This window comes from Xyrauchen texanus, chromosome 44 (assembly GCF_025860055.1).
Source record: "Xyrauchen texanus isolate HMW12.3.18 chromosome 44, RBS_HiC_50CHRs, whole genome shotgun sequence".
Taxonomy (NCBI): domain Eukaryota; kingdom Metazoa; phylum Chordata; class Actinopteri; order Cypriniformes; family Catostomidae; genus Xyrauchen; species Xyrauchen texanus.
In genome coordinates, this window is record NC_068319.1 from 20,879,691 (window position 1) to 21,023,869 (window position 144,179).

General features: G+C 38.3%; 1 protein-coding gene across 2 annotated transcripts; it reads left to right on the forward strand.

Annotated features, from left to right (window-relative positions):
* The first annotated feature begins 20,467 nt into the window (after nucleotides 1–20,467).
* gfra2b (GDNF family receptor alpha 2b) lies at nucleotides 20,468–102,803 on the forward strand. 2 transcript variants are annotated; one of them, XM_052116706.1, is made up of 9 exons: nucleotides 20,468–20,836; nucleotides 21,874–22,188; nucleotides 42,208–42,285; nucleotides 58,811–59,195; nucleotides 74,103–74,212; nucleotides 76,170–76,310; nucleotides 82,800–82,984; nucleotides 99,840–99,890; nucleotides 99,981–102,803. In XM_052116706.1, exons 1-9 carry the CDS (start codon nucleotides 20,785–20,787, stop codon nucleotides 100,134–100,136), a joined length of 1,473 nt encoding a protein of 490 aa, XP_051972666.1. In that variant the 5' UTR covers nucleotides 20,468–20,784; the 3' UTR covers nucleotides 100,137–102,803. The 2 variants fall into 2 exon arrangements, with proteins under 2 accessions (XP_051972666.1, XP_051972667.1); XM_052116707.1 differs by having other exon boundaries at nucleotides 99,984–102,803.
* Nucleotides 102,804–144,179: the final 41,376 nt, after the last annotated feature.

Genomic DNA, 144,179 nt, shown 5'->3' on the forward strand with positions numbered 1-144,179 from the left:
GAGTTAGACGTAACAAGCGAGTTGAAAAGACTGGGGAAGCTAGGGGATCACTAGAGCTGGCAAAGCGAAGGGGTAAACTAAACAATAACCAACAAGTGTGGAGAGAAAGGGCAGCGTATATATAGGGGAAAACGAACAGTGCAGGTGAAACTTAATCTAGTGATGGGAGCGAGTGCGGGTGAAACTAATACTCTGGTGATTGGGAGCGAGCGTGAGAGCTAGAGGGGGCGGGGTGAACTTGAGGATCAGATTTCGTTACACACATACATATATATATATATATATATATATATATATATATATATATATATATATATATAAAAAAGTAGTTGTATTGAGGAGAACATGTTGACAGTCCAGTGTGAGATTATAGGTTAATAAAGTGCAGTGCAAATTATTGATCATGGGAGATCAATTGTTCAACAGTCTGACTGCTTGGGGGAAGAAGCTGTCATGTAGTCGGCTGGTGTGGGTCCTGATGCTACGATACCGCCTGCCTGATGGTAGCAGTGAGAACAGACCATGACTCGGGTGGCTGGAGTCTCTGATGATCCTCCGAGCTTTTTTCACACACCGCCTGGTATATATGTCCTGGAGGGAGGGAAGCTCACCTCCGATGATGTTTCTGGCAGTCGTACCACCCTTTGCAGGGCTTTGCAGTTGTGGGCAGTGCTATTGCCGTACCAGGTGGTGATGCAGCCAGTCAGGATGCTCTCTACAGTACTAGTGTAGAACCGTGTGAGGATGTGGTGGTTCATTCCAAACTTCCTCAGCCGTCTCAGGAAGAAGAGGCGCTGGTGAGCCTTCTTCACAACGGCCTCAGTGTGGACAGACCATGTGAGTTCCTCAGTAATGTGGACACCGAGGAACTTGAAACTGCTGACACTCTCTACCGGTGCTCCATTGATGGAGATGGGGCTGTGTTCTCCGTCTTTCTTCCTGAAGTCCACTACAAGCTCCTTGGTTTTACTGACATTGAGGGAGAGGTTGTGCTCCTGACATCAGCGTGTCAGAGTGTGCACCTCCTCTCTGTAGGCTGTTTCATCATTGTCAGTGATCAGACCTACCACCGTCGTATCGTCAGCAAACTTAATAATGGCATTGGAGCTATGTGTTGCCACACAGTCATGTGTGTATAGTGAATACAGGAGTGGGCTGAGAACACAGCCCTGCGGGGCTCCAGTGTTGAGGGTCAGTGATGAGGAGGTGTTGCTGCCCATTCTAACCACCTGACGTCTGCCTGACAGGAAATCCAGGATCCAGCTGCACAGCGAACTGTTTAAGCCCAGAGCCCAGAGTTTCTCATCAAGCTTGGAGGGCACTATGGTATTGATTGCTGAGCTGTAGTCTACAAACAGCATTCTCAGATATGTGTTCCTTTTTTCCAGGTGGGAGAGAGCAGTGTAGATGCAATGGCATCATCAGTGGAGCGATTGTTGCGGTAGGCAAACTGCAATGGGTCCAAAGAGGTGGGCAGAACAGAGCAGATTTAATCTCTGATTAACCTCTCAAAGCATTTGCTGATGATGGGGGTCAGAGCAACAGGACGCCAGTCATTTAAGCAAGTGATTGTGGCTTGCTTCGGTACAGGCACAATGGTTGATGTTTTGAAGCATGTGGGGACTACAGACAGGGAGAGGGACAGATTGAAAATGTCAGTAAAAACACCTGCCAGTTGATTCGCGCATGCTCTGATGACGCGGCCCGGAATAAACTAAATAAACTAAATAAAACAAGTTAGTGTGACGGTGGTAAGTAAAACTGAGGGACGCATACAAATCATAAAATATTTATTTTGAATAAATATATCTTATGTAGGTGCAGCGGTTAGCACTGTCGCCTCACAGCAAGAAGGTCGTGGGTTCAAACCCTGGTTGCCCCGGCCTTTCTGTGTGGAGTTTGCATGTTCTCCCCATGTCTGTGTGGGTTCTCTCCGGGTACTCCGGCTTCCTCCCACCATCCAAAAGACATGCAGGCTAGGTTAATTGGTGTCTCCAAAAAAATTGCCCTAGGTGTGGATGTGGATGTGGAGGTGAGTGTGAGTGTATGTCTGTCTATGTGTGGCCCTGCGATGGACTGGCGACCTGTCCAGGGTGTCCCCCGCCTTTCGGCCAATGTTAGCTGGGATAGGCTCCAGCCCCCCGCGACCCTGTACACAGGATAAGCGGTTGACGATGGATGGATGGATGGATGGATATCTTATGTAAACAGGGACACACATATAATCCTGAAAATATGAAATGTTTGAAAAAAATATATTTGCAAATGTCATGTTGGTGAACACAGACATGTGAAATTGGACATGTACTAATTAAAATTTTTCAAAAATAGTATGTTACTCTTTAAGAATAGTATTTTTATCATATATCATGTTAACAAGAACATTGAATTAATAACTTTAAGCTTTGGAAACACACTTTGGGTCATTTTTTGTGCCTTATACATCTCATCAAATGTTGCGGACCCAAATGGCACCCATTTCATAGAATGACTCAGGAACACTATGATCCTAATGAAGGGCCCTATGTGGTCTTCTGCTGTTGAAGCCCATCTGCCTCAAGGTTTGACAAGTTGTGCATTCTGAGATGCTTTTTTGCTCACTACTGTACATTTGTACAGAGTGGTTATCTGAGTTACCAGATAGCTTTTCGGTCAGCTCCAGTCTGACCATTGACCTCTCTCATCAACAATGTGTTTATGTCCGCAAAACTGTCGCTCACTTGATGTTTTTTTGGTTTTGGCACCATTCTGAGTAAAGCAGTTACAGAAACACTCAAACCAGCCAGTCTGGCACAAACCATCATGCCACAGCCCAAATCAGCGAGATCATATTTTTTTCCCCATTCTGAATGTTGATGTGACCATTAACTGAAGCTCCTGACCCGTATCTGCATGATTTATGCACTGCACTGCTGCCACACATTGATTATTAGATAATGGCATGGATGATTGTTGGTGTCAGACGGGCTGGTTTAAGTATTTTTGTAACTGCTGTTCTCCTGGGATTTTCACTTACAACAGTCTCTAGAGTTTACTCAGAATGGTGCCAAAAACAAAAAAACATTCAGTGAGTGGCAGTTCTGCGGATGGAAATGACTTGCAGGGCTCCAGACTGCGACTAAAATGGTCGTAAATGTGACCAAAAATAATTGATTGTGACAATAATTTGAACACAGGCGGTGTTCATATGCGGTTTGTCAGATATCATCTTGTGAGTTATCATCTTGTGATGTATTTTTAAAATGCATACAACCGGTGTGTTTTGCGCTGCTTTTCACCTGTTCTGTCTGACAAGCTCGCTGCACCATATGCAACAACAAACCCAGTGCAAGAGAGTTGTGAACAAATTACTATGATCTATCTATCTATCTATCTATCTATCTATCTATCTATCTATCTATCTATCTATCTATCTATCTATCTATCTATCTATCTATCTATCTATCTATCTATCTATCTATCTATCTATCTATCTATCTATCTATCTACACAAATATTACACAAGGTGCAAACATTTATTGATGCTCAAGAAGACAACACGCTAACATATGCATACTATATGTAAATATCTGTAATGTAGATTCTGAAGAGCAGTACTAATAAAAAATAATTATACTAAATAATTCAAAATATTTTATCTCTTATATTTGTCTTAATCAGGGTTGGGAGGGTTACTTTTGAAATGTATTCCACTACGGATGACAGAATACATGCTGTAAAATGTAATTTGTAATGTATTTCGTTAGATTACTCAAGATCAGTAACATATTCTAAATACTTTGGATTACTTCTTCAGCTCTAGTAGAATTTTTCACTTGTATTGACTATAAAACTCTGCCAGTACAGTAAGACAATATACATGTTAAAAATATGTTCTCTGAAAAACCTACATATCTTATGCAGTGTTGTTTCTAAAACTAGAGCAATCAAACTGGTCTTGTTTTAAAGATTTCTAGATATTTCTACAGGAAAAAAATACAAAATTATTATCAGGAATATGATTTTTGTCCTAATATTAAAGGTCTTACTAGAAAAAAATAAAAATTATAATCTAACATGAATTTTCTTGATTAAAAAATATGATTGTGTCTGGTAACATGTACATGTAAAATGGCTAGAAATAGCATTTTAACTTAGCGTAAAGCTGACAATTTACACATAAGGAACTTACTTCAAACTTCACTGTCTGCTCGTATGAATGTAACATCATAAGAAAGTGTTTCATCGCTTTTTAAATGCACTTTGGATCGCATCATTTATATAAATGTTTCCATCTGAAAGGACTAAATATTAAATGAAACAAATGACAATAAAGTGTAAAGTAATCTCTTCAGTATCAAAATACTTTTTTAATATAACAGTATTCTAATTACCAATTATTTAAACAGTAACTGTAGTGGAAAACAGTTACTTATATTTTGTATTTGAAATACGTAATCCCGTTACATGTATTCCGTTACTCCCCAAACCTGGTCTTAATTATGAAAGGGGTGTGAACATTTTATGAGACCAAAGGGAATGCAAATGTATCTTCTCAAATATATATATACTGTTTATTAAACCTCAGATTAATGGGTTATCAGCTGACTCCTTTTCTTTGGCTTTCAATCATGTTTCTGAACAGCAATCTAAATTGAGAAAACCTGTGATTTGACTACTAAAAATAGCTATTTGGATCCTTAATGTTTAAGTTTAGGAAACAATGGCTATTAAGTCATTTGTTTAGTCTGGAGCCCTGCCTTGTTGATGAGAGAGGTCAACAGAGAATGGCCAGAATGGTTCAAGCTGGCAACGTTTACGGTAACTCAGAAAACCACTCTGTACAACTGTGGTGAGAAGAATATCATATCAGAATGTTATTCTGAGATGTGGGTTGGCACTGTTTTGGCAGCAAGAGGGGTACCTACATAACAATAGGCAGGTGGTTTTAATGTTGTGGCTGATCAGTGTGTGTGTATATATATATATATATATATATATATATATATATATATATATATATATAAATGCACTTCACACACAAACTTAAAACTTAAGCACACAAATAATATACTATTTAATATATATAATATAAAAAATACATTAGAGCAAATAATGTTACAAATGTGAGGGATGCTTGTCTATGAAAAACGTTTTAGTGCAAGTGTACAAATTATATATTTTTTCCCAAATGAATATTTAAAAATATAAAGGTTACTATAATCTATTTTTATTACCATGTTATTGACATGCACTCAAATAAATAAATAAATGAAATAGCTCCTTTGTTTAACTTGATTCAGTCGTTAGTTTCTTAACTTACAATTACTATGCATTCTCAACACTAACATTTTGTTTAGAAAGAACCTAGTTGAATTGGGGAAACCCAACAAAATTAGATTTGTCAATGTAACTTAAATCAATCTTTTTGATTTCTTTAAATACTAACAAGTAAAAGTGAAAATACATGCTGGTTGGAAGCGCAACAGAAAGTTGTTTAATAACTATGCTATGTTTAGCACAGAATATATCCACAGTCCCAACTCAAAGGGATTAAGTAAACTTCCATTTTACAAATTTAAATGGATACAATGCAATGAAAACAAGTTATGATAAAATGTCCTATAATGGTGATGCTTTAGTTCATTTTAATAAAATACATTGAACAAGCATCACAAGTCCTTAATTTGAGTGTGGTTGAATGACTTAAAGACATAAATTAAACTATGATGATTTTCTGGTGCAAGAAATGCTATATAGTAATGAGTATAGATTTATATACGTTACAAATTTGTAAAAAAAAAAAAAAAAAAGAAGAAGAAAGAAAGAAAAAAGAAGACAGAAAGAAAAAACTAATTAATTTGATCAGTTTCTCACTGTGGGGTAAGAGTTAAGATAAATTAAATTAAAGCTCAGTCACCAAGGCAAGTGCAATGAAATGCATTTTAATTAAAACTTTTCAATCAAGAAAAGTTCTGTATCTTCTGAGCCATAGACCAACATCATCTTTATACTCGGCTCATATTTCCACCTCTGCCGCAGTCCCTCGGCTCCTGTTCATGCTCTTGCAGGGTCTAATTATATTGATGGCTAAAAAAGCTTTGGCAACAGGATTCTGAAAGAATTGTTGGAAGATATCAGGCTGGCTGACAAGTGAAATAGTGCTTGCAGCAGTGGTGGAAAAGAACATTTTGTGCAAGGGAAATTGCAGATATTATGGTTCACGTAATGCATGTCCCTAACTTAAAGACACAGTGGGCTAAGTGATAGGCAGCAGACAGAGCACTCTGGGGATGTGAATGAGCTTGAAGGGGAGATTTAGAAGAATAAGTTGCAAAGACTCAAGCCCTAAGAAAAGGAATCTTTATCTCTTTTCTGACTTGGAGAACAAGAGTTTTTGATTTGTGTGAGTGTTTGGATGAAGAGAACCAGTTTCAGAAGTGTTGTTGGAACAAATTTTGGTATAAAAATACGTCCCACCTGTAATTATCTAGGTTTACGGGCAGATGGAAGTATCTTGGCCTCTAAACATATGGGTGTTTCTTAAACTACAAGCACTTTTATGTCCCAGGGTTTGATTTCCGTTTAGACTAAAAGATTTTAGTCTACTAACTGCTCTGACAGTGTTTCCTGCAGTGCAAAACAGCGATACAACTGTATTTTGATTCCCAAATGAATGACTCAAATGATCTGGCTGAAGTCTCAAAAGCATTAAGTAAAACATTAGACTACATAAAACAACTATCTCTGGAACTGTTATGTCATATTTAACTTCAGACCTGTGTTACTGACTGCTTATATGACTTTTGTCATTAAAGATACATGGTTTTGTTGTAATGTGTGGAATTTTTTTATAATAAATGCATGAATTAAATATGCTATCAGATATAATTTCTACCACACAATGTTACCATCAAAACAAATTATTTGAGATGTGAAGGAAATGTGTTATATTTGTTTGTTGAGAAAAATGGCATTTCAGGAAAGAATGACCGAATTCTCCTGTAACGCACAAATATCGTCCTGGTTACTTTGGTAACCTCTGTTCCCTGATGGAGGGAACGAGATGTTGTTGTGTTGATGTAGTGACACTAGGGGTTGCCCTTGGGAGCCCCAAACTACTCTGATCTTTGAGAAAAGACCAATGGTATTGGCGAGTGGAATTTGCACGCCACTCCCTGGATATACAGGTATAAAAGGAGCTGGCTCGCAACAGCTCATTCAGGTTTTGTGCTGTGGAGCCAAGACAAGGTCCCGGCCATTTCAGTGGGTAGTTCAGTGGTTTGGCAGGAGGGACACAACGTCTCATTCCCACCATCAGGGAACGGAGGTTACAAAAGTAACCAGGACGATATTTGTGCATCACAGGAGAATTCGGTCATTCTTTCCTGAAATGGGACTTCAAACACAATATTCACAAATAAAGGCAAATATTCATTTGTGATCAAATGTTTATCGAGCAAAATCATATCCTGGTTTAGTTCAAACCAGACATGCCAAAACATTTGTATAAAATACACCATTGCTCTGTTTCAAAACCTAGTGAGTTGCCTTGCTGCCTACTGTCTACATAGTTAACAATACGGTTTAATGCCGTCAAAGGCCACATCCACACTGATACGTCTTCATCTGAAAATGCATTGATTTTTCAACACTTACGCCCCTAATCCACACTAGAATGGCTTTGTCCTTCATAGAAAACAGAAACTTTATGTTGGTTGCAACCATCCCGTAAAATAAGGGATCGACCCATATTTAAATATTAAATAATTTAATATTGAATCAATACGGGATGCAGTTTTGTCCCTTAAAGCTGGTCAGATGGCGTCAAGACGAATTTATTCCAGATCGTTAATTTAACATTGATTATGTTATTGTTGGACAATTTTCATATGGTGAGTGAGGGGTTGTCTGAAAAGTCCACACATTGTGCTGAAACATGCTAATACTGTGGAGGGTGTGGTAAGGGACCGTCTGAAAGTCCACACATTGTGCTAAAAGGGTGGATATTTAATTTTTTTTTTAAAGAATGTTAAATGTTCAATAAGATGTACAAATATACACAGATCCAACAAAGTATGAATACAATCTATGAGTCATAAAGACAAGAAGTACAGGTGATGAAGAAAAAACAAAAAAACAAACAAACATAGAAATACATATAAACAACACAGATATATACATAAATAAGATAAAGAAGATAAATAATCGAAGAAATAAAACTAATATTATTTTTCATAAGTCATTGGTCAGGAAAGTTCTCAGCATATAAGAAAGGATACATACTTTTTACTTTTTTACATCTGTTGACCATTGGCCATTCCAAATTCTCCAATTAATTATAATAGATAGTCTCCGGTTTAGCATTGGCATGTTGCTAAGCTAACAAAAACAACAAAGAAAAAAGATCTTAAAATACATTTAGTAAGATTTAACTATTTCTATATTTTTTCAGTATTGAATGATGAGTTATTGAGTTAATTGTTAAGGCAATGTATACATATGATACTACCTTTATTTAAAACATAAATACAAATGGTTTGTTCAAAGTTATGAAGAGTTAGGATACAACATTTACTCTTGAGAATACATACTGCATGAACTTAATGCTTTCATACTTACAGTATTGTCAAAGATATCACAAATTATTCCTTTCCAAATATTATCTCACACAATATGTGATAAGGTCCATGTGTGAAGTCCCTTATGCCATCAAAAAATGAAATAAAGACTCTGAGATTGCTGCTAATGAGTTAAGAGTCTTTCCACTCAAAATGTTTGTGCAAGGCTGCATAGGTGCGATGTTTGTTAGTTAGCAGTATCCCACCATATGCTCTCCTGAAGTCACTGATATCAAAAATGTACAATAGCACCATATAATATTTGTTTACGGCAAGAAAAGACGTGTGCAAACTGCTGAATTTTAAGAGGGAGAAGTAATCCTTTGGGACAGTCTATTCAAACTGGCTTACCAGTAATTAAACAGCACAGACAGTGAGTTTGAGTTTGCAACTCTTGGCGTGCTTAGTGAAACATGTAACAGTGCTACTGCTGGCAATTTCTAATTAAGTAACATATCAAGTTTAAAGGCCTCTTACTATTTGCAGGGTAATTGTCTTTTATGTTATTGATTCAAGTAACTGTTGACTCTCCACTTATTACAAGGCTTTCTGAAATACTTGATTCTGATTGGTCTATCTGCGCTCAAATATTTATTTATATTGATGAAAAAACTGCATGATTGACCATTGTCTGAGGCAGTGCTAGTTTCATTCTCTTTCTACTCAAATCTGTTTTTCCACATGTCCATTTATTTTTATTTAATTGGCAAGTAGCCATTCAATAAGAAGATTAATGTACAGTCAGCTGGTAATTATCACAAATAATAAAACAGTTAGTCTCAACTCTAAATTCTGATTGGATGGGCATCTTCAAAGTCATTGTAAAAATCAGATAACTCCATATATATGTACATATATATACAGTTTATTTTCATGTGCCAAGTTGCGACATTGCTTGGCAACCATAAACAGCCTACATTTAGAATGAACTTTATACTATTAAAGGAATATTCCGGGTTTAAAACGAATTAAGCCCAATCGACAGCATTTGTAACATAATGTTGATTACCGAAAAGAGAAAAAAGAAAAATAATTGAGGTTACAGTGAGGTTGTCACAAACTGTTCTATGTTTCCCCTGTCTTCTTCTAGAGACTCTTATGTTGAAATCAACTTCTGCACTACATTTCCCAAAATGCTGAAATGAGGTTATCATCCTCACCTGTCTTCCATCATAATTGTGTTCAGCTGTTTTGTATTTACCTTCTTTCATGCCTCTATCTATACCTTCATGTTCAGTTATTTCTTGTCTAGTCTTGTTGATTGTGCCTTGAGCGAATATATTCCTTTGTTATCATCTTGAGCTTTCCAAGTGTTATTTCTTTCTGTGTATCACCTTCATCTCGAATGAACTCTGTATTTGGGTTCAACTGAATCTCTCTCTGTGGTTCATGTGCATAACAGAGGCACTTACAATGGAAGTGAATGCAGTTTTTTTGGAGCGTTCAAAGGCAGAAATGTGAAACTTATCATTTTATAAAAGCACTTCATATTTTCTCTTAAAAATTGTTTATAATTTGAACTGTTAATTAATTTGAATGTTCACAATACAAAAATATTTGACATATCAGAATCATATATTCCAGAGAGGTGTGTAATAAGTAATAGGTGACTAAATGTACATTTATATATTGCATGCAGGCTGGTTGTTACTACCCTGGGTGTTAATCAAGGGTGTCAATGGACAAATCATGCTTCCAAGAGAATTCCAGCAATTTACATGTATATGAGTGCTAAGTGTTTCTAGCTGAAAATGTGGGGGGATAAGGCAGAGGGTTTAACTGCATCAGTACATTTCTTCTCAGACATCTATATATCTAACTTAATGAACTGCTTGCTAAAACTGCACCCATATGCATCAGTAAAGCCTCTTGATAAGGCAAAATCTGATTGGGTAATTTCCACAGGAGTCTTTCAAGGGGTCAGTAAAGGTAAATTGCTCTGGGTTTTTCATTATAGCATTCTTGCAATTGCAGCTACACTTTTCTCTACAATCTCCCTGCTCTGATCTTCCATCAGAACTCACTCTTAGAACAGTATTGGGCATCCCAAACTTTAATCATCTTTGACATTTAAACCTTAGCCACTACAGTGCAAAGCTCCCCAAAGAGTTGCAGAAACCTCTCTCTTTCTGATGCACACACACACACACACACACTCACATACACACTTTGTGAGTTGTTCAGTAATCAATCTACCTGAAGCACAGTACTGCTGAAAATGACTTAAGGAGCTCTTCTCTGCATGGAATGCTCTTCAATGCAGAAATGAGGATGCATGTTTTTCTGGCAATTTTACAGGTAAGATTGCATTTTCCCCTTTGTGGCAATCGCAAAACAACAATGTTTATGCATTGCCTGATTATTATTTTATTGGGGGGGAAATAATGAGGCCTTTTTTATATTACTAAAACATGAGTGAAACATGAAGCAGACTGTGTTCCTTTTAATGGACCATTTTAACTTTGCTGGATTTGGAACGCAGAGGTAAACTATTGTTGGGTAAACTTCTAAAATGGTGAATAGCAACCACAGCTACAATATACTGTAGCTAAATTTTTTTGTTAAAAATTAATTTTGTAATGAAATTGAAATGTGCACATCCTATATTATTTTTAAGCAGCTGTATTTGAAACCCAGTGTTGACTTTTGTCTATGAATGCCAAGGTACTACAACACAAAAATTAATGCTATAAATTTACTTTATATAATTAGGAAATTATATATATATATATATATATATATATATATATATATATATATATATATATATATATATATATATATATATATAAACTCAGCAAAAAAAAGAAACATCCTCTCACTTTCAACTGCTTTTATTTTCAGCAAACTTATGTGTAAATATTTGTTTGAACATTAAAAGATTAAACAACTAAGAACAGTCAGAATGCAGCTGATGGCCACACCAGATTAAGTACTGCATGGCATCTCCTCCTCATGGACTGCACCAGATTTGCCAGTTCTTGCTATGAGATGTTACCCCACTTTTCCACCAAGACAAGTTCCCGGACATTCCTGGGCTGAATGGCCCTAGCCCTCACCCTCCGATCCAACAGGACCCAGACGTGCTCAATGGGATAGAGATCCGGGCTCTTTGCTGGCCATTCCTGTCTTGCAGGAAATCATGCACAGAACGAGCAGTATGGCTGGTGGCATTGTCATGGTGGAGGGTCATGTCAGTATAAGCCTGCAGGAATGGTACCACATGAGGGAGGAGGATGTCTTTCCTGTCACGCACAGCATTATGATTGCCTGCATTGAGAACAAGCTCAGTCCGATGATGCTGTGACACACCGCCCCAGACCATGATGGACCCTCCACCTCCAAATCGATCCTGCTCCAGAGTAAAGGCCTTGGTGTAATGCTTATTCCTTCAGCGATAAACATGAGAATGACCATCACCCCTGGTGAGACAAAACAGTGAAGTGAAGAGCACTGTTTTCCAGTCCAGTCTGATCCAGCAAAGGTGGGTTTGTGTCCATAGGCGACGTTGTTGCCGGTGATGTCTGGTAAGGACCTGCCTTACAACAGGCCTACAAGCCCTCAGTCCAGCCTCTCTCAGCCTATTGCGGACAGTCTGAGCACTGATGAAGGGATTGTGCATTCCTGGTGTAACTTGGGCAGTTGTTGTTGCCATCTTGTACCTGTCCCGTAGGTGTGATGTTCAGTGATGTTACACGAGGTCTGCCACTGCGAGGACGATCAGCTGTCCTTCCAGTCTCCCTTTAGCGCTATCTTAGGCATACTGCAGTATGGACATTGCAATTTAATGCCCTGGCCCCATCTGCAGTCCTCATGCCTCCATGTAGCATGCCTAAGGCACGTTCACACAGATGATCAGGGACCCTGGGCATCTTTCTTTTGTTTTTTCAGAATCAGTAGAAATGTCTCTTTAGAGTCCTAAGTTTTTTCAATTGTGACCTTAATTGCCAACCGTCTGTAAGCTGTTAGTGTCTTAATGACAATCCACAGGTGCATGTTCATTAATTGTTTATGGTTCATTGAACAAGCATGGAAAACATTGTTTAAACTAGGGCTGTCGAGTTAACGCGTTAATAACGCACGATTCATTATACAAAAAAATAACACGTTAAAATTATTAACGCATTTAATCGCAGTACCACCTGTATACTCCAGAGGGCAGTAAGTGAAATTTCAGCTGTGTGAGCAACACACAGTTTATACAGTGAAGAAAACAACACAGATATTCGTTACTAAGGGTTCAAATGCGAACTAAGGGATCTCAATATGTGTTTAAAGATTTGAGTATTAAACTATATTTAACTTGACACAGTGACCTAAACATTTTATTTTTATGACGCATCGCACCCGAGACGCAACACAAGCATGTCTGACACAGGTCATATGTAGGGTGACCACGGGACAGTCCCGAAATTGGAAGCTTTGTCCTGCGTCCCGCAAGTCATAAGCAGTGTCCCACATTTCAATTTTTACTGTATAATTTTGTATCTTTATTATTATTTCGGCATCATTTTATTTCATCGTCCTTTAATTAAAAAATCACTATAAAAAAATTGTTAATAAGAAAACACTGAACATGCGCAGCGCAGCCTTTTTTACTTGCCACAGCGGGAAAACACTGGAAAAAAAAAATGGGACTATCCGGAGCTCCCGAGAAGAAAAAGTGTCTTTGTTCGTATAATAAAGAATTGGAGAAAATATATACATTGTTAAAACCAGTTACAGGTGACCCTAAAAAAGGAGATTGCTGGTTATGCCACCGAAGTTTCACGGACAGCTCTGCTGAAGCAGTTCAGTGCCCCAAACATGACAGCTCTGATATCTTTGGCTTTGAACATTCCTGTCACCAACGCGTTCGTGGAGAGGGTGTTTTCAATGATGACTGCTGCGTGGACAGAGACAAGGAACTGAGCATCTGTGGAACTCATCAAAAGTGAACTCCTGGTGAAAGTGAACACCTACACCTGCCAGGAGTTCTACAGTCATAATGAATGAGAAGGCCCTACTCGAAGCAGCCAGATCAGACAAAAAAATGTAATTCAAGATGCACTAAATCTGGTAAGAACGCATTTAATCTTTCTAGTCTTTAATAATGGTGGTCACCCTATGTATACCCCTGGCTTGTTTCTTAAAAAAAAAAATGTCTGACGCAGGTGTACATTGACGGGCTCTTAAACAAGCCATCATAATAAATCTCCAACTGATTGACAAATTCACTTGTGAAATGGATTGCTGTGAACTGTATGCCAATGATTGACTTATGTTCTATAATATGGTAGTAAACAATACATATAAAACAACTTCACAGTTCAAATAATACACAATTCTTAAGAGAAAAAATTAATTAAAGTGCTTTTATAAAATGATAAGCTTCACATTTCTACCAATGAACTCTCCAAAAAAAAACTCCATTCACTTCGATTGTAAGTGCCTCTGTCACACACATGAACAATGGAGACAGATGCAGTTGAACCCAAAATAAGTGAAGAAAATCATCACATCATACATTGCAATTTTAATGAATAGCAAATAAAGTGAAGGAAAAAAAAACACAAATACAATGACAGCTTCTGCTCAATATACCACCTATACAAACATAAAAGGAAAATACAAGAAAGCAGCTTGCTCAGTTACATGTGTGCAGTGTCAAAATAAGAGTCCTTAATAGAGGCGATATTTACAAGTTTAAAGTAGACTAATTAAAACAGATAAGAAAACAAAAATACCATGTTATATTTCAAATACAATAACCTAAAATACCTAAACTTAATACAAGATAATTTTACAATTTGCAATGCAGTCAAGTTGATGTAAAAGAAAAAGAGCGATTTGTTTCTCATTAGCGAGCAAACAGCGTGTGCCATCCCATTGACATGTGAACAATGTGGACAGTCTGAGTTTTCCACTAGGAAAGTCTGTCACATCATTTTCGTGCTCTATCATCACCACATCACTGATGACAGATTAGGAGGTAGAGTGTGCTTCTTCATCTCACTTTAAAGTCAACTTGGTCTCGGCTGATGACAAGGTCAGTGCTTTCACATTTGGAGCATGGGCAATGACTGTTGTTTGCGACTGGTGGGTGATGTGTGTTGTTTAAATATGTAATTGCTTTTGTTGATCTGTCTCGGAGAACAACCTTGTCATGCAGTCTATGGGCATCTGGTTTGAGCTGACAAACCCACACAGATTTTTGGGAGCCTGAAGGTCAGCCAAAACAAGAATTGCTGGGGAAGGACTTGTGTCTTTGATTTACATAGAACATACAAACCAACAACAATTTGAGGTTGCATGCAGCATGAAGATTTACAGGAACTGCTAGACAAATGTAATTTTGTATTAATTAAAGATTTAATATTAATTAATCAGCCAAGTTGTTAATTATTTATTTTCAGGAGACTTCATTTATGTTCTCATTAATGTATAGCTTTGTCTTCAATGTTTCACCTGATAGGCCTCAGAAAAAAAAAAAAATCACAAATGAGACAATTACATACAGTAATAAAGAGCTTTAATTAATTAAAGGGACAGTTCACTCAAAAATGCACATTCTCTCATTATTTACTCACCCTCATGCCATTACTGATGTGTATGACTCTCTTTCTTCTGCTGAGCACAAATGAAGATTTTTAGAAGAATATTTCAGCTCTGTAGGTCCTTTCAATTCAAGTGAATGGTGATCAGAACTTTTAAGCTACAAAAGCACATAAAGGCAGCATAAAAGTAATCCATACATCTCCAGTAGTTAAATGTCTTCAGAAGCAATGCAAAATTGAGAAATGAAACGTATATCTCAGTTGTGATAAAAAAAAAATTCTTTTGCACACTTTCATATCTTTAGAAATGTTTGACTTTCTTTCTTCAATGGAACATAAATGTTTACTGTATTTAAAGCAGAATGTTCAAGCTGCTCTTTTTCATACATTGAATGTGAATGGTGTCCAATGGCTTTTAAGCAAGATTTTCAGTGAATAAAAACTTAAATTTCAGTCTGTTCCTCAATGCAATTACTTCAGAAGACTTGGAATATAAGACATCGAATTAACTACTTTTATGGGTCTTTTTTGTACTTTTTTTTTTTAGCTTGACAGCCCGTGGTATATTTTCGTTATATTGAAATGCGCACCATGAACATTCATCAACACTTTCATGTTCCTTTAATGGGAGCAAGAGAGTCATATGGGTTTGGAATGGGACTGTGTATATACCACACAGATTCATCCGGTTTAGCTTAGGGTTGATCATTGAGAAACTCACAAGCTGAGTCACAGAATGACTCCGTCTGCATAACATAGTGTGGCGAAGATGGTGGCTTATGCTATTGTGTTTGAAATGTGAAACAGGACATGATTATTGCATCAGATAAAAGAAACCAAGACACGCTCAGTCACTCTTTTATGGACTAGCAGACTGATGAGACCACCGTGCATGCCAGTTTGATCCTGTGGAGAGAATGTGAGACAAGCCACAAATATATATATATATATATATATATATATATATATATATATATATATATATATATATATATATAACATGCACTTAAATGAAAATAGCACAACAGCCTGCAGAGATAATGATTCTATCTTCCTCTGCAGTAAAAGACTGCTTCATTTGGGCTTATTTGAATACCTCCATCAGTTTTACATATGACAATACACTGTGCCATACATAATAAATATTGAACATCTAGTTCTCAAGACAACAAATCCGTAATGAGCATTTAGCTGTTTGAAAACAAGAAGTTCTATACTATCGCTTATAGCTCAAAACAGTTATTTCCCATTAGAGTAAAATTATTCTTATATTTCACGGATGGCTGCATCCAGGTGAAAGGAATACATTGGTATGCAGTGGCCCTGTTAAGCACTGCTGAAGTAAACAGAGCAGATAGGATGAAATGTACATTACTGATGACTGCATTAGATAACTACAGTGAAATGGCAAGGCTTTGTGTGAGATTCTGAAGGACCTTGAAGAGTTCAGCACATCGAGAAGCGAGACAATAATTTTCTTTCTCATAATGGGCTTGTCAAAGGCAGTGTTCTGCTCACTAAGAGGGGCCCAGGATGTGGTCTTTTATGTTGGCTGATTGTTTCCCTCTCATGTTTAAAAAGCTTAGGGGAAGAAATCTGAACGATTATGGGTACAAATAGACAAATTTCTCATCTTGACTGTCGATTTCAAATACCAATATAATCATTATCTATATCATTCACAAATGATTGCAGAGTAATGCAGACCAAAGACTTTACAAATACCAAGTTACTTATATGCTTTTCACTTGACAGGTAAAGAAAATGTTTTTGCTTAACCATTTTTACGTTTTGAACCAGGCCATGTTACTTAATTTTATTAAGTATTTTAATCTATCATAGCTATTTGATGATGTATTGGAATTTATATCAGTTTATCCTCCTGAGACCCCCCGACATTATGTTTTGGCTTCGCTATCAGCTTTGTATTATTTTATTTTACTGAGTCATGTGACAAAACAACATGGCACCGATCTCAGCTGAGTTTGTCTTTTGGAGAAATGGAAACAAAACTACATCTGGTAAAACACTTCATAATGTTTATTTAATTAAAACCTGTTTGAGTCAAAAGAGTAGAGTTTCTAGTTCCATCCATGTATGTCATCGATTTAACACGAAACATTCCACATTTTCATATTAGCATTTTCCTTAAAATATCCTTTTATCACTTATCCTTGAGAATCAATGGATACATCCAAAAGCTGAAAATGGTTGCTTTCAGAGGCTGAAAACAGTGTAAGAATGGAAATAGTGTGCATTTCAAAGTGTTCTGAGACCGGAGCAGACAGACAGCACACTGGAGGTTAAGTCATTCCCTAATTAGGGAGCAAGACAGCATACGTCCTATAAGTTTCCTAAGCAGTCAAGTGCATTCACTTATAACATCCGTCAAATGTTCAGTGTCAGGCTGCAGATGATGTTTGGACCACTCAAAATGTTTGGCAGTAATGAGATAATCGTTATCAGTACATAGATTCAGATTTTTTCATTCAAAAATGTATTTTAGCATGGTTGGCAGTGATTTGATGAGGTTGGCCATTACGTTGAATCAGAATTAATTTAGCTAATTTATGATTTAATGTCTGTAATGCCTCAAAAACATGTATAACCAACACTCCTGGAAACATATTAAACTGTGGTGAAGTGAGTGCGGCTGAGTGACGTCTGTGGAGAGAGAGGAAGAGCGGTAAGGATTGACACCTGTGGGAAATCACCTCTAACAGCTGTTTTGTGTTGTAGTGAGAGCTGGAGGGGTTTTAAAGGGCAGTCCAAACCACCAAAGGAGAGAGTGAGACATACACACGAAGCTGAGTGCGTATGCTTATGTTGATCTGAAAAGCAACCCGTTTGTATAGACTGAAAAGTGTGCAAAATAAAGATGCTTAAATACATGTTTTTTAAGGGCTACTATTTACAAATCAAAAAGGGGAATGGAAAATGCACACAGCAGTCATGCTTAGGTCTCAGGAGGTTATAGAATTTACGAGCTATATTCTCAATAAATTAATTTAATGGGGGGTATCATATTTGCAACAAGCATTTCCTAAATAACAGATCTGGATTTATTCATAATGCACATTACATTACATACTCATTTGTAATCATTTATTTGATTGAGTCTCTACTTGGACTTTATTATGCAAGACGCTATACAGTGTGTTTTTGAAGGCAATGTGCAATTAAAATATTATCTCTGTTTAGATGGTTAATTAGCTGAACTCATTTGCACCATTGATTCCTGACTTTACTCATTTTTACATTTATGCATTCAGATTGACTTGCTCAAACATAAGTTAGATTTGCCCTAAATCCATGATTAACTGTAGTATTAATAAAAATTACATTAAAAAGATGGTATCACATTAAAAAAGAATGTCTACTAAACTTCATGGACGCAGCTACAAATGTACTGTATTGTAACACTGTTTTTACTCGTTCAAGCACTTATTTTTCACACATATTACATACTAAGCAGTGGAAATGTATTTGTTAGAAAATCCCATTATATTTGCTGTCTATTTAGCTGTCTCTGGATGTGTAGGGTACAAAGGGGCTAAATGTCCCCACTGGGTAAAATGCAATTTTATTTTATTGTCTCCCAAAACAGTAAACAGGAACAAAAACTGTCATGCACAGTACTTTCCTCAACATCTGTTTGTCAAAATACACTGCAAAATATTCCTGATCAACGAGATCATAGCATGACATTTCTAAAGTTTGATTTTGAGGCAATTTGATCTCAGATTTAACTATTTTAAAAATATATAAAATATCATATTCATTTTTAGACAAAATATTTATTTATCATTTTCAGTTTTGTTCAAGGTGAATAAGGTTTGTAATAGCTGTCTAATAAGTGAAAGGATAGTATCTGGGGTGGAAAGTCCCCCCTGTTGAGGGGCTAGCCCCCATAAAACACATTGTTTTTATTAAGGGGTGAATAGATTAGCCATGAAAAATTTTCAAAGTGGGCTCAAATTGATTTATTGACAATGGAGATTAATTTGTTTATTGAATATGGTATTGAGATGTTATGAAATACCAAATGTGATTGAAATTGACAGATCATTGTTAACCCTTTTCTGAAGTGGTTATTTTGTGAATGTAAAGATTTCAAATAGTTACTCAATAGTTGTCTCAAAAATATTTGCTCTAATATAGTCATTTGCTCTAATTTTTCCCTATAACTAGTGTTCCTATATTTACATGATATCACTATGATCCCCTTGGGGGCCTTTTACCGCAAATATGGGGTCTTTTTAATCCGTGTTTTTGTATTATTACTTTTTTTTTTTTATGTATTTTAATCAAAATAGCCTTTCATCAATATACAGTAAAAATGAATGTATTTTTTCAATCCTGATACACTTTGTGACCAGAAAAAAGGTGGAAAAATCCTTAAGATGTGCCTTTAGCCAAGTACACTATGCAGTATGTCCCTTTATTCCAAATGTGCCTTTTAATTTGGCATGTAATGACTAATTGCCATTCCAGATACTTACTATTTATTTATTGACTTGTCAATCCTAAAGAATAAGTAAAAAAGATGAGAAAAGAAGACGTAAGCTGCTTCAATGCGGGAGAAGTAAAACATAATAATAATAATAATAATAATAATAATAATAATAATAATAATAATAATAATAAAACCCCACCAGCAGTGCCAACATGTCAGATTTGTATAGTGTACACAAGCTCGTCGTCTCACAGTCATGACCGTCCAATAAGGTACGTCGATGCCCTTGTTGCACCCCAGTGGTCAGATTCGTGCTGTGATATGTGGAAAGCTGTTTTCATTGTGTCCGCTCTGACGTGAAGAGCGACAGAGCCCCTTGGGTCGGACATGTAACTTCAGTTCCGTGAGAGAAAATAATTTTCCTCCGTCACAGAGAGGACGACAAGTCGAACTGGAAGTGCCCTTTATCTGGTTATTTTCTTCAGTGTCATTGAGGTGATACACTCGGAGAAACTACGGACACAGGCACGCGCGTGGACACGTAGCTTGAGTGACGGATTTCTGATTAAAGTCAAGGTTGTCCAGCTATCTACACAGGAAGAATAATCTTTCTCACAGGATTTCACAGAGATCTGAACGATGTGTAGTTTCAACTTGTTTGAAATATGTGTCTGTACAATACAGTGAACATCGGGAGAAATGTGAAAGAAAACAACTACTTGTGTTTTATCTATATCCTATAGATGTTATTTTGCCTTCAAAGTGTTTAAGTCGGTAGTGCCGTAAAATTTCTGAAACGAAAGTTGCATATCTTCAAGGTTATCCAACGGTCGTATTTTTAAAACAGTACATTATTCACGTTTGTTAACGGGGACTACACGGACTCGTGCACTACTAAATCAGAAAAATGCTTCAACGATCTTGCGGAAAGGATGATATCTTGGGCAATTTCTTCAAATAAACATCCATTAGTAATTTTTCTCTAACTTATTTCTCAAAAGTTGCAAGTGGAGCTATTCACGCCTTGGATTTGTGAGGTTTCAGGCACATTTTGACTGACTGTTGGAAATGAACCTGTGGTGTGAAAAAGACCGTAAATAACCGTTGGAATTGTGCTCGAGCGTTCCGGAAATTATCTGCTTTAACGGCGGACGGACCGTAATATATTAGCTATAGCTCACTGGTTGTTCGTATGGGATATATCATGATTTTACTGAATATTCTCAGCGTCCTGTTTTTATTGGGTGAGTATTTAAGCTAATGCTGCATGACAGGAGGGACGAAAAGTAATAACCCGAGGAGAAAATGGAGTAGAATGATGAAAAGAATATATGGACAATCATAAATCATCGTGAGAGAGTTTCATATTGTCTGTTAAAGAGGCGCTTCTCAAAATGAACTTAAACTGATTCAATATTGGCAGCCTTACATACTTTGATAGTCTTTACACACATCATCACGCAGTAAGACGAAAGATCTAAACATTACTAAATTAACCTGTATAATACTAGAGGAAATGTTATTTTATAAAGAATCACATAAATGTGCTGTCCATGGTGCTGAAAAAGCGCGGGAAACTATTCATACAACGAAATTACGTTCTAATTTCCACGTTACTAGGTTATAATGGCGTTTTGTTGTGTTGTCACATTGCTTTAAAACGTTAAAAAAATATGTTTTTCTTCATATGACTCATCAAACTGATTTCCCTCATAGACCCATCCACATCACATTACGAATTTATTATGAAACTGAGCATGGCGCACGAGGCTCCGAAACATGTTTTCTTTTCTTTCTTTTTTTTCTTGAGATGAAGATGGATCGTGTTTGACATATGTCTTCAAACGTAACTTAAAGCTGTCATATCTAGTCGTTTTGAGTATTGTAATTCACTGCCAGCTGGAGTAGTTCTTTGCCCCATAGACAGGAGTCGCTCTCATTAAACCTCATTGCTTTCCCTTATTGCTTTAGGCATTTAGGTTATAAATCACTATGAAGAAAGTTTGGGACTCCATTTTAAAATGCTGTGGCAAAATAATTTAAAAAGGCAATTCAGATTTTTTTCCCCAAAAAGAATCATAATTTAAAATGAAAAATACCATATACCATTCCTACTCCAACAGCTGATGGACAGATGTGGTGCATGGCTATACAGTACATACATCAGATATGCCTGTATATACCCATTTCAAGGCTTTGGGTGTATGGCTTATTATTATTAAGCAAAAGTCTTTCAAACTGTCTCTTACCTAGTCTAATAATGCCCATGCCCTTCCCACAGATGAGGTGGTACTTTCCATGGCCAGCCATTCTGCCTTGTCAGGGCTGGAAACTCATGGCTGGAGAGCCCCCATGGACTGCCTGCGGGCCAGTGAGGTGTGCAACCAAAACTCACAGTGCAGCTCACGCTTTCGCATCATGCGCCAGTGCCTGGTAGGTCGTGACCGGACCACCATGCTAGCTAACAAGGAGTGTCAGGCAGCCCTTGAGGTGCTGCAGGACAGCCCCCTGTATGACTGCCGCTGCAAGAGGGGCATGAAGAGGGAGCTCCAATGTCTACAGAGCTACTGGAGCATTCATATGGGTCTTAATGAAGGTAAGGCTGCAAGGCTAAAAGGTGGACAGGGAGGTTGGCACATCATTTGGGATGCTGCTAAGGGTTATTAACAAGAGGAACTGTGAGTTCCCCTTCAAGTCGATGTTAGTGATTTTTTCCATGTTAAAATACTTTCTCTTATATCCGCTTAGTACGCAGAGAGTGAACTATAAGTAAGCCATTCGTTGGTTAATTCTTCTAAAAAATTTTAAACACCTGACAAATCTGACAAAGCAACAAGTTTGGGACTGTACCACCTTACCAATATTAACCCGCTTGAAACAGTCACCCAAGTACATTTGGTGATGCCAGTTGCACAGAAATCACACACTTCACCTTTAAATTAAATTAGCTATCAAAGAACATTGTGCTTCAAATGGTTCTTGGTAGATTCATATAATAATAAATGTCTATGGGTTGTTTTTAAAAGCGCTGCATTATAGATTATTTGCTTTTAACTTGGCGCAATGGAAAACAGCGTAGATTTAGGGCATTTAAACAAAAATCACACTGTTTTGTTGGTGTGTAAAGCTAACAATTAGCTTGATTATGTGGGAAGCTTGTACCTGCTCTCTTTGCAGTCAATTCAACACAGAGTGCTCCGACTTCTGAGCTGGCAGTTAGTGTTTGCCTTGGGGAGTATTGGGGAATCTTTATAGGATTTAAGCAGTGCAAATCGGCCTGAATTATAACCCATGTGCTTTGGCAGTTGCTGTAGGAGCCACAACAAATAGGGTCCTATTGATGGGAGTAATCAGAGAGTGCTTTTAAAGCAACTGGCCCTCTCAAGCATGGCATTTGAATGAGGCATTGTGGACTGCTGGGCCTGCTTACTGCCTGCTGAGGTAAGGGGAAAGAATACAATTTGCACAGCTTCCTTTTATCAGAAGCTATGTACAAACAGATTAGGTACTGTAGAAAGTTAATTCCATGCAAATGGGCCACATTATAACCAGTGATATTAGAGGAAATGGAGACAGCCACAAAATAAAGGATGCACCTGAAATGTTAGATTGTTTATGTGTGTTATAAAGGTACATTTAGAGAACTAAAGGGATAGTTCATCCAAAAATATGTATTTTTTCATCATTTCATTTAAGCTGACTGTTCTCAGTTCACGAGACTCTGTGCTGTCAGTAAAAGGTTAATCTTTCAACGTACTGAGTCATGTGACCAAACAATATGCCATCGATCACATCTGGTAAGAAACCTCATTACGTTTTTACACTGAAAGCTGTTTGAGTCAAAAGATTTGAGTCTCTATATTCATCCGAAATGCCATTTTTTAATTTTTAGCTATTTATCGAGAAACCCCACGCTGCTAAACACAATGTACACTAATGCTTGCTTTAGCACAAGGTTTTCATTAGAAATCCTATATTTACTCTGCATTATCACATTGAGAGAGTAAAAATGTTGCTTCAGAGGATTTATATGGAGTTAGGATGAAAATACAGTGCATATCAAGCTGTTCTGAGACCACTCCAGACAGATAGCATAATAAAGGATAAGTAATTATCTTAATAGGGAGCACGGGAGCATCCTATAGCTTTCCTATGAAGCCAAGTGCGTTCAATCCAACTTCCTATCAAAAGTTTAATTTCAGGCTGCAGATGATGTTTGAACCACTCAACATGTTTTGCAGACATGGGACAATGGTAATCAGTACTTAGATTCAGAATTTATTATGTTAAGTTTATTTTAACATGGTTGGCAGTGAATGAATAATGCTACCCATAACTTGTATCAGAATTAATTATGCAAATTTCTGATTGGTAAAATGCTTCAGCACTGGCTTTATCTTGTTTGTAACAAAAGTCAAATCAAGTCAAATAATTCTGATTTGAACAGTTTTTTATTTGTGCTTTTTCCAATGCACATTGTTCCTGTAATATCTGTATCATCTCAAAAATATGAATTACCAACACTCATGGAACCATAATGGAGAGAAATTTGACTTTCTATAGCTTGATATTATTTAAACAAATACATATCATTTCATAACTTATTCCCACTGTCCACATATGTTGACATCAATTTATAGGAAAACTATTTTGTCTAGAATTTAATTTTTTTGCATGTTTATTAGGTGCTACTGGTTACAAATAAAAAAGGAAAATGGAAAATGTCAACATCAGTCACGCTCAGGTCTTTTCAGCATACTGTTCTAGTCAGGGAAATAATGCCAATAATTTGTGGATAACGCTTTACCTTATTAAACTTAAACAGAGCCCCTTGACAAGTTATCTGTGACAAGTTATCTGATCTGACTTACTAAAAACCACAACACCTATCCATGCATATGTCATGGCCATGCTGTCTTTGTGGAGTTTGTGCTGTGAATCATATAAAAAAAAAAATCTAATTTACAAAATCTAAAACACTTTTATCAACAAGTTATCAATTTTTAACAATAGTAGGTAAGTACTCCTCAGCTGGCACATGCAATTGTAAATAATAATAAAAAAAAGTCACGTCCAAACCACACCCATGATTAGTTTTAACCAGTCATCAACACTCTTCGACCTGCAGATTTCTCCCAGGTCAAGAATTTCAGAGATCTGCACGAACATGAGAAATATCACCAAATGATCACCTTGGCACAAATGTCACAGCATTTCGTCATCATTGTTAGGCGAACTAAAAGAGGCCTGTTTGCCCAGTAAGTAGAAATAAGCCTTATGATGGAACGTTGTGCTTAACATCAATTTTTTGTATTCTGTGTAAGAAACAAAGTCATACACGTTTGGAACAACATAAAGGTGAAGAAGTGATTACATAATGTTCATGTTTGTGTGAACAAGAACTTGTTAGTGTGTTCTAGAAGTTGCTAGATACAAACACAGACTCACAAGCATTAGGTATGGTGATCATGTAAAACATATTCCAAATAAACTCATTCCAAATTAAACACAAAAACATTCTCAGTACCTAGACAAACAGTCTTTCTTTGTTTGCTCAAGAGTATTTCTCTACTGAAGTTGCTTTAGCACTTGAAAATGGTTGGACCCAGTTTGTGTCCTACTTTGGATGGCTGCATCCACCCTCATTAAGATTGTGCTCTTCAATCCACTACAGCTATTTTATTGTGCCGTTCAGGAAAACACAGGTTGTTCTCAAGTGGCGAGGGTTCATGCAGCAATGATTGTACATTGACAGAACTCTATCAAATCCACTGAAGGTCCACAATTGGCTATTCCAGCAAGCACACCCAATAATCACCCAAACTAAGAACAGCCTCATCACAGGTTTATCTTACTGTCATTCTGTTTGAATAGAGTGGTAGGGATTTTCAATTTCTAAAGAAATAGGCCTACAAAAAAAAAAAAAAAAAAAAACAGGGCAATCTTGCCATATTGAACTAGGATGTATAAAGAATGTGTAGAAAAGAGAAAACAAGAAAGGTAGACAACTTAAAGTTTGTGGCACAATATTGATTCACACAAAAATTAATTTTGACTTGCACTTTTCTTTTCTATAAAAACAAAAAAAAAGACAATATCTGAGTTAGTGAGGCATTTACAATGGAAGTGAATGGGGTGAATCTGTAAAATGTAAAACTGTTTCAAAAGTATAGCCACAAGACAGAAGTAATATACGTGCTAACATGATTTGAGTGTGATAAAATCACTTACTAACCAATTCTGTGTAAAGTTACACCGTGTAAGTTATAAATTATGTAATCATCTACTCACCCTCATGTTGTTCAAACATGTATTACTTTTCTTTTTCTTTCTTTTGTGGGACACATAAGAAGATTTTAGGCCTAAAAGGACTTAGCCTCAGTCACCATTCTCTTTTATTGCACCTTTTTCCATACAATGAAAGTGAATGGTGACTGACACTGAACATTCTGCCTAACATTTTCTTTTGTGTTCCACAGAAGACAGAAAGACCTACATGTTTTGGAAAACTTGAAGGTGAACAAATGAAAATTCACTTCTGAAAATTATGGATGAAAATAGTTCAATGTAATAAAAAAATGGTTACTTTACCTAATATTTGTCTGTGATTTGTATTTTTATTATGGTTAGTAAAGTATGCACCATTAGCTTAGCAACATTCAAACTACAAACTCTATTGCATTCAATTGCAAGTAAAACCTGTACAGAGCACAATTTGTGTGGCTGTCCATGAAAATGGTCACATATTGATGAGTTATGAGAATCCATAAGGGTTAGGATGCTGACTTAGAAGGCAACTGCCTATGTAGGCTTGGGCCGGTTGCACCAGCTGTGCGTAAATTAAAACTTAACCTAGTTGTGGCGTAAATGGGCACTAAGTCACAATTTATGCACTACTAAATATTTGAGTGTTGCACCATTAAACTTAGGTAGGACATAACCCTACGTATAAACTAAATATTTACGGAAGCCTCCGACCACGATTAACGGATGGAATAAAAAAGCAGTCTGATATTTTTACATCAATGAGCTCATGTTTTGCATGTCAGGCATCAATCATTTTGACATACAGTTGACATACAGTATGATGTTGACATTAACACTCATTTACATTCACGAGAGAGAGAAAAATACGTACTTTTAAGCAGCTCTTCAGCATGAAACTGATCTATCCTTGCAGTTTTCAGGGTGCGTCGCCCGTTGTCAAGTTTCAACACATTCAAAATATATATAGGATATTAAAATGAATAAACGTCTATTTTTTCAGCCTGTTGTATTAGTATTAATCACCACTCATTTATTTTACATACAATTCCTATGTATTGTTACTTACACAGGGCAAATATACTATTTATCAAATCTACTTTTATTATGTGTCGTATTTCAATGGGGATAAAATCTATTACAGCTGACAGTTATGTGAGCAAACAAGGTTTGAATATCAACTGTAACAAGACAGATTGAAGTTCATGGCTTTTTAACACTTCTGTGTACAAATTTTAAGGCTGATTATTGGATAAATACAGGTAAACGTCATATTATAAGACTCAGCATCACTTTACGGAGCGCTTAGACCCGACTTGTTAAGTCTTGCTTGAAGAACAGATGTTGAAACCAAATTAAGCACTGACTTAGTTACAAACTAGCTAATAGTTACTAAGCCCTTAGTGTGAACTTTACGCCCCAACTTACGTGAGAACCTACCCAGCTCACTAGGTCAGGGAATAGATCTATTGAAGTTACAAGCAAGTTTGTGGGCTTTTCCAAAGCATGCAGGAAGCTGGAGATATCCTCATTGTGATTCTGAAACAACTCCATGCTCTGTTGGAGCCTAACCCCTTCCACTCAATCGCTCCCTCTTGCAGTGTCAAAGCCCTCTCAGCATAGGTAATATTCAGTCTGATCCATGACACAGAGAGGCATGTTGTGGCATTGAAAGAAAATCACCAACAGGTGCTTTTGCAACTAGGATGTCTGGGATGTCTGTAATAGATTTAGAAACACAAGCCCCGGTTGTGCTTTGCAATTCACATGAAGCTCTCCATTTCCTCTAAATCAAATGTTGACCAGTAATAGTCCGATATTTAGGATTTACAAAACCCATAGGCATACAGGATTTGTGAGGCCAAATGTCAGGTGGAGAAAGCGGCAGCCTTGAAAAAAGATATATATATCATCACAAGAAATCTTTCTAATATTCTGCAAATGTCAAATGACCCATGTGTCCACTGAACCTCAGTCTACAATTGCTTTGTTTTTAAAATAACAAATATTTGTTAGTTGTACTTGTTCAAGTAAGCTGGAGGCCTTGATTGCACTGTCAGTAACTACAAACTAAAAGGAACGCTAATGAATACATAAAACGGAAACAAACGAAGTGATTATTTCAAAACGTAATGATTAGTCTGTGCTAATGGAAAGATAATGGATGCTGTTATAGCAAATAATTTAGAGTAATTAAGCATATTTGTTCTTTTTATGGAAGAAGCACTGCACTTTCTGCACTACATTTCTTTATATATGTATTTTAAACAGGTAGTTTAAATATAGTAAATTAAATATGAATATAGTTTTATATTATAAAAATATACACTCACTGAGCACTTTATTAGGAACACCTGTACACCTTCTTATTAATGTGATTATCTAATCAGCCAATTGTGTGGCAGCAGTGCAATGCATAAAATCATGTAGATATGGTTCTGGAACTTCAGTTAATGTTCACATCAACCATCACAATGGGAAAAAAAAAAAATATCTATGTGATTTTGAACTTGGCATGATAGTTAGTGACAGACGGGCTGGTTTGAGTATTTCTGTAACTGCTGATCTCCTGGGATTTTCATGCACAACAGTCTCTAGAGGTTACTCAGAATGGTGCCAAAAACAAACAAACAAAAAATCATCCTGTGAGCGGCAGTTCTGTGGACAGAAACGCCTTGTTGATGAGAGAGGTCAATGGAGAATGGCCAGACTGGTTCGAGCTGACAGAAAGTCTACGAAAACTCAGATAACCACTCTGTACAATTGTAGTGAGCAGAATAGCATCTCAGAATGCACAACATGTCAAACCTTGAGCCGGATAGGCTACAACAGTAGAAGATCATGTCAAGCACTTTATTAGGGCCATAGTGTAGTGTATTTAGTATCTACAAAACATGAACTGCAATAATGGAACACCACAAAATGCAAGTGTAAATTAAACATACCTTTTCAGAACCGTGTGAGATCCAGCTTGGGTAAAAAGACAGTAATACTCTGAACATAGTGAATTCCCCTTTGTCATGGTTTTAATGACAAACATTTGATTGCACATTTTTGCTTGCATGTAGTTTGCCTGTATCTCTGTTAGTGAACACTGAGGGTAATTATGTAATTAAAAGGGTCTGCAGCCTGTGAACCTTACCTGAGCCTATGCAAATTTTTATTATAGCTGTCCATGTTAATGAGGAGATTAAACTACAATTTGAGTCAGGAGACATTAGACTTTAAATAACAGAACACAGAATTCCCCCCTGGGATAACAAAGCCTGCAACTACTCTTTACCACTAAGACTCCTGTTACATCTAATACATAAAGCCTATATAAAGCACATTAGTAAACTGTTGCAGTGTGTAAATTGAGAATACAATTTACTCAATAAAGTTAGACAATTGCAGTTATTGATGACAAAGGTTTATAGCAAAAATAATTAAAAGTTTTATTTTTTCATAAAATTGTTATAGTTATTTGTCTGTTTTTGTCTGAGGTAAAACAGCTTGTAGTACATTAGTGTTCTTACCATGGAGACATTACCTGCTATCACTGCACTGTGATAATTGTCAGGAAAATAGTATAAAATGGGATAAATTAATAAATAAATTAAACGAGTAGAAAACCCTTAATTTTTTCAAAAATGAGTCACATGGATTTAAAAATACACATGTATTTTAGTCAACATGAAATCAAAATTTATGTTATTTATTTTCTTAAAGCATACTCCTTGTCTTACTACTATTAACCATAGCGCATTATTCCAAATAAAGAAAAAGTTTGTAATAATTTATCGAAATGAAATATTTCGCACTGCCTCTGAAGCAACTTTTTGTTCCACTAACATCATGAATCCCTTTAACTTTTCAACCCATTTCCTTTAAATACCTGATTCCATTCTGGCTTTGTATATAATGATCACTTTTAATTAACTAATCAAATACAGATGAAGTCCCTCCCTAAAATATTCTCCTTGAATATCCGGTTTCATTCGAAATAAATAAATCAGATTAAGTTTCCCACTGAAAATGCAGTCTCATTTGTGTAGTCAGTGATCTTCCATTATAGTATCTGCTCACTTGAGTAGTTCATTCAATAATTATTTTGGCCATCAATATATTGACATATTGTTAAAATGTTCTGATAAAGTACTCGAGCAACATTCTCATGAATTATAATGATTCATTTGCAACCCCATTTCAGCACTGAGTCAGTGAGACCAAAAACATTATTATGAATTTATCCAGCTTTGGATACAGCTGATTCTGTACTAATTACCCTCCTAAAGCTTATCCAAAGATTAGTATTAACCAACCAAACATTTTATATGAACTAAACTGATTGAAGGAAATTAACCAAGTACCGTATATAGTCCAAGATTTCAGCGCAATAGAGGAACGTGTTTTCAAACAGCATGCTTAATCAAATATCAGTGTAGTCCATCCTCTCTCAAAGCTTTAATTAAGCAAGCATGTAGATATGAGGATGGGAAAAGGGCAGAATTCATTAGCTATTGTGCACCTGGCAAATTGTGAAGCAAAGTCATTTGGTATTTGTGGATTAATGAATATGCTTAGGCTCCACAACAGATTTACTTTACTCCGTAGAGGCAATGTATCAGGCAATTGTTCTTTGTCTACTAATTGCATCTTTTGATTTCCACCAGGCACAACATGGGGGAAATGTAAGCTCAAGAAAATAAGATAATAGCTGACCCCAGATTCTTTGGGAGCGATTATCATAATAAATCATACCATAACTAACCATTTTTCATCGTACCCACCTTGAGTAGTTCACTTTGGCTTGAATATTCAATTTCCCACCACAGGCAAAATTAAAACTGTATAGAGAATTGAGGTCAATTGTTTTGACCTTCATAACTTGCATGTCAAAATCCAACATGATCACAAAGTTGTCAACGTGCTATTTCCAAAAGTTCCGATACCCTAGGATCGACGACAGTGTACAACTCACTGACAAGCACCATCTTCTATCAGACATGTTTGCAATGGCTCCAGCAAGTTTACATTTACACTGGTTTACCGACCGGGTGCACGTCACATCAAGAGACTCAGAAGCGCAATTCAGAGGTTGCATTTTTCCCTCTAACACAGGGGTTGGCAACCTATGGCACGCGTGTCAGCATTGGCAAGCGGAGGGGTAATCACTGGCACACCTGCAATGGCGAGAGAGGAGAAGCTGTTTTTATTCATATAAATTCTGAACCTGATGGCTTGCACACGAAAAGCGAGACTTGTCAGAATTTATTGGTGTTTAGCCTCCCATTCAGCTGATGAAAACATGCTGCGTGATCATGAGGAAGGATTACATAAAGATGTAGATTGGAATACAGGTGTGAAAAATGTCATATAAATAAGCCTGCTACTCTCTCACTGTTGCTTGCATGCTAGTGATTACCTTTCTGTGTGATTTTGAAAAATGTATGACATTATATAAGAAATATTTAAGATTCTACACAATTTCGTGATCTGTAATCAAATAAGCAAATTTGTTACATGAACTGTGTAAACTAATTTTGTACAAAAGGACAGGATTTCTTTAATTAAAGCACTTTTACAAAATGCCCTGTGAAAATTCACATGCAGGATCATGATTATATCATAATCATCGGGTTTTGCACACATTTCATCCATTGACCAGGAAAATAAAAAATGGCACTCCATGTCAAAAAGTTTGCCGACCCCTGCTCTAACATTACATTTTTACTCCACTAATTAGTCAATAAAATATGTATTCCTATTTACTGTATTACATTCAGTAAAGCTTTACAACTAGCTTTATAACTAGCTTTTGCCAACCACTCCTAGACATAAATGGAGCTTACACTGCCCTACAACACTTACCGCTTTGGCCACAGGGGGCAGTGTTTAAAATTTTGGTCAGCATATACTGATTTTTGAAGAGTCAACCTACTCTTTACGATTTCAATGTGAGATCAGGCTGGTAGAATCTATTCCTCGCTTTAAAAGTATACATGTATTGTACAGCCTATTATATCATATATTTTTGAGAAGAACTCAAACTTGCACTGCACTGGGCTATATTATAATATACAGTGAAAGTCAAAAGTTTCAGTACACCTGCTTATAACCATTGTTTTTATGATTAACATTTCATTGTATGATATGTGTGCTTATATAAACTGATAACCATAAATTAATTCAATTATTTAATAAAAATGTAAATAATGTATTTTTTATATTGTAATATATGTTTTAATTTTAAAGTATTTACAGAAACTTGTGTTGTAATGTAAAAAAAAAAATCTCCTTGGACGTCAAAATAGTAATTGCACAATGTGCAAAATGCATGATTTGGTAGTTTTGTGGGGCATGGCCATTGCTCATGATTCTTTGTGTGGAACGTCTGAGGAACTTCTTTTTAGGTATGTTGCTCTCTCTCTCCCTGTCAGTGTCCTCCTCATCTGACGTCATAATTATTTTAACTTCGAGGCACACACACACCTCCCGGTAACTTTCTAGGTAACGTTATTTATGCGGCACATGTGCTCGCTTTTTTTCATCCTGACATGATCTGCTCCTCTCATTAAGGTGACGGGTTTGGCTCCTATAATAATTATGAATACGGTACTATGGAAAATCAGGTTTAACAATCTGTGACACACGGACCATATAACTTAACGTTACATTTCCAGTTTAAATGCCTGGTGAACAAGCAAGCTAGCTTGTAAATTACATAACGTTAGGCTAACGTAATTAACGTTAAATATTTTCCCAAGTTTGGCAGGTCTGCGTTAAGTTAACTCAGTTCACAATTTCAACTTTCCACATCCACCCCAGCCCATTTACCTTTGCAAAGGAGATAAAAGCACCTTCCTCACTAGAGTACCCAGCCAGACGGAGGAAGAACGAGAGGGATAAAACCTATTTTGTGTTGCTATCGATTTGCAATCTCTTGAAATTATTGACATTATGCATTTGTCAATCATCCCCGCTTGATAGTTGGCAGAAAGAATCCAGCGCTATGATTGGTCGAACTCTTCTTCTTTTGCTTTTCAGCAGGCTAGATGCTGCTGCCTCTTGCTGTTAGACTTGAGTACTGCACATGCACAATTTAACAAAAAGGCTTCACCAGCTTTTTGCTTAGTTTAGAGTGACAGATCGTACCAGCGTAATTTGATGTCAAAATGCGTACTTGCTATGCAAAATGCGTACAGGTTGGCACGTCTGCAATTACTAGGCACAAAACGATTTATGAAACAACAATAATGGAATAGGTAATGTACAAAAAAGTTTGTGTGATATGAGCGTGAAGCAATCATCTGTGTTGCGCAACTGCTTTCGGGTCCTTGAATAACATATAACATGCAAGTTAATGCATCCGGTGGATTTTCTGGTGCCCTCCTAGGGTAAGATGGTGCCCCCCTATGGAGTTGGTGCCCTACGCAGAGTGCGTAGTCTGGTTATAGGGAGCGGTGGTACTGTCAACACCACAGAGGCCTCTCTTGCTGATTGTGATAGACATTACTCTTTCATTTTATGTACCCACCTGATAATGCATACTCTGGTCAGCCTGATATAGTCTTTCATTTAAATGTCAGCCTAAATGTGACTTTTCCTGTTTGCATAAAATCTAAAAACAGTGCATGTAGTGGCAATAATTATTCTTTGTATGGTTTCAAAAGCTGAAATGCTCTATTCAGTCAGCCCCTGTGCTTCTCAATAGTGGGTCTGACTAATGGATTCCTTTTATAAAATCATAGCAGGGAAAACATTTTCCTAATGACACTTACTGTTTTTGCTACCGCATAAGTGGTCATATAATAGAGTTACTGTATATGCACTGCTTATGCATATTTGGAAAGCTAAGACAAGAAAGGAAAATCTCAAAAGAGATTAATATCTCTCAATATCTATTTTTTTCCTAGGCAGCTGGGATTAAATGAAGAGCCAGTTGAGACTTTTGTTTAAATCTATAGAGGGCAACAGTGCTCGCCCACTTTTTCAGCTGTCTGGGTTCCAGAAGAATTTTTCCCATTCATTAAAGAGTTGTAAAGCATAAACAAAACCAAGCAGATCCGAGGTGAATCTCAACATTATAGACTTTGTTTTAAGGCAAAAAAGTATTTGAAAATCAGATATAAGACAAAGGTTCAAGTATGTGTACTTACCATCTTTTCATGATGGCATGGACTACTATCCCATGAAGCATTGGGAATGACGTAATTGATTATAAAAAAAGTTTGTTTATTGCTAAATATTTGGATATACACACATATAAAGTTTCAGAGTGCAGAGAGACCGACTTAATGCGTCATTCAGAGTGCACCATGGGAGTGGGCGGTCTTTCTGAGGCACGTTTCATAGGCATGTTGGCAGTGGTTCTCTGATTGGTGAAACTTTCTCTGCTGGATCATGGGCAATGTAGTTGTTCAACAGGAATTCTGCTATAAAAGACGATTTTTAAACAAGAAGTTAAAATAATGCAGAAGGATGGCTTCAACGAAAGCATATACCATTGATGAGCAATCTCGGAGCTCAGAGTAGGTCCGTCTTTAAAGTTTTATAAGTTAGCATTGAAAATCGATGCGTCTAAAGAAAAAATTAATGTGATTTTTACTTCTGGAACCAGACTGTTGCACTCAATTCTCTCTCTAGAGTTTCAGAAGAGATATCAACAATGCCACAGACTGTGATAAGATTTTCCAAAATACCAACATCTACAATCAAACATCAGAGATTTTACTATGAACTCAAATATTTCTCATCCAGTTCAGACAAATGATCTGATCTTGGAAAACTCAGAAACTGAAACATGAGGACTCCATTAGAATATAAATGTCATATTCTAGACGTCTTTAAAGTTCAAGTTTAATACGATAATAGGAAAATACAGAACAGACAGGCTGATCAGAGGATTTTTCAATGCTGTTACATCTCCGCCTCTTCTGAGGAGAAGACAGAGGTAGTTTAAACCCTGAGATGGGGGCAGTCTTTATCTGAAAGTCATGCTCCCCTAAAGAGTCTCAAATGCTCGTTTGAAGATGTTTCACCAACAAAGGTCCTGTCTTTGGAGAGGTTAATTAGAAATGATATGCTGACTTCATTGGGGACACAAAGACAATGTAAAAAATGTAATGGCACACTTAATCAAGTTTTTTTTTACATGTCTGGTGACAGCATCCATCCAAGATGAACTTAATATTCAACTTGGCTACCAAAAACTCACAACCCTCATTGGCTCCTTTATCTGCATGGCAGATAACACAACTATTGCCGTGACTGTAGAATATGGAAGAGTGTAGTTATTTTTAATACCCAATTTTTATTTCAATGAGATCTACAAAAGCGAAAATGTGCAGTTGTTGCCATAAGGAGCTATCTCTACCTGATCTGGTAAAAAAATTATGGACAAATCTCATTGATGTACTGTTACCCAAGGGTTCAAGTTTTGGCTGGTTAGCATGGTCCACTTAGCCATACCACAATATTAGAACTTGCCCTTTATAATCAGATTTTTGCACCCTTGCGAATGCTCTCTCTATAAATGAAGATAAAGTATATCACCGAAGCTGATAAATTGGCCAATATTCTGGATTTTTTAATTATCGGCATTGCCTGATGGCAGATTTGTTTTTCTTGTGGGTGCCGAAAATCGCCTGCTTGCATGTGAAGCCAATGAGACATATAAATGACCAGTCACGGTTTGTTTTGTTGTTATGTGCATCATGTCACTACAATATTAGGCCGGTGTGCATCAGTATCATTTAAACGGTCCGCATGTCAGAGCTGCGGCAGATGCCTTTGAGCTCATAATGTTCAAGTTTTTGCCAGTTTCATTCTCCCTCTCTCTCCACACCAGTTCCCTGTAACTTTTAACTCTTTTCTAATTAAACAAAATGTTCTAATAACATACAAATAACAATAAAACTAATATCATAAATACCATCTGCTAAAATGCACAAATGTTGTTTAAACAGATGCAATAAACCAACCTCACAACTAGAGCAAATCCAGTATCCTGAGGAGCACTCATTTATTTACCTCTAAAGCATGTATTCTATCAGCCTCTCCTCAGCAGTTCCCTGTCACTTTTAACTTTCTTTTGTAATGGTAAAAGGCAAATATCAATAAAACTTCTATTATATACCATTTGCAAATATGCAGATATTTCATTTACACAGATATAATTCTTGAACCTAACGAAAATCCAGTGTTTACTTCCCGTCGAGCACTCATCTAATATCTTCCTCTGAAGTGGGTATTCTATCAACCAGAATAAAAACTTCAGGATCAGGATCAAACGTTCCTCTAATTCACAAATCATGATGGTCAGTGGTCACAATCCAAGCAGGTGATCCAGGCTGTTTAAACTGTCAGGAGATTGCTGCTGCTCGCTGAATCCGCACGAGTGCGTGAGTGCAACCAAAGTCTTTCTAGAAAGTCAGTCCACTGTCAGCCATGTTTGGAACGCTCTCGGTAGGCTATTTCCAGTCATGACAGTGCAGCTTTTATAGCTAATGCGCATGCGTGTTCTTGAGTTGATTGATAGGCCAATGTCCATATCTAAAAGGTGATTGGCTCTTTTACCTGCAAAGTGGGATTTCCTTTCTACATCCATTGACCGTTGGCTGCAGTTGGGCATTCTAATTTCTCCCATTAATTTTAATAGAAGTAGCCCATCTCTGCTAAATATTCTCTGGTGCAATTTCAAGGTAAAAGCGCTTCACGAATGCGATAAGTAAATGTCTTATTCACTGTGCACTGTGCAATTGGTTTGATTCTGTATTTTTTGAGTAAATGAGATTGTTAATGTGGACATGCCATCCATGGTTGCTGGACTACTGTGTGTACTGTTTCCTTCTTCCTAATATTAACAATTTCTTCATGTGCTAAAATTTGATGACTAAACAGAAATCAGAAGAAACTGCTATCTACCATTTAAAACACATTATTATTATTTTTAGATTCTTTTTTAGAAGTTTTGTGTGAAATTGTGTAAATGTAGTGCTATATAAGTGTTTTTTTAAGCAATTTTATGTTTGTTGTTTACTATATTAAATTTGCATCTGCCTATCGGCCACCCTGCTCTCTGGATTTCGGCATTGACCACTAATGTCTACTACACGGCACAATGAATCGCTTATTTACACCGTGTCTATGCCTCGATTAAAATGGGAGCATTGCCATGTTGCTCATTTGCTATTTTTACGGCCCACATTGCAAGTAAGCAGCTCAACACGTAACAAGTCCAAAATAATTCTATATGATCGACTATACTTTTTGTTCTAAAACCTCTTTTCAATTGTCAGGTGAGGGTTCTCCAGCATTCGTTTTCATGTGCCACCACAAACAGAGGTGAAACAAAGCAATTTCTGGCATCAGACTGTACTTTTATAACATGCGCATTAAGATCGTTGTCATTTCTGATAGGACTATAGACAGGGTCATTTCTAGGCTTAAAGGCAAATTAGGCAGTCGCCTAGGGCTCCATCAGCTGCAGCCCCCGTACCCCTGGACTGACGAGATTACCAATGATAAGATCGATCTTGTAGACAGGAGCACCAATAATGAGGTTGCTACACAAGTCGGCAATTACACCCCATCAACAACAGCAATCTAGTCTAGTGCCCCAAAATTGTCAGAAACTGTGCTGCCTACAGATTAATATAAGCAACTCTGTTTCGCCATTGCTGTTTCATTGATCAAAGGACATGTCTGGGATTGGTTAGAATACTCAACTGCTCCAGAAACACATTGTAAATAGAAACCTTTGTTGCAACAGGAGTAGAATTAAATGGAATGCTGTAATCATACATTTTCATGATTATATATTCACAACAGCCATAACCACAATTAATTTCCTGATTAATTGGGTAGCCATAAAACATCATCTTGTCAAAAGGCTTGACTGAAAAATGTACATGTGCTACAGTATATTTCTTTAAATAAAATGCCACTTGTTTGATATTTTGTTATAAAATGCAAAGAATTCATACATTTTTAAGTGTTGGAAATACTTTTTGGGGCCACTGTGGTTGTAAATTCTTATAAACGTTTTATTAGTGCTATACACTGAGTAAAAATCCTTATAGGTCATTTATACGGCATAAAATATGACAGTTTCTGAATCTGAAGTCTTTCCAGCATCCCAATGCTGTGTCTAATTTCTGTATCTTGGGAGCTCTCTCCATCTGTTAAACTCTTTAAGTGTCCATAGACAGCAGTTTTTAACTGTGCAACAGACACAATCAGCAGCAAGGACAATGTCTATGTGGTCTCTGCATTGGTGAAGTGCAGTTGTTGAATCTGCTTACTTGAGTAACTCCCAGCAAATAACTGCTCTTTTGCAATCATCATGCCAGCATCTGTGCTCTTTAATGCCCTGCTAAAAACTCACAGTGTAGTCAAGTTTTTAAGATTACATTTACCTCATTTATGCTAAATGCATGCCTAGTACACTCCATGAATCTAACTGGGACAAATACCTCTATCTCAAAATTCATGTGACAACTTATTTTATACCACTTCTGGTTCCCTCCTGGACCTTTGCACTATTTACCCAAAGCAGGAGCAGTTGGGCTGGCATTGCAGAGTTTAAGGCTGTGTGTGCACATGAAGGTGGCCACAATGTAGCAAAGCTGGAATGCAGATAGTACAGAGCTACAGTGACACGGCAGATAAATTCTTGATCCAGGATAATCCCTTAAAAGAATGCCCAGCCAGGGATACATTTGGGGAGCACACAAAGGCGCTGCAGAGACCAAAGGGCCTCTGAGCCCAGCCGGCTGGAAATAGGTAGGAATGAGTTGGGGCTGATGATGTTGAGAACCCTGTTGGGGTGGATCACAGGGTGACGGAAGTGCACCTGGCACCACAGTGTGGAGATCTGACAGGTGAATGGCACCTATACCTACCAATGCACACTTGTAGAGGAAAAATTCACCCTGAATTGTAAATTCTGCATCATTTACTCATTCTCTTGTTGCTTTCTTCTGTGGAAAAAAGGAGATATTACACAGAATGTTAGTCTCAATCACCAGTCACTTGCATCGCACCCCCAATACATTCTATTCATGTTCCACTGAAGAAGGAAAGTCATATGCATTTGGAAAAACACAAGGGTGAGCAAATGATGACAGAATTTTCATTTTTGTTATATTATACCTTTAATGTACACCATGAATGCTACAGTACATGTCTGTGAAATTATACATAAAGTTATATTTTTTATTTTTGTTTGGGGTTTTTGATAGCAAACGTGGAGAGATGACTGCTCGCCAAGCTCTGAGACATAGTTGAAGGAATGTGGGGCGAATTCACTTAAATGCTGTGCGATGTATCTTTTTCATATTGCATGCATTCCAGTTTAACAAGGCTCTGCAATATCTACGGTGGTAAAATGCTGCACTATATGCATTTAAATGAAGTCATTATCATTCCCTTCAGAGCAAACACACATCCTTTCTATGTAAATTAGGCTTAAAATGGATACTAATTGACAGAAGTCTTCGCTATTTGCTTAGCGTAATTAACATTTACTTGCTATTTACTAACTATTACTGGCTGCGGAAAGCCAACATAATCCCAGAAAATGTACATGTTGCTACCAAATGTATCTGTACTCTGACATCGACCTCATTCTGAGTTACTTACAAGTGCCATCTCCCATCAGACATTTTTTAATCAATTCAAATGTGTTTACAGATAGCATGTTATGCAAGGAGCCTCAGAGACACAGGTTCTAGGTCCCATGAAATCCATGAAATAATCGTGTTCAGACAAGCAATAATAAGCGTTTTTTGGAGGTTGCATTTCCCCTCTAAAATAACATTTTGAGGGTTAGGGTATGGTTAATAAAACATGTATTCCTGTTGACTGTATTACATAATTTACAACTAAAAACAACTTGATTTTGGCGCCACTCTGTGGACACCATTTCACCGTGAAACTGGAGCTCACATGTGCCGTATGTTAAAGGACACTTCCAGCTTTAGTGAATAGAGTGGTAAGAATTTTTGTGAGCACAGACCAAAGTCAGCTGAAGAACTTCTGACCTACTGTCACAGTATTCACAGTGAGATCAATCTGGAAAAGCAGTGTTATTTTGTTTAAAAGAGATGGTTGTGTATATTTTCTAGTGGTAATTGCAGCAGCAACTTATCAAATGATTTTCAAATGATGAAGAACTGCTGTGTAGTTGAGCACACTTTTGACATTTCAAAGAGCCATGTCATATGTCTAAATTGCAGTGGTAATGTGATGCTGTACAGTCCCTGTAAAGCAGTGTTTCCCAAACTGGGGTACGTGTACACCTTGGAGTATGTGAGGTGACAATGGGGGTATGTCAATAAAATTCTGATATTTACCATTCTTTTAATTAGAAACACCAAAATGGTTGTGTCATAAAGGTCAGATAAATATGCAATGAAATAACCCTATCTTTTGCGGTTAAAATATTTTATTTACTCATCCATCGTGCGTCACACGAGTATATTTTTTCACCAGCCCAGCATACTGCTATAGGTGACATAGCTTAGTGATAGTAAATAAAATGAATACTTCACTGTTTTACGAGACTCGCACATGTCAGTCGATTTTAATTTGTCTGCTTGTTTGTTTTTTCGAAGTTTAAAACGTAATTTGTATTTAAGGTTAGATGTATAAGGAGTTTTTTGTCTGATGGTATTAGTTCATAAGCTTTGATGACAGGTGTCAGACATCCGGTGCGGCCAAATAATTTTTCACATTCACACGCAATAATATTCACTCACATTTGATCGCACGCTAAAGACCTGTTTTCCCATTGTTGCGTGATGCTTTTTAGCAAAAGAGCTCAACCTTGCTAAATTGTCAAATGTGATATAAAAAAGTACTGTGAGCTGACCACGCAATTGCACAGATACTTAACCGCAACGCTCGAAGTTGGCCGGCAACACCTTACCTGCAATGCGATGAGGGGGGAGATTTCAAGTTATGCAGTTATATCATATCTAGCATACCATCTCAATCGGTAAGCTCAATGCTAGGACCAGTTAGCAGATTGGTTGAACCACTCTGAGGGCTATGGCTCAAGGCCTGGATTAAAAAACAGCATCCAGCTTTTCTGGACACAGCCAATATGATGCAGCACTTGGGAGCTTATTTGTGATTGTATGCCAGTACAAATCTGGGCAAAAGTCTACTAGGCTGTAATTCTTGATAGAGCGTGTACACTTGAAACAGTGTTCCTGAGCATTTGAAAGTAACATTTTAAAGCAGGGGTTTTCAAACTATTTGATGCCAAGGACCCTCAAAAATGATGATCCTCTTGCGAAGGCCCCCTGCCTAAAATATAAATATACAGCTATTTATTTTGCCTAATTGAAGAATATTTTATACTGTGTAAGAAAAAAGTAATGTTGTTTGTAAAATTAAATAATTGCCTTTTATAATGAATGCGTTTACGTGGACATTCTTACCCCAATTATGCATAATAAGCCGACAATGTGTGTGGTCATGTAAATGTGATCAACAATGAAATATTTTTGCCCTTTAGCCTACCCAGATTTCACGTTGCATGTAAACAGATTTACCGCCATTCTTACTGGCTTATCCAATTTACATGAGAGTTGTGCACATGTCCTTTACTTTTTGATGTCCAAAGCAGAGGACAATTTTATTATTTCAAATCTCGTCAACACAGTTTTCTCGCTTTGTCTGATTTTTTAAATAAGCTGATTTTTAGGAGTTATCATTATATTGCTGCATATAATTGGGCTCGTCATTTTACTAAAGCCAAAACAAATTATAAATTATTTGTGAAATGTAAACAGGATACTGTGAATGTAAACACAGAGTATCTTTTTCTACCCATTAATTATTGAGTAAAATTAGATGTATAATCCTGAAGAAAAACATCTTCAATTCAATTAAAATATATGTATTTAGCACTTTTCAAATAAATATTTTTCTAAAGAAGCTTTACAGAAAATATGGCCTTGCGACCCTCAGCAAGCAAAAAACAAAATAAAATAAATAAATAAAAAAGGTGACAGTTAGGAGAATGAAAGATACAACACAAATGCAAACTATACTTCAACATACTGTATGTAGGTTGCAAAGAAAAGGCTGGGTTTGTTTTTCTTCTTACTGTCAGTAGAATAAAACAAAATTTTATTATTCTCATGATATCTGCCCAGTCTTTAGAAAGCAGAATGAGACAACTATAATACAAATTTTACAATACCTTGAAATTTCCACAGAACCCCTATTTCCTCTTTGTAGCCCCAGCTTGAAAATAATTAAGTATTTGTATTTCTCCATTTAACTTTGATTTATGATAAAACCCAACATTGTCAATGTCTAATATTTCACTGTATGTATTTTGTTATTTTTAAAGGAGAAGAATTGTATGAAACATCCCCATATGAGCCAATGCATCTCTCTGATGAGTTCCGACATGCCTCCATTATTTCTGGTAAGTGAAGAAATATTACAACCTTTTCTATACTGGTCAGTGGTTATAGAAAGCACAGTTTCTCTGTCCTCTCAAGGTTATCATGGTCCTTTATGCTCATCCATCTTTTCATACCCTCAGAAAGTTTAAATGTGATTAATTGATTTCACTAGACCTCAGGTTGCAGCAGAATGTTATATTAGCATATCTAACATGTTGGAAATCTCAAATTGTACTAACTCAACAGGGAATTTGATCCACTCAACAGTAAAAGAAACTATTGCTTGCATAATAACTATTCAATTGCCTTAAAAACTACTCAGGTATCCCCAGGACATGATATTTATGATGCATAACGATTTTCTTTAAAATTTTACAATGCTTCTAAAAGATTCATAACTTTTTATAAAATTCAATGTGGTGGAGGGACAGTATGGCTGGTATGAGTAACCTTTGGAATCTGCATGACCTAAGGAATCCACAGACACTAACCCCATGATTTTAGGACATACGGATCAAAAGTTATGGCCAAAAAAGCTTTGACACAAAGCTTGCGTGTACCCTCAGATCATTGTCTTAATGAAGCATACCAAGTTTAGTTTTGATTGGACAAACCGTTGCCGAGATACAGCCTCACATCCAGTTTTACCTCAACCTTGTTATTTTTGCAATCAAAATGATTTACTATCATTTATGTACGGCTTGGTCTGGAGATTATTTTGAGCCATTGTTTGGAAAAATTGGACAAAGTTTGAAGGATGTGAAATTTTAAACTGTAAACATCATTAGCCAAGATGGCAGATACTGTAATGGGTAGAGTTATTATGTATGGGAGTTCATTTGAAACATTAAGAGGAGAGTAATCAGACAAAAAAAAATAATTTTGTTTCTTGAATTTTTGGACTGGTGGTAGGGATATGGGATTTGTCTTAGAGGTCACAAATTTGCTATGGGGACTATTCATGACCACCCATGTCAGTGTGCCAGATGTAATAATTTTCCTATGAACAGTTCTATGGGCTGCCATAGACTCCCATTGGGGAGGAATAATAATAATAATAATAATTAAAGCTGCAAGCAGCGCTTTAAGCACTTAAATGTTTAGAGTGTATCACAGTGTAAAACATGTAATTTCCTGTTGCCAGTAGGTGGCACTATGACTATAACTGAATATTGACATATAGATGTGTTCAGTCTTTTGGACAGAAGTTTTAGAGGACATTGTATGTTTAAGTTACAACAACTTCCTGTTGTTCAAAAACTCAAAAGCTCCATAATTTTACATCACCAAGGCCTTTATATTAGACTGAACGAATATGATGTTGATCTGATTTTTGAGGAGTTCGTTAAAGAATGAGGCCTGGAAATGGCAAAAACTGTGCAAAATTTAATGAGAAAAATCCCAATGGCTGACTTCCTGTTGGGTTTAGGATATGGTTCTAAGAGACATTTTTGTACATTTTGACATGTTACATAGGCCCACCGATTTGCTTACATGTAGGTGAGGGCTCCTTTGTTGAAATTTTGTAGGTGGCGCTATCGAGCTAGTTTTCCACAAATAATTCTAAAACCCATATCAGATGTAAAATGTTCCCCACTTTTGAGATGTGTGCAAAGTTTCATGAGTTTTTGAGCATGTGTAAGCCTCAATTTTTTTTTTAAATGTGACTCATTTCATATTCAACTTTGTCAGGCCACCACGGACACGCCCTTCAATGAACACTCAAAAGCTTCGCAATTTAACATCACCAAGGCCTTAGACTGACTTAACATATTGTTGATATTATTAAATCTCTAGGAGGAGTTTGTTAAAGTACAAGACCAGGAATTGGCTCTTGCCAGTAGGTGGTACTATGACTGAAATTGAATAATAGATGTATTCAGGCCGGGAAATCGGAAATCTCTGTTTTGCCACAACTAATTCTGAAACCCATATCAAATGTACATAGTTGCCACTTCTGATGCCTGTGCAAAGTTTCATGCATTTTCAAGTATGTTTAGGCCCTCAAAAATTTGATTAATTTTGGGAAAAAATAATAAACGGCATGAAGAATAATAGGGTCCTCGCACCATCGGTGCTCTCGCCCTAATAATAATAAAAATACTAACGGATACAATAGGGGCTACGCATTCTGTATGTGTCATATGTGACTGAAAAAATAAAAAAATAAATAAATATATATATATATATATATATATATATATATTTATATATATCTCAATAAAACCTCTTTATTTATTTATATCATATTAATTCATAATCACCAGACCTACACTGTTCTTAAATCAGTGTATAAGATTAACATGAAGCATCTAAACTAAACAAACTTCTACTAAACAATTTATAAATAGAATTTATAATGTTTTAATTAAACACCTTCCAACATATAAAAAATAAAATTCTAATAGCAAGGGAAATTGTGCGCTATATGGTATTTACACAATGGTTGCTGTCATTTCAATGAAGTACAACATTGACAATGGGGGCAAAGTGAGTAGGTGTTTTACAATGTCAAAGTGAGTAGGTGTTTTAGTATTATTTAGGCCATTCAAGAAGGATGCAGCTTTGATAACAGTTCAGAATAGCAGCTTCAATGTTTCATAGGTTCCACCTCAAAAAGCTTTTTCATTGTCGACTCCAACCGGATTGTAATTTATTTTTCTCACAATGACATACTGGACTGTTGGGTTATGGTTTGATGGGAGTCCAGTTTGCAGGGTTTTATGTAAATGAGGATTAGAGTAAACACACATATAGGAAACAATACATGCTCTGGTGTTTCGCTGATGGGAGGGAACAAAAGCTATACACCACACTACCAAAAATAAACAAAACAAAACATAACAAATGTCTTGGTTACTGATGTAACCTCTGTTTGCTGATAGAGGGAACGAGACGTAATGACACTAGGGGTTCACACTTGATAGCCCAATCACCTCTGATATATTCAGAAAAGTCCAATGAGAATTGGCGAATGGAATTTGCATGCCAATCTCTGCCCTGGACAGACGGGTATAAAAGGAGATGGCATGTACCACTCATTCAGATTTGTGCTGAGAAGCCATGTCAGCAGTTGTTTCAGTGCTGTGGCAGGAGAGACACAATGTCTAATTTCCTCCTTCAGGGAACAGAGGTTACATCAGTAACCAAGACATTCCCTGTCTGTCACTCACTCGAGGTTGTGTCGATGTAGTGACACTAGGGGTCCCTATACAAAACGCCACAGGCGCTAAACCGTGTCACAAGGTATGGAGGAGCGGACACAGGCAAGCTGCTGCGTGCCTCACAGAGAGCACTCTACCACACTGTGACCTTCCAGCATGTCAGGTAAGGCACCTCCCTGGTCCCATTAAGGGTGTGAGGAGAGCACTTACCAGAGGAGGCTACAGGCGTTGGCCTTTCCTGCTTTCTTTATTAAGCAATTTCCCACAGAGCACCTGATAGAATAGCACTGGGGAAGTGCTCTTCCCTGACCTGCTAGGAAAGCTCTACGGTAACCACATCCTACCAGAAGGAGGCTAACATGTGGAGAATACCTCACATGGACTTACTGACTGGGAAGTTTGCATATGGAATGAAACCCCTGGTGATCACCCTATCTAAGGAGAGGGCACACAGTCACAGCAAAGCTCTGCCGAGAGGGCATCCAGTTTTCACCATTTACAGATAACTGTCATGGACAAGACAGCACACATAATCACCTCGAGAGTGGAAAGGCACTAATGCAAGCGATACATCCAACTGGCTGCCCGACCTTTACCTGTTGGTACCCAGTACCAGCCGAAACCAGTTCTATGCGGAGGTTTTAGAACCTTGCAAATGTATTGGGAGTAGCCCAACCCGCTGCTCTGCATATGTCTGTTAGAGAGGCGACATTCACAGTGCCAAAGAGGATGCAACACCTCTGTTGGAGTGCACCCAAACGTCCAAGGGGCATGGCAGGTCTAGTGATTGGTAAGCCAAAGATATGACATCCACAATCTAATGGGCCAGCCTCTGTTTGGAGACAGCCTTCCGCTTCTGTCCTCCAAAATAGACAAAGAGCTGCACCAAGCATCTAAAGCAATCTGTGTGGTCCAGATAAATGTGCAGGGAGTGAACTTGACACAACAACAATAAGGTCGGGTCTTCCTCCTCTTAAAGGAGCACTTGCAGGTTCACCACCTGATCCCAAAATGTAGTGGTGGGAATTTTTGTCACGTAACCAGGCCGGAGTCTCAAGATCAAGTGAGAGTGTTCCGGCCCAAACTTCAGGCATTAGCTGATCCCCAACTCTCTTGATAGAGGTGAGTGCTACCAGGAGGGTTTTCTTCAGCGACAAAGTGCTGAGCTCATCCTTCTCAAGGGGCTCGAATGGGGCTCTCTATAAGGCTGATAGTACCACAGTGAGATCCCAAGAGGGAATCAGGCACGGTCTAGGAGGATTCAACCTCCTTGCGCCCTTTAGGAACCTGATGATCAGGTTGTGCTGCTGCAAGGGTCTCCCATCCAGTGTATCATAATATGCTGCTATGACAGCCATGTACACATTCAGGCTAGAGGAAGACAGCAGTCTCTCCAGCCCTCCTGTAAGAAGGACAACACAGACCTGACTGCACACCTCTGTGGATCTATCCCATGGGAAGAGCACCAGTTCGCAAAAAGACGCAACTTCAGAGCATACAGCCACTTCATAGAGGGGGCTCTGACCTGAGTGATCATGTCTATCACTGCAGTGAAAAGCCTGGGAGGACTTCCGTGTCCTGTCCAGGAGCCAGACGTGCAGATTCCAGAGGTCTGGCTGTGGGTGCTTGATCATGCCCTGCCCCTGAGTGAGAAGATCCCGCCTCAGGGGAATAGGCTAGGGAGGGGCTACAGCCAGGAGCATCAGGTCTGTGAACAAAGTTTGGCGCAACCATCCGGAATTACTTCCCATTCTCCCTGAATTTGCACAGTGTCTGTGCAACGAGGCTCACTGGGGGAAATGCGTACTTGCGCAGACACCGAGGTCAGCTGTGCGCCAATGCATCTGTGCCGAGGGCAGCCTCGGACATGGAGCACCAAAGGGTGCAATGACAGGAGGTTCTCGGGAGGCAAACAGGTCCACCTGCACCTTCCCGAATCTCTCCCAAATCAGCTGGACTATGTGGGGGTGGAGTCTCCACTCTTCGCGGAGTTACCTGTTATGAGAGCGCATCCACTGCACGGCTGCTAACTCAGCATCTGCTTCATCCTAACGTCTGAGAGCAGAAGCTCAGTAGACTCGTCTGCTTCTGAAAGCATCAGCCCATCCTCCGATGCTGCGACCAATAACTCATTGTCATCGCGAGCCCCAAATGAGTCATTAAATCCGCCCTGAGGTGGACCGCCTGCCTCGTACGTGAACTCTACCGGGCATAACGAGTGTGCTGGGGGATGGGAGGTCCGCGGTGACTGAGCCGGCAGATAGAATCCCATAGCTCGCCTCCCCTGCCACCTGTACATCAATACAGGATGGACCGGGTTGGGGAGCAGCCGCTGTGGCTCTCTCCTTCACAATGAAAGAAGAGAGCCGTGACCACAACATTCTCATGGGCGTATTCTTGCAGTGAGAACGTATGCCATCCAAAAATGCTGTTTCAGCATGCTGGCGACCCAAGCACTTGAGACTTGAGATTTTTGCGAGCTGTTTCAGAGGAAATTACTCTTTTAAGAAATAGCTCATTTACACCTGTGAACTCAGCTGATGAACTGCCCAGGGGAAAAACAATACTCGACCGTGCAAGAGTGAGACCGCTGAATTGCACCTTAAATCCAGCAGCATGTGAAGTGAGGTGATGGGACGAACACAATACATGCATTTCGCAGAATGATGATGACTAAATGCAGCCGGTGCCAGCCAAACATCACTTCAATCTATTATGACTTAGACTTAGAAAACTTTAATGTCCCCGAAAGGCAATTTGTTGTACAATACAGGCATATTGACACATAAACCACAACACAAACATTATCCACATGCACAATGTCATAAATAAATAAAATAAATAAATAAAACCACTTCACATTACTTCACATATATTCTCCAATCATACCCCTCCCCCCACCTTATTTGATTGGGTTATTGCCATAGGAATGAATGAGTTTTTTGCTCGATTTGTTCTAACCTTCGGGTATCTATATCTACGACCAGAAGGGAGCCAGCTTCAGCACTCTGCCTCCAATGTTATCCGGCCCCGGGCTTTTCTGTACGTTAGTCCTCTCAAACACTCGCTGGACCATCTCCTCCTTAATGATCAAAGTGCTCTCCATCCCAGCATCGTCTATCATAATCTGTTGCCAGGCAGAGACATTATCACTCTCATTTATTTCAAAGCGGGTAAAATGTTCATTTAAATTGTTGGCCAGAGCAAAGGATGCTGTGTCATCCATAAAGTCAATTTTTTCCCTGTCTTAAAGGGGGCGTTGGCCATCAACTTTATACCAGTCCATGCAGCCCTTGAATTCCCCATAGACAGGGTACTCTGTACCTTGTCCTTGTACTGACACCTGGCCTTATAGATCTCCTTATTGACCTTCCTTTGCATATCTTTCCTGTTCTGTAAGCTTCCTGAAGCGAAGACTCTCTTTTTCTCATTTAGTGTGTCCTTCAGTTCCTTTGTCACCCACGGTTTATTGTTTGGGTACACCTTGATGGTCTTAGTTGGAATGACCGCACTCACACAAAAGTCTATGTAGCCTGAGATAGCCTCTGTCTGTTCGTGCAAGTCAGCTGAAGAGTCCTTGAAGATGGTCCAGGACGTACACTCCAGGCATCCTTTCAACGTCTCTACACTGTCCTCATCCCACACCTGGATCTGCTTTTCCACAGGCTTAATCCTTTTCAAAACCTGTTTATAAGTGGGTCTTAGAAGGACTGTGTTGTGATCTGAGCCACCCAAGGGGGCCCTGGCACTGGATGAGTATGCCTTGGGGATGGAGCCATAGCATAAGTCAATGATTTTATTTTTTCGTGTTGGACAGGTGACATACTGCGAATAGGTAGACAGAGTTTTTTTGAGGGTACAGTTATTAAAATCCCCCGTTATAAACTTGGGCGCATCTGGTGAGATTTCATCCAATTCTTGGGTGATATTAAAAATAATGTCTGCTGCCTTATTTATGTCTGCTCTTGGATGTATATAGATAACAGTCAGAAATATTTGTGGGAATTCACGGGGAAGATAAGAGGGTCGCATAGAAACTGATAAAAGTTCAATATCAGAAGTGCAGATCTTTTTTCTTACCACAGTCGTTTTGCACCATCTGTTGTTTATCATGACGCACACGCCCCCTCCGTGTTCCTTGCCTGTTGCCTTGCTGCATCGGTCCAAGTGCACTATACTAAATCCGTCGGGACAAACCTCGGAGTCTGGCACGGTACAATTTAGCCAGGTTTCAGAGAAGCCTAAGACACAGGCTTCCCTGTAATCATGCAGGTAACGAGTGTTTGCTCGCAACTCATCTGCTTTTCTTTTTAACGATTGGATGTTGGAGAGAATGATTGGTAGTGGAATTTTTGTTTTCCTCTTCCTGAGTCTTTGGCACACTCCTCCCCTCTTCCCTCATTTTCTCTTGTATTCCTTGTCATTGAAAGTTCTTGTTATCTCCGTGGGTATGTTTACATTGGTATGATTCCAATCGCCCGCGTAGGCACTCAGTTGTAAGAGAAAGTCTCTGTTGTAGCGTACATGTGACTCCGCGTTGCTGGCCGGTTCACTTGCCACGCTGATAACAAACAGTATCGACCCGACTATTAAAGCCCGTTCCCATACGTGACTCATAGTGACTTATGGTATCGTTCTGTAAAACAGTGCATCTAATAATGTTTTGTACTGAAAATAATCACAACAAACAACTAATCAAACAAACAAAACGGACGAAACAGAAAGCCTGTACTGCAGGTCGCCACTGTGCAACGCCCAAGGTGTTTCAAGCTCCAAAAAGGGCATTAAGCCGGACGGACTTCAGAGGATGAAATGATGCCAACTCCAACCTGCATCACCTCGGTCTATAGATGGACTACGATCTTGAAATGGAATGCATAGACTAACTATTGCCAACAAAAGCCTTCATCAGCCAATTAACAAGGACAATTGCATCTATGTGAACTTCTGCAATTAATCAAGATGGACTTCAAAGACTTTGATCATTAATTTTACAGTTCAAACACAATCAATGTTTAATCATTGACCCTTAACACTTAGTTTAATAATTTTAAACCATGATTTTACCTATACATAATTAATATTTACATTACATTCATAATGTTAGCCAGAGGGGAACTGGCCCCCACAGTGAGTCTGGTTTCTCCCAATGTTATTTTTCTCCATTAATCAACATCTTGTGGAGTTTTGTGTTCCTTTCCACAGTCCCCTACAGCTTGCTCACTGGGGTTATTAATACAATTATCATTTAATTATTTTTAAACACTATTAAAAATCGTATTTTATCTAAATTACACAATGATGATTAATCGACTTTATAGACATTAAAGTTTTATCGTCTGTTAATGCTGATATTCTGTAAAGCTGCTTTGAAACGATGTGTGTTGTGAAAGGCGCTATACAAATAAAATTGACTTGACTTGATTGACTTGATTTGGCTTCAAAGATGTCAGGGTGGAGAGTGGCATGCGAATTCCACTACCAATTTTCATTGACCTTTTCTGAATATATCAGAGGAGATTGGGGCTCTGAAGAGTGAACCCCTAGTGTCACTACATCGACACAACTTCGAGTGAGTGACTGACAGGGAACACCTCTACTTGTTGATGAGGCTTTAGAACCATGTACATCCATATTGAAAATCATTTGGCATGTCAGGGACTTTTAAGATAGTGAACGCTTACGGAGGAAATTGCATGTTTTCACATGTTAAAGGCAAGGGCATATTTCATAAGAAAGCTGGCACTTTCAATTATTTCTGGTGGATTTGTCTTATATTGCTCTCCTGTCTTTTATTTTGCCAGGAATGACTGATAATGAAATGTAAATGTAGCCACACTTCATTTTAAGTTTTTTTTTTATGCAGAAAACATTTCTCTCAAACTCAAAATCTATAGAATTTATATAACCAATTCCTTGAATGTCCATAATCATTATAAATTAATAGTTAGCCGCATCTGAATTCTCTAAATATTTATTTTGCAAGAATTAAAAATGAAAAGACTAAATACATGGAATAACAACCACACTCAAGATCTAGTTTGTGGTGATAATCTACAAAGTGACTTGAATACTGTGCACTGATCTGTGGGTATTTGCACATAGACCATGCATTACTTTTTAAGTGCCTGTAAATGGTAATAAAAACTACTTCTAATTAAATACTTGAACTATTATTCAATACTTACTTATATCGACATACAGAACAGATTAACACATTTATTGTGTTGTTTTCCCTATGTACTTCTTGATATCAAAACACACACTAAGCAATTTAACACTTAGGCCAAGTGCACACTATGAACCTGAAGGTCATCACCTTGATGCACATTTGAAGATTTACTTTGAAACTGTTTTCTGTTGCGTTTGTGTGCTTTTTACACAACTTTTCACAGACTAGGAGCAAAAATGACAAGATCATTCTCCTCTCCAACTTTATTATGATCATGGAATTACATTCTCACACAAATTCACTCATAGCAACAAGAAAGTTCTTGACAACATGTCAGCATACAACATGTAGGAAGGGCTTTTCACAGAACAAGAAAACAGCCAAAAATAAGGATGAGACAGTGGTTGGGGAAGTAGGCAGTAGAACGGGCACAAGCTTTAAAGCCGAAACATACTATAGGCAAGTACGTGGATGCAGATACTTCTAGTGATGCAAGCTCAATATCATGTTTTTCCAAAATTTGTCAGACCACAATTCATAAAACACATTGCATTTACAAAGTTGTTGCAAGAGGCAGTTTAGTGGCAGTACAAACCACACCAAACTGCATGGGGCCTCAGACATCCAGAAGCGTTGTTCTGTGTTCACGTGCGGATACAATGTTCTCAGCCGTCTCGAAGAATTTCACATTCTTTGTGAAAGCAAAGTGCTACAGTTTCACCCATTAGTGATCCAAATATTTGATGCCGCTGAAAGTTATAATAAAAATCTATAAATGTGACAAAGTATCATAAAAATGTCAGAGGTGACAGCGTTTAACCACATTTTCAACGAGGAACATTGCAAACTGTCAAATATTTTGACACTGCAGTGCACTATCATTGTTCCAAAAAAATAAAAGCTTCTGGTGAAGGTGAAGAAAATACAACTGAAATATATTACTATTGTATAAAACAAACCCTCAAAATAATAATTCAGTTATTATATTATAAAAATAAACTTGACTGTACTGTAATAAATATTATTACATGGTGCTCTGGAATATTTGATTCTGATTGGTCAATGGCGCCATCTAGCAGTCTGATATCTCTCAGACCAGTCGTCCGGATATTGTGAGTCATCCTTCCTGCTTCTCGGATCTTATGTTTCAAGTCTATTTATTTATTTGGCAAGTAGTCTTGTAATAAGCTGGACAATGAGGAGTCAGAAGGTCATTTTCACAAAATAAACACCAACAGAATGCAAACCAGAGGTGGATTACAATTATTAAGTGATTAATTTATTTCTCACATAATTAAATATGTCAATGTAAATCAATATTTTATATGTATTTGGTAGTAGCCATGTAATAAGCGGGATAATGTACAGTCAGCCAGTTGTTATTGCAAAATAAACCCTTTCAGGGATGCAAGACCTGATCATCCTGCTGGGGTTTATTTTGCATTAACAACTGTCTGACTGTACATTATCCTGCTTATTACATTACATTACATTATCTCTCACATATTCATCTGGGGTCCAAAATATAATTGAGTGAAGTTGTAGTTTTTGCACACCTTATTTGTTTACAAAATTATTATTTCAAATATATGTATGCAAATATTGCTTATTATATAGTTATATTAGTGTGCATAAATTATATGAATTATATTATAAATTAAAAACTATTTTTACTTGTGTTCATTTAGTGGAAAAACTGTGGAAGACATGCATTAATTATCTTTAACTAGATTTTTCTTTCATTAAACATTTTGATTGTACTTGGCTAGAGATGATTTACAAATAATTATTTAAAATCACTTTTATTTAAATTCCCCTAGATGCACTCCGAAAGGAGGCCCCTGGCTGGACAGTTGCTTTGGGCCTCGGAAATGGCCCCTGTTTAGCAGACAGTTGCCATTTTCCCACATACAGGTCCAATACTTTTGTCTTAAGAACTATCTTGATGAGAACTCTTAAAATTAAATGCACACCGGAGGAGACTTTCCCTATTGGATTCGAATAAACAAAAGGAACCCCCATCGTGACGTCATCTAGTGCTTTTTCTTCTGAAGTTGTTTGCATGCACGATTTAATAGCAACAACAAAATCAACAACAGTGATGGACCTGGGGGCCTGGGTAGCTCAGAAAGTATTGATGCTAACTACCATCCCTGAAGTCATGAGTTAGAATCCAGGTTGTGCTGAGTGAATCCAGCCAGGTCTCCTAAGCGACCAAATTGGCGTGGTTGCTAGGGAGGGTAGACTCAAATGGGGTAACCTCCTCGTGGTCACAATTAGTGGTTCTAGCTCTCAATGGGGCACGTGGTAAGTTGTGCGTGGATCGCAGTGAGTAGCATGATTCTCCACATGCAGAGTCTCCGCAGTGTCATGCACAACAAGCCACGTGATAAGATTCACGGACTGACTGTCTCAGAAGCGGAGGCAACTGAGACTTGTTCTCTGCCACCCAGATTGATGTGAGTAACTGAGTCACCACGAGGAGTTGTGGGTACTTGGCATTCCAAATTGGAAGAAATAAAATAAATAACTACAGCGATGAATGCTACCAGCATCGGAGCTACACTTTTGTTAAGGCTGTTTTACACATTCCACGTTTTCAGGTTATAGTCTTTACACTGGGTATGTGAGCTGTGCGTGCAATTCTGCATTCATGAAGCCACAGTGAGAGGGGAGATTAGGCTTAGATCACCCTATTTTAACCACGCAGCACATGCTAAAATCAGCAAAAAACATGTTGAAAATACATTATACACCTATTTATCGACACAGTCTTTTACAATTAATGCTTGTATGACTCAATATAAAATACTGTATTAAACTACTCACCCATTGACTTAAAAAAAGATGTATTGACACAAGTACAACATTCAGTAACATGCATGCTACACTTTCCTAATGTAAATTTTATTTCATGATGGTTAGGTTTATAATATATTTCAATTACTCACTCTCAAACATCTTATTATTTATGTCCTTTATACCAGGAAAATGTCAATGTAGTAAGTCATAAATCACTATTTTCTGTAGTCACAGCACAGAAACAATAAAAACTCAAAGCGTATCTCCCGTTTAAGTTACGCAGCAATTCTGCTGTAGGTTTTAAGGTTAAGGATATTTCTGTTAAGGGCATTGGAAAATTTGAAAAATCCTCAGAGTAGCAGACTAGCAGCTACATGTTTGTGTACATAAGATGGCTGTCGACTCTTTGCATTTCACATTGCTTACATTGCTTTGTGCATCATAGCTTTTTGACTAATCACAGGATACAGCACCTCCCACAGTCCCTCTTCTTCAAAAAGTACCTACCCAAGTCTAGGAACTAAAAAGTCCCTCTAAAGTCCTTCTTTATGTCTAAGAGAAACTATAGTTCAAGTAAAAAAATGACGAAAAGTAATAGTTCAGATTAAAATTAAAACAGGTTTTGATTTCTGCAGTGGGAAAGGGCCTAGTTAAGTGAACTGTCAGCTTTTACAATGAGCTTTCTCTTTCAAGTCAACTATTGTTATGACGGAGCTACAGTTTGCAGGGAATATTTCTGAGCAATTAAGTTAAAGTTAATATATTTATAGCAACTTACCTGAGTTCTAACAAATCCAGTTTAATTGCACAGACTTTTGAAAGTAACTCTATCGCCCCCTTGAGTCGTGAAGTTTGTTCTTGTCACAGTATTGCAACTGAACCACATGTTGACAATACATCCACATGTGAAGCCCACATACGGGATACTTGACTTGCAATGTTTTAAATACAGACAGCATTTTTTGGATGGGATATGTTCTCAATACGAGAATACGCCCATGAGAATGTTTTGGTCATGGCTCTCTTCTTTCATTCTGAAGGTGAGAGCCACAGCGGCTGCTCCCCAAGCATAAATAAATAAGCATAAATAAACATAGAACACAAAAATCTGGGGTTAAATTTACAGTTTTTACATTTCAGTATTAAATGAATTATGATTCAAATCATAATTGTTCTCTCATCATTCACCAACTTTCAATTTATTGCCTACTCAATAAAGGAAACATGCAATGTTGCCTCAGAATTTGGCATAAACAAGGTATTTTAGTAAACCTTTGCATCGGGAGTACACCTATGATGTCTGAAAATGGTGCCTACAGAGGCAGCTCACTGGGTTATGTTGAATTGCAAATATTATGTGCAATTTGCATTTCCAACTAGAATTGCATATATCTGACCAGTTATGTCTACAAGAAAAAGAGGTGAATCAAGTGCATTTTATTTTTAAAAGGAGCCTGAAATCAACAGATTTTCTCCATTCGGTGGTGGAGCCAAAACAAAATCTAATATTATTTTCTTCCAAAATTCCCTCCAGCCCTGGTGAAGGCCCCATAAACTGGCTCTCCTTGAAGATTTGTTAGAGAACAGAGAGATGCTTTCCTGTTCCTCTGTCACAAGAGAAGATGAATATCAGGATCAAAACAACACTCTTCCAAGCACTCTTTTTGCTTCAAAAGCAGAAAGACTGAAAAAGCACTTAAAACATAAAAATAATCAGACATCTTGTTGCATGGCTTCCCTGTTCATTTGTCAGAGAACAAATGACCGTTCACATCTGCTGGGTCCTTTAAAATGAAGAATTGCTGTTGAACCTAGGTATGATAGATTCTTAAGACAAGAAGGCGAGATAAGAGGATAATAGAATGGGACTTTAAAAAAATAGCCACACAAGGGAGAGCAGTGCGACATTAAAGGATTTTTCCCATAAGTGTTGCCAATTGATTACTGTGGAACAGCCAGCTAAGAAGGGTGTGATGTTGAAAAGTGTTTATGCTCTGCGATTGGCAGCAGATTTGAAAGCAAGTAAAGGTTCTGAGTTGCATGGATTAATTTTATATTTCAAGCAAGTGCTGGATGCATAATAATCAGATTTAACTTAACTGTAATTTAGCTATCTTATATGGTGGAGATGTTATTCTGGGTCTAGGAATCTTAGACCAACATCCTGAAGAGAAAATCTTTATTTAATATGTGTTTCAGATCTGCATTTAAACTTTAAAACTTCCCTCTGGGCTTTTGTTTTTCATGTGCTTTGAACACAATCATTGTGCAAGATGTTGTAGGGGTATCTCTCTTTCTATTGGTTATGGAGAAACAATTTGATTGTGTTTGAGTCCTCAGTCGTTGAGCTTAGAATTGTGAGACTGGATGGGACGCTGTTGTCTGGCAGTAGAGCAAGGATGTATTTTTGCCAGAGAGGCAATCAGTGTATAGGTACACGTTCCACTTACATGAGCTTGTGAGAAGCAAAGGCTCACTGAGATCTTTTTTGAAGCCCCTGCCTGATTCCCTCAGCTTTAATAAAACGTGTGTGAGCATGCTACAAGGGAGCAATTTAAGCCGGGGATACTGTAAAACCTTGTCTGTCAGGGAGATAACAAGGTACCTCTGGTATAGTGCTAATTGGACATTGCATTTATATCCAAAGAATATTTATCACTTCTAGCAGCCATATTGTGACTATTCCTTTTTTCCCCACATGAACAGTTTCACCCTTTCCAAACTGTGAGTTTTATCAGCATATTTGAAGATGGGAAATTAGTTAATGAGTCTTGGAAACATGAGGAAATGTTGCCCGGTGTTCCATTGGGGTTGAAGGTTAAGACTCCTTAACAAGCACACACTGGTCAGATTTAATCAGAACCTTGACACATTTACTCATTTCAGATAACAGTCCCAGTGGTGGAAGAACATCCTGATTTAATCCAAAGATTTGGCTGTTCTGGTATTTTAACGGAAAGCAAGGGACATACTTGGATGTAAAAGGAGAACTCAGATGAGATGAGCTGTCAAACATCTTAAAAGGTTCACTACTGAATTCTGGGCTATCTATCAACATAGGCTGAAACATGAAATTGCAAGTTACTTGTTGAGAAATATCGCTTTGTTTTGTTTTATGTCAGTAAAGATTCGTCACTGCTCTTCTGCGTGGATGAATCTGATGGTTTGAGGCAGGGCTGGGACTAAAATTCGGCCCTGGAACAATCTGCTCTGTCTGGCCCACATGTTCACCTGTGAAAATGTTGCCATCTGAAGTCTAAATAATTATAGAATCAATAATAAATAATAAATAATAATTGAACATTTGAATAGCAATTGCAGTTAATAAAATTAATATTGCATCATATTTTGTCACATAAAGTTGCACATTTGACAGGAAAACAATGATTTTGAGTTGGAATGCAGAGGTAAATTTGCTGATAAGAAGAATGATAAAATCTGTAAAAAACGTAATTATCATCTAATTTATGTAGGGATATGTTATAAATATTCTGAAAGTAGAACTTCTTGACTGATATTGATCTATCATCAGTCTCTTAATCATTGAATTAACCTTCAATTAAAGTTCATTAGAACTGAAAATATTTACAGAGCACAAAATAGGTCTCCCGCTGCGATCTCTGTAACAAGAAACAGCTGTTAGATATTATGCCAGCCAAGCTTTGACGAACCACACAACTCCCTCTCTTCTGTAAACAGACACACGACCACACCCACATCCCCACAATAATCTTTTCATATCATGCAAGTGTGAACCTATTCAGCCTAGAGCATGACAATGACAGAGCTGTCTCAATAAATCGCATTTAAAATTCAGGAAATAATTTTGCTCTTGAATGTACCTCTTGAAAGAAACCTGCATTATCTCTGAAATGACAAGCAAGAGCAATTCCTCACTGAGCCACCCAAGGCTTCTAACAATGGCTTATCCAACAGTTCTAATTGGGTAAAATCTAATTAAACATGCTTCAAAAGACAAAGGCCTGACTGCTATGAAACCGCCTGTGCATGTTGAAAAAAGCCATTAGAGCACATGTTAGCTCTTATCAAAAAGTCAGAAAAGGTCATAATATGTCATGGTTTTCATTCTGAGATGTGAGAAGAGGCTAATGTGGAGGATGCACAGTCAGGGTCATATTTGATAAATGGCTATTGCACCATGAAAATGTGCTTGTCTTGATTATTTTCCTATATATGTCATGCAAAATACCAAAATTATGACAATACATGTGGATTTATATTTAAGTCAAAAGGTAGATCTTCCTCCTCAGCCAAAGAATCCTGGCAGCGTGTTGCCTATGTGCCTGGGTAGGCATGTATGAAGAAATATTTCCACTTTACTTCGACTTTGTATTTGTTTAGCCAAGCATGCTGACCATCACTGTTTCTTTCCACCTCTGTCGACAGCCATGGACTCAGCTTCTGCTAAAGAGAATCCATGCTCTGACACCGGCAAGCCTTGTAACCCTTGCCTGGATGCTGCAAAGGCCTGCAACCTAAATGACACCTGCAAGAGGCAGCGTGCAATGTATATGGCCACCTGCAACCGGGCAACTCCCATACAGCAAGCTCAGGAACCCTGCAACCGGAAGCGCTGCCATAAGGCTCTGCGGCAGTTCTTCGACCGTGTCCAGACAGAATTCAGCTACCCATTGCTCTTCTGCTCCTGTCGGGATAAAGCATGTGCTGAGCGTCGGCGACAAACCATCATGCCTGCGTGCTCTTTCGAGGAGAAGGCAAAGCCCAACTGCCTTGAGTTGAGAAGGACCTGCCGCTCAGATCCACTCTGCAGGTAAGGTTATAAAGTCTGAGTCACGTCACCAGAAATTTGACAAACTGTTATAATTTATTAGGGATGGGTCAGGATGTTTGACTAGTCAACAAGTTATCCATGAACTGACAATTAAAGTGAACTACTTTTTCTAGATATTTTTTAAATTTTTTTGTCATAGCTTTAATATTTTAACCTTATGCGACCCTGCAAACACATGCGTGGACATTGTATTTTGGCTTCGCTATATGCAACACATAATTTAATTTAATTTTAACTGACTGATCTCAGTTCAGAAGACTCTCTGCTTTCAGTAAAGAGTTAAACTTTTGACATACAGTGTGTAAAAAACAACATGGTGCCGATCACAGCAAGTTTTTCTTTTGGAGAAACGGCAACAAAACTACATCTGTTAAGAAACCTAATTAATTTTTTACATTCAAACCTGTTTAGAATATTCAAAATATTAGAGTCTATAGTTTCATTTGATATGCCATTTTTAAAATTTGTGGTATTTATTGTAAAACATCATGCTGCTAAACACAATGTACAGTAATGTGTACTTTAGTCCATTTTTTGTTTAGAAATCCTATATTTACTGTGCATAATCACATTGAGATTCAGTGGGTTCATCCAAAGGCTGAAAAATGTTGCTTTTAAAGGCTATATATAGTGATAGGATTGCACCTTATAGAATAAAGTGCATTTCAAACTGTTCCGAGACCAGAGCAGACAGACAGCACACTGGAGGTTAAGTCATTCACTAAATAGGAAGCAAGGGAGCATCCTATAGCTTCCTATAGAAGCTATAGCTATAGAAGTGTATTCACTCCTAAAATCAGACTGAAAGGTCAGTTTTAGGCTGCAGATGATGTTTGGGCCACTCAACATGTTTGGCAGACATGGGACAATGTAATTAGTACATAGATTCAGAATTTATAATGTAAAATTTTATTTTTAAATGGTTGGCAGTGATTGGAAGATGCTTGCCATTACTTTGAATCAGAATTAATTATGTTAATTTCTGATGTAATGTCTGTAGTCTCAAAAACATGAATATCCAACACTCCTGAAAACATAATAAACAATTGATTAAAAAAAATCTAATTTTCTATAGCTTGGTATTATTTAAATAGTACCGCTGTCCACAAATGTTGACATACATTTTTAGGAAACATTTTGTCTAGAAATAATCATTATTATTATTATTTTGCATTTTTATTAGGTGATATTAGTTACAAATCAAAAAGGGAAATGGAAAATGCACACAGAAGACATGCTCGGGTCTCAGGTGGTTAATGTCCTAATGTCAAGAGAACAAAGTTCAACGTGTGATCATGCAACCAAGAAATACTTGTTTTATAGAGTGAGGAGAGTTAATAAACCTAGGATTGTGAACTACGAGAAAATAAATTTTCTGTGTATTAAATTAACTGTTTACTTTTGAGCCTGAACAGCCCAGTTCATGTGTCATTCATCACCCTGGGACTTCAAGAGACTGCCTGAGTAAAAACCTTAGTCTTTCAATGCTGGTCATTAACTGGTCAAAGGATGCTCATTAGCTGTTCCAAACTTGTCAATAGAATGCCAAAGCTAGTCATAAGCTTTTCAAAGCTAGTCATTAGTTGGTCAGGGCTAGTCATAAGCTGATCCAAACTGGTCATTGGTAAGTCATCAACTGGAAGGTAAAGTTGAACCAGCAGCAAACCACCTACCAGCTGGTCATACCATCTTCAGGTGGTACAAGTTTTTGGAACATGGTTGCTGGTTGACCAGCTGGAAACCAGCTACCAAGTGCCAAAACATGGTTACCATCTTAAGCTGGGTGTTCCAGCAGGAGGAAGAGTACTGTAATTGTAAAAAGTATATCTGCTACTTTTTTACTCAAAGCTAACACATATGGAATAAAAGCCGCAAAACTCCAATTTGGATTTCATGGGGTCCTTAAGTCCAGCACTTGTTTGGTGGCTGGGCTCCAGACTCTTTGTCCTCAAACACTATATGATGTATAAACTGAGAGAAAAGTGAGAACCCCCACCAGGCCAAAGGCAGGACTTTGGCTGCCCGCTCTGTCTGTTGTTGCCTCCAGAAATCACCTTGCCTTTGCCCACAGTGGGAGACTGGAGGACATCCAACAGCAGAACTGCTTTACTGAAGTGCACAGACTGAGTACACAGTAATGAAAGACACAGTGATATGTATAGTTATCCTAATTTGAATAAGATCAGGGCTTGAGTTGAGGGAGAATGCGAGGGGATGCCATCCCCTTGTTGCAAGAAATACCAAAAAGCATCCACCTTGTAAAACCACCATCCTCCCTTTCCAGCCCCTTTAGATAAATTGTGTCATGCATTACTTAGAACTAATCATACAGCTGTGGCCAAAAGTATTGTCAGTGACATACATTTTGTGTTTCGCAAAGTTTACTGCTTCAGTTGTTGTGGTGTTGATTCAAATTGTTTCTAGATTATTGTACAGAGTTATCAGATGCATTTTAAATGTTTGCAAAAAAGCTTAATTGGCCAAAAAAATGAACTTTATCACAAAAACTCAAATTTCACAGTTTTTTTGCCCTGGCACAAAATGACCAGCTAACATAATTTCATTAATAATATCAGCAGCACCTGGGAAAGTGTGAATGAGTACTAGTCAGGTGAAATCATTATCATTCTGATTGGATTATAAGAGCAGACTGATTGCTTTAAAAAGAGGGAAGAAGTGCTTCCAATCATTGTGTTCTTGTTAGCAATGGTTACCTCTAAAGAAAGATGAGCAGCCATCATCATTTTGCATCAAAATTCCTACATAACATGATATTTAAGCTTGTTTAACAAATGTTAGCAGAGTTGCAGGTGTTCAAAACATGGTAAATAATACTCTCCTTTGATAATAGTAGACCTGTAGCACAAATGCTAGTTGCAGACTGTTTATGAATCTGGTTGCTAGGAGACATCTCTGGCGACAGTCAAAGCCTGTTAAGTAAGAGTAGCATTGCAGTTTGTTTCCTTTAAAGTCATCTTCCGAGCATCTGGCATTGGAACGCCTTTAGTCTGTGTTCGGAGGTGGAATATCCCACATCCGATTTGAACGGAACCCAGCATCTGTACCTAAACTCGTAAGTAATGCTTTAGATTACAGCCCGCAATTTATAGTGCAAGTACACCAAATTTACAGCGAATCGGACAGGAGATGGCCACCGTCATGGTCCAGGAATGACATCTGTGGCTGAACCTGGTCGAGATGCGGGATACTGACAAAGCCTGCTTTCTCAACGCCCCCGTCTCCCAGCTCAGCCTGTTCTGCTATGCCGCTGAGGACTTCGCCCAGCAGTTTTCAGGGGTGAAGAAACAGACAGAGGCCATTCAACACATCATGCCTCCTCATCACTCAAGAGCCTGTACTCTATCTGTTCGCCGAGGGCATCCCCCTGCGACTGCAAAAGCTCAGGCAGCTCCTCCCGAAACCGGGCCCAGCTCTTGGCCCCAGGGTAGAGCTCCCCGCAGGAAGCTGACGCCCCCGTCTCATGAACCCCTTCGTGGATCCGAAAGGCCCCAAGCATTTCTGAGACGATCGACTCAGGGAGAGAGGTGGCCTCTATGGAACTGGCCTCTAGACCACTCCATCCCCCGGCGGAGGGCCGGCAGGGAAACCTATTGCCACACCCCGAACGGGCTGTGGTACCCAAAAGAGCAGCTTCCTCACTCCTTGATTCACCTAACCAGTGTCCAAACAAGCCGTTCTCACGGTGGTCTGGCACCAAACACCTACAGTCATGGCACCATGGACGCGGTCTCTTCGCCTCCACACCTTCGACTGCAGACTCTCTGCAGGCCGGTTCTGAAGAGTCTAGAGGATGCCTCCATAGGCTTTCTTATGATGTGTTACATTCTTTCGAGCAGACAGAGGAGTACGTTTGAAGTAAGTTTGGTGCAGAAGAAATCAAAATAAACCTTGTGTAAAATGTCAGCTTTACACTAAGTGAAATTCTATTTCTAGCCATTTTACATGCACGTTACCAGGAACCATCATATTTTTTTATTGAGAAATTTCACTTTGGATCATAAATTCTTTTGTTCTAGTAAAACCTTTGAAATTAGGGCAATAATCGTATTCTTGACAATAATTTTTGGATTGTTTTCCTGTAAAAATATCTAAATATCCTCAAAACAAGATCAGTTTGATTTATCTTGCTTTAGAAACAACATTGCATAAGATATGTAGGTTTTTCATAGAATGTATTTTTAAAATGTGTATTTTGTCTTACAGTACTGGCAGAGTTTTATAGTCAAAACAAGTGAAAAAATCTATCAGTGCTGAAGAAGTAATCCAAAGAATTTAGAATACATTACTGACCTTGAGTAATCTAACGAAATACGTTACAACTGACATTTTACAGCATGTATTCTGTAATCTGTAGTGGAAAACATTTCAAAAGTAACCCTCCCAACACTGTATATATATTGGCGGCCAAAGGTTTCGAATAATGTACAGATTTTGATGTTTTGGAAGGAAATTGGTTCTTTAATTCACCAAAGTGACATTCAGTTGATCACAAAGTATAGTCAGGACATTACTGATGTAAAATACTGCACCATCACTATTTGAAAAAATATATTTTTTATCAAATATAGACAGGCCCCATTTCCAGCAGCCATCACTCCAAAACCTTATCCTTGAGTAATCACTCTAAATTGCTTATTTGGTACTAGAAATTCACTTGCCATTATATCAAACACAGCTGAAAGATATTTGGTTCATTAAATGAAGCTTAACATTGTTTTTGTGTTTGTTTTTGAGTTGCCACAGTACGCAATAGACCGGCATGTTTTAAGGTCAATATTAGGTAAAAAAATGGCAAAAGAATACAATAGCTTTATTTAGAAAATCAGATAATCATTGTTTTCAGGAATGAAGGCTATACAATGCTTGAAATTGCAAAAAAAGATTTCATACAAAGGTGTACACTACAGTCTTCAAAGACAAAGGACAGGTGGCTCTAACAAGGAAAGAAGGAGATGTGGAAGGCCCTAAACAAGAGGATAAGTACATCAGAGTCTCTAGTTTGAGAAATAGACACCTCACATGTCCTCAGCTGACAGCTTCATTGAATTCTACCTGCTCAACACCAGTTTCATGTACAACAGTAAAGAGAAGACTCAGGGGTGCAGGCCTTATGGGAAAAACTGCAAAGAAAAATACACTTTTGAAACAGAAAAACAAAAAGAAAAGGTTATAGTGGACAAAGAAAAACAGACATTGAACAACAGATAATTGGAAAAGAGTGTTATGGATCTTAACCCCACTGAGCATTTGTGGAATCAGCTAGAGTGTAAGGTGCATGAGAAGTGCCCGACAAGACAGCGACATCTATGGCAAGTGCTACAGGAAGTGTGGGGTGAAATGTCACTTGAGTATCTGGACAAACTGACAGCTAGAATGCCAAGGATCTGTAAAGCTGTCATTGCTGCACGTGTTTTTTTTTATAATGTCTAGACTATGCATTGTGATCAATTGAATGCCACTTTGGTGAATAAAAGTACCAATTTCTTTCCATTAGAGCAAAATCTGTATGTTATTCCAAACGTATGCCCGCCAGTGTATATGGCAATAAAAGTGGTGAATGAAGAGAAATCTTCTGTTGTTTTCTGTGGGGTTTTTTGGGGAATGTGGATCTTTCATATCAATTTGAGGAGTGCCTATGGTTTGCATGTTTCACATTTTATTGTAAGTGTGTCATGCAGTGTAGAACTCGTAGTGGTCTGGTCTTGGTCTTGACTCTGTCTCAACCCCTCAAAGTCTTGGTCTTTTCTCGGTCTCAATACACTCTGGTTTGGTCTTTACTTGGTCTCGGTTTAGGTGGTCTTGACTACAACACTGGTTACAACATGTAAATGTTTTTAATTCAAACCCATAAAAGTTTGTAGAACTTTCTTACACTAGTGTTTAAACATCCTTCATAGAAACAGACCAAACTTCCTTTATACTAGTTCAGTTTTTGGAGTAGAAAAAATTTGTGTATTTTACAGTGGGCGAGCAATATAGAAAAAAACCTTTTTCATGATCATAACATGGATTCTTTTCACAAAATTCATCATAAAATATAATAACAGAGAGTAATATGTACATATTATGTCCATGTGTCCTAAAGGTAAATGAAGTGATGCTCTTTTTTGTCCAGATCTATTAAATTAAAAATACATGTAAAAAAATTCACACCAACCATTTGCTTGAATACACATATTCTATGATGAGCTGAGTTTTAAGTCATACTGATATTTTTTCTTTGGCTTAAAAATAATGTGGTGTCGAGAGACAGTACAAAAAAGTCAGTCTCATTGAAAGCTGAAATTATTGAAAAAATAAATGTTGGCAAGACTAGTGCAGAATAATATTTAATTGTTATTTTGAGGGAGAAAAGGAGTGAAACAATTGTGTTCTAAAATATAATTCATATTTAAAAACACTTTTGTCCACTAAATCAAATAAACGGGTTGTTTATGTCGACCATAAAAAACATAAATCAGAGCATAACACCTTTAGACTGAGCGTGAAGTAAAAAAAGATATATATCTTATATTCTTTTTGAATTTTTTATGAAAAGGCACATTTTATTCAAATCATGTGGTGGGACACTGAGAACACTGAGTTGGCCTTTTTCCTCTCTTTTAAATTGTACAGTGTATTTTAATAATTATTGTTTCCCTCACCATGTCCCCTCCCATATTCAGGAAGGCGGGGATGACCTGCCGGCAGACGGGGCTTAAGGCATGCCCTCCCCCAGGGAATGAGTGAGGGTGGAGGTCGGGACCGGGTCGTGATTCTACACACCCGGCCCCTTATCAGACTAATCAAGCCTCCGAGAGGGATAAAGGCCGACTGCAGACGATGGTGTGAAAGAGAGATGAAGTTTAAGATTTCTGAAAATCTTATCCTAAAGGCACTTATTTGAGTCATGTGATATGGATTTTAGAACCAGTGTGCCATCAGGATTTGTGTAAATGATTCATGGGTTTGTTATTTATTCATTAACCTGTTGACCCGCACGCGGGAGTGACGTCACTCTGCTTAAATTGAATATATAATTTACAGTCTATAAATGTAATAAATGTTAACAAATTCTACATCTTTTCAAAGGTCTAAGGGTTCAACATTGATATCCGATCTCTGTTTCACAAAAGCAATGCTCCACAAACAGCAATTTAGTTATTTTTGCCAGGAGTACAAATGAAAACATGCAATATCAAAACGGGACTTCATACCTTTATTATGAAAACACGATCGCCAGATGAATCCAGTTTGCCACATTTGGGTCAATTGTCCATGACAAGCGTTCATTGAAAAACATCCAATAGCACTTTTTATCCATAAAAGTGATACATTTGAGAAATATTTATATATTCTACATTGTTTACATGCGATCTCGCCTGAAAGAATTTCCCTTCATCATCGTTCTTCAACAAACTATGCAATCTGAGCAGCATTCATGTTGTAAAACTGTATATGATCTTATATATTAGAGTCTCATAAACAAAACGAGCCTGTCTCCAAAGCCTATTTTTAAAAATGTGGCATAGTTTTATTCATAATAGCCAAGCAGTGCAGTCAAATTTAGTGTTGTCTTGAGAGGCGGAGCCTTAATTTTACTCTGTATGCTTCCAGCGATTTTACAGAGAAAAAAGCTCACAGGAACCTCAATTTTTGTTAGATCATCTTAAAATTTGAAGCATAACTTCTTTAGACTTGTGGCTTTGAGAACATTGTATTTCTGGGTTGTCTTGGCACTTTTATTATCTTTATATATATATATATATATATATATATATATATATATATATATATATATATATATATAAAAACATGTTCAGTACCAAATATTTCCATTACTATAAACTTCAGCTTCTCTAACTTTAAAAAATAACAACATATTTTAATTCTGAAACTTGGGAAATAAAACCCAACGTGTCTTCTTTCAAAAGATACTACAACTGTGTCCTAAGTGTTCAGTAAATACAACCATTTAAGTTCAGGTATGTCATTTTCATGGTTTGTGCTTAAAAAGGGGGCACACATCAACAGTTTAAATATCTTGCCTTGAAAAGCAGTAGTCACCAGTTACTTTCTTTGTATGGAAAAGAGCAGCTTAGACACTCTGCCACAAATTATTCCTTTTGTGTTTCAAGGAAGAAAGAAAGTCTTACAGGTTTTGGAAAATATAAGGGTGCTTAAATTATGACAGAATTTTTATTTTTGCGAGAACTATTCCATTAAACTCAGCAAAATATATAATGTCCCATGAAATATTCTTTAAGGGCAGTCAGAATTAGCACAGGTTAAAATGTTCTGAAACTATGTGGATAAAAAATGACAAAAAAGGACATGACAAAAGTCAAAATGTACTGAGAGTATTTCTTCTAACATCTTCGGTCATGGCACAAATGAGCAATAAGAGACATATCCTTCAAAATGTCCTGCCTAAAATATTTGGCCTTGATACTTTACTTGTCCAAATGCATGCTGTCTATTGTTTGCGGATATCCCTGCTGGGCTAGGGCCAGAGTGTGAAGAGGAATAGTTCCACAACCATCTGTTCCTTAATCATCAGTGATGAGCACTTCAATTAGGCAATGAGAGGGCTGCCATGATTGTGTGCTGAAGACTGAAACATATTTGTCATCTTAAGCAGCTATGGCTGACCTGAAATGCTGCATGGGGGCTGGAATGAGTCTAAACGTGTTTAGAGGTAGACTACACACAAAAAAAGAAGTATTGGAATTATTCTTGGCTTGGAACATGGGTTGAGCTGGGGGAAGGCTTCTGGTGCTTAAAACTCAAATGCTTTTAGTAAAGCCCTGAATGTTTTATAATCTTGTAGGCATGTCAAAAGCACCAGTACACTCGGTACCAAGTCAATGCTAAAATATAAAAGTAATCATACCAGTCTTTTTTCAGTATCAGGAATACTAAAACACTGTCTGGTGTTTTATGAGCATTTGCACGCATGCAAGAAGAGCCAGGGCCAATCATGGAGGGTGCTGTGATGGGCTTTTCCACCCCAAATTAAAAAATGTAATTTTTTTACATTTTCTCGAAAACTTTAAACACTGTCTCTGTGTCATATACAAATTCCTCTTTTTGTTTTAAGTGACCAACACAACAACACTGACTTAAACAACGGTGGGAAATGAGGGCAGCACTATTTTTCAACTATGTCGAAAACAATGTACATTTTTGCTGTTCCGTTCAGTGGCACTAGTGGCGCAGAAATAACACACTTCAGCTTTAACTATCCAACATTGAAATCTTTCAAAGTACCCCTGGTTGAGAATCACTGGTCTAGCGACCTTTAGATTTTGCAAAAGTATGCTCATACTGGAACAAACATAAATATGAGGCTAGAAAAATAATATTAATTCCTCAATATCCAGTCAACGTTGAAAGACAGAGCCTGGAGCCAAAAGTTACTTTTTATCAAACTCGCATGAATTGTTTGAATGCCTAGTTTTTAAGAACAAATGTGCATGGATAGACTCACCTGATTGCTTAAAAGATCAGCATCACTTTATAAATCAGTTTGACATGTAGTTGCCTGACTTACACCAGCTGATTTAAAAAAGAAATGGAAAACCAGACCCTGTAATACATTTTCTGTAATACTTGATACTTGTTCAGCGATGTGCCAATGCAGTCTCACAAAATTTAGCTGTGAATTATATTTGGATGATTGCCATGACATGGGGCAGATAAATGGTGACATCTGTTTAGTGATGTCCCTTGGGGGATTGAAGACGGTTTATTACTGTTACCAGGTGCATTCCTTTACACTTTCTCACTCTTCTGCTCCCTTAAGCCAGCCAGAATATAATTAACAATGTAAATCATCAACTCCACTGATGGATTTGTTAATTTATGTAAGAAGAGTTATCTGCTTCTAGGTTTAATAGAAAGACAAGTTGGTTTATGTGCACCTTTCCTGCTTTGCCATTCAAAAAGTACAGTCCCCATTGCACAATCTACAATCATAATAAGAATAAATATTTATCTGTGGAAATGCTCCTTAGGGCCCAGTTTTGACAAGTACAGTAGTTATATACACTCACCTAAAGGATTATTAGGAACACCTGTTCAATTTCTCATTAATGCAATTATCTAATCAACTAATCACATGGCAGTTGCTTCAATGCATTTAGGGGTGTGGTCCTGGTCAAGACAATCTCCTGAACTCCAAACTGAATGTCAGAATGGGAAAGAAAGGTGATTTAAGCAATTTTGAGCGTGGCATGGTTGTTGGTGCCAGACGGGTCGGTCTGAGTATTTCACAATCTGCTCAGTTACTGGGATTTTCATGCACAACCATTTCTAGGGTTTACAAAGAATGGTGTGAAAAGGGAAAACATCCAGTATGCGGCAGTCGTGTGGGCGAAAATGCCTTGTTGATGCTAGAGGTCAAAGGAGAATGGGCAGACTGATTCAAGCTGATAGAAGAGCAACTTTGCCTGAAATAACCACTCGTTACAACCGAGGTATGCAGCAAAGCATTTGTGAAGCCACAACACACACAACCTTGAGGCGGATGGGCTACAACAGCAGAAGACCCCACCGGGTACCACTCATCTCCACTACAAATAGGAAAAAGAGGCTACAATTTGCAAGAGCTCACCAAAATTGGACAGTTGAAGACTGGAAAAATGTTGCCTGGTCTGATGAGTCTCGATTTCTGTTGAGACATTCAGATGGTAGAGTCAGAATTTGGCGTAAACAGAATGAGAACATGGATCCATCATGCCTTGTTACCACTGTGCAGGCTGGTGGTGGTGGTGTAATGGTGTGGGGGATGTTTTCTTGGCACACTTTAGGCCCCTTAGTGCCAATTGGGCATCGTTTAAATGCCACGGCCTACCTGAGCATTGTTTCTGACCATGTCCATCCCTTTATGGCCACCATGTACCCATCCTCTGATGGCTACTTCCAGCAGGATAATGCACCATGTCACAAAGCTCGAATCATTTCAAATTGGTTTCTTGAACATGACAATGAGTTCACTGTACTAAAATGGCCCCCACAGTCACTCAACCCAATAGAGCATCTTTGGGATGTGGTGGAACGGGAGCTTCGTGCCCTGGATGTGCATCCCACAAATCTCCATCAACTGCAAGATGCTATCCTATCAATATGGGCCAACATTTCTAAAGAATGCTTTCAGCACCTTGTTGAATCAATGCCACGTAGAATTAAGGCAGTTCTGAGGCGAAAGGGGGTCAAAACACAGTATTAGTATGGTGTTCCTAATAATCCTTTAGGTGAGTGTATATACTGTATATATTGCCTTTGTAATTAAAGGATTGTGAAAAGATCTTGTCAAATATTAAATAATAATATTTGTAAGTCTGTATGCACCTACTCTGGAATATTAATTTAGATTATTGTTGGTAATTGAAATAATTAAGTAATATTCTTGAACTCCTAGCACCGTCTGGTCCAGGAGTCACTTCACTATGCCCATTCAGAGGGGTTGACTTTGAATTGCAGTCTTATCAGCATGCACAGTTCGTTGATTGCTGATTTTAAACACCTTGCTTCATGTGCCTTTTTGCTGTGAGTTACTGCTGCAGTTATCTAGTGATAAAGCACTGTGTGAAATAACTGCGCACAAGAAAGCATGAGGAACATCTATTTCAAATGTCAATAAAGCACAGTAGATAGGATGACCTTATCGGCCATTGCCCATGAGAGTGGCGCACACACCATTCTTTGTTCTAAGAGGTAAACACCCAGCAGGCAACACCTGTGGGCCCAAGAGTCAGTAGCTTTTGGTTAATATTCACACCATGGCCGGCCCAAGCCAGATCGGTGAGTCAGGTCTATACACCATGTAGGATGATTCACTATTAATCAGGGGCTCAGAGGAGGGTACCGAGTCCGAGATCTCCATCTCGCTTGCGTTATATTGTGGAAAGGCTATGCTGTGTTATTATTCAGAGTTTATGTGTGTGCAAAGTGCTAGGCAAAGAATTCATACTCAAGAATAAGTGCTATTGTGACCCCCAGCCCACCTCAGGTCTAGTGCTGCAAGCAATCTGTTTCTGAATGTGCACAGGCCCCCTAGTTAGAGGCTGTTTGAGGCAGACTGCTTTAGTTGAGAAAGACCACATGGAGTCAAGCAGAAAATGGCCTTGAATTGGAAACCCACTAGAGTTAGGACTGGCAGAATGCATCTTGTCTTGCACATTCACAGCCATGGATAGTCTCTGCCTTGTTTTTATTAGTGTCCATTATAGCAGATGCAACAGCACTGATAAATAACTGCAAGAATAAATATTTTCCTTATTGCTTTATCAAAAGGCGTTTGACCTTTCGAGGACCTTGCAGAGAACACATTGACCCTGTTTACACCTGGTATCAAGATGCATTTCAGTTGTTCCGATCACAAGTGGTCAGCATTAAATACAGGTGTAAAGGGGTGCAAAACCCTTTCCAAAAAATAAAGAGTTCTGTCAAACAAGCCACTCATTATTTTCACATGCAAATGAGCTTGTGATTCCTGCAAATGTTTGCCAGCAGTTTGCAGATCTTCACCGGTAGTGTTGAACCTAGAGTAAAACTTTGGCAACAATGGACAATTTGCTGCAAATTTGCAGCAAAGCTCATTTGCATGTAAAAATGATCAGTGGTGAATTTTCAGCAAGTTTGTGGCACATTTGACATGCACTGTAAGGGACCACATTGACCAGATAGTCAAAAAAAACATGTGATCACATCACTTTTGAGATGTGAATGCTAATCCATCCTGAATGCTTCCCAAACAGCAGCGAAGTACCAAACTGTCAATCAATTGCTGCACTTAAATAAGAGTTTAAACTTTGCTGGTTTGAGTGGTTTTAAAAAGGAAATTAAAAAAATTATGAAAAAAATACATACCAGCATGAGAATTTCACAGGTCTTCTTCAGTGTGTCTGATATAAACATGCAGTGATTAGCCATGAAAGTGTATACATTTGCAACTAGCAAGTCTGGCGCAGATAATTCTAGTGAGGTCACATTTGTGTTAAGTGATTTCAGCTGCATGTGGGAGTAGTGTGTGTGTGTGTGTGTGTGTGTGTGTGTGTATGTGTGTGCGTGTGTGCTTTCTTTGTCTTGTTTATTATCACGAAGTAACACAATGACATAGCTATTGATGTCTGTCGTCATGAAATCAAAGACCCTCCCCTCGAAATCTGAACTCAAGTGGTCACAGGAGACACATTTATATGAACAGGTGTAAACAGCCATGTGTCTTTTCAGATTACATGGGATCATATCACCCAAGACGCATCTTAAGATCAGGTGTAAACAGGGTTATTGGGCCAAATGTTTCACATAGGAATCAAGATTTATCAATAATTTTGCATTTATGCATTTAGATTAATGATAAAATGTAGAACCACCTGAAACCACACATATACTTACAAAGAGCATGGTATGTATGCAGAGAGAGATGAATTGCTGTACAGCAAATGTTGTGCGTAAATGCCCTTACATGGAGATTTGGTTGGAGATCAAGGCACGGTTAATGCAAATTACTAACTGCAGGCATGCGCACCAGTTGTGAGGACCCTGGATTGATTCCATCAGCACTGCAAGACTTCATGATGATGGTTGCACCCTCTCATCGTTTCCAGTGAAAAGTGCAACAAAACAACATTGCTGTGTACACCAGCTCTGATCTTTCTGCACTGTAGTCTTGAATATTTTTCTATAGCACCTAACATGCTTCATTTATGCCCTGTCCCACTCTGCAAATGTTGTCACTTTTCCCTGTATGTGTGTAGACATGGGGCTCTGCATAATTTAACATGTTTCCAAAGGTCCTATAGACCATAAAAAAAATTTCTTCTAAATGTAGCTTTATTAATCAGCATGTTACAACCTTTAATAATAAACAAATTGATTTCTGATCTAATTTTGTGAAAATTAATCAGATGTCATCATCTCTGGAATGGATGACAAGGAAAGACAAGAAAATTACTAGTTGGTAGCCTGGTCTTTCTCACTTTAATGAAAATATAAAAATGTTCCACTCAGGCTTTTACATTTTCTAAATTTTCTCTCAGGGGATACCCCTGAAGCCCCATACAGCATCATCCCACAGTCAGAAGGGCTTTTATGCCCCCATACTTGAGTATCTAAATCTAAAGATATATACAAATATTTCATTTTAATGTAAAAATATTCAAACAAATACTGGACTGCTGTCATTATGCTTCAAAATCTTTTAAAATTCATTTTCAAATGCACTCGATTGATAAACTATAAAATATTCAAATATTTTGGTAAAAGATCCCTCAGACCTCACTGCGTTGGCTGTCTCTGGGCCACCAACACAGTTTTGAAGTGACTATTTAGAATTATTTATTTTCTTCTTTTCTTCCGCCAACTTGAAAATTAAAAAAAATTTGCTAAATATCGATATCGCGATTTTTTATCACACAATATGAAAAAGAATATAGTGACAGCATTTTTGTCCATATCGCCCAGCCCTAGAGTGAAGGGCAAAGTTCTGACAGTGCTTATTTGTGTAAATGTGTAAATGATAACCCTTGCTTTCTACAGCATCATATGATTGTGCTTTATAAGTATGGAAGGATTGGTAGGGTTATTCATGCATGTATTTACATTTACATTTATGCATTTGGCAGACGCTTTTATCCTAAGCGACTTACAGAGCCCTTATTACAGGGACAATCCCACGGAGCAACCTGGAGTTAAGTGCCTTGCTCAAGGACACAATGGTGGTGGCAGTGGGGATCGAACCAGCAACCTTCTGATTACCAGTTTGCCAGTTATGTGGTTTAGACCCCTACACCACCACCAAACCTTGGTGTCATGTTCCATCAAATGTGCTAAATGTTTCAGTCTTCTTAAATTCTATAATTTGTTTTGTTTTTGGATTAGATCCAGACTGGCAGACTTCCACATGAATTGCCAGATGACATCGCATTCAATAACAAGCTGTCCTAATGATAACTACCATGGCTGTCTGGTGTCCTATGTTGGTCTCATTGGTGAGTGATTATAGAAAAAACTGGCTTCACAACAATAATAAAGAGAATTGTGAATTGCATTTAAAGGAATGGGCAATAAAACTGTTTACAACATGTATTTTTGCAATAATTATCATTATATATATATATATATATATATATATATATATATATATATATATATATATATATATATAATGTTTCCCTGAAATATTATACAAGAGCTTTTAAGAAATATAATTTTTTTAAGAACTTTAGGCAATCCTTAAATTGTCCAGATACACTAAGTCAGTTTTTTTTTTTAAAGAATATTTCGGATTTAATACAAGTTAAGCTCAATCAACAGCATTTGTGGCATAATGCTGACTAGAATTTTTTTTTTCCCCTACTATTCTGAAAGAAAAAAGCAAAAATCCAGGTTACTTACAATAGAAGTGAATGGGGCCAATGTTTGGAGGCTTTAAAAGGATAAAATATGAAGCTTATAAATTTATAAAGGACTTACATGAAGTCTTCTGTAAAAACGTGTGAAATATTTGAGCTGTAAACCTGTTTAAATCAGTGTTTTTACAGTCGTTTGAGGGGTTAAGTGTTTAGAGCATTACGTCGTCATGGCAACGAAGTTGTACAATTGTCTATAACTTTACACAGAAAAGGTTAGTAAGTGATTATATTACACTAAAATCATGATAACATGCATATTGTTTACGTCTTGTGGCTATATATTTGAAACAGTGAATATTTTAACAGCTTAGCTATCTATTATAAGTGCCTCACTGTTATGGAGGACAAAACCTGCAAAAACAATAAATACATAAATACACAAATAAATAAATAATTAAATATGCATATTCATGCAAAAATATTTAAATGCGTGAGCAGATATACAAATAAATAAATAAATGCACAAATCAATGCAAAAATAATACAATATAAACATAAATAAATGTTTGAGGAAATGCAAATTGTTAAAGGAAATGCAAAATTGAAAGTTGATTTTTATTCCACATTTCTATATTTCTTTAATCATACATTTATTTCTGTATGATGTTCCGTATTTATTTTTCCTTCATGCAACATGCTAATGAGAAGATGTCAGCTGTTCAGGCAACACAGTCAAACTGTGATACCAGATGCAACAGTTTTTTTGCGGGAGTTTGCAGTTTAACCATGGCAAAGAGAAGGTCGATAGCAGAGATTATTAATTGATTGTTTGTGAAAATTCCTTATTAATGTCATAGTCAATCGAACAAGTTTTACAATGATCAGCCAATGGTGTCATAAAGTCTGCCTACTGATGTTTGATTGACTTCCTCTCATTAGCATGTTGCACAAAGTAAAAATAAATATAGAAATTAAAGAATTATTAAAGAAATGCAGAATTAAAAATTTACTTTCAATTTTACATTTTCTTTAATATTTTTGCATTTCCTCAACCATTTTATATTGTATTATTTTGCATTAATAGGTGCATTTATTTATATAATTATCTGTATATCTCCTCACACATTTAATTATTTATATATTTATTTCTGCACAAATATATGGATTTGTTTACTTATTATATATGTATTTGTGTATGTATTTATTTCTTATTTTTGCAGGTTTCGTCCACCATACACAGTAACCCAGATTTTTTTTAAAGAAATGAAGGGACAAGTTGAAATTAATATTTGTAGTAATCTACATTATGCCACAAATGCTGTCAATTAATCTAAACTTGCATTGAACCAGGATTGTATTGAACCTTTTAAATAATTGTTCAAAAATAACCAATTACGACAGCTGCTGGGTGAAATAGACCTGTAAGACAGCAAAGAAAATATTTAATTGCATTTGCATGCAGAAGAGAGCAGACCAACAACATCTGGTGATTATACTCAGCCAAACATTACATTCCCAAAACAGTGAGATCTATAAACCAGCAGGGTCCCCAACCCATGCATTTATATGAGAATCTTTATCCTTGGCCTTACAGGTTCAGATGTGACTCCTAACTACATGGATGCCAGCCACACCAACATCACCATCTCCCCTTGGTGTGGCTGTCGAGGCAGTGGAAATCATGAAGCTGAGTGTGACGCCTTCCTCCGAGACTTCAGAGAGAACACTTGCCTGAGTGAGTGGCACCAAACCTCATGTAACCTCAAGACTTATGCCCTGAACAGCTTTGTCTTACGGGTGCTTGATCTCTGTTTTTTTTTTATTTTTTTTTATTAAGGAATTTTTTTCTTTATGTACAGTGGTCCCAAAAAGAATTTTCCGACTTTTGGACGATTAAGTCACACTTTACAGTTAATTTACATGCACAACAACATGCTTAAAACTATCAAAAGTTTTTAATATAAACTCACATTGACCACACTATGGTCATAATAAAGTGCCAGATGTGATCTTCTGCTTTTGTAACCCATCCGCCTCAAGGTTCAACGTGTTGTGCATTCTGAGATTCTTTTCTACTCTCTACAATTGTACAGAGTGGTTCTGAGTTACCGTAGCCTTTCTGTCAGCTCGAACCAGTCTGACTATTCTCCGTTGACCTCTCTCATCAATAAGGTGTTTCCGTAAGCAGAACTGCCAGTCAGTGGATGTTTTTTGTTCCCTATCTGTCACTCACTCGAAGTTGTGTCGATGTAGTGACACTAGGGGTCACTCTTGGGAGCCCAAGACACCTTCTGATCTTTTATAAAAGGCCAATGGGAATTGGCAAGTGGTATTTGCATGCCACTCCCCTGGACATACGGGCATAAAGCATACCGCTCATTCAGATTTTCTCTTCGGAGCCGATCGGTCGCTATTTCATTTAGAATTAAGTGAGCTGATTTCCCATGGCTTCCTTTCACCTCTGCTGGATTCTTACACCACAATACAGCGGCTTTCTCCCCTCTCTTCACGGGTGCACTGCAGAGATTGTCCCTGGGTTCTTAGGCAGACCATTTAGAGTGTATTATAAAAGAGCAATTTTCCATCTACAGGACTATATCCTAAAAGAGTGGCACACATCGGAATGTCTTTTCAAAGACGCATATTTTTAAAGATGCGCTTCCGGTTGTGTGTTATTCCTGGATGCGGCTGATATCTCTTGCCTTCAGACGGCCACAATCGCTGACTTTCATGCCTGGGCACTGCCCACGTCGAGACATCTTTTATGGATGCGTCATGTCCTCATTGCGAGGACATGATCATGGCAACATTGTGGTCGCAGCTCACTTTCATAAGAAAGCAAGCCAACCCAGCGGCTCCCTGCCTCGGTCCTTCTACCCACGGGTATGAGGCCAGCTATGCGAGCACTGGGGGCGATTTGGGGACAATAATGGGACCACCTCCGCCGGGTAAATCCCCACTGACCTCAAATTCACCAGCACACTTTTTTGCTCCAGTTAGGCTTCTAGATGAGTGTGCCGGTTCGTCTCAGGGTGAGTTCCACCTCTTGTTCGGTGCCCGCAAAGGTGATGAGATCTCGAGCACCGCATCCGAGATTGGGCTCGTCCAGTCAGATGCGACAGCCTGGCCAGGCTTCCACCTTTGGTTGAGGTCGCCCAGTCACACGCTGACTCGGAAATGATGGATGTGCTTTCCCGGGCTAGAGTGGTATCTGGGCACATGGCGCCACTCACAGCCACACCCCACCTCAGTGTCAATGTCCACCTTGTTGGTCCAGGAGCGCCACCTTTGGCTCAACCTGGTTGAGATGAGAGAGGCCGACAAGGAGACCATCCTGCCCAGAAAGCGGCATGGCTCAAGACCCTGCACCCCGTCTGCCCGCCCCTGTGGCCCTGCAGATGCCACCCATCTCATGGCCGGCAGACAAGAAGAAGTCTTCGAAGTGCCCTGGAGATGAGTTGTTGGCAATACTGCTCGCCCTGTTGAGGCTTTGGCCATTGATCCAGGGCAAGCATGTGTTAGTTCGGACAGACAACACAGCAACGCTGGCATATATCAACCATCAGCACGGTTTATGCTCCCGTTGTATGTCACAACTCTCTCACAGTCTCCTCCACTGGAGTCAGCAGCACCTCAAGTCAATGTGAGCCACTCATATCTCTGGAGACCTCAACACTACAGCAGATGTGCTGTCATGATAGGTTTCCCACAAGGGAGAGTGGAGATTCTACCTCAGGTGGTCCAGCTGATCTGGAGTCGATACTGGCTGGCATAGATAGACCTGTTCGCCTCCCCAGAATTCTCCCATTGCCCGCTCTGGTACGCCCTGACCGTGGCGCCCCTTGGTATAGACTTGTTGGCACACAGCTGGCCGCCTGGACTACGCAAGTATGCATTCCTCCCAGTGAGCCTGCTTGCACAGAACCTGTGCAAGATCAGGGAGGATGAGGAGCAGGTCATCCTAGTAGCACCCTACTGGCCTACCAGACTTGGTTCTCGGACCTGACGCTCCTCGTGTCAGCCCCTCCTTGGCAAATTCCCTTGAAGAAGGACCTTCTTTCTCAGGGACAGGGCACCATCTGTTACCCGTGACCAGACCTCTGGAAACTCCATGTCTGGCCCCTGGATGGGACGCGGAAGACCTCAGTGGCCTACCACTTGCCGTGGTTGACACCATCACTCTACGAGGCGCCTGTTCGTTAAGTGGCATTCTTCGTCGACTTGAAGACCCCCAGGGATGTGCACTTGTCTCAGTGCTTTCCTTTCTGCAGGAGAGGTTGGAGGGATGGCTGTCCCCCTCTACCTTGAAGGTGTATGTATCTGCTATAGCTGCACACCATGACCCAGTGGACAGCAAGTCCTTAGGGAAACACGACCTGATCATCAGGTTCCTGAGAGGCACCAGGAGTTTGAATCCCTCCCGACCATGCCTCGCTTCCTCGTAGGACCTCTCTGTAGTCCTGCAAGGCCTACAAGGGGATACTTTCGACCCCTTAAGAGTCAGCAGAGTTTAAGGCACTCTCCCTGAAGATGTGCACGACCCCATTCAGGGATAAAGTGGTGAAATTGCAAGCCCTGCCCCAGGAGGAGGCAGACCCAGCCTTAGCGTTGCTATGTCCAGTGCTCGCTTTATGCATCTATTTGGATTGCACGCAGAGCTTTAGTGTCTCTGAGCAGTTCTTTGTCTGAATTTAGGTGGACAGCGGAAAGAAAGCGCTGTCTCCAAAAAAAGATCGCCCACTGGATCATTGAGGCCATAACTATTGCTTACCAAGCTCAGCATATGCCACCCCCTGCAGGGCTGCCAGCCCATTACACCAGGATTGTGACGGCCTCCTGGGCTCTGACCAGTGGTGCCTCTCTATCAGACATTTGCAGAGCAGCAGGCTGGGCTGCACCCAACACCTTTGTGAGAACCTACAATCTCCGGATCGAGCCAGTTTCATCTTAGCAGGAATGAACAGGTAAGTCCAGGTCGTCCGGTCGGGTACCTCCCTTGAGCTGAAGATGTTCGCTGTTGATTCTCAGTAGCATTCACAAATGTATTCCCTGGTTGACTTCCTCCTAGCCTGTGGCAGGCGAGTTTGCGGAGAAACTCGCTGCCAGCTCAGTACTTGTGCTAACTAAGCCCCATATTGAGACAGGTGCTCTGCATGCGCTGGTCCCTCTTGCCACTGTAAATTCCACTGAGAACGTTTCCCTGTTGGTAAACTGCGTCTTCCTTGGGAAGAGGCCTCTCTGCCCCAGTCACTATGCTCTTAGAGCCTCCTCCCCCTTTGGGTAGGACCTACCATGGGACTTCTCCACATGATATACTTCCGACTAGACTTGGCAAGACCACGTGACGTATCTCCACTTGAACCGCCCCACCCCCCCCCCTCTGGTCGGGGTGTTGCCACACAATTGAACTTCCCCTTGGGAGTGATTATGCAGCACACAGAGAGACTGACAAACCCCCCTAGCCAGATTCCCAGTGAAATGCTCTCAGACAGCAAGTGCAATGAGTTTGCTTCTTTCTTCTCTGAAAAAATCAATAATATCAGAAAGGTGATCAGCACATCCTTGAGTTGTACTGGGGTCAGACAAATCAAACCACAACCTGAGAAAGTAGTTACTATGTCTGATTTCAAAGAAATTGATGGCAACATTTTGGAAGAAACCGTACAGCACCTTAAAACATCAACCTGCGCCCTTGATGCACTTCCCACATCTTTTTTCAAAAGTGTGTTCAACCGTTTAGAAGCAGATCTCCTAGAAGTGATAAACTCTTCACTTCTCTCTGGGAGTTTTCCAAACTCCCTGAAAACTGCAGTTGTCAAGCCCCTCTTGAAAAAGAGCAATCTGGATAAGACCATATTAAGCAACTATAGACCGATCTCAAATCTTCCTTTCATAGGCAAGATCATTGAAAAAGTTGTCTTCAATCAGCTGAACAAATTCTGGAACTCAAATGGATACTTTGACAATTTTCAATCTGGTTTCCGATCGCATCACAGCACAGAGACAGCTCATAAAGATAATAAACGATATTCGCTTAAATACTGATACAGGCAAATTATCAGTACTGGTACTACTCGACCTCAGTGCTGCATTTGACACTGTTGATCACAACATACTTCTTGACAGGCTGGAAAACTGGGTGGGGCTTTCTGGGATGGTCCTAAAATGGTCCAGGTCATACTTAGAAGGAGAGGTTATTATGTGAGTATAGGAGACCATAAGTCTGAGTGGACGTCCATGACATGCTGAGTCCCTCAAGGCTCAATTCTTGCGCCACTCCTGTTCAACCTGTATATGCTCCCAATGAGCCAAATAATGAGAAAGAACCAAATTGCTTACCACAGCTATGCAGACGACACACAGATCTACTTAGCCCTATCACATAACGATTACAGCCCCATTGACTGCCTGTGCCAATGCATTGATGAAGTTAACAGTTGGATGTGCCAAAACTTTCTTCAGTTAAACAAAGACAAAACTGAAGTCATTGTGTTTGGAAACAAAGATGACGTTCTCAAGGTGAATGCATACCTTGACGCTAGGGGTCAAACAACTAAAAATCAAGTCAGGAATCTTGGTGTGTCTCTACAGTCAGACCTTAGTTTCAGTAGTCATGTCAAAGCAATAACTAAATCAGCATACTATCATCAGAAAAATATTGCAAGAATTAGATGCTTTGTTTCCAGTCAAGACCTAGAGAAACTTGTGCACGCTTTCATCACCAGCAGGGTGGATAATTGTAATGGACTCCTCACTGGCCTTCCCAAAAGACCATAAGACAGTTGCAGCTCATACAGAACGCTGCTGCCAGGATTCTGAGCAGAACCAGAAAATATGAACATATCACACCAGTCCTCAGGTCTTTACACTGGCTCCCAGTTACATTTAGGATTGATTTTAAAGTATTATTACTGGTATATAAATCACTCAATGGGCTAGGACCTCAATATATTGCAGATATGCTCACTGAATATAAACCCAACAGATCACTCAGATCTTTAGGATCACATCAGCTAGAAATACCAAGGGTTCACTCTAAGCAAGGAGAGTCTGCTTTTAGCTTTTATGCCAGCCGCAGCTGGAACCAGCTTCCAGAAGAGATCTGAGGTGCTCCTACAGTAGTCACATTCAAATCCAGACTCAAAACACATCTGTTTAGCTGTGCATTTACTGAATGTACACTGTGCCACTGTGTGTCCGACTGTTTGTACTGTATTTTATTTTATTTTATTCTAAACTGTTTCAATTATTCTTATTTTTTTAATTCTTATTTTAATCTCTTCTATGTAAAGCACTTTGAATTACCATTGTATGTAATGGTAATGTGCTATATAAATAAACTTGCCTTGCCTTGCCTTGTCTTGCCCATCTCGCACCACTGATCCACGTAACACAGTATAGCTAGTTGTGCCGTTTTGTAGGGGAACCCTAGTGTCACTACATCAACACAATGTCGAGTGAGTGACAGATAGGGACCATCCTGTTTACTTCAGTAACCTCCGTTCCCTGATGGAGGGAATGAGACATTGTGTCCCTCCTGCCACAATGCTGAGCTACCCGCTGAAATAGTCACTTTATTCTCGGCTCCTCAGCACAAAACCTGAATGAGCGGTATGGACGCCCCCTCCATTATACCGTATGTCCGGGGGAGTGGCATGCAAATACCACTCGCCAATTCCCATTGGCCTTTTATAAAGATCATAAGGTGTCTCGGGCTCCGAAGAGTGAACCCTAGTGTCACTACATCGACACAACATCTCGTTCCCTCCATCATGGAATGGAGGTTACGGAAGTAACCAGGACGTTTTTGGCACCATTCTGAATAACCTCTAGAAACTGTTGTGTGTGAAAATCCCAAGAGATCAGCAGTTACAGAAATACTCAAACCACACCGTCTGGCACCAAACATGCCACGGTCAAAATTAAATTTTTCCCCATTCTGATGGTTGATGTGAACATTAACCGAAGCTCCTGACCCATATCTGCATGATTTTATGCACTTCCCTGTTGCCACTCGATTGGCTGATAAGATAATTGCATGAATAAGTAGGTGTACAGGTGTACCTTAGAAAGTGCTCAGTGACAGTATATTTCTTTAAAAGAAATGCCAGTTGGTTTTTATATTTTTTTCTACATATAAAACTTATATAAAGGTGTATAAATAATGTGTCTAAATAATTTTTGGGGTTACATTACACACGTTTGTGCTTCTTTTATTGCACAGGAAATGCAATCCAGGCGTTTGGTTATGGTACGGATGCGGGTCTAGTTCCCATCACTGAGTCTCAGTCAGCACCATCAGTAAGAACCAATCTGCAGCCGGCTATCATCACCAAGCATGTCATCAACTCAAATGATGTGAAGTCAATAGACAGTGCATGTGTTTTCTCCACATGCGCTAACCTGCAGGTGGGTCTGAACAATTTTGTAGTGTGTTGTAGTGTTAAATTCTTACCCTGTGAATGCAAGGCTAAACCAGGCTAAAAGTTTGGAAATTTAAAGGTGATTGTTTTAAATTAAATTCATGGTGACCTTAAATTTGTTAAACGTTAAATATTTTCTCATATCCCAGTTTAATATGCAGAGTCAACAATAAGTAATTCATTTGTAGGTTATTTTCCAAGAAAGGTCTGTGGCGCTATCAAAAATTATTACTTCGACTTAAAAAATGTTGTGAGTTTGGTGTGGTGCTATTTGTTTGTCCAAATGGAGGATTGGAGGAGTGGTCATTATTTTTGCAATTCCATTTGTGTGGCACAGAATTACACACTTCACCTTTAAAGTTAGTCTAAAAAAATACACATCACAACAAACCAATGTTTTGTGTTACTGCTGTCAGTGTAATGGATAATAGTGCAAATATTCTTGCTAACCACATACAGTATAAAAAAGGTTGGACAGTTCTGTAGTTCACTGTGTTCCCTATACTAAAACCCAAACTTTGCCTGAATGTCAAGAATAGTGCTAAAACCTTTATCACTTCTTTGTGTATGCAGACAAAACACTCAAATTATATTTGGCCCTGGTTAAATCTAGGGGAAACCTTGAGGATACCAATTATAACAATCATTACAATAACTGAGGTTGACTCTCTCTTTGGCGGGTGTCTAGAGGAAGGTAAAATACTTTTGTATAATTCAGTATGAAGGTTAATAATTCATAAAAAGAGAGCATTTGCCAGCTCATGCAGGGCGATTAAGTGCGGACTTGCAGCATTGCTCTCCACACTGGTAATGATGTACTATTGAGCAATCTTATGTTGATGCTCATATCAGTTTAAGATGGTTTTCTGGTTTTAGTTGTTCTGGTGTTCTGGGTTCAGAGTGATTTTGTGCACTTGTTAGATTGCCTGGCTGGGAGACCAGCTGACCAACCAGCTAAAACAGCTAAAGACCAGTTTGGCCAGGCTGGGAGACCAGCTAGAAAAGATTAAACACATTCCTCAGGTCTTTAGTGACCCAGGACCTTATTACACTCTCTGTACCTTATCAATTTTTTGGAGTTGTGCCCACTCCTCTTTAGTATTCCTCAATCTCTCTCTTATGTATTGTGTAAAAATGGCAACAATCTAGGTGTGTAATAAAGTTTTTCTTTTATTTCTTTCTTCTTGCATTTCCATAAATTATATTTGTATGACTATTTCATATATATATAAGATTACTATCACAGGATATATCTTTCTTTGTTTATTACAAGAGGAATGAGTACTATATTCATACAAATAAATACATCACCTTGATTTTCTGTGCAACAATTAATTAACCACAGTGGTGATTTATCAGTATCCATATGCGTTACGCATACTCATGTGTACACATACATATTGTAAATTGTATTTCTTAATCAAGGTGCTGTTGATACATTTGACATTGCTATTTGATGAGAAAAAAAATCATAGAAGTAAACTATAGCAAGTACAACGTATGATTTTTGTCATTTGGGGTACTACAAAAATGATGTAATTTTTGCATATATTTAGACTCAATGAGCACCTGAGAAAATACTTATGTATCTTATGTGTACCTTATGTGTATTTTATGTGTTATGTGTAGCTCAGTCACTGATATACTGTATATACTCATCAGCCACTTTATTAAGTACACCTGTACATCTATTTATTCATGCAATTATCTAATCATCCAATCGTTTGGCAGCAGTGTAATATAAACAATAATGCAGATATGGGCCAGGAGCTTCAGTTAATATTCACGTCAACTTTCAGAATGGGGAAAAAATGTAGACCGTGCCATGATTGTTGGTGCCAGATGAGTATTTCTGTAACTGCTGATCTCTGCTGGATTTCCACGCACAAAAGTCTCTAGAGTTTAATCAGAATGGTGCCAAATTTAATGGTGCCTTCTGAGGTACACAAATGGTAGGCCCACTGCACAGGGTTCCCACATTATCCTAGAAATTGGTTAATTACCTCAATCAATATTTAAATTAATAATAAGAACACTAATGAAAACAGGGCTTCAGGGCTTGACCCCTTAGATCCACAATATTCATCATGACCTCTTGTGTGTTTTTGCTTAAATATTACACCAGCACATAAAATGTCCTGGAAATGTCCTGGAAAATTGTGCCTAGAAAAGAGTGGGAACCGTGCTGCAGCCTCAGTTTTCTGTTCTTGGCTGACAGAAGTGGAACCCATCGTTCCACTGAGTTACCATAGCCTTTCTGTCAGCTCAAACAAGTCTGGCCATTCTCCGTTGACCTCTCATAAAGGCATTTTACTGGTTATTTTTTGCACCACTGTCTTTAAACTCTAGAGCAGTGGTATTCAAATACAGTTTGAGAAGGTCCAGTCACACAAATTTCCTAAGAGGGAAAAGTCTGGGTAGATATAGTCATTTATCTGTCATTTATCATTTATAGTATTTACAAAATAAATGGCTTCTCTTTGTACAAAAATATAATAAACTGCACATTTGTGACAACAAATTGGTTGCATAGTAATCTGTATGCAAAAAGTCACTGTGAGCCACTGTTCATGGGCCTTGCATTTATCTTAATTGAATAAATAATAATAATAAATATATATTTTATGGAGAACAAAGGAGAGTCTAATAGAGAAGAGCACAGACTGTGTTCCATGCATGCACCAGTCACTCTGCACCTTGCATCTATGACTAATGACAATTTTTTTCTCCTGCCAATACTTTGAACTTTGGCAAAAATGCTGCGAGTGCAATTCTAAGACAATGGTGCAGGTGTTCATTGCTGAGCTTTGTGTGGTTTTTGGTTTTAAGAATGTTCATTGTGGAGAAGGCTGACTCACAGCAGTATGTGAAACCAAACAGAATGTGCAGTGCCATATTGTTAAGAATAGGCAAACCAGCTGCAGGCACCATTTTTCCCCAGAAAGTGACAGGGTTGAAGGTATTTGCATGTATTTATGCGCTTGGATGATACACAGATCTTTTCACAAGACTTGTTTGAAAGCCGTCTGAAATTAATTTATCGACTTAGATATTATTCAGTTTGATGCTGTTCAGTCCGTATTGACCCTTTGCTTTGTCTTTCCGGACATGGACCGCCATTTTGAGTATGACTGACTGCTCTAGAGACTGTTGTGCATACCCCCCCCCCCTAGCACCAACATTCATGTAATGGTCTAAATCACTGATTTAACCATTCTAATGGTTGATGTGAGCATTAACTGAAGCTCCTGACCCATATCTGCATGATTTTATACATCAAGTCAAGTGGTTTTTATTGTCGTTTCAACCATATACAGTTAGTACAGTACACAGCGAAACGAGACAACGTTCCTCTAGGACCATGGTGCTACATAAAACAACATAGGACAAACCCAGAAGCACATGAGACTACACAGACTAAATAACATACCTATATAAAGTGCACACGCAAACGTGTGCAAAAAGTATGGGACAGTACAATACATTACTAACAATGAACAGGACAATAGACACAGTAAGAGACAGTGCAGCGCCGACAAGTACACAGTAGTGCAAAAGATGACAGTTTCTAAAAATGCCAAATGTAAACTTAACATACTATGAGATATTTTCTATGCACATAGCAGATATTGAGGTTGCAGCAAGTTATAAAGTGACAAAATTAAAGTGCAACTTAGGACACATGTGTGTGTGTCAAACCAGTCTCTGAGTATTGAGGAGTCTGATGGTTTGGGGGAAGAAGCTGTTACACAGTCTGGCCGTGAGGGCCTGAATGCTTTGGTACCTCTTGCCAGACGGCAGGAGGGTGAAGAGTTTGTGTGAGGGGTGTGTGGGGTCGTCCACAATGCTGGTTACTTTGCGGATGCAGTGTTTTTTGTAAATGTCTTTGATGGAGGGAAGAGAGATCTTCTCAGCTGTCCTCACTATCCTCTGCAGGGCTTTGCGGTCCGAAAAGGTGCAAGTCCCAAACCAGGCAGTGATGCAGCTGCTCAGGATGCTCTCAATAGTCCCTCTATAGAATGTAGTGAGGATGGGGGGTGGGAGATGTGCTTTCCTCACCCTTCGAAGAAAGTAGAGATGCTGCTGGGCTTTCTTGGTAATAGAGCTGGTGTTGAGGGACCAGGTGAGTTTCTCCGCCAGGTGAACACTAAGGAATATGGTGCTCTTGACAATCTCCACAGAGGAGCTGTTACTGTTTAGTGGAGAGTGGTCACTCTGTGCTCTCCAGAAGTCAACAACCATCTCTTTTGTTTTGTCGACATTCAGAGACAGGTTGTTGGCTCTACACCAGTCCGTTAGCCTCTGCACCTCCTCTCTGTATGCTGACTCGTCATTCTTGCTGATGAGACCCAACACCGGTCGTGTCATCGGCGAACTTGATGATGTGATTCAAGCTGTGCATTGATGCACAGTCATGTGTCAGCAGAGTGAACAGCAGTGGACTGAGCACACAGCCCTGGGGGGCCCCAGTGCTCAGTGTTGTGGTGGTGGAGATGCTGTTCCCGATATGGACTGACTGAGGTCTCCCAGTCAGGAAGTCCAGGATCCAGTTGCAGGTTCAGCTTTCCAATCAGGTGCTGGGGAATGATTGTGTTGAATGCTGAGCTGAAGTCTATGAACAGCATTCGAACGTATGAGTCCTTTTTATCTAGGTGGGTGAGGGCCAGATGGAGGGTGTTGGCGATGGCATCGTCTGTTGAACGGTTTGGACAATACGCAAACTGCAGTGGGTCTAGTGAGGGGGGCAGCTGGGTCTATATGAGCCTCTCGCAGCACTTCATGATGATGGGTGTGAGTGCGACGGGACGGTAGTCATTGAGGCAGGACACTGAAGCCTTCTTTGGCATGGGGACGGTGGTGGTGGCCTTGAAGCACGTTGGAACGACGGCGCTGCTCAGAGAGATGTTGAAGATGTCGGTAAGAATATCTGCCAGCTGGTCTGCCCATCCTCTGAGCACTCTGCCAGGAATGTTGTCGGGTCCAGCAGCCTTCCGTGGGTTGATTCTACGTAGAGTTTTCTTTATTTATTTCTTCCTCGCCACCACGTCGTTCTGCACTTCACACTGTCCTGTTGTTGGCGATGGCCTGGATGCCCTGCCACATGCACCGCATATCACAGCTGTCCTGGAAGTGACTGTGGATTCTCTGGGCGTGTGCGCGCTTTGCCTCTCTGATGGCCCGGGACAGTTTGGCCCTCACTGTTCTTAGGGCTGCCTTGTCGTCTGCTCTGAAGGCGGAGTCTCGGGTCCTCAGCAGTGCGTGCACCTCCGCAGTCATCCACGGCTTCTGGTTGGAGCGTGTGGTGATGGTCTTGGAGAAAGTGACATCATCAATGCACTTGCTGATGTAGCTGGTCACTGATGCTGTGTATTCCTCCAAATTGGTAGAGTCGCCATATGTTGCAGCCTCCCTGAACATTTGCCAGTCAGTACACTCAAAACAGTCTTGAAGAGCAGAGATGGCTCCTGCTAGCCAGGTTTTCACCTGCTTCTGAAGCGGTTTTGTGCGTCTGACGAGCGGCCTGTATGCTGGAATTAGCATAACAGAGATGTGGTCTGAGTAGCCGAGGTGGGGGTGGGGCTCCGCCGGTACGCACCTGGGATGTTTGTGTAAACAAGTTCAAGCGCATTCGCCCCTCTCGTTGCAAAGTCCACATACTGATGGAATTTAGGGAGCACTCTCTTGAGATTTGCATGGTTGAAATCTCCGGCGACAATAAATAGTCCATCGGGGTGAGCGTTCTGTAGTTCGCTCATAGCCCCATACAGTTCACAGAGCGCTTCCTTAGCATTAGCGCTGGGGGGAATGTAAACTCCGGTTATGATAAATGGATGTGGAGCGTAGTTCTAGCAGGAAGACCAGGTGTACATCATCACATCATTAGCTGGGTAACACCTAGCCTATCACACGTAAGCCAATGCTTTATAAGTCCACTCACAATCTATCACATTGCTGTTTCGGTGTGCTAACACTGCAACTAGATGCATTTCAAACTCTCCAGGCCACAACCAGTGCACAGCACATATCTGGAAGCCCGCCTTCCCTTTCCAACGACGTCGTCACTTCATCTCAACTTCTGCCAACATCAAACCCGGATCTTCACCCATATCTCATTCACTCAGGAGATCTCTCTCAATAGCATTGCACGACCCGGCGTGGAAGGAGCGCGCACCCTGCGAGACCTGCAAAATCATCGGCTCAGGCAGTAGACGGCTTCCATCAGAAAGTCATTTTCATATCCATCAAATCCATTCAGATCTAGTCATGGGTCTAGACCTTCCGTTGCCATGCTACCTGTTCATCATGAAGTTGCAACGCTGCATGTTCATCATAACGCATTCGCATCAATATCAAATGCCAGTATTTCATGTCAACAGCGCATTCACTCTTATAGTATGGCAGGCAATCGCGTAATCTCATGAGGGCAACTCGGTCAAGGTTCATTCACATTCTGCATGCCCGAGCGTTCCCCATCGGGGAATTAAGATAATTATTCAGGCATATCATCACGTACAGTCAATGCTTATCATTACTCTCATTACTTCATTCAGTAAGATTCCCCCATTTTGCGGCCGCCTTCGCCCAAATCACGTAATGGGTGCGTTCCAATCCAATTCATCATCCCTATGCCCTACTCACTAGGAAGACCGAGCCCATGATGTGAGCATTCTGAGGGAGCATGACATCACAGTTTCACCTGTTGATGTGCGCCCCCCCTTCCCGAGCACAAACCAAGCAAATTACATACCCAACTTAAATGGCTGTATCTACTGGCTCCCCTGGTGTATGGACACAGTTGTAGTATCTTTTGAAAGAAGACACTTTGGGCTTCACATCTCAAGTTTCAGAATTAATACATGTTGTTATTTTAAAGCAAAAATTGTTTGGACTTTGAGATGGGCTAATTCTGTTTAGAAGACTTCATATATAAGATAATATACAGTTTTACAACAGGAATGCTGCTCAGATTGCATAGTCTGTCGAAGAACGACGATGAAGTGTAATTCTTCCAGGTGAGATCTCATGTAAACAATGGAGAACATATCAAGATTTGTAATTACGTACAAGTACTACTGGACGTTATGGAATTAACTCTGTCATGGACAATTGACCCAAGTAGGCTGAACTGGATTCATCTGGCTATCTCGACTTCATAATAAGGTATGAAGTCCGTTTTTGATATTGCATGTTGTCATCCGCACTTCCGGCACAAATAAACAAATTGCTGTTTCTGTTGCTATCATGCAACAGAGATCGGATATCATTGTCTAACACTTAGACCTTCGAAAAGACGTATAATCCGTTAACATTAATCGCATATCCATCCATGCAGATATCAGAATGCAAATATATTAAACGTAAGCAGAGTGATTGTCACTCCCGAGTGCAAACAAATACGTATCAACGGGTTAATATAGCCTTCACCAAGCCTTGCGAAAAGATTTACTTCGTTCGGTACAACATTCAATGAGGTTCCTAGAGCGCCTCCAAGGGCGCATTTACGCGATCCATAAAACGCAGCATTTTCTTACTCCAGACGTACTTCCATGTTCTCATCGCTAGCAGCACTGTTGCAGCGCGCCTCTGACACCTAGCGGTAGGCTCCGCACCGCTTCCCCTATTCATCAGATTATCTACCACCAGCGTAAGGCATTTCGCTATGATCAGGTCATACAGCGAGTAATTCCCATCTCATGGCATACTTCCATTTTATTATCATTCAGGCATCATCAAAGAGCAGTAATTCGTTGGCATGTCTTCACAAATCATTCACTCATCGTGGTCAGACCACTACAGCAACAACTAATCAGAACCAATATGATCGACAGCGTAAATGCCGGAATTCAACCATACATGTTATGGTGTGCGTGTATCTGGTCTCCGGAATATGTCAGAGACAATGGTAACTTGGCACATCAGCCGTCGAGTCAGCTATCAAGCACATTCGGAAGGAGATTTGCAAATATTCACAAAATATAAAGTGCGATACTGCATCTTCAGGTCGTAAAGGTGGGACATGAACAGCCGGAACTGATCCATGCTCAAGAATCACATTCTTCAAGATCCCGATTCATATCAACACACATTCACAAAGCAGTCTTGTGCAAGATGATTTGCACAAACACGCACACATTTTTGTATGTTTCGGGGCATACCTCCTTCAAAAACTAAACTGTCCACTGCATCTTCAGGGCTCTATGCCGGGAGTACATGAAGTCTCTTATGTTCCTTTTACAGCCAACAACTAAACTCTCAAGCTGAGACATTATTCTTCTCACCGTATTTGCTCCAGCTCGAGGAATAAGAGGGAGGAGAGAGAGAGCGAGAGAAAAAAAAAACACACAATGAGCCACGTCTCTAGAATTCTAGAATCACACACATTCTCTAACCATGCAAGCTTCCCCCATAAAGAAACATGACAGGATCAGGTCTATTTTCACGTCGTTCCCTGGTCAGTTTGGGTCTCCTAACGCAATCTCCAGCCCTACTAGGCCACCTCAATTTTGCCATGCTTATCATTCCTCAAGGCCACTCCGCCGTTTTTCCGCCTCCTCACACTAGCTCATTCCATAGACAGCCTCTCCTACCCACCAATCGACGATGGCTGGCGAGAATCTCCGGATGACACGCCCCTATTCTCGGACATGGCTCCCTCCATAGGATTCAGGGGTTGCCGTCTAGGACCATGGTTCACAGGGGAATGGCCAGAATTATACTGTCTTCAATATAGCTTCCTACGCTCCAGATGCTCTCTTCGGAAGTAATTCCATTGCTAGATATTTCATAATTGAATATATTTAACAAATGTTCTCGATCTACAATCCCAGTCTCGATGCGGCTCAGCGGAGGGAAGAAAGAAATGACATCGAGACCTTCCTCGCCATTCGTACAGCACTTCATCATATGGTCCAGCAAACAACCTTCCCCTCTACCCTCCAATGAAATGGATCTTTACCCTATATGGGGTAAAATAATGTTTGAGTTCAGAAATAGGAAATACATTCCCAGAACCACTGCAGCCTCGTTCCGTGATGACACAGCAAGCTACATCTACAAAATAAGTTTAAAATAGGCCTTTCTTATTCCACACCCATCATCACGGCCAGCGTCATATGGGTTCCCTCCAGAAACTCAAACGCATCGTAGTCATGCGAAAATTCCGCAGTCGTTACTACAATCAATAAAGTCTGGCCCTCCTCGAACCATCATGTCCCCTATGAGACGTCTGACATGGCAGAGCATTTTCTGTAACTTCATCATCCCAGCCAGACACATTCCCGGGTTTTTCAACGTAGTCTCTGACCCCCTCCCTCGCTTCACAGGAGTTCCACAGACCAGCTCGATGGGCACCCTTCGAGGTATACCTGAATCTACAATGAAGATGCTCGGCCGCTGCTCTCCCCAATCATACCTAAAATAGTCAACTTGACCCAAATCATCAAACAAGCTCAACTACCCATCAGCCATAAGTTCTGGTGGTGGTTGGTGGCTCTTCCCCAGCTCATCCTTACCTACACAATGATTCAATTCAAGCAAGCTCACCTTTCGCAAGGACAGCACATAACTATGTCCCCCCCTCGCCAGGCTCCCATAATCTCAAGCACAGTTCCTTCACATAGGTATTGCTCAAAACAGCCGCCCTCGCCGGAAGCTCGCACCATAACGAGATGGCTTTCAACAAGGTATGGCACGACAACATCGCCATTATCGTATGGCGTTATGTATGCTGTTCACTCTGGCAAAGATAACCATCAAACAACTTTCCCTCGCCGGATGGTTTTCATACCAAACGTCTTTCAACGAAGGGACTGCACGCAATGTCGCCATTATCGTATGGCTCTACACACATCGTCCTCTTCGGCAAAGATACCTCAAACAACTTTACCTCGCCGGAGGGTTTTCATATCAAATGTTTTCTTTCAACAAAGGAATTGCACACAACGTCGTCATAATCGTATGGCTTTACGCATGTTGCTCACCTTTTAGGCAAAGATACCTCAAACAACTTTTCCCTCGTCGGAGGGTTTTCATATCAATGTTGTTTTCTTTCAACGAAGGGACCGCACACAACGTCGCCATTATCGTATGGCTCTACACACGTTGTCCCCTTCGGCAAAGATACCTCAAACAACTTTTTCCTCACCGGAGTGTTTTCATACCAAATGTCTTTCAACGAAGGGACTGCACGCAACGTCGCCATTATCGTATGGCTCTACACACGTTGTCCCCTTCGGCAAAGATACCTCAAACAACTTTCCCTCGCTGGAGGCTTTTCATATCAAATGTCATTTATCTTTCAACAAAGACACTGCACATCAATGCCGGAGTGACCAAAATCACACTCGAGGACAAAGAGGAAATGCGCAGGGATGAAATCAAACTCGAAAAAAAATTAAAAAAAATGCTTTCCCATCGCAAAGGCTTCACACAACCACGCCAGAGGTATTGCAAATTTCATGTCAAATTCTGACGCTCGCATCTCTTAATTCCTCCTCCAGAATGAACGCCCAACACAAGACATGGTTCGTACCAAACTGGATCATCTCTTTTGGGGGTAGTATACTACTTTCCCTCTTTTTGGGGGTAGGCTCCTCGCCCCTGCCTCCTATCTCCGGCAGGATATGACGGTTCCGGGTACAACTCCCTCGGACTGCCGGACGGGACTCTACGCCAAAGGGACAGACATCACCTCCCATTTTACATCTATCAAATACATGTCATCTCAAACTTCACTCAAGCATGCGTGTCTTCCCGATAGAACAGTGGTGAATTCCTGTGGTAAATAAAAATATCTGCATCTAACAGTCACAAGCTCCACCAGCGATGAGCAGTAGCTAGAGACTAGCATAGAGTTCTTGCACCATTCCGGGTTGATGTAAACACACAAGCCACCACCGTGAGTCTTACCGCACAGAGCAGCATTTCTGTCGGCACGAAACGAGGTGAGCCCGTCTAGCTGAATGGCGGCGTCCGGAACTCTGTCGCTGAGCCACGTTTCCGTGAAAACAAAGACGCAGCAGTCTCTAAACTCATGTTGTGTAGCCTGCTGTAGTCAGATGTAGTCCAGTTTGTTGTCCAGGGAGCAAACATTTGAGAGCAGGATAGATGGGCGAGCAGGCCGGCTAGGGTTTGTTTTTAGCCTAGCATCGACCCCCGCCCTCTTGCCGCGCTTCCGCTTCCTCGCACACCGCTTACGACGTCCTCTCCCCCGGTCACCGGCATCAGGTGACGCCGAGGACTGGAGGCCTGGTCTCCGCAGCAAGCCGAGTTCACGTAGAGCATCCTGCAGGTCATCATGCAGCTTGGTTGTTGCATGAATCCTATATTTGAGCAGTGTCTGGCGATGGTAAACATGAACACCGGTTGCTCCGATGTCCGTGTGCTGCAAAAGTCAGGTTATTTAACAAAAATAGCAACATTTTGGATCTGGAGCGGCCGCTGCGTGCTACCGCGGCGCCATCTTGGACCATGATTACGCAACTGCCACATAATCACATGATTGGCTGATTAGATAATCACATGAATAAATAGATGTACACATTTACCTAATAAAGAGCTCAGTGAGTGTATATAGACGTCATAACAGTGAAGCCACTGCACCGCCATATTGCTATGCCCAAACATTTCAATGTGCATACTGACTTAATAGAAAATCATCTAATTTCACTGGATAAACATAGGCCATTTAAACACATATTTTTATGTCTAAAATGTACCTGTACATCCCTACAAAGCAAACGTCCTACACATATAATTATTTATTTATTTAATGTTGGTAATTGTTTGTAAGATACAAGCAGACATTTTCAGAGATATTTATTCACTTGCCTGAGAGCACACATTCTCTCTCTCCCTCTCTCTATCACAGACACAGAGCGATTAGGGAGACAAGCAAAAGCAATCATTATTATACTGACAAGGTTTAAATGGCAAACGCACACATAATGTATGACATGTATCAATGTATGTCTACAGAGATCACTTCAATATGAAAACAGGCAATTTCCAGGCATTTTAGACGATTTAGAAATACCGGTATGACTTTTTAAGAACAGTCAGTAAAACAAGCAGATATTACAGCTTTTCCTACTTCCATTACAACTTGTGGAGAGTTTTGCCATGTCTCTTGATGATCGTTGTACTGCACTGATAAGCTGCACACCGGGTCAAGTACTCAGACATCATGATCGCTTATATTGTCTCCCTCGTAACAAATGTAATCCATGACGAGCAAATTAAACATTAATCATGATTGGCAATAGAGAGCAAAACCAGAGGTCAGAGAGGTTGAAAGGGCGGCATTATCAGCTGTCAGTCATTGAGGCTCTATGGCAGTTAGGACACACCAAGATGGCTGCCCAAACACTTCCGGTGGCTTCACCTCATGCTGGAAGTTTACAACAATCCAGAAAATTTTATTGTGAAAGTAATGAATCCTGTTTTAGATTTGTTGCTTTTTCTCTATGATATATAAAAATCAAATATAAAAATAGGTCAAAATATTTTTTATTCTATTATTTTCAAATAATCTTCAAAATATTTAGAAAATTTGACATTCCCTGGCAGCGTTTCCCAAAAGCATTGTAAGCTAAATTTATGTAGATCATAGACACAATTGTTGCCAATGGTCTCTACGATCAGCTTAAGCTTACAATGCTTTTGGGAAACACAGCCCTTGGCATTATGTAGATCCATTTGTGACAGATATAAGTGCTGGGTCTCTAAAGTCCCAAATATGTCACAGTGTTTGGTGAAATTCTCATGCATTTAATACTTAAAGCAGTTTAATTCAGCAGGGAAAGGAGGTGTATAAATGCTGAATAGGGGGTAATGCATGCCATTCACAGATGTTAAGCCTTGGTGCGCAGGTGGGAAACACAGGTTTGAATCTGGTCTGTCATGTCCCTTTCCCATTGCTCCTTTTTTTCTGCCCAAAAGTTTCCTCTTCAGCCAAAAATCCCCCACCCACTTCCAAAGAAAAACGTTTGATTTTTATGCATTGGCATTTATACAGGGAGCTATGTAATTCCATCTAAGTGATGTCATAATAAATAATAATTTGTTAGCTAAACCGAGTTTGAAAGGAGCTGGCTAATAGAGATATGGCATTGTGTGGCCACTTCCATCACATTCTGTCTTGCAGTTATGTCCTAAGCCTTGAGGAGTTATAAGCCCCTGGGTACAGACGTAAATGACTGCGCTCTCTCATTCATGCTGAAACTAATTATGAAAACTCCTCAGACAGGAATATCATTGAGTCGCTTAAGTTTAATTTGTGTCTCTGGCAATTGTAGTAGGAGGCAATAGTATATTTGTGAAAATGGTTACAGTATCTGACATTGCTCATATTGATTTGATAATTTGGTGCACTTAGAAGTTGAATGTGTTGATTAAACTGTACTCCAGAATATAAAATCTGTAATTCTGTAATTAATTCTGTTTCTTTCTGAAAAAGTAGTAAAACAAAACTAACTGTGGAATTTCATCAGTTATTCTACTTTTTTGTGTCACCATGGATGCAGTAGATTTTCCTGAGTTTTCGTTTGTTTATCTTTAAAGCAGCCCCTTGGACGTAAGGATTTTATTGTAAGCGCTAACTTCTTTGACGTTAATCACACAGTCTTTATTTTCTTTTTTTATTCATTGTTTGTTGGCATTCTAAAGCACTGCTTTCCTTTTTTTATATATATATATATATATATATATAATAGATATTATACTAGTTATTTTTTAAACCTCTCTGTATGTGTCATATCTTTCAAATATTAAACAGAATCCGATGTGTTTCTCTGGCTCCATGGAATGTAAGTGACATTTATGAAGAGTATTATTTACTATTAGTATTTTTATTAATTTTTTATAGTGAAGTGTGTAATTTGTTCAGCACTTGTATAGCAAAACTGACACTCATCCAGATTGTCCCACCCGAAACTCACTCCATTAGTTGAGTCTATCTTGCTGTGTCAGGCTGTGGTCAATCTTTTCCATTTAGTTACAATGAATGAGGACTTAAGCTAGCAAACTTAAAAAATTATGCCCAAAAATTATAAAAGTATCATTTAAATTGTCAATTTATCTTGTGCGCTACATTCCAAGTCTTCAGAAGTCATACAATATCTTTGTATGAGGAACAGACCAAAATTTAGGTTGGTAAACAAATCCATCCAACTGGCTTTTATGAACTGAATCAACCAATTTGTTGAAAAGATTCAAATCACTAAACGTTTCACGCATCGGACATTGTTGCTTCTCTCATGAAAGCACAAAAGAGAGCTAGGGTGGATGTCAAGATTTTCCGTGAATAATGACATTGCATTCTGTTTGTAACAGCAGTGAAACACTTTCTTATGATTCATAAAAGCAGACAGTGAAGTTTGAAGTAAGTTTGGAGCAGAAGAAAGAGAAATAAACCTTGTGTAAATTGTCAGCTTTACGCTAAGATAAAATGATATTTCTAGCCATTTTACATGTACATGTTACAAGGCACAGTCATATTTTGATTATTTATCAAAGAAATTCACGTTAGATCATCATTTATTCTTTTCTACTAAGACCTTTGATATTAGGGCAAAAATCATATTCTTGATAATAATTTTTTATTGTTTTCTTGTAGAAATATCTAAAAATACTTTTTTCAGAGAATGTATTTTTAACGTGTATTTTGCCTTACTGTACTGGCAAAGTTTTTATAGTCAAAACAAATGAACAAATCTACCAGTGCTAACGAAGTAATCCAAAGTATTTAGAATACATTACTAGCCTTGAGTAATCTAATCGAATACGTTACAAATTACATTTTACAGCATGTATTCTGTAATCTGTAGTGGAATACATCTCAAAAGTAACCCTCCCAACCCTGTGTGTGTGTGTGTGTGTGTGTGTGTGTGTGTGTGTGTGTATATAGTATATATATATATATATATATATATACATACACACATACATACATACACACATATATAATATATATATATATATATACAGGTGAAACTCGAAAAATTAGAATATCGTGCAAAACTTCATTAATTTCAGTAATTCAACTTAAAAGGTGAAACTAATATATTATATAGACTCATTACAAGCAAAGTAAGATATTTCAAGCCTTTATTTGATATAATTTTGATGATTATGGCTTACAGCTTATGAAAACCCCAAATTCAGAGTCTCAGAAAATTAGAATATTGTGAAAAGGTTCAGTATTGTAGGCTCAAAGTGTCACACTCTAATCAGCTAAACACCTGCAAAGGGTTCCTGAGCCTTTAAATGGTCTCTCAGTCTGGTTCAGTTGAATTCACAATCATGGGGAAGACTGCTGACCTGACAGTTGTGCAGAAAACCATCATTGACACCCTCCACAAGGAGGGAAAGCCTCAAAAGGTAATTGCAAAAGAAGTTGGATGTTCTCAAAGTGCTGTATCAAAGCACATTAATAGAAAGTTAAGTGGAAGGGAAAAGTGTGGAAGAAAAAGGTGCACAAGCAGCAGGGATGACCGTAGCCTGGAGAGGATTGTCAGGAAAAGGCCATTCAAATGTGTGGGGAGCTTCACAAGGAGTGGACTGAGGCTGGAGTTACTGCATCAAGAGCCACCACACACAGACGGGTCCTGGACATGGGCTTCAAATGTCAAACGTCTTACCTGGGCTAAAGAAAAAAAGAACTGGTCTGTTGCTCAGTGGTCCAAAGTCCTCTTTTCTGATGAGAGCAAATTTTGCATCTCATTTGGAAACCAAGGTCCCAGAGTCTGGAGGAAGAATGGAGAGGCACACAATCCAAGATGCTTGAAGTCCAGTGTGAAGTTTCCACAGTCTGTGTTGGTTTGGGGAGCCATGTCATCGGCTGGTGTTGGTCCACTGTGCTTTATTAAGTCCAGAGTCAATGCAGCCATCTACCGGGACATTTTAGAGCACTTCATGCTTCCTTCAGCAGACAAGCTTTATGGAGATGCTGACTTCATTTTCCAGCAGGACTTGGCACCTGCCCACACTGCCAAAAGTACCAAAACCTGGTTCAATGACCATGGTATTACTGTGCTTGATTGGCCAGCAAACTCGCCTGACCTGAACCCCATAGAGAATCTATGTGGCATTGCCAAGAGAAAGATGAGAGACATGAGACCAAACAATGCAGAAGAGCTGAAGGCCGCTATTGAAGCATCTTGGTCTTCCATAACACCTCAGCAGTGCCACAGGCTGATAGCATCCATGCCACGCCGCATTGAGGCAGTAATTAATGCAAAAGGGGCCCAAACCAAGTACTGAGTACATATGCATGATTATACTTTTCAGAGGGCCGACATTTCTGTATTTAAAATCCTTTTTTTTTATTGATTTCATGTAATATTCTAATTTTCTGAGATTCTGAATTTGGGGTTTTCATAAGCTGTAAGCCATAATCATCAAAATTGTATCAAATAAAGGCTTGAAATATCTTACTTTGCTTGTAATGAGTCTATATAATATATTAGTTTCACCTTTTAAGTTGAATTACTGAAATTAATGAACTTTTGCACGATATTCTAATTTTTCGAGTTTCACCTGTATACACACACACACACACACACACATATATACAAGGGCGTAGAATTGGCTTGAACATTTTGGGGGTTGCGCCGTGAGGCATTTACATGTTTCCATTGGACATGCTATAAAAATTAGGGGGGGGGTTGTATTTGCCTGTTTTGATTATTGGTGGGGTCTCTCCCCACCAATAATCAATAGTTTCAAACGAAGCCAAAGCAACACTGCTTATCCCATCAGATTAGTGGACTGGAACTGACTGTTGTGTAATTATATGTAATAATAAATAATAATTTATATATTAATTGTTAATGTTTTCACAGGACAGTGAGCAGAAGTGTTCTCCCTCCAACAGTTTTGAATGTGCTGATGAGGTGAGCCACATTTCACTTGACTTCAAAACCTAAAACGATTCTTACAAATTTTATTACAAAACAACTAAATAAAAGCTTGTAATGTTTCAGCAGAATGTGCTAAATCCCAATATGGAGGGATCCATTAACTCAGTGGGCTCTCAGCAGGCAGACAACAACTCTGCCAGACATTCATCTGTGACATCAGTCAGTGTTTCAGCTGCCACAGTGACACTGGTCTTTGCACTGGTCAGTCAAGTTCTGTAATCACAGCCTGACTCCACAACACCAGGAATTATCTGATGGAATCTTCTAACCTCAATCAAAGAACTTCTAAAAAGTGACATTGATCTCTCTCTCTCTCTATTAGTGTGTGTATATGTGTGTATCACACGCCATCTTTAAAAACAAGTCAAAACAACAAATCCATTGGAGGAGTTTCCAAAAAACTGCTTATAGCACCAGTGCCCCATCAAAGAGAGACTAAGGGAGCCACCAGTAGTTTGGAACTGATGTGGAAGTTGTGAAGCTGACAGCTAAACAATGAGAAGACAAAAGAGAGCTTCTAAAAAAGTGGAATTCTTCTCTTGCAAGGCAGTAGCCATGTGATGTCTGACAGTTGATTGAGAGCATGTTTCAAAATGCAGCCATGCATTGCAGCAAAGACAGACAATCTTTTGATTGCTTTCAGTAACCCATTGATAAACTCTCAGTATATTTACCATGAGATCAGATATAGAATATATATTTAAAGGGTTTGTTCACCTTAACATGAAAATTCTGTCATAATTTACTCACCCTTATGTTGTTCCCAAACCCATATAACTATATCTCTTCTGTGGAATACAGACATAAATTCTGTGGTCACTCTTTTCCATGTAGTTACAATGAATGGGAAAAATGATGACCAAGATTTATTCCAGTATCATAAAAGTGGTCATTCGACTTGGATAAAGCTATATTCCAAGTCTTCCAAGTCATACGATAGCTTTGTATGTGGAACAGACACAATTTGAGTCATTATTCATTGATAATCTAACTCCAGAGTGCTTTTAACCATGGTGATTGTATCATTGAATTAATGAGTTAAACTTGAGAACTGGATCAATAGTGAACGAATAATTCTGTTTATTTTTATAAACTGAATCAAGCAATTTGTTGAAAGGATCACCGAACGTTTTACAGATTGGACATAGTTACTTCTCTCAAGAATGTACAAAAGAGAGCTAGGGCAGATGTTTCGTAAACAATGACGTTTAATTTGGTCTGTTCTTTACACCATGCTATCAAAAGGCTTATGAAGATGTATATTTATAATGTAAGAGTCATATGGACTACTTTTATGACACTTTTATGATGCTTTTGCATCCTTTTTGAAGATTGAAATCTCTAGTCCCCGTTCTCTGTAATTGCATGGGAAAAAACACAAGGTACATTCTCCAGAAATGTTCCTTTTGTGTTCCACAAAAAGAAAGTAATATGCAGTTGGCACAACATGAAGATGAGGGGGGACACGAGTGACATATTTTCGATTTTGGGTGAACAAGTCCTTAAAAAAAAAAAACATTCTTCACTATTCCTCTGTGCACATCAATTAAATAGTGCCCACTGCATTGGTCATTACAAATGATTTCATGTAAATGTTTCTTTTGGTTAAAAAAGAAGAAAAGAAATAGATCACATGGATTATGTGACCTTTATAATTTTTAGAAATACTTTCCATCCAACAAGGATTTATCCACGACCATTTTTAAAATGTGTATAATGATGTTTGTAAGTATATGAGATTTCTTGAGAAAATGTTGAGCTTTTTTCCTGTTTTATCTCTGAAGAACCGAGCATGTGCTGGAAAGCAGGGAGACGCATGGAATTAGAACAAAAAGGGGAGTGCCATGCGAAACGTATCGCCATGGAGAGCAGTTAGTGCCCATGATGTTCGTCTTAGGCTGTTATTATGTGTAATAATTTCTTTCTTGCAAAAAGACTTGGATTATAGTCAAAGAAAAGTGTTCCAGGGAGAACAGAACAAAAGATCCATTTGAAAAGAGGGTCAATTGTTGGTGTATTTAATAGTGTGCAATCTATTGTGTGGCCTTACTTTTTTGTCTCTGCTCTGTTGCTCCCTCTTATATAATGGTCTGAGACCGTACCACTTGCTGAGTGCCACCAAGACTGACTGAGATTATTTCAGACGTTCAAAAATAGCAGCTCCTATTACTCAAAAATGTCTTGGTTCATTTGTGATGCTTTAAAATGAAGCAAGACTGAGGCTCAAGAATGTGTCAGAGATATTTGTCTAAATCCTAATAAAAAACATCCTAGTTATGTCTTTAAGAGTCAATCATTTTACAGCATCTTTGTCTGAATTAGGCCTATAAACTGTCTGAAATAACTATCTTGAGGTAAGTTGAAGGCTTTATTTAGCCTAAAATGACATACACTCACTGAGCACTTTATTAAGAACACCTGTACACCTACTTACTCATGTGATTATCTAATCTGCCAATCGTGTGGCAGAAGTGTAATACATAAAATCATACAGATACCAGTAAGGAGCATCAGTTAATGTTCACATCAACCATCAGAATGGGGAAAAATTTGATCTCAGTGATTTCGATGGTGGCATGATTGTTGGCTCAAGACGTGCTGGTTTGAGTATTTCTGTAACTGCTGATCTCCTGGGATTTTCACGCAAAACAGTCTCTAGAGTTTACTCAGAATGGTGCCAAATACAAAACACATCCAGTGAGTGGCAGTTCTGCAGATGGAAACGCCATGTTGATGAGAGAGATCAACGGAGAATGGCCAGACTGGTTCGAGCAGATAGAAAGTCTATGGTAACTCAGATGGGCTACAACAGCAGAAGACCACATCAGGTACTTTATTAGGGCCGTAGTGTTCCTAATAATGTGCTCAGTGAGTATTTAAATCATCACATTTGAACAACAAATGAAATAGGTTAAATGTGGGTTTTTTCTCATTCTCTTGTTATAGTACAAACAAATGATCAACAGTCGGATTGACTGCATTTTAATGATTGGACATTATGAGCAAAATAAATACAAATTGTTTGAGAAAATAAAAATCACATACTAAATCAGAATTATGGTCTTTATTTCCAGTAAAATATCTAAATAACCTTAAGACAAGATTAATTTTCTTTAGAAGCAAAAATGTGTATGTCAATCAGAGTATATATGTAATTATTTTTGATAATTTAAAAAAAATATTTTTTTAAGCATTAACCTCATTAAAGCTTATTAGATTTATACTTAAAAGAAAAATAGTACATTTGCCAATGGGGTAAAGAAAATAAAAGTAAAGAGATGGTTCACCCCACAATGCAAATTCTCACATTGTTTACTCACTCTCATGCTGTTCCAACTCCTATGACTTTCTTCAGCAGAACACATATACAAAGGATATATTTATTTAGCAGTGGATATTGGCTCAATTTAAAGCTTAAAAAGCAGCTAAAATTATCATAAAAGTTTAATTCAAGTCATTTGCAGTGAAATTGTCCATTGCACATTCATCAAGTTCTAGCATGAGAGAGAGTAAATTCTGCCACATATATATATATATATATATATATATATATATATATATATATATATATATATATATATATATTTTTTTTTTTTTTTTTTTTTTTTTTTTGTGTACTATTCCTTTAATTCAAAATATATTATCTGCAGTTAGTAAACAGGCCTTAAAATATTATATAGTCTGGCTTATCATGTAAATGGTTTAGTTTTAAGGATGCTTTGATATTTTCCTGATCCTGATTTATTTTTATTTTTTTATGAATTGCAAAGCTGTGTAGCCCCGTATAGCCCTGTATAGCTCAAAAAACAATAGTAAACTCCTGTAAAAAGCACCAATGCCTCCCAGAAATCAGCTCAATTTTAATGATAATCCTTTGCAGTTACTGAATATGGATGGAATCAACACACAAACACATGGGCATGTTGTCGCTGCAAGATGTTTGCTGTGCCTGCCAGCTGTAGCAATTCAGCTGCTTGTATTATTTTATGATGCCTCGGCTTATCAGCTGGCTTCTGAGTTTCACGGGTTTGTTTTCTCAAAGATCATTACTTCATATTAACAGACTTATTTGTCATTTAGCTCACGCCTTTTCCTAAAGTGATTAGGACACAAAAATACACTTTGCAAGTACACAAACACAGATGCAAATGCTTGGCCTGCATGCTTAGCAAGGGTGAAGATGAACATTTACAGTCATTACAGACTTTAAATCTGTTCCTCATATAAAGGTAACATATGGCCTAAGAAGACTTGGTCATACAACTTTTGTTGTGCTTTTTTTGTACTTTTAAAGCTTTACAGTCTCAGTCTCCATTTACTTGCATTATAAGTAAATTAGTAGCCAGGATATTCTTAATAAATAAATTTTTTCACAAATTCACAAATTGTCACACAAAAATTATGAAGGTGAGTAAATTATGACAGAATATTCATTTAGCATGAACAATCTATATGTTGCTGTGTATTTTTAGCTAATTCCTGTTTGCCATATTGATATCCATCTGCTCCTCTTTCCTCCATCATTCAGCCAATCACGTGTCTATCTAACTTATCTGAAAACATGACAGCTACATGAACACATCTGCTGTTCAACTACAAGGGCAGATCAGAAATAGATCCATATGGCGGCAAAACTCAATATTCTCAATATGTTTTGGTATCAAACCTAAACCTTGCTAAACAGGCCAGCTTAGAACAGCATGAATTCAGAACAACAACACAGTGTGTACAAATTTTCATTTTTGGGAGAACTATACCTTTAACATTGATTCATGCTGTCTTACTAAATGAGTTCTTACTTATTTGCTCAACCTTGAGCAAATGTAATAGTCCAATGAGCTCCAAGGAAAACACATAAAAAGTAAATAGTAAAAAGTGAATATATTTGCATGAAAAATGAAAACCCATAAAGCTTCTCAGCAAAACTTCCTTACTGCAGTTGTAATCACACAGTCATATTCAGATATGTGCGCACTCATCCACATAGTCTCCATTCAGCCACAAGGACTGCCCGGTGTGCCCGCGGCCCTCTGGGAGCTCTTCATACCTGCTGGTTAACATGCTGCTGAGATTTGCATTGCACAGCATAATAAAGTGGCAAATATAGCTAATGTAAAAGAATAACAAGCAAATGTCCAACAATAACTCAGGGATGTTAATGCAAGATCTCACATTATTAATATGCATCAACTACTAATTTATCAGGCAAAGTAATATAGCATTCACTACTTAAACATGTAGAGGGTATTAAGCCCATTGGTCATACTTCGACATGTAGCCTGCTAGTTAGCTACCTACTTGCCAGCCATAATGGCATATTCCTCTTTTTAAAAACAATCACTTTATCATTAAAATCAAATCTTAAAGGTTACACCAAAATAAATTACATTTTCATCATTTACTGGGCCTCTTGTATTTACGGTAATATACTGACAGCTGTGGTTGTATCACAGTAGTAATTACAATAGGTCACATGATGACTTTAAATTCATCAAGAGTGGCCCTTCCAGTAGCTATGAACAATACATATTTTGAGACAGACTTACACATACACAAAACACCATCAGGGTAACATATGTTACAATAAAATTATTTCATAAACATTAATTAACCGACATAAAATATAACATAGAACACCTCAATGTACATAACTGATATTTAAAATAAGAAGAAAAATAACTATTCAATAATACTCAGATTATTATTTTACACATTCATTTTAACAATGGTTTACCTTAAAAGAGCATGTATTACTTTGTTAAACATAATATACATTTTTACCATTCATTTTATGGTACAATTACACTTTTTACATCTATAAAAATATTTTGTACAATATTTTACTGTAACATTGTGTAAGATTATATATGCAGAAGTATTGAAACAATATATATCTGGATCTAGGAAAAAAACAGCCTTTCAGTTTGGAATGTTTCAATGTCGTAAATCACTGGTCTTCTCAAGAACCCCCTCACCAGGCTGTCCGTCAGATTGGCACAACTCTAAGATATTTCATCTTAATCTAGCCTTGCTAGATAATGCTGACAATCACTTTGAACTGTGGTAACGTATGTACCTGGCAAATTAAGGATTATAGACTGATGGACCTCTTTAAAATGTGTGTAGTGATGTGCAATCACCTATAATTGACAAATATAATCTTTAATTTTGTATGATTCATCTCATTAAGTCTTAACTTGATAAAATGCCATGATGTGTAAAACCAATATGATTTCGTAACCAGAGATTTTCATGTTTTGTTACCTACATGTATAACATCCATAAAAAAATGTCATGTTTAGTATGTAAGCATTCGCTGGTGTATGAAGAGAAAGCTGATGACAACGAATATCATGTCTCTTGTACCATTCTCAAGCTATACAGTAAAAGCTCATGATTAAATATGCACTATTTTTGAGCAGGAACGTTTTAAGTGTCTGAAACAAAGGACCATAACTCAACTGCCAGTTGAACATGTGACTCTGAAAAGTCACTTCTGATTGCCGCAGGACACCTTTGGGGGATGCGGCCAGTTTCAGTTTCCAAACAGGAAGAACAGGCTCTCTTGATCTGTAACTCTTCTTCAGCTGCTTCTCCTCTCTTCACACACTCTTCTTCGGCTCTTTGCTCTTCTGCCTGCACACGCCATGTGAGGTCCAAGGGAGCTAGGGACACGATGTCCCGAGAAAGCTCATCACTCTCTACGGTTCACAAACCCATGAGAAGGCCTCGCTTCACAGCAAACCTAATTCATACAGACTTCGATCAGACAGAAATCAAAGCATCGACGGAAAGAACTTTTGACCAAGTGCCAAGAACCAAGCCACACAAAGAATGTAAGTACATTTCCAATATTGTGCTGGTGTATTAATTAAATCATTTGGGTAATCCAATTGCAAATTGATGTAGACTCAAAGAAGGATAAATGGTTCTTAAGGTATTATTAACAGACTCCGTAAAGTTCATAAAGTTCATTTTCACTGTACTGATCAGTTATTTCACATTCTGTCACTTTTCACCAACCTGTCTCATGTATATATGTGTTAGATTAGATTTATGTTTAGAATAGTAATAAAGTTTGTCTGTGTTCTGTACTGTGGTATATTTTGATAAATAATCTCATCCCTGTTTCTACACGATTTAGCTTCAAAGCTGTACCTAAATACATGCGATATTATTTTCAATAAGCCAGGAGAATAATATCACTCCAATAAGTGAATTAATCATAATTCACTTAATAAAGGTAATTCCTTACATTAGAATTTTGAGCTGATAAAATACGTTGTATTACGATTTCAATGGTAGAGAATCTATTAAGACAAATAATCTAGTTATTTTTCATTTATCTAATTTATAATGGTTGTCGAACGTGACTAATTCCGGCATACATTTTATTACCCAATAAGGACAGTTTAATTCAGTTCATAGCTCACATATTTCAAGACCCTAAATTCTCTCCTAAATTTAGCATGCGTGCAAATTACCCATTTTAACTGACCCCGTCCACATCTCTAAATGATATATGTAATACACTACAATTGCACATATTGTCTTGTTAAATATGTATATATATATATATATATATATATATATATATATATATATATGTATATATTACCATATATGTTAAAGTAGCTACTCGTTAACCAATGACATTTTTTATTGTAGCATTTTTACAGTCTTTTGTCATTAAAACTATGGACGTTTTTTTTTTACAGTGCATACGATGGCTTTGTGTGAGGATCAGACCCAAAACTTAAGCCGTTATTCTCTAAAAATATTCCCATCTGCTGTTTTATATATATATATAAATAAAATTATAATGATTCAAAACTTTCAATATACATATATTTTATGCATTTGGATGTGTTGCACCAAGATTGTACACAATGTACACACAAATGTACTGTACACAATGCTGTGCATCCTCACTGTTTGAAACTTACTCAGTCAAGGAATATACAACATTACCGGAAAACAATTCTGTGAAAAAGATTCCGAATTTTCCGCTTGTCATTCAAAAAATGAGAAAAAGTAAATTATGGATATGTCAACTTAGTGTAGAGTTCAACTCAAGTCCCTCTGCTTGCATTCAACCTGTCTGTGAACTTCAGAGTGTCCCTTAGGGAGAGATATGCACAATTGTGTTGACTGGCAGTCTTTTTATACCACTGACCTCAACAAGAAAAAAGAATCTTGCCTAAGGCTGTCTTGAAAGGCTGCTACCCAGAAACTTCTTAGTAAACTGAAACTGAAATAGAAAAATAAAAAAACGAATATGAGTAACTTATTCATGGTTTAATTTATTAAATTAACCGTTTTTTTTTTTTTTCAGTTTTACTATTGAAAATGCTGAAAATATATGGATTTATATTATGGATAAAGTTACGTTAAGTCTGCTTAAATACCTTTTTGACAAATTACATTATTACTGTAACACAGCTTCACTCTGTAGTCAGGGTAAACTCAAATTTTCCTCATACTGCTAAGTAACAAGAACACAAGGATTTTAGTAGTCTAATCCATGCAAATGCACCATTTTGATAACCTGAGGGAGTTCAGACAGACAAATGGGGCTGAAATAGAGAATACAGTATATGAACTTAGGCCAAGATGTGGTGTCAACTACTGTCAGATCTTGGGGTGTGTTGACACAAGATGTTCAGAGTAAAATCAAAGGGATAGTTCACCCAAAAATGTAATTTCTCTCATCATTTACTCACCCTCATGTCATCCCAGGTGTGTATGACTTTTTTTCTTCTGCTGAACACAAACCAAGATTTGTAGAAGAATATTCTGCTCTATAGGTCCATGCAATGCAAGTGAATGGGTACCCAAATTTCAGAGCCAAATAGTACATAAAGGCATCATAAAAGTAATCCATAAGACTCTCACTTTCAAATTCTTCTTCATTATTTTTTTGCGATATGCATTCTTTGTGCACATCACCATTTACTGGCAGGGAGGAGAATTTAGAGTAAAAAAGCCTTGTAAAATCTGATTTTGTTAGCTGATCAATGGTTAAAAGATAGTACACTTTATATGTATATAAACACGATTATCAGAAGCATTCAAACGCAAGACAGTTAAGCACTGTTCCAAAACCTAGGCTGTGTCACGTTTGGAAGGATGCGTCCTCCGGAGGTCACATATGTCGGCCGTATATGTCATTGTCTTGTTTCAGGAAAGCGAGTAGGACACTTCTAATGCAGCCTTCGAATGTGACCTTCTTTCACAGGAATTCAGAGGATGCATGAAGTTTATCATTCGTGGGCACTCACAACCAACAATTCTTTGCTTCAACAAGAATGTCTAACAAATTATGCCAATTTGCCCATAAATATGATGTTCAAATGCAAGGAATATTAATTCCCAAGTTGAAGTACCTCAGTAGATGGTGCAGAGTATATAATATGTATAATTATATGAATATAATTCAAATAAAGTATTAGACTAAAAGTACACCTCTTTTATCTTTACATCATTATAACTCTCCTAAACTATACCTCATACATTCCCTTCTAAAGGGACTTTGTTCCATTCTCACTCAAAGTGCTCGCACTTGTTAAAGAGTTGCGTGCTGTCATAGCAACCATGTTACATTCAGTTTCTGTTTGTCTTATGAAGGCCATCTCGTTTAAATGAGACTTGTTTAAAGGAGGACACTCGGTACAATGCAGCCTTCAAAGAACGCGTCCTACCTAGCATGCAGCCTTCCAAACGAGACACAGTAAGCCGATTACAAAAAAGGCAGCATTTTAAGGCATGAGACATGCACTCCCAAAAAAGGGCTGTTCCAAAAGGTAGGCATTTCAAATATGCTACTGTACCTTCTAAGGAACCTTGTTTTGACCAAATTCTATAGGAAGCATGGCATGTGCCCTTCACAGATATGGAAATTCCAGAATTTATTGCAAAAAGCAATCCAAGATGGTGGAAGAGACAAGGACGAGAAATGTCAATTACAGTTTGTACAGTATTTAATTAATTCAACATCGAAAAATATTGAAAAAATAGCTATTTTAAATAATATCTAATTTAAAATTGACTAATGCAATACGTGTGTGCTGTTTTTCAGGCTTAGAGTATTGTGTCCTTAGCATAGCAATATTTTAATCCCAAACTCTTTTGAAATCAATTTGCATCAATTTGACTTTCATGTGAGGAGTGTTTTTTGTGTGGCGCATGTTTTTGTCTATGTAGAGTGTTTCAAACCAGAGATTCTTTTATTTAGTTAAATAACAACCAGCATGTCTCTATCATAGGAGAGAGCATAAAGGTGGTCAATTTATTAAGCTTTGGGAGGCATCTTGTCTCCTCGCCAGTGGTAAGCTATTTTATGCTAACCTTGTAGGCTCCAATTGTTAGAATGGCTCTGTTTCATACTGTTCACTTATGCAGTTCTGTGACGATTAGGATGTTGTCTAAGAAGGCAACTGCCTACCCTGCTGACAAAATCTAGCCTAAACCAGCCTAGGTTTGCTGGTCTTAGCAGGTTTAAATGGTCTAGTTGGTCTCCCAGCTTGGCTACACTCTAAAATCAACCAAGACCAGCAAACACGCTTAGGCATGTAGAGTACGCAGTAAGACATCTCACTAGGATTTGGCAAAGAGCTTTAGTCTGACTTTTGGTCGAAATTGCAGCATATTTAAATGAAAACACCACATCTAAATAACTGCGAACATTTTTGTCACCATTAAAATGGAGTCCCTGTGTGCTGAAATCTTAAACACAATTATATTAGGTCCTCTGATATGGGGACGTGAAACATGAGGAAGAACACACACTAGGCTAGAAATTACCCAGCTCAGTAGGCAGATGGGCTTTTGACAGAAATATCGAGTCCTTGCAGTCTTAAACGGGTGCAGCAAAACAGAAGCAGGGTGCAAAAATGCAAATTCAGAAAATCAAATCAACAGCTGTCAGGGTGTCCCCAAGGAAGGACAGCATACACAAACACAGAGAGCAAATATTATCAGAACAGGTAAGTGGGAAAAAAACATAAAAATAGTCCTGCTTAAAAGAGATATGCACATTGCACTGACAGGTCAGTGAGAGCTCTTTTCTAGTAGTGCACTGGGCAACCAAAGGTCCCTTAAGGGATGACAGCCAAGGCAGCGTTTTATGGTGAAGATTGATATGTCAAGAAATATCTCGCCTTAAAGAGGTTCTCAACATTCGAGCTGCGCAAAACGGCATAGTGGTGGCAACTTTACAGCAGTCTTTGCATGGCAAGTGTCGACTCAAAGATTTTAAAAGGCATTGAATTTTAAGGTTTGATTCACCCACTTTATTCAGAACCTCATTCAGAGGATAAAAAAATACATGTGAATATGGATCCCAGTAGAGTGGGAATGGTTAAAACACAATGCGAGCCTACACTTTTTACCTTTATGATGCATATTCATAAACAGTCTAACATCGGTCTTGAGCTCTGATTGGTTATTCAGATCACACATTAGTGACTGTGATTATTGCTGTTCCGATTCTCAGTCTACCTATGCAGTTACTTTTAAATCAACGTTTTCTGCATTTAGATAGACGTTAAAACGTACAATATGGACTTACCGTCAGCAACTAAAAAGTGTAACTTATTTGCATAGTTACATTTGTATTGTTTTATAGATATTTTAGATCTCTGAAACCTGCCTCTAAACCGCAACACTTCTCAGCAAGGATTGAGGATCATTAAATAAAGACTTAAAGGTGTCATGAAATGCTCGTTTTTATAGTTTCATTATCTTCCCTGAGGTCCACTTATAATGTTATTAAAGCTTATTTTTCACCAAAACAGTCATCATTTTGTAATATATGATAATTTTCCACCCTGCATCTGACCATCTTTCTGAAAAGCTTGATTGTTGCCTCAGCTCCTCCCTTAAACCTCAGTGTAATTGCCCTCCATTCTGATTGGCTAACAGTGTGCAGTCCCTCAAATTCGGCCATTTTTTTAACTCAAGTGGAAGAGAATAAAGCACCAAAACATTGAAAGTTACATTTCATGGTTTATACATAACACACATCCAACACATTGCATCTGAATATTTTACACTATTCATCTCAAGCACTACTGTTAACACTCACACTCTGTCAACACCAGAGCGCCCGTTGCGGCACGTCACTCCAACGGTAAACAAACAGGTGTCCTGTTTGTGCTGGCCCTTCTACTGACAACTGTCCTTCCCTCTGTCTCTGTTTGCAGGCTGTTTACAAGTGAGCAACAATGGGCGGCACCATGTGTGCGATGATTTTAAAATAGGCATTGATGTTGTTGCTGTAGAGGCCGTCTTAAATAAATGTGTACCCCCAATGACGTATCTATGTCGCGGAAGTAGAGAATGGGGTGTTTTGGCAGCTTGGTTTCAATAAATGCTTTTATTGCATTGGGGATTATTTTTGAGTTCTGGAATTTACAGGATGTTTTTATAGTAGAATGGCCACTTATATGTCAAAATATCAAGTAAATGTGCATTCCTCATAACACGACCCCTTTAAAATTATGATCTGTTCCTCACACAAATCTATCTTTTTTTTTTTTTTTAGTAGTATTTTTGTCTGTTTTCCAGTAAAAATCTAAATATTCTGAAAACAACATATTTTCTTGACAAGTAAAATGGCATAAGATATTGGGCCCTATTTGAAGAGTGCTAGCGCTAAGCACAGCACTATTGTAACGAATGGTTGCTGAGATGAGACAGAGGATTTATTTGCATGCTTTAATAAAAATTATGACAGTGAAACAACAAACAGGAACTAACAAAGGAATACAAAAACTAAAGGGTATTTATACAAACAAAAGCTAATGAGGGAATGGAAAACAGGTGAGAACTATAAGGAGCAGATGGCAGTGATGAGGGCAGTGCATACTGGTAACGTAGTCTGGTGGAAACACTTCAAAATAAGAGTCCTAGGAAACAAGAGGGAGACAGACTGTGACAACAATGCATTAAGTCATAAGCCCAAAGTAAGTGTGCATGGCCATGAATTGTTGGTATTTTCATGGAAGCATTTGCTTAGTCTTGGCATAAGTGGGTTTGGCAAAATCGCTAATGGGCTGGGTCAAGTGCAATGTAATTCTGAGGTTCTTCTCTAATTATTGCTGCATCTGCGTCCTATTACAGTAGATATTCCATTACCTGTCAGGTACCAGCGATACCCTGTCCAATGGCAAAAATAAATGATAAAGGAATGATCAAACTATTATCTGAAAATGAATTTTTATTCATTTTAAGATTTTAAAGTTTTGTCTTGGTTAAAAACTAAACTTGTTTAAAGACTAAATTTTATATTTATATATGCATTTACTCACCATCATGTCATTCCAAATCCATATGAATTTCTTAAGGAGCCATTTTGAAGAATGTACCGAATGGCTCAGTCTCGTGAAAGTAGAACGGCTAAAATTTCTTACAGCACCTTTAGGCAAATGTGTCAACCACATTAAATAAACATATTGGCATTGAAAACTTACTTAATCTCACTGATTATAAATACAATAAAATCAACTAATTAATTCCATAAATTTAATAGTCATGGATTCAGTAAGATTTGTAAACAACTGTACATCTTTAAATTTGTTAATATGTAAAATGTTTTAAATTTTAGGTGATGTCATTACGTCAATAATGAACATTTCTATTTCTATGCAAGCATATGTTATTGTTTGTCACACTTTACATAAGAATACATATGAATTCTCGGGAGAGCATGTTGAAATCCCACACACAAAATGGGGCTACAACTGCTTAGTGAACTCACCCCAGATTATTCTCAATACCAGAGCTCTTCTTGTCCTGTATTTCAAAGAAGAGCGCTCCATTTGTATTCTGTCAATGGCATGCCAGTTATTGTGATCATGGAGGATGACTTTGTAAAGCCAATTAATGGCTGAGTATTTGATCAGAGCTTAACCATCGTTCATCACTCCTATACTGCTCTCATAACCCTTCTGTTAATTAGTTTTCATTAATGTGAGCAGTCAGGGTACTGCTCAACCCCAAGGGCTTAAGCATTTAGAGAAATCAGCAGACATGAATCTGAATGATGCTGAGCCCAGATTAATAATTTACCACATATGCATAAGGACAAGATCATTTTGGCCTGGCTCATCCTGCAGAAGAATGGTTTTGTCATGCCAACTCTGAAGCCTGGTCAAAATTACATTGTTTGATGAAAAGGAAGTGGAGTTCAAGGATTCCTCCAATGTTGGCTTCTAGGAAACCATTGAACGTTTACGTGCTAGTATAGGTGACATCCCAGCAGCAAATGACTGTTTGTCAGTGTTGAGTGTAATCTAATTGCAAAGTAATTAATTACTGTAATTTTGGCTCGTTCCCTCCATCAGGGAACAAAGGTTACATACGTAGCCTAGACGTTCCCTGTCTGTTGCTCACATTGACGTTGTGTCGAAGAAGCGACACTAGGGGTCCAATTTAAATCACGCCATGCGCTGAGCCGTGTACGTGTACTGCTGACACAGGAGCGGGCAGGTATTTTATGTGCCAAAGTGACCGGCTGTGTCAGGCTGCACGTACCCTTCCCCAATGCCCCATAAAATCGTCAAAGCCTTCTGGTTCTTTACCCCCAACAAGGGGGAACAAGTCGACGTGCCAAGCATGGGAGCAGGCCACGCCAGCCGCGCCTTTTCTCTCTCTATGTTTCTTTCATAGAATTAAAGCAGCTGGGGCCATCTTAACACTATCATACGCATCGGAGAAGGTGATCTTTCCCAGTTTTCCAATTCTTTCAGGGGGGAAAGACCCTGCGGAGACCACACCTGCCAAGACTGGGTGAGGTATAGAGTGGTGAAATACATCACATGGGCTTTTAGGTCACATGTGGAGAATGGCGCGATGGTAGATCCTACCTCATTGGGAGGGAGGAGTTGCTACAGACACGGTGACCAGGGGCCAGTGGGAGCTGCCCAAGGGAGATGCGGATCCGTACCACGGAAAATACACACAGGGGGGATGTCCGCGTAGGAGCCAGACCTGTGGAGCACCTATTCCAGTACAGGGTAGATTGAGTACCCACATTGGATGTGGTCAACGAATTCCTCCGCTGAATTTGTGGACTAGAGGGCTAGGGAGGAGTCATCCAGGGAGCCGAGTTCTCCTGGGATAAGAGCGCACGATTTTACCTCAGCAGAGGGAAAGGGCCTCAGTTCATCTCAAATAATCATTTTACAGTCTGATATAACCTTTAGTCTGTCTGACAAATCCTGACACAGTATTGCACTGGCTCAGAAAGAGCTGCCAGTTACTAAGTTATCTGGTTAGACCCTGACAGCTGCTCTCATATGGCCAGATCAGAGACAAGAGGTGGGAATAGAGAGAAGTCTAGGAGGGTGACAAAAAGTGATGAGGTTTAAGAAGAGGTGTTTCTCTCAAAGGATGATGAAGGAGAGGAAATTACATTTTTGTGTGAACTGTTGCTTTAAAGTTTGGTCTGTTCACACACAAAGCTATCGTATGACTTCTGAAGACAAGGAATATAGCACACAGATACTGTAGGTTTGCCAACTTTCTACCAGCAAAATACAGGACTTTTAAAAATACTTTTGTTCTTTTTGAAGCTTAGAAGCTTAAATCCCCATACTTTGTAAATGGATGGAAAAGAGAGACCAGTAAATTAAGAATTTTAGTTAATTTCAGGTGACCTAATCCCTACAAAAACAATCACACAATTTTAAGAAAACCATGTCTTTTCAATAGAGCAATACAATGCTTTATTCAGCCAGTATACATTAACTTGCAAAATTTGCTTGTCGTGCATCTTTAAATGAAACATCTTTAAACACATTTACATATTTAATGCAGTTATATTTAATGTGTTAAAGCTTTTATTAAAGTTCAAAAATTAACGAAGCAGGTCAGGTAAATAACTACAAACTCCGACACTGTAATTTCTTTGTGCGGTCAGCGCCTCTTCTGTGAATTGTGCGAATGTCCCAATCTAAGGGGGAGAGATTGAAAATGCTCTCGGCTGATGTGCACTCTGTCACAGGGATGCTCATCCCTCGAGTGTGCACTTGCTGCATTTATATTATAAAGTGATGGCTCGGGACTTATTGAATCATAATATACATGTCACTTGTGTGTTTATTATCGTGAAGAAAATTGGCAATACGCAACTATTTTAATAGGAGAGAGTTTTTTTGTGAGTTAAAAATGGATTGAAGTTAACAAAATGTGAAAGAGGGAAGTCTTCTCCCCATTATACACTGCAACAAAATACATTTTTGATTTGTTTTTATTTTGGCTTGTTTTCTGATATAAATATCTAAAACTAATTTAAAACAACATATATTTACTTTGGCAGCTATAATGCAGAAGAAAAATTTGTTTTCTGAGAATGTTGAATATAATATAAAAAATGCAAAAGTTTACAAATATCAAAAAATCCTTAAAAAAAATATGCATCTGAGAAGCAGCATATAAGATATTTAGACTTGCTTTTAGAGAATAGATCTTGAATATAAGGATATGTTGTCTTTACTGCACACGCAGAAGTAAAGGCAACTGCTACAGCGCCGCCATCTTGGATTAACCAAGTGAAAAAATGCACTTGTATTTAAGATACATTCTCTTAAAGTAAGTCAAAATATATTATATGTTGCGTCTCAAGTAAATGTATCTTGTTTTAAGGATTTTTAGACAATTTTAAATGGAAAACAAGACAAAAACACTTGATTACAAAAGGATTTTTTGCAGTATTTTCTTTTTACAGAATTAAACTTAAAAAGTATAATTTCCTTTAATTCAGTTAACTAATTCAGTTAATTAGAGGTACTTTAAAAGATGATTTTGTCATCTTTATTTTTTAGCAAACATTTTTAATACAACCTTTTAAGTCAGGGCACAAGCTGAATAGTCGGTTAAGAGCTAATGATTAATCGTTGAAATAATCGCTGAATCATTCTAATAATCATTAGATTATTCGATTATCAAAATAATCATTAGTTGCTGCCCTAACTGGATATAGACTGTGTTAAATTATAAATAATGTAAGTATAATTAATCATATTGATCTTCTGACATAAAAATCATGGCTTGTATTAAAAGTGATCGATAGCTTTTAAAAACACTATAAGGAAGATGCAAGTTTGACTAAAAAAAAAACCTTACTCCATCTAGGAGTGTTTTCTCTGAAGCCCAACATAAATGAAATCCTCACATCTTGCTGTAGGAAACAACTCTATGCATATGTTGGACAATCTAGGTAAATGGCCTTCTCTTATCAAGGCATTTATCTAATGATTTTCATCAGAGGCAGACAGAACACTTGAAATAATCCCATCATGTTGAAAGGAATCTGACATATTCTGTCAGAGAAACAGTATGGCCTTAGTAATGTTTCTGGGTTTCTGAGAATGCGCTGGATGGCAGAGATACTCACCTGCATAAGTTGTTAAACTCCATTTCAGAGCCTTTCTTTATGTCTTTAAAGTTTTAATAATACAGCACTAACATTTTATAGTAGTTTCACACCAAAGTGGAATTAAATATTCAGAAGCACCTCACGTTTGTTCCAATTTTCTGCACCTCTGCGTTAGCACACTTAGGTTTTCCCTAAGGTCGTTCCAAGCTCTGGATTAACTAAGCATTGCTGTTACATCACTGGGGACACTAAAATGGCAGGACATTTGTTTTTTCTTTTTACAGGTTTATATAATATTATTCATGTTTGAATGCACCAACACAGACTTGCTTGGTTCCATATAGTATGCAAAAATGTAATCCCAGTTACAATAAATTGCGGTCCAACAAATCTTTGCTTGCTTGCTCATCTTTGCATATACTTTTAATATCTATCATGCATAAAAGGTCTTTGGGTTTGTATAGCTCCTGCAGTGCAGCAAAGCCTGACTATTTGTCTTTCATCATATATAAAAATGTATTTGTGTGATTACTGTAAATTGTCAATAGACAAAACAAAAAGATACAAAATAGAGATATTCAGCTTACTGCATGTAATGTAATATAGTCTGGTGGCTGTTGTGGATTTAATCATTTCACATTCACTCATTTCCATCCTTCAAAACTGCGGCAGATGGGCCAAATATTAGTAATATTTAGAATGTATGTGTTCAAAGGAGGTTTCATTGTAATTTTATTGAAATGGGTCCACTATCAAAACATCATTAGCATCAGAATAGTCACAAATGTCAGTATAGTTACTAGTTTCAGATGATTGCTTCTGTACAATAACAAATGGGAGAGCTTTGCTTTGAGACTATCCAGTGCTGGATAGATTACTACTGAATTGTAATTGGGAACTGATTACAAAATACACAGTTTAAATTGTAATCTGTAATGTAATATTTTAGATGGCACATTTATGTAATCTTACCTGATTACTAATGGATGAACCATTTTATATTTTAATTAAAATCTAAATAAAATTACAAATGAACACTTAAAATAAAGTCAAACAGAAACTTGCTATTTTGCTGAGCAAAACAAAAAAGCTTAAAGAGTCATAAAAAATAATGATACTCAAGATAAAAGACATGCTTGAGAAAATGTTTGTATTTTTTATATTTAAATAATTGTTGTTATTTCGGAAATAAGGATTGGACTTTTTATTATTCAGCTTTGAAATTAATAATGAAATAATGTATCTAAATATGATGTAAAGATGTATAGTTTGTATCTATTCATAATTATTCATGAGAAGTTGTGGTCTTAACCTAAAACAGGTGTTTTTTTCAACCATTCTGAAGCAGGGGCCAAAGTGCATTTACATGGTGCAAAAGATTAAAGTTGCATTTGACTGACACCTCTAAAATGTTTGTTTGCAACATATGTTTTTACAGAAGAGTGTCTAGAATTATTGACAGGTGGATGAAGGATTGTTTAAATTACATATTTTTTTTATGCAAATACATACAGTATATTTTAGTTGTGCATTCATTTAGAAACTAAATTTTAAACAGAAACCATATGCCCTGTGTGTATTTTTGGATTGTATACATTTCGGTAGCTATATGGCTAGATACTACATAAAATATTTTAAAAACAAACTGCTCTGACCACTTTTTTTTTTTTTTAATTTAGGAGCATAATTATTAAATTATACTCTATAATTATACTCTTGTTATTTCCTTTAACTGATTGGTGATGTAATCAAGTATGTAATCAGTTAATCTACAAAACATAATCTGATTAAGCACATTATAAAATGTAATGTAATCCAAATACTTATTTTATGTCATCTGATTACATAATCCAGATTGAATGTAATCTGTTACTACAGAGCACTGAGAATGGCATAATATGTTTAATACAATTTCAAACTAATCATAATTTGAATCTACTTCTGAACATTTTAAGAAATGTTTGTGATTAAACTTAACTTTGGTAATCAAGGGTTGACAGGACAACAATTAATGTGAAAATGTACTTTGATTTATATCTCATTAAACAGTTTAAATAAAACATTTTAAGGAAGTGGTTGATACTGTAAAAGGTTCATCTAGAATTTGTTTATTGAACACTAGAGCCACCAAATCCATAGTATACTGGTAGTTACATCCGAGGTGGCTCAAAATCCAAAAACTCAAATCCAAATGAACATTTAAAAAAATATAGTCCCATAAAATAGTTATTAACCTCACTGGAACTACATAGACACCATGCTCTTTACAGACTAAAAAGGGTCAAGAAATATATAAAACTTCACCTTTCTTTCTATTGGAGAGAGTGTGATGGTAAGAACTGCTAACATATGGTATGAGTCATCAGTGCTAGACCACTCCAGTGAAGCCTCTTGAGGAGCAGCAGTTCATAAACTTTGGGGAGTAGCACCTCAGGAGGGGCGCTGGAGATGGGCACACTCCAGACTTGCTGCTTCTTTCTGTCGAAATACACAAATATTACATTATAATCCAATGAAATATGCATTTGTGATTACCTGTCTTGCATTCCCGAATCAATCAATCAATCAATCAATCAATCAATCAATCAATCTATCTATCTATCTATCTATCTATCTATCTATCTATCTATCTATCTATCTATCTATCTATCTATCTATCTATCTATCTATCTATCTATCATCTATCTGTCTGTCTGTCTGTCCTGTACATGTAGTACATTTTAGTCATGCATAACTTACTGTAATGTATTGTATTGTACATTACATTAATCTTATATATTTGAATGATAGAGATCATGTGTGTTTTATTTTATCACAATTACATGAACATAGGGATACATCTGAAATATTGTACTTTGGTTTCAGTAGATTTAGCTATTTTTGCCTCATTGACCAATGACTAACTAATAAAGTTCAAGTGTCTGGGTTTGATCAGAGCATAGTTTCAGAAAGTCTGGTATACCCTTTTACAGAAATGTTTTCTTAAATTGCAAGGGGCATATACATTTTTTTTTAAAGGTTTCAGATCTTTACAGGAACAGTGTTTTGGGTGTAATTTCATTACAAAGTAACTAGTTACTTTAATCAAGTAATGTTAAGCAATACGTTTTAAATTCTTGTAATCAGATTACTAATATGGTTTTATAAATATGTTAATTACTTTTAAGTACCTTATTTGGGTTACACATATTTCTAAAATAATCTTATTTATGTGTAAGACATTTTCTATTAAGAAATTAGTGGATTGATATGATTATAATTTTAGAGAAGTAATAAGTAATCTGTAATTTATAATTTTTTTAGTAACTTGAGCCAACACTGAACAGGAATGACTGTGTGTTCAGTGGGAGTTCTTTATTCATTTTCAGGGAAGCAACATGAGGTCGGTTTCTGCTGTGGTGTTGCCAACATCAAGGTCATTCGAAAGTTCAGCCCTCACATTCTTGGTTTTAACACCACAACAAGCCATTGACCTCAAGTGAGATATACAACACTGGATTTTGCATGAATCATGACCTCATTTAGGCACATTTATAATGGCTGAGTTTTGCAAATAACAAATTTGATTAATAAAACAGCCTGCCTTCTTAGTGGCCATTCATACTGAAATCATTTTTGTGTCCTTCTGTTCCCTTTATCCATACTTTTTCTGTCTAAATGAGAGGTAGAAGGTAGGGTTGTGTGGTTTACTGGTACTAATGAAATATCGTGATACCAAAAAATATCAAATGGTACAATATAATCTTGTTAATTGCAGTACAATTTTGAAGTATGCTGCCATTAGCTAAATGTAATGTCAAAGACCATTTGAAAACAATAATAAAAAAGTCTCTTTATGACAGTGTGATCTTTAAACAGCAGAAGATTTAATTATATAATATAGTCACATACGCTGCATGCCACAGTATAAGAGGCGCCTCTCTGCCCTGTCATCTCCACACACTACTAATGCTTGATTTTCATGCAGTGTGTCCAATAGTATCCATCTGCAGAGCCACAGAACAGTGTGTTTAGTGTATAATTGTCTGTGAACTCTCAAATGAACTCTTTCTCCATTGCAGCTTGGAGAGTTCACGAGTCTTGGGAAGCTTGATCCACCTTATTTTGCAACACAGAAGCAGCGATGCATTTCCACCAAATGTGATAAAGTCATGCTGGAATTGACCACAGTGTAATTAACTAGATGTTATAATACCAGAGTTAGTCTTGGCTTAAAAACTATCACACAACCACAGGATGTACAACAGAATTATGTGCCAATGTCGGATAATTTTCTAACATCAGCATTCATAGTAAAAGAGCAAGTAAATCATTAACTTGCTGCTTTGTGTTGTTGCATTGAAGAGACGGTAATAAAATCTGCTACTTGCTTTACCGAGATTGTGTTGACTTTCTTGTCTCCACGTAAACTTCCATACATATGTACCTGCATTACCTCCAATGATGCCTTTATTTGTATTTTTTATTTTTTTCCAAAGACGATCATAAGTCATGCTGAATGCGAGATCTGTTTGATGAACGAATGAATGAATGAACGTTACATTTATGTAGCGCTTTTCTGACACTACACTCTTTACGCTTTACACAGTGAACAGGGGACTCTCCTCAACCACCACCAGTGTTTCTTTGCTATGCACCACTAAGAGAGAATGTACTCTAATAAGAACAGAGAGTTTATTATTTTGCCAAGATGAAACAAGATGCAGTTTTGGTGCAATGAAATTTGAAGAAGCATTTTCCCGGCATCTTTCTTCTCTCTGCTGGTTGTGTAAAGTTTGTGGAGGCGTGTCAAGACAGCACCTGATTTCATTCATTCTGCCAGTGCAACATTAAACGATGGTAAACTAGGATAAATGGTATAAATATAAGTGCTCAAAACCAACGAGTTTCTGAAAATCGTAATTAAAGGTAATAATAAGTCGACATTTATTGCCAGCCTGTAATCAGGGTGGGGAGGGTTACTTTTGAAATGTATTCCACAACAGATTACAGAATACATGCTGTAAAAGGTAATTTGTAATGTAATCTATTAGATTACTCAAGGTCAGTAATGTATTCTAAATACTTTGGATTACTTCTTCAGCACTGGTAGATTTTTTCTCTTGTTTTGACTATAAAAACTTTGCCAGTAATGTAAGACAAAATACATGTTAAAAAAACATTCTCTGAAAAACCTGAATATCTTGTGCTGTGTTGTTTCTAAAACAAGATCAACCAAATTTATCAAGCAGAAGTCAGCACAGTGTTGCTCTCAAATATACCTTAATCTTATATAGACACTGTGCCTTCATGAACGCTATTAGTGTAGCCCATTCACAGTGGCATGCTTGCTCATGTGAGAACTTGCATTTTGTGTTCTGTTTTTTGACTGCAATTATCTGAACAGAGTTGATGTTTCACAATATGTAGATCCAATGAAGCAATGGATAAAAAAATAAATGTTAGTCTGGTTCCTGGCTTGACACAAGATGCTTATTTCCATTAAGCATTTCCATTAGGCAAGATATTACATTGTTCCCATTATGGTAATTCAGTTATAACATTATGATACAACTAATGCATCATCAATACAAGCCATGAAATCTACAGGAATTAAGAGACTAATGACTGTAATACAATAAAAGAACAAAACAAAACTAGCAGTTGCTAGGTGATAAAAAGAAATAATTCAGTGCAAACAAGGTGGTAGAATATCTACCATTTAAAATTTTCTGGTAATCCAAATTAGTTTTCCCCCTTATGCTATTTTTCCTTGTGTGTGTCAGCAGCACCCCTGCCTGTATCATAGTCTTTCTATCTTTACAGACAGATTCTTTGACAAGCTCTGACAACTTAATGGTCCTTCCGTGACGTGTATGGTTCCTAACTGCCGACAGCAGCATACAAATAGCATCAGTTACCGTGTAGCACTACAGCGGGGTGACGCTGGGTTAAGTAAAGCTGTACTTTACCTGCCTGAGCTCTTTTTTCCATTCATAGTACAGCTGCTAAGACAGCAGTCACTCAAGACACATGGGATTTGGAGATCAATCTTTTTGCAGAGCTCTCTGTCTGTCTGTCTCTCTCTCTCTCTCTCTCTCTCTCTCTCTCTCTTATTGACCACTTAAATGCATAAAGTAATGCTGACTCTGAACAGCTTGTTCAATACAGACTGATTTAATCTTAGCACAAATAACTATGGTCTTTACAGTACTCGCCAGTGGCTTTCTGTCCTTTTACAGGTGGTTAATAGGAAGTCTGCTTCTATGGATTTTTTTTTGCCATTATATGAGTGAAATCATGAGTGGTGAGTGACTTAATAGCTAAACGCTTTAGGTATTTAAAGGTATACTGCAATTTCAACACCACCAGCGTAATTACACAGAAATTGAAATAATGTCAGTTTTCACACTTACACCATTGGTAAGGAACAACCTGAGCCCCTGTTGTTGTGTTAGGCTGATCAGGATACTCAAACAAACAGAGCAATGTATTAAAAGTGCCACAGAGACAGTGTTTACAATGAAATCAATCTCAGATTTGCTTGCTAGTAGTTGTATCTGCATATATATTGTACTTCATCTTATGCCGCTAGTTCACACACAGAGTGTGCATGATGCAATATTAGCCATCAGCAAGTTACTGTCGCACTGTCCTCATGCAGCCCAGTTTTTCTAGACAGGGAGACAGTCTGTGTCTTCTGCAAATGCACCTGTCATTGACTGTAGTATAGAGTATCACAAAACAGTCAAAGCATGCTTACGTTGAACATATCCGTATCTCACAATCAAGATAGAATACATTGAAAGACTAGAGAGCTAAACTGTTTCCAAGATGGAACGGCATGTGGATAGTCGAAGTTTATACCAGTGTCCCCATTAAATTATCCTACAAGCTAAAGGAATTCAGTTTAAAATTGTATTTTATCTGATCTTGAAATTTGTTCACAAAAGACTGGAAGTAGTTGACATCTATGATTTTTGCCCTTGCAGGGATGTTTAATGGAACTAACAATACTGCTGAAAATGGGCAATACAGCCTTTTACTGTTGTTGGCCCATGCAGAAATATGCTGTTCCCTTTACAAAAAGCTTCACTAGGAAGCTGCGCTGAGAAAAGCGCTTTGGGAACAATCCTACATGTTTGTGACCAGCTAAAATATGTGTGTAACACGTCAATGAACATTGACCGGAATTTATAGCCTCGGTTGGTGTAATCATTGGATGCACCTGTGACTGGGCTATAAATGGACGCGCCACCAGCGTGTCGTCAGATCTTTTTATTGCATTCTTTGTGTGTGTGTCTCACAAGCCTGTCAGAAACTTTCTTTCCTCTGCTAGGATTTAGAATTTGTTAGGCAGTGCGCAGTGAACTTTTTCTCCTTTCCCTCTTTCTTCCCTCGAACAGGGTATGGTTCTCGGAGCTAATATCTCTCCTCGACAGCTCGCCTTGGCTGATTTCGGACAGGAGGGACCTTCTGTCTCAGGCACAGGGGACAATATTTCATCCCCGGCCCGGATTGTGGAAACTTCATGTTTGGCCCCTAAAGGGTACCAACTGAGGGACACAGGGCTTTCACCTGAGGTTATCGAGACCATTCTAAGTGCTAGGGCTCCCTCCACTAGAAGAATCTACGCCAATAAATGGGGTGTCTTTGAAAGATGGTGCAGTTCACATGATGCAGATCCAGTTAACTGCCAGATTGTTTCAGTTCTGGACTTTCTGCAGGAAAAACTGTAGGTAGGCCTATGCCCTGCTACTCTCAGGGTTTATGTGGCTGCCATTTCGGCTTGCCACGCCTTGGTGGACGGGGTGCCTTTGGGGAGGCATCCTCTACTCGCTCGTGTCATTCGTGGAGCCATGTGACTAAGGCCTCCTGTTAGGACCAGGACTCCTTCTTGGGACTTAGCAATAGTCCTGGAGGGTCTGGTTGAGACCCCCTTTGAACCTCTAGAGTCAGCGTCTGACAGACTTCTGACTCTCAAGATGGTCTTTCTTATGGCGATCACCTCTCTAAAGAGGATTGGGGATCTACAGGCTCTGTCTGTTTGGCCGGCCTGTTTAGAATTTGCCCCAGGTATGGCTAAAGCTATTTTGCACCCTCATCCTGAGTACCTTCCTAAGGTGCCTTTTTCGACATTACATCTGGTCACTCTTGAAGCTCTCTGCTCCCCGCCGTTTTTAACGCCGGAGCAGGAAAGACTTCACAGACTTTGTCCAGTCCGTGCCCTTCAGACCTACGTCCGCTCTAGACAGTGGTGTAAGTCAGGGCAATTATTCATCTGCCATGGGGGCCGCAACAAGGGGGCGACCACCACCAAGCAGACTATGTCGTACTGGGTGAGGGATGCCATTTCCCTGGCCTACGAGGCGCGTGGTCAAGCTTCGCCTGTAGGTATCAGGGCTCACTCCACCAAAGGGGTCGCCTCCTCTAAAGCCTTGGCTAGAGGGTTTCCTCTGCAGCAAGTTTGTGATGCAGCAGGCTGGTCCTCTCCACACACATTCATCAGATTTTATAGTTTGGATGTTCATGCTACTCCGGGCTCTTATGTCCTTGAGTCGACATCTCAAGCTCTTGTCTGAGACCTCTCGCGTTCTTGTGAGCACACTTCACAACCGTAGGGGTCCGGACAGCCTCAGTGCAGCGGCGTGGGTATTCTTGTTCCTAAAGCGTTTTTCTCAGCGCAGCATCTTAGTGAAGCTTTTTGTAAAGGGAACATCTCGGGTTACGTATTGTAACCCTTGTTCCCTGAAAAAAGCGGAACGAGATGCTGCGCCGAGATGTTTTTAGGGTTGTAGGTCGATTAAAATTTTTTATAAAATTTTATAATTCATCAAATTAAACACAATTAATCCCATACAGTATGCCACACAAGCTCCCAAATTAAAATATTTAAATATATAATAATTTAATTATTATATTTAAATCATTATAAATATAATCTTAATAATAAATATAATAAGCAGATAATTTAAATACATTATTGTGGCAATTGATTAGGCAATACAACTGCCTACAACTTTCCATTTCCCTTTTTGATTTGTAACTAGTAGCACCTAATAAACATGCAAAAAAAAAAAATAATAATAATAAATAAATCAAGAGCAAATAATTTTCCTAAAAATTGATGTCCACATATTTGGACAGCAGGATTAGATTAGGACATTTTAAATAATACCAAGCTATAGAAAGTTAGCTTTTTTTTCATCAAATAGTTTGTGTTGGTTATTCATGTTTTTGAGACGTTAAAAACATAATTAACATAATTAATTCTGATTCAAAGTAATGGCAAGCATCATCCAATCACTGCCAACCATTTTAAAATTAAATTATACATTATAAATTCTGAAACTATGTTCTGATTACCATTGTCCCATGTCTGCCAAACATGTTGAGTGGCTCAAACATCATCTGCAGCCTGAAACTGAACTTTTGATTGGATTTTAAGAGTGAATACACTTAGCTGCATAGGAAATCTATAGAATGTACCCTTGCTACCTATTTATCGAACGACTTAACCTCCAGTGTGCTGACTGTCCGCACTGGTCTCAGAACAGTTCGAAATGCACCTAATTTTTATCCTTACTCAATGTAAAGCCTCTGAAATCAAAATGTTTACATTCTCAATGTTAAAATGCACAGTAAATATAGGATTTCTAATGTAAACCTAGTGCTATTTTCCACCATAATGTACATTGTGCAACAGCGTGATAATTTCATGATAAATCGCTAACATTTTAAACATGGCTTGTCGTAAGAAACCAGAGACTCGATTCTTTTTACTCAAACAGCTTTCAGTGTAAAAACATAATTAGGTTTCTTATCAGATGTAGTTTTTTTGGCATTTCTCCCATAGACAAACTTCACTGTGATCGACGCCATGTTTTTTGGTCACATGACTCTGTGCTGTCAGTAAAGTGTTAATCTTTCGACGTACAGAGTCTTCTGAACTAAGATCAGTCTTTTTAAATGAACCCAAAACACAAAAGTTGTTGTTCGACTTTATGCACCATGACAAATGCCATCAAAGTACCGTAAGAGCGATTCGAGAGCAGGCGGATGGTGCAGCCGCTGCAATTGCTCCAGAGGAGCTGCATGAGCTCTAATGATGACACAGCTTATTCACGATTGGCCAGACTGCCAATGTGACAAAAGTGATGTGTGTTTTATGGGCTAAGGTCGCAATGGCATACTTCACATACTACTCTTAATTCTTCTGCTATGTCAGTTTATGGCACAAATGTAGTAAGGTAGAATGCCATTAACATAGTGTTTATTCTGACACCTCCAGTACGGCGAAAACTCACAACTCAGTGTTTTTATAACAGTACATCATGTTTATATCATGTTATGTTATGTTTTCATAGTACAATTGTTTATTCATAAAAAAAAATCTGAATGATTAAAAATACTGACTCCTTTATTGGTATTAAAATAATACAGGCTTTTTATGGACTTTCATCTTGTACACACAGCAGACACTGTATTAAGCAGCACATAAACTTTTCAAATGAACAATGTTTCTGGTTATTTTATGTCAAATTCAAACATCTGTCTATCTGAATTCCACTTCATCTGCAATAAAGCAAGCAAACATCGTGCAGTCTTCCGTGACTGGTGTTGGTTCAACACGTGACTGGAAGTGCAAAGTGTCTGGCTTGATGGCTCTCTTTTGAACTCCTCCCCCGACAGCAACTGGCAAATATCGCCAATCGGCAAGTCGAGATGCAGTTCAAGTCGAACACACCTATTGCCCGCGCAGAAGGATATGGGGTCACACAAAGTGATTGTTTATTTCCATATCATTGAACATCAGCCTGTCATTGGCCTAGCAATTCATTTTGCAATTGAATTTGTCAATCTGTCTGAGGTAAACTTATTATGGCTTTTCAAAAGAAGCATCCATGTACACATGCATCTGACGGATGCGATTGGAGCATCTCACTTTGGCTAAGTCATGAACAGAGTTTTTTAAGACATAGTTTGCAATTTAGAGACCCCTGCATTCAGAGTTCATTCAGCTGTGTTTGAACGCAATAACGCGTCCTCATCTTGTGCTGTCTGCTTTCATAGGAGTGGTTTGTTGCTTGTACAGCTGTGTGGTGCCTAAACAGCTGGAGATTTGCTTACTGCTCCCTGCTGACTGAGACTTGTAAAAACATAAAGGTGATGCAGAACTTCAAGCTTGAATTGTTCCAATGGTAGGAAAATTCCTCATTAAGGTCTGGCATGATACATTTTTTTTACATTTTATTTATTAGTTAATTGATAGCACTGACGTGTTATATCGACAGTTTTAGTTATTTTTTAATTTTTTTTAATTATTTTTCAACACTAGCCAACAGATTTTCTTCCATTAACCAGCATATCATCAGTTTGAAAAATGTAATGATAAAAAGGAACAAAACATACTTTACCAGGCAGTACTATAAGATATATACATTTTACAAACATGTCAGGTTCTATTTTTGTGAGTGCGCAAAGCACAATGTGCAAGGTCTAAGTATTTTTGTGCCGGTGCAAAGCGCAAATGGGCGTGGGAGGGAGTTTTTGTGCTGCTGTGGGTGTAGGTGTGCAAATATGGGTTTAATGTATGTAAATGAAGTGGCGCAAAGCGCAATTTGCTATTTTCCCAAGTATGTGGTCATTCCGCTAAGACGTTTCAATAACACTGTGGCAGGGCGGAGGGCTTATCAGGCTAATCAAGCCTCCGAGAGGGATAAAGGCTGACTGCAGAGGATCGTGCGGGAGAGAGAGATAGTTTACGGACATGTCCGTCATGTGTGTTTGTGTCTTCTGTTTAAGTTTTATATTAAACTATTATTTATATTGAAAAGCCGGTTCTCGCCTCCTCCTTTCCATTGACTGCTTTACAACCACCTCTTAACTCAGCGCAAAGTCCAAATTCAGTTCCGGAATTTGCAGTTTGGAGATTGCAGGAGGTGGTAATAAAGTTCATGTACAAATTCTGAAGGTACAGAACATCAAATAATGTCCTTGACGATCGCTGTTGAAGCCATTTGATGAATCAAAAAATTATTCGATTTTTTTACATTTTCTAGAGGTCATGGTTTATTTTTTCAATTATTATTATAGAGGCCAAGCACCAAAGGTGCGTAGCCCCTGTTGAATCTGTTAGTATTACATAGAGGGGTCAAGAAGGTGCTGTGCCACCTATTGTTGTTTTTTATTATTATTATTATTATTATTATATTATTATTATTATTATTGGCCAAGCACCAAAGATCTATTCTAATGATCCTCCTTTTATCCTCATGAATTTATTACACCAGTAAATTCATTTCCAGTAGAAACAATTGTTATTCCGACTGACCAATGACTTAGAAAATCAATAACTGAACATATTATTAACTCATTTTCTCTCCTTCAAAAATAGCACAGTTGTGAGCAGAGGAAGATCCCATGGCAACAGAATAATGATAATGAGGCTTGTCTCTTCAGTGAAGCATTGCACTAAAGCTATGACAAGATGAAATAAGACACATAACTACTCATGAATTATTCTCATGTTCAGCTATGCTTAAGAACACATGATTGCTTATCTCGACTGAAATTAGAAACATGGCAAGAGGAGAGACAGTAGAAGTGAGCAACACATTTAAAAGTGAAAAATTGTGAAATGTGCAATGGCAAAGGGAAGTCTAAATATTGATGGTGTCACCTTAAAAGGCTGATGCATTTGGGGCACAGTTGTGCTTTAATGCATGAATATTCATTGCACACATATTCAAAGCATGCATATTCAAAACACTGGTGTATCCAAGTACACATTAAGCATTTACTTTGCTCCAAATACATAGTGACAGAATGAAACCACTCCACAATCCTCCTATTGCAAATCAACAGACAAGATGCACAAGTAGTAGCGGTTAGTAAAGGGGTTAAAGGGAAAGGAGTAGACAAGAACCGGCTTGACAATATAAATAATATTTTAATTATAAACGTAACATAAAAGACAAACACACACACAGGTGTCAGACAGCTGTCCGTAAATCTCTCTCTCTGACACACTGATGTCTTCGGTCAGACCTTATCCCTCTTGAGGGCTAATTAGCCTCATTAGGGGCCGGGTGTGCGGAATCACGACCCGGCCCCTCCCTCTGCCCTGCCACACGGTTTTAACAACTATGCAAACCACGTAACTGCGTGGGGCCCCGGAATTAGCATGTTTAGTCTTCTTTAGTTTCATCTCTTTTGTCACTCACTGTCAACATTTAGCACAGGTCATCATACAGACTTTGCAACTTAAAAGAAAATGCTTTTGTTATGATATGTCAGTATTTAAAATGGTATAACAGAATTTCATTCTCAAGCACTTGAATTTATTAGCACCAAAATGTATTAATTATAACTTGATTAGTTTTACAATGGCAAGAAAATTAACAAGATGCCTAAAATGATGAAAATGAGGCCTAAAGTAGGCTTAGTCAGTACTCAGTGATTGATTGACAGTTAGCTTAAATGAGGGTGTCACCTTGAAGTACATTTTTGTCTTTACAAATTTGTATTTATATTAAGTTCTGTAATATTCAGAATGGTTTAAATGTTTTAGCGCAGTGGTTCTCAGCCTTTTTTTATTTTATGAACGCACACCCTACTTCATTCCCTTACACCAGCCACTATTTTGGGCTACTTAAAAAAGATTTACACATTATTGAATTAATTGTGGGGTTTTTTAGGAGTGATCTGAATGGTGTACACTCACATTAGAAGGAGACTATACTCATAAATGTTTTCTATAAATAGATTTTTATTATATATGGTGCAGGTCACCCCCTTCAATGTGTTTTGCCATGTTGAAATTACATGACCCTCTGTGTTTCACTAAAAGTCGAAGAAGCGAATCCTATTAGATACGCTTGGCTATGCTTAGATCAGTGTTGTTTGGTGATGCGAAAAACAAAAAGGACACAATGGAACATACTTATTATTGTGCTTTAGCAGCGAAGACAACGGGAGATTCAGTAGCTGTACAGCTGAAGAAGATAAAAAAAAGTCTGAAACAAGAAGACAGAAAGACCAGCAAAGGCAAAAACTAGAGTAAACATCGGTACGGCACACACAAGGTGGAAAGATTTGATGACGGAGAAGCACAGGAGTAGTTATCGCGAAGTTGCTTCATTTTTGTTGGACAGGTGAGGAATTATTAATTGTTTAGACCAGTCTCTAAAATAGTATCAGTGGAATTTACAGGAAACTGCCCTGAAGGCACACGTACTTCACCCAGACATTTATTTGATGTGTGCGTTTATATCTGGAAGATGTATTTTTAGGTTGTTTGCTTTTTAGGTTGTTGATGCTTTCCAGATGAAAAGATCTTAAACAAACATCTCGGAGACATACTTGTGCTATCTGGGTCATACCCGGTTGCTAGGGAGGGTAAAGTCACATGGGGTAACATCCTTGTGGTCGCAATAATGTGGTTGTTGCTTTCGGTGGGGCGCGCGATGAGTCGTGCGTGGATGCCGCGGAGAATAGCGTGACGCCTCCACATGCGCTATGTCTCCACCGTAGTGCACTCAACAAGCCATGTGATAAGACGCACGGCCCCTAGTTCACCCAAAAATGACAATTCTCTCATCATTTACTCACCCGCATGCCATCTCAGATGTGACTTTCTTTTTTCTGCTGAACACAAAAGACGATATTTAGAAGAATATTTCAGCTCTTTAGGTCCATACAATGCAAGTAAATAATGGCCAGAACTTTGAAAGTCTAAAAAGCACATAAAGGCAGCATAAAAATAAGCCAAATGAGAAAATTATAGGCGCGGGTGAGAAACAAATAAATACTTAAGTTCTTTTTTACTTTAAATTCTCCTCCCTGCCCAGTAGTTGGTGATATGCCTGAAGAATGTGAATTGTTAAAAACAATTCAAAGAAACTGAAAGTGTACATTTATAGTAAAAAGGACATTGACATGAAAATGTTCCACATAGTAGGAATTACCTTGATGCACTTATAGGCAAAGGTACATACAGAAGGACAATTTTCAAAGCAATAAAGTTGAGAAATGAACAAGAATTGAGTAGTCCTTGGCTTCCTGTACACGTTTACAAGTTTCCTGTACAAGCTTACAAGCTCTGCTGGATAGATTCTGCTGTTTATTATTCAAACAGCTCAGAGGATGAAGCAAAATATATTAGCATGCTTTAATGAGTTATGTTAACCGATTCAATAATTCATCTGACCAAATCCAACAGCAGCAGCATAGAGTTGTAAGCCTACATAATGTAAGCATATGGGCCCACTTTAATGAGCCCCACTAAGGGAACAAACAGCTTGAATCGAATTTATCCCATGCCATTCCTAACTTATTACAACACATTACTTGTAAAAAAAAAATCCCTATCTCCCTAAACTTAAACAGTGAATTTGGAATTTGTCGAGTTTTTCTTTTTTCATCAACAATTTGCTGAGACTCTTTATTTTACTCCCTACAGAGCTGGTTATGATTATGTTGGTTCGCTTGCCTTGGACTCTGTTTGATCCTCTGCAGTCCTTTGATGCCGGATGCTGTAGACTGCACATAGTCGCTCCGTCTGAGTTGATTATAGTGGAAAGGTGTTAATAAGGAAGAGGGTCTTCTTTCCCTTAGGATTGCTGATTCATGATAGGAATGACACACCGATTTTATAAATGTCAGCATGCTTTCAATGATGACGTCAACAATTATTACTCATTATGGTCTTTGAATATGCCAAGGATTTCAAGCCTATACTGCTAACTTTAAGCCTATAATTATGCTCTCATTTAGCATACAGGCACTACCCGAAGTGCTCTTGTGACTTTTCAGTGACTCACTTTCAAAATGCATTCAAAATGGTCTGTTAGCTTTATCCAGAAACGTGGATGGAAAGACATTTTGTGCAAAATTTCAGTGTTTTAAAATAACATTCACAAGTTCAACTGCCCATATAATATTTGAGTGATAAAGGGTAAACATATGTGGCTTGCTGTCCACAAAGGAGGGGGTCAAAGAAGAGGCTTGACTCAAGCTCTAAACTTTCTAAACCCTTAACCATAACCCTAACCCTTTCCAATATGTTCCACGGATACAAGAAAACATCAAGGTTTAGAACAAGTTGATGGAAGCACTTTACAGATTTCTGACATATTGACAGCAGTCATTTAAATGGTATGAATAAATCTAGAGTAACCAAATTTGTTCACTGACGTTTCCTTTTTTAAACTAAAGTTTTGGATAGGAGGCTAACTAAAATGTAATGCCTGTATTGTATCAATTTGAAATAATGTTTGGTGATTGCTTGTTCTCTATGGAAATAAAAGTCACACCATTTCATAAAAGCTAAGGCATAATATATCTTATGATTTTGTCATCTTGTACAAATTATTGTCATGAGACCACAGTATGTGTGTGCTCTTACAATTGTTCTGAAACTTCCTAAATGATTCTTTGAACCCCAAAGGATTTGTACATATTTGTACTAATACTTGTTTTAGATGCTGTTAATACATTGATGTTGTTAATTTAGTGCATTAGTTACTATATTGTAAGAGTAATATAACTACATTTGACATATAAATATCTATGAATACTAATTAGATCACATTGGTCGTTCTGTAAAACATGATTGCCCACAACACAATGATTACGTGAGCTGCTAATTCCAGTAATTAATTTGGACTCAATGACTAATGATGACTAAACCGGCTGCAGGGGTCCAAATGCCACATTTAGGTGCCAGCTAAAGGGAAATCTGCAAACAGTAGAAAATGGATTGGTTCGCATCCAACAAACACTAAACTTTAGCTACAGAAATGTGTGCTTAATAAGTCTGGATGCTGATTAGAGGCAAATACACAGCGTGTGGGAAAATAATTGAAATGAAATGCCTTTGACCACACATTGTCACAAAGTCACCATAACTTCATAACTAAACACCAAAAGCACTCTGTGAGGTCTAAATTACAAAGCCCAAACAATCATTTTAGAGCCAGTTCTGAGACATTTACATTTTCAAATTGAATGAAGCTCTCTGCAACAAATGAACTCTTTAAACATGAGTTATGGAACTAAAATGATTGCTCTCATAAGTTCTCTATTTAGATATGTCAAACAATCACTCTCACGTCCACCTATTTGTTTGATTAGCAGAGAGTTTCAAACAAGTCTTAGTGGCTTCCCTTCATTCACTTCAGAAACTATTCATCATAGTCTTAGCATAGAATAGACCAAGTTTACATGCACTTAAGAAAACTGTTTACTCCAGGGTTTTTGCAGAAAACGCTATTAAGAGAAAGCGGTTGAACACATCCACATTTTTCCTGGAGAACTCTGCTTAATGTGGCTATGCAAACACATAAGCAGCATTCTGATGTGTGTTTCAAGAGTATGCATGTGTGTGAACAGACCAGAGAACAAACGTCTTAAGATGGAGCCCAACAAAAATTCAACACAGTGAAAAGAATTCAAAATTTCTGGGAGTACAGTGTGAAATCCACATACACTATAGACTATAGCCATTCATACACAACAATGTAAAATATCGACTCTCCCTTACATTCACGTATATGCGCTTGTACATTGGGGAATCCCAGATTTTTACTTAAGAGGAAACCCCACTATTGAAGTGCAATTCCACTGCAGTTTGCGATAGAAAGTTAAGAAAACAAATGCAATAACAACTCTGGAATAACTAGAAGTAAAGCAATGGGGAATAAAAAAGTAATAAAATTGTTATTTACACAAGCGTTGCGATTAAATTAACTTGCTGTGGAGAAATATTCTTACTGACCGAGCCACATATACAGCATACGGGAGTAAAGAGTACGCCGCTTATACAGTGCCTGTAAATTGGTTCGCTGCTTTCCTGTGTCCATGTAAAGTAGTCATTCTACGCTAATTCTGTTGAAAAATCTTCCCTCTAAGGCTTTGCTCACAATGCATACAAATCCAATTAGGTTTTCTAATGCAATCTACAGAACTGAGAGTCCACACTGTCATTTGGCAAGTGATGAAATCTGATCCATTTGTTCAGACAGTGTAGTCAATATCTGGTGTATCTACAGTACATTGGTTGCTTTCGTTATGATGTAAGTGCAAGCATGATGCCAAAAGACTTTCCTATACTAATAAAGCGTGGAAAGAGAGAATAACATAAGCGTGAGAGGCCATATTGCACACATTCCTGCATATGCTGTCTGAAACTGCAAAAAATACATTCTAGACACACAAGGCATGTCTTAAAAATGAAAAGTTATTGAAGGAATTATCAAAATGAACAATGATCTTGTCTTTTCATCAACCTTTCTGTAAAGCACAAAGCCACAAAAGGCCTGGACTACAGTGTCACATATTAGAGGATTTCACATTTGTGTGAAACAGCTCTTTTTGTCTGCACAATCTGCAGAGCATCAACCTTGTATAAAGGAAGATTAACTAAATGGCCACAGTAAGTACTCTGCTGTTCGATTGCATAGACAGGCAGCCCGCCTTTACTTATGGTTCTGAATGTGTCATCTGTGGGTTTTTATCGATTTGTCCAATTATCTGAATAGTTTGGAGGTGAAAAATTAAATGGTTGCTTTTCAATAAGAAGTGAAATTGACTATGTCACTCATGACAGATCAATCTGAACATAAATGTTTCAAGTGGGTTTCAGACATTCTAAATTTAAAAGTGCCAGAGACAATTTCTTTGGGACATTTTGTAAAGCATTATTCAACAGATAATTACAAAAGTGATTGCTTCATATTGAGTTTGAGCAAAATCTTCCTGGATTTCACCACACGTTTTAAGTGAACCTATTATGCAAAATTCACTTTTACATGGTGATTGTACATAAATGTGAGTCAGCAGTGTGTGTACACAACCACCCTACAATGTTAAAAGTCCACCCACTCCTCTTTCTTATATTTCTATTAATCAAAAACAGTGTGTCAAAATGTATGGTTTTCGTTTCCACTCTAAAGTGACGTCACGTTAGAGCAGGCCTCGCCCACGACTGGTGATGGACTCCACCCTATTAGCATAGATCCTCCCCTGAGTGATCTACACACAGTCCGCCATTTTTTTCCACGCTGGAGCAGAAACAGTGAGAAGAATAATGTCTCAGCTTCATAAGTGTTCTGTTGTTGGCTGTAAAAGTGAAAATAAGAGTCTTCATGTACTCCCAGCATCAGAGCCACTGAAGACACAGTGGACAAGTTTTGTTTTTGAAAGAAATGTGCCCCAAAACATAAATAAATTCATGTATGTTTGTGCAAATAATTTTACACCAGACTGCTTTGTGAATGAGTGTCAATATAAGGCAGGATTTTCAAAAAATATAATTCGCAAGCATGGATCAGTACCAACTGTTCATGTTCCAGCTTTATATCTTGAAGATGTAAATCGCACTTTATATTTTGTGAATGTTTGCAAATCGCCTTTTTATAACAATTTCCTTGTTAGCTGATTCCACGGCAAATGCAGCTAAAGTTACCATTGTTATACCATTGGTATAATTACACGCGCTAGCCTTGACACTTTTCATACAGATGTTACCATTCTTAATTCAAATTAGATTTGCATTTTGTGAATGAAATACCATGCTAACAAGGCAGCAAAAGAATAGTGTTTAGGCTTTAGGCTTTGGTTCAGCAAACAGTTGTAATAAAGAAGACAATTCAGAATTCATAAGCAAATTATATGATGACATCATTGCCGCTTACATTTTGAATGCAGAACATTCTATAAATGTAAGTCAATTGTAAGTCTATTTCAAACTTAAATCTCAAATTACTTAAAAATTTGAAAAATTCAAATAGAAATTAGGAGAAATTCACTATAGGCCCTAGTACTCCTCTTGCAAGCACTACTTTCACTGAGCACTTTATTATGTCCTAATAAAGCCTGACATGGTCTCCTGCTGTTTAAGCCCAATTGCCTCAAGGTCTCACATGTTGTGCATTCTGAGATGCTATTCTGCTCACTACAATTGTACAGAGTGGTTATCTGAGTTACCATAGACTTTCTGTCAACTCAAACCAGTCTGGCCATTCTCCATTTACAGCTCTCATCAACAAGGTTTTTTAGTCCACAGAACTGCCGCTCAATGGATGTTTTTTGTTTTTGGCACCATTTGGAGTAAACTCTAGAGATTGTTGTGCATGAAAATCCCAGGAGATCAGCGGTTACAGAAATGCTCAAACCAGCCCATCTGGCACCAATAATCATGCCACACTCAAAATCACTGGGATTCCATTATGTCCTATTCTGATGGTTGATGTGATCATTAAATGAAACTCCTGACCTGTATCTGCATGATTTTATGGATTGCACTGCTGCCACACAATTGGCTGGTTCAATCACCTGTTATAACAATTGTATAAAATAATAATTTGTTCTTTTCCCTTATTTCTGTCCTGACCACTCCCATTGCCTCTGGGGCTTTCCTTGATGTAATAACAGGGGGAACAACAGAAATAATTCAATATGCATGCATTTTCTGCTTGATAATTGAAGAAGTCTGGGGTAATCACATTTTTAAGAGCTGCTTGAGGAGTAGACAGGGGCATATCCCATGCCCAATATTCACGTGAAAGAATAAGGCAATTATAATGTAGAAAGTAGGTGTAGAAAGAGGATGTATGAATCTTGTCTTAGTGACAAGTAATACGAGTTTACATATAAAGGTAATACATCAATGAGACACAATAAATGGATACAGTGCCTATTTAATTGTGCTCGTTTCAAAAGATGTTGAATGTTTGCATAATTCCCTGTCCTTCAGGTCTACAGTTTCTTATGGGCTTAACTCCAACTGACTGTTTTAAGAAAATGGGTGCATCAAACATAGGCCGAATAAAAACAACAAAGAACAATTGTGTATTTCACTATTCTGACTCATCTTGTCTTCTAACACATGCACCAAAAAAAATAAAAAAATAAAAAAGCACATCTGTCAATTAATTGGTTTTACATACCAAGGTATAAATAACAATGGGCATAATTACAATCATTCTGACTAAAGGCAGAATATAATTTCTGATCTCGTAAGTAGAAACTTCCCAGGAGGATTTAAAGGCAGCATATACTGTATATATCCAAATAAAGTTGATAAGGTACACATTTAGAAATAAAATATACAGTGTGTTTTCTGTGCATACAGTATACATTTACATTTATGCATTTGGCAGACGCTTTTTTCCAAAGCGACTTACAATGCCCTTATTACAGGGACAATCCCCCCAGAGCAACCTGGAGTTAAGTGCCTTGCTCAAGGACACAATGGTGGTGGCTGTGGGGATCAAACCAGTGACCTTCTGCTTACCAGTTCATTGCTTTAGCCCACTACGCCACCACCACTCCGTATAGAATAATACAAGTACAAGCAGATTACAAGTCTTGTCATATCCTTGGGAGAAGATGAACAACTGCCTAAAGATTATCAACAAAAATAGAATCGAAACCTTCAAACATTTCTTAGAACAAGGGAAAATAAATTCCCTGTTCAGAGGCAAACATGTGTTATGAATATCATTTTGTAGATAATTGACCTCAACAAGAAGCACAATGAGTTGACTTGCGTATTATTTCAGTCTGGTGAAGCGCTTTGTAGATAATCACATCCAGGCTGTCTAATCTTTCCTTGAATGAAAAATGACTATAAAAAGAAACAACCCAAGATGAAGGCCTACACTGGGCAATTTATCTGATCCCTCAATCAGCAATTCTAACTGAGCATGTCCCATAAATATTTTGTCCTGTGTCTCATGAATTTGAGTCCCAGCCCTGATCCTGTGAACTTAGATGAGGTTTTGCACTGAGATGTAGGTTGATAAGTCTTTTTTGTATTAATGTCATGTTGTATCCTTCGCTACTGGAAAGAAACAGAAAGATGAAATATTGACAGCATGTGTTCTAAGTACTGATTCTCCAAATAGCTCGACCTTGGTCTCTGGTTTCATCTCATCTCATTAATTCTGTAGAGCTTGGAATAAGTATCATTTGGTGTCTGTGAGGATTGTAAAAAAGAGACTTTTTTATTTTTTGACAGGGCTCTGACCAAAAAAATAAGCTTTCCTTTTTGGGGACTGTCATGTCATCATCTCTTCATGTTCACAGACTCTTAGTTTGACACTTTAATTGACTTTTATGTTGTCGTTTTTAACTAAACTACATTTCCTAGCATGCACCTTCCAGGTATCATCATTACATTCACCTGTTTCCCATCAGTGTTCCCAGCTGTTCCTTGTATTGATAAATATTGATATATTCCCTGTTGTTTCCTCACACTTGGTCTAGTCTCATCTATAACAGCATATAATATTTGTCTTTGTATTTATTGTATTTATTCTAGTCCATATAATGCAAGTGAAGATCAGAACTTCGAGGGCCAAAAAGCACATAAAAGCAGCATACAATTAATCAAAATCACTCCAGTGGTTAAATCCGTATCTTCAAAATTGATATGATAGGTGTGGGAGAGAAACAGATAAAAATGTAAGTCCTTTTTTACTATAAATTCTCCTCTCTGCCCAGTAGGTGGCGATATGCACAAAGAATACAAATTGCCAAAAACAAAAGAAGAAAAAGAATGTGGAAGTGAAAGTGGACATTTATGGTAAAAACAGACTTAAATATTGATTTGTTTCTCACCCACACATATCATATTGCTTCTAAAGATATGGATTTAACCACTGGAGTCATAGATTACTTTTATTCTCTGCTTTTTGCACCTACAATGTTCTGGCTGCCATTTACATTTTATGTACCAACAGAGCTGAAATATTTTTCTAAAAATCTTCATTTGTGTTCAGCAGAAGGCATGAGGGTGAGTAAATGATGAGAGAATTAAACTTTTCAGTAAACTATCCCTTTAACTAATATCATCAAAATATTCCAACTTACTGTAACAGAGCATGTACGAGAATCATTAAGCATAACTGACCATTTCAGTTTGGCTGTTTTTGGCTCTTACAGAGAGCACGATTATTTTACGATATCAAAAGTTTATTTTTGCTATTTGATTCACAGGCATCGGTCTACTGCAGAGCTGAAATGGAGCATTCCTTTGGGCTAATAGCATGGCAGGCCCTTTCAACCTATCTGCTGTTTATTTGATTAGAAGGCTGCACTGGTGATAAGAGACAGTGAGCAACACATTGGAGGTTTGCATCTGTAAATTACCTGGAAAAGCATTCACATCAGCAAGATCCGTTGGCAAGATCACTGTATCAACCATAGCTATGCAGCTCATTACAGGAACAAACTCTTTTTATACCAGAGCTGGTGTGCGGTCACAGGGTCAACAGAAAAATGAAAGAGAATTGATAATTAAAGGAAAAGACGGCATATGAGAGACACATGAGAAATATATAGTTATTTTTTTGCTTTCTCTTAGTATGGTTCACAAAGTTTTGCAGATTTATTGATGCCTCATTGATCATCACAAGACACAACTTCTCAGGAGTTCCTACTAGGACTTCGGTGGAGTCTACCACCTCCCAGTGATGGAGCTTTGGCCATTTTCCAGAGGATGCTGATTTTACTGAGCATTTACTAAGGAAGTACTGTTCATGTACACAAGAAAACATGGCAAGAAAGGTGCCGTTCAACAAAGAGGTTCAGGGACGTTCACTGCTATCTTCCAAGATAGCAGTGTTTTATGAATGGTTCATGTTCTCAGTGCGAGAACATAGCCATGGCAACATTGCGGTCGCAGCTTTCTTTCCTCATGGGAAATAGCCACTTCAGCCACCCACCCCGCGTCGTTCGTTCCTTCTCACAGGACTGAGGACGATGAAGGCGATTTGGGGATGACTACAGGCTCAGTTTCACTGGGTAAATCTCCACGAACCACCCGTCCCCCGGCACGCTTGCTTGCTTCCGTCTGAGCTCAGGATGAGCCCCTGGAATTGGATGACGACAACGCCACTGCATCGGAGAGTGTCACAGCGCGTCTGATGCTGATGACTTGTCTGGGCTGCCACCTTCCGGTCTGCTCAGCCAGTCTGAGGCTGATGTGCAGATGTCCGCTATGATTCCCCGGGCCACCGTGAGCACGAGGCTGGACTGGAAACCTTCATTCCCCCCTCATGGATACTCGATTGGTTCCTCGGGTCAGGGCGCCACTCATAGCCACACCCCCGTTCCATTCCAGTCAGACGTTCGCTCCGGAGCTGGTACCAAGACCACTCCGTCCCCCGGTGGAGGGCTGGGAGGAGAATCCTTGTTTCATTTGCCGCACCGCCCTCGGGCTGCGGCACCCAGATTCTCAATAAAGAGCGATTTCCTCACTCCCTGGGTCATCCAGCCGGTGCACTCCATTCTCACGGCACCCCGGCCCCAAAACTCTACAGTCCTGGCTCCCCAGACACAGTTCCCTCACCTCCGGCCCCATGAATGCTCAGCCCCAGCAGGCCTGCGCTGACGAGTTCCGAAAGATGCCTCTCTAGGACCTCTTCCTCAGTCTCTAACCTGCCCCCTGCCGGGTGCGCGGAGCAAGGTAAGTGCTTTGAGTCTTTTCTCAGCACCCAAGCCTCGGGACGCTCTTCTGCCTCCTGACGCGCTATTACCTAACACCCCCCCCCCACCACCACCGCAAAGCCCTGCCCGGTATGTCAAAAGCGATTGTCCCGTTAGTGCCCCTTGCAAGGAGTTTGGATGCGTGGCTTTCACTTCCCAATCCGTTGTGCTGGCTGAGTTTTTATAGTTAAAACAAGTGAAAAAATCTACCAGTGCATAAGAAGCAATCCAAAGTAATTAGAATATGTTACTGACCTTAAACTAACAGAATATGTTACAAATGACATTTTACGGCATGTATTCTGTAATCAGTAGTGGAATACATTTCAAAATGAACCCTCCCCACCCTGATTAAGGGGGCATATAAATCGACAGAGGGTCCTCCATTAGGGTCCTCACACCACAATACTGATTATTTATGGCATACTTATACAACCTTGTTAAAGAGAAAAAAGCCAGTGGTGCAACTAGTTCAAACTTGGACGGAAGATAACACAGTGGAATTGGAGGGTTGATTTGATTGCACAGATTGGACTGTGTTTGAAAAATCAGCTAGCAATATTGATGAACTGACTGAAACTGTTTGTAGTTATATATCATTTTGCACTGATTCTTTAATTTCCACTAAAAAAAGAACAAATGTATCATAATAACAAACCTTGGGTTTCAAACTCACTAAATAATTTACTGGACAAGAAGAAGGTGGCTTTTCTTGAGGGAAATGTGTCTCTTTATAGATAATTAAAAAAAGAGGTTATAGCTGTAATAAAAAGGGCAGAGTTTAGCAGTATCAATGTGGAACCCATGTGGAAGATATACAGATATACAGTTGGCAAATTCATTAAACAGATTTTGTCACTTTGATTGTCATGATTTCAGTGCTGGAATTAAAGAGATTTTAAAGGGGACTGTGGTGGATGTGTCCATAGATTTTAATACGCAGGATGTTGCTAAGTTACTAAAAAGCACGATGGTTAGAAAACCACCAGGTGCAGACAAGATAATTGGTAAGGTTTTAATGTATGTGCATACTGTGTCAGTTGAGCTGTTTTTTATTCTTTTTTTGTTTTTGTTTTTATCATTGCAGCTTCAGAAGGTTCCAGCATTATGGAAAAGTGCAACTATTGTACCAGTTGCTAGGAAGAACATCCCTAGAGAACTAAACGACTTTAGGCCAGTAGCCCTCACATCAATGGTAATGAAGGCCTTTGAGAAGCTGATTAAAAATTCAGTTTTAAGTCAGGTAGAAAATGCTTTAGATCCCTAGCAGTTAGCCTACAGATATGTTTACGGAGTGGAGGATGCTCTGCTTACTTTACTTCATTTTGTGTATGGTCACTTGGAGGGGACATCCAAGATTTTTCTTCAGCATTTAACACAATACAAACATATACTAGCAAAGAAACTATTGTCCCATTTTAAGTAGGGTTGCAGCGGGATCAATGTGTAATTGTGAATGGTGTTTTTTCAGAGATTGCAGTGTCATCTACTGGTTCTCCCCAAGGTTATGTAATTTATCCTTTGTTGTACATACTGTATACCAATGACTGCAATAGCCATTATGATAACAGGCATATTATTAAGTTTGCTGATGGCTGTCATTGTGAATCTATTGAAAGAAGGGGAAGATGAGCATGGTGCTAAATTTGGATGATTTTGTGTCCTGGCGTGATATACACCATCTAGAATTAAATGTTTTAAAAACCAAAGACATGGTTATGCAAATTATTACTGCATTTCCAACTTATATTAATGTTAAATTAGTGATCTGGAACAATTTTAACATAACACCATCTGACCATCTTAAATACTGAACAAATCGCGTCCCATATTGAGTCGATACGGGACGCATCATTTCATCTTTAAAAATGGGACGATCCCATATTTTACGGGACAAGTGTCAACCCTGTACTCAATAGTGCAATATTATGCTCAAAGAAAAGTGTGATGCAGCCATTCAGTGTCCATTCGTGAGTCTGCGTGTGCTGTTTAGTGCCAAATCTGAGAGCAAATCTTTTCAGTGAACTTCAGTAAAATCCCAATAGATCTTCGCACCATTCGCACATGGAGGGGACACGCGAGAGAGGCAAATGTTTGTTTTCGTATTATTTGTAAAATGCTGAAGTCCCTCACAGTCACACCTGTATGTGAATGTTACTCTTGCAGTAATCATTTATCAGTGTTATGCAGCCTGTTTTATTCAGTTGTGTGCTGAATGGGATGCCAAATGAGCATGTAAACAGGTTGATAATATTTTCAGAATAAAACAACTTTGTCCACTTTGGGGCAAACATTAAAATAAGCTTAGAAAATATAATTTCGGAATATTTTATTTTACTATTAAAGAGTATTATAGAGTGTTAAATTGAATATATATATATGACCACTGCTTTGAAGTATGTTCAAAT

What these genes read in the sequence shown, in the direction of transcription:
- gfra2b (XM_052116706.1), top strand. Translation starts at nt 20,785, where the DNA reads ATGGGATATATCATGATTTTACTGAATATTCTCAGCGTCCTGTTTTTA. An exon ending in ACATGCCTCCATTATTTCTG is followed by an intron (nt 42,286 to 58,810) that starts GTAAGTGAAGAA and finishes CTCTGTCGACAG; the next exon opens with CCATGGACTCAGCTTCTGCT. An exon ending in CAGAGAGAACACTTGCCTGA is followed by an intron (nt 76,311 to 82,799) that starts GTGAGTGGCACC and finishes TTTATTGCACAG; the next exon opens with GAAATGCAATCCAGGCGTTT.